Here is a 121,896-nt window from a genome sequence, read left to right as displayed (position 1 = left end):
AAACAAAAACAATCCTGTTTACAATGATTTGTTCAACAATTTTTTCACGAATGTCAAGCCTGACATACGTAAGTCCTACTGATTAACAATTCTAATTGGGACTATTATCTCTGGTTTGCCCTCAATTAAATCTACTAGCCAAGTCCTAGAGAGGTCAGAGATAGGTTCACCGACTTGTTTCCAGATCTGCAGTTTATCAGCTCAAGTGCACCTGTAATTGAACAAGCTAATTATTTACAGTTGCTCTGAGCCTCTCTGTAAAGAGAGCCAACGCGTTTCCACCTTCAATTGGTGGACCAGATAGATGGTTTTGTGTGAAGGTCTTCATCAGGGTGGGATTTTAAACGTGTAGGATGTTAGGTGCCTGTATGGATAGACAAGTAAAATCGTATAAGCACTCAGTTCAGTGTCTACTGTATTGAGTGTTGTTTAGCTAAATTGAGACTTTTGACATACCATATCCAATTTGCATCATAGGATGCAGTATCTCTCCTGGGATCTTATTTGTTGGTCGTTCTTGTATGTAGTTTACTCTTCTCAACGTGCTAGGGATCGACAAGGGTAAAGGAAATGGGCATCTTGATTACATATGGCTCTCTTAGAATGGCCTTTAAGATGTTTTTAAAATTGTTTTAACATTGTGCAGACTAGGGGCGACATTTCAGTGCCTAGGTGGTGCTCAGCAGTGTTTAACGTGAACAGGGAGGGTGGATTGAGAGGGTGATGGGAAATTAGAATTGGGGAGTTCATTTTGCATACTGCTGAAACAATACCTAAGGGTTAATGTCCTATCTTTGTTGTCATGCTTATTAAATGCCATTTTCAGTGGATTCTTCTGTGGTAAATTAGAAGTGAGTGAGGCCCTCCTTGCTGTTGTTTCTCAATGTCTGCATGCTGTACGCGATAATAATCTAGGTGCACTTGAAGTTACAGCGCTTAATCTAAATGTGCTCTTGCGACTTCTCATGCTTAGTAAAAGCATGCTCAATATCATGTGGTGAGGATGATTCCTCACTACCTGATTTTTTGTTCTTGTCGACTTCGTGTTTTCAGTTGGAGCTGGTTGTTTTCTCCTCTCCTCGTGCTCCGCAATCACTCTTCTTAATGCTTCCGTGTTCTCGCAGATACATTGCCTTCATCCCACCTCATCACCCTTCCAAGGAAGTGAATATATTGTGTGTTCTGCTGCTTAGATGAACTCAGAGTCATCATGATCATAAGAACTCTAAATTTGGTCAATGACAATTTATTTCAATTACTGAGCCTTATCGGGAGAAAGCACTGTCACATCCATTTAAAGACACGTTACTGAAGTCAAGTACCTTCACATTTTTTTCAGCAATGTTTTTTTTTTCATAAGACCCCAAAATAACTTTATCCTAGACTCCTGATATTCACAACTGTGTTACTCTGCATCCAGACCATGTGATGGCTGTAAAACATGTCAAGTTGGGCTCTCAGAGTCCCACACAACCACTAACACCCTCACAAGGTCAGCCAGGTCAAATTGGATGAAACATTTCAGAAAACAGAGACTACAATTCATGCTGCATATAAACTCATACATTGTTTTACCTAGTCTTTTAAAGAACTGTCAACACACAATTGAAAAGATGAGATGTGTGTGATAAAAATCAAATATGCTGTTTCATACAAAAAAAATAACCTGCAGTTTTAAAAAATCTAACTATAAAGTGTTCTTATCTACAAGAGTTTCTCTTGTATTTAAATTGGGCCTAAGCAGAACAATGTAACACTTGGGAAGGAATATACAGCCAAGCAGTCCAATGCTGGAAGCCAAAATAGCAAAGATCTCCACAGCCACCATGTTTCTGCCCTTAGTACTAAGGTAGGCTGGAAGGAAGGATACCCAGACGCTGCAGAACACCAGCATGCTGAATGTGATGAGCTTGGCTTCGTTGAATCTATCAGGCAGGTCCCGGGCTAGGAAGGCCACGATAAAGCTCATAAAGGCCAACAGGCCCATGTAACCAATCACACTGTAGAAGGCAGAGGTAGAGCCCTGGGCACACAACAGGACCATCTTGCCAGTTTCAGACTGTGTGTCAGTGTCTGGATAAGGTGGTAAGGTAAGCAACCAAGTGGCACAAATTAATAGTTGAACCATTGTGCACAAAAGGACCATAGAGGCAGATACCCGGGGTCCCAGCCATCTGCTTAAGCTGCTCCCTGGCTTTGTGGCATTAAAGGCAATGACAACGGTGATGGTTTTAGCTAACACACAAGATACAGCAACAGTAAAAATAATTCCAAATGCGCCTTGTTGGATCAGACAGGTCCATGAGGTAGGGCGTCCGATAAATAGGAGGGAACAGAGAAAGGCCAACATTAGAGAGACAAGAAGGGTGTAGCTGAGATCTCGGTTATTAGCTTTGACTATTGGTGTGTCCCGGTATCTGAGAAAGATCCCCAAAACGCCAGTCGTGATTATGGAGCAACAAATAGATATGGAGACTAAACACACACCAAGGCCATCAGTGTATGAAAGATAAACCACATACTTCTGCAAGCAGCTGTCCTTCCTCTTATTAGGCCATTGGTCATCTGAGCATTTCAGGCAGTTTTCCATGTCTAAAAGCAAAAACACATGTCTCATTTGTAATAGAAATGGTATCATAATATTATCTGCTGCCTGCTCTACAATATTGGCTTGTTATTAAAGGATAAAGTGACGCATAAAGGTAAAGAATAGAAATATCTTCATGAACTCCCAGGTGAAGAAAATTCCCTGAGTGACCATATGATATTCACATAAGATAAACATAACTTTCTAAGTGTTAATAGAATGAATGCAAATTAAATGTGTGACTGAGGCTGCATGGAAACATGAGATGCATTAAGCAAAAGCTGCACAACCTCCGACACAAGATTCAATATGAGTTTGTATAAAACCTGTACAAAAACATCTATTATTTAGGGTCAGGTTCACAAAAGGATTTTGCTTACTTAGTTGTTCAAAATGCTGTTTGTGATTTATATGTACAATTATATGATCTACATTTGCTATGTGTAAATACAAAATTGACAGGGTAGATTTATATTTGCTATTCATACAGTCATAAACAAGGCAGCCAAATCACAACCTGCGTGGGTGTAGGTCTGCAAAATGATGTGGGTGTTTGATCATATTTTTTCAGGCTATTTATTACAATGGAATGCATGTAAGATAATACTTCCAAATTCTAGAATAATTGCCAATTCAGTGCAGAAATAGAGAAGGTCCTCCCCATTCTTCAAGTTAATGAGTGGAAAGGACTGCCTTCACACAAAGCGTATATTCCTAAAAAAATAAAATGCAAATGTCAAATATTCAAAGTAAAAACTTGAATAGTAAAATTCACAATCTTAACTTATTTACTCATATAGCTTTTCCACCTGGGGCCCTTTTACTGAAGGGGCATACTTTTTTTGTTTGCGCCATGGAGCACTTTCAAACAGGGGCCCCTTGTGCAAACAAGGGAAAGTGCATCTTATTATGTCGAATGTGCTGCCCCCAAGGCAGCTGCAACCTCCAGTTGCCCTGGGACCAGTAAATTCGAGTGATAAATGGGATGGTTGTTTAAAACCACTCAGTATTTCACTGTGTACGCGGCCTGCATTTTCCAGAGGGGAGAGAGATCCCCTTGCAGTGCAGGTGGATACACAGATTAACAGCAAGTGTCTGCAAGGGGATGTCTGGGGTGTCCATGGCTCACGCTTTCTCCTCTCCAAAGGGATGCTATCAGGGCACACTGACAGTGTGCCACCATTTTGTGGCACACCTTCAGTGTGCCTCTTGAAGGCAAATTTTGCCTCTGCACCTGCATTAATAATATGGCAGGGCATTGAGGCAAAGCGATTTCATCATTTAGATGGGGCCAAGCTCCCATGCAAATGAAGGAATGCCCTCTTGAAACGCCGCTGGTGTTATATGTGCAACAGTGCTATCAGTATTACAGAAGGGGCAAAAAGCATCTGCAGCCCATTCTTTAATAAGGAAGTGCTCTGGTGATGCACAAAGCGGGAACACATTCCTGTTGTGCCTTCAGGGCATTTTGTGTAATACGGCCCAATGGTGTCTGTTCAGCATGAGTAAATTCTATTCTGAAAATTACTCCTGTGAATCTAAGACTAGCATAATGGAGTATAATTTTTAAAGCCCTGGATGAGGCCCCTTTAGTTGCAATAATTTATACACTCTGTTAGTTTGTGGAAACTTTCTTTTGTCCTCAGCCCTATTCATTTTTCCCACAGTCAAAATCCATGTTTTTATTATTAGTTCATCATCCATAAGATAGAATCTGATGACAGATAAGGACCTTTACCTGTATCTGGGAATAGATATCTGAGGTTGGAAGCACAGGAGCACAAATATAGTGTCAGAGTTCAAAAGATATCTAAAAGAGGAGACCAGATCCACAAACTGCCTGCCAATGCACACTTCATCAGTGTGTGAATGCTGCAGCTGCCAAATGTTTACTTTTCACCTTAATGTTCACCGCGCCACCTTGTCACCTGCTGGTGATACACACACATCACAAAACACACACCCACACACTCTTTTTCTCTCCCTATGACACGCACGCTCTTGCTCACATACAAGCACACCCTAATGTGCCCACTTCTTTTGGCAGGTGCCTGTCTGAAGGGAGCTTCTGAGGAAAGGTCTACAGCCATAATTGTGATGCCTTTTTAGTATTTTCAACACACAGCAAATGGGGGTGGGTAAAAGCGTGGAGCCCTTATCATCTTGACAAACAGGAAACATGACAAAGATTATTAGCCGACATGTAAATTATCTCATTAATGTTTCTCTGAAAAAAAGAAGTAAAGGTCATGAATATTTCTTGACTAAGAACGTCAATTTGCTTCTTTCTACCCCTGTCAATTCTTTAATGAAATGTTGTTAATTACCCACTAGAGTCAAAAATCAATGACACATTAGCACCCTTTTGGGTTTAACCATATATAGATAGGTAGTTTTGGCAAAGCTTGTTTTTCTTTAAATTGAATTATAATTGACAGCACTCCCACAGGGTTTTCACTACTTCACCAGAATGATTCTAAATGAACAAGGCCTAGTTAGGCATGACCGATTAATATCTAAAAGGCGTGTCTAGATCTGTCACAAGAGTTTATTGGGTAGTGTCTGTTTGAACTGGTTGGAGCCTTCTATATGTCAAATCCACTATGTTTATGTGTGTGCTGTACAGTGCAGCACACAAAATTAGCAAAAACGAGGCAAAATAAACATGTCTCTTCACTTCGCCATGTTAAGACCAGGTTTTCTGTGGTCTTAATTTTGGGGCTGTTTATTTATAAGGTGGTGTTAAACCACGTCAAGAGGGTTAAAGTGGCATTGTAAATAAGGTGGAGTCCCTATCGCCACAGGAACATCGCTAAAACTGACATTCATGAGGTGATAGGGGCTTGTAAATATGCCCCACAGTGTTCAACAAGGACTCAGAAGGACATTTTCTTTAGAAGGAGGGAGGATGTCAGTCAATAATTTTTAGTTCTACAAGAAACAGGAAAAGGCCAGTGTGTGTGTAAGCCAGGCTCATTTCATCTTTAGACACGAGGACACAGTCAATGTGAGAGTGCATTATAAGCAGCATAAAGTAGAGCATACATTAAGTAACTGTACATTTTCTGTGCCTCCATATGTTTAATAATTGATCCTGGTTGATTATCCTATTTTATTTTACAACCTGTTGCTGATTTTGTCTGAGAGGATCAGTAGATACTTTGAGTTCAGCATGCAAGGTACATATGATACACCCTTCCCCCAAATTAATGTACTACCATTCTCCTCCCCGTCATGAGCAAACAAGGCGTCAACCACCAACCAGTGTGTTGTATAGCATTTTAGGACACTAGTTTAATTTTCCCGCTTCATGCTCTTATATAGGTACAATTCACATTGCCCTAATATAGGCATAGAAATCATACCCATATTTAGCCATAGCCCATGCAGTCCAAATACAGGCATGGCTACGTTCACCAGTTCTAAAAAGCCACAACGATTTCTTGGAAAACTTGGCTTCAGCAGATAGGGGCTTCCCCTTGCTTGAATATTGATTTGTCTAAGAACTCTTGGAGTTTTCAAAGAATTGCCATTCTTTGATGACGTTATTATGCCCGACTTTATGTCAAACCAGGCTCTTTCAAGGTATAAATATACCTTCACTTGCTCTGGCAAACACACGGTGGATTGGGGCAGTTTGACTATCTACTTGCCCTACGCAGCTCGCTACAGCAAGTGCTGAAGGAAGCCGACCCTCCAGCTGACGCACTGAGAGAGACGCTGTCCTAAATCCAGCTCCAGTGTTTCTAAGCTCCCCTTGCAGGGTGTTGGGGAATCGAGTCCTGAGACAGAGATACCAGACCTACTTCATTCTAAAACCAAGGTACGGAGCTGATTAGACCCTAAGAGAAATCTTGGATAGATTCTTGGCAATAGAATACTAAACCTATGCTACACCATACTTACTTCTTCCGCGTACTAGACTTAGGTTAGGTACATTGGGGTAGGCGTATTTTAGAAGCACCAGTTGAGTACTTTTAGCTTTGTTATTTATGTATGTTATTTTATCTGGCTTAGAAACCATACCATGCTTTTACAGTATTATGTTATAATACTCTTCCTATTGTACACATTATACTTTGCAGCCTGCTTAATGATTGTAGCAGTTCACTTCTCTTGTGTGAGAAAGAAGACTGATCAATAAATCTTTTATTGAAAACGCCTGTCTCTCTATTGCTCTACAAACCTGTAGAAAGAAGCATGCACGATTGACTGTGTGAAATACATATCTATTGTTTCCATGACTCTAGAGATATACTTCTTACTCTTGCGAAATAAATGTGTCATGTTTATGTGGTTGTCAGAAAGTAATCCCTTCTGGTTTATTTGAGAAAGATTCTAGTGACCTCTGAGCTAGCTGGCCCTCACAATTAAGTTTAATATATTCGATAGAGACCTAGTCGACCTCAGTCCTACGTCTAATCTATAGGATATATTATTCCAATGCGCAGAGCCTATTGGGAATATAGGAACTACACTACAAGTGAACCCCTTTTTCCCCAGAGTAGGACCTCTCCGCAGGAGAGCTGAGTGAGGGGATGACGCTTGTGTCTCTAAACATATGTTAGCAGACTGGTGTAGAGGTGAATTGCCTGCATAAGTGCCACAAATATATTTTTAAATAGGCTAAACACTGCAGTACTTTTATGCAGCCAGTGTGTCACTTTTGTGGTGCTGCGGAGGTCCAGTGTGCCGGTCCCTATTTACAAGGCCATGCAAAGCCACCCTGCCTGGCTTTTCATGGCCCTCATTATATAGAGTAAGGAAATGCATTTCTCATTGTGGAAGGTGGGTTACATGAGAGTTGCTGTGGGTATTCCAATGCAACACCCTTGTTTTTTGACATTATCCATTGCGTGGGGATCAGGCTTCAAATGATCTTGCATACAACACAGGCACCCTTGCACAATGGTGTAGGAGTACCTGCATTGGTGCTAGCCAGCAAAGATAATACCGGCACAAGGAAAAGGCAGGAATGCACCATAATCTTTTAAATGTGGCGCATTCTTGCCCTTTCCCAGTCACACAGTGCAGCAAAGTGACTTGATGTGCTGTGTGATTTTCTCATAAATATGCACCCCAGTCTCTGAGCAGGATGCATTGCGAAGGCTCATCTCTGTTTCTGTGTCCAATAAAGCCAGGAGTCCCTCTGTTGTCAATGTAGGACAAAACAAGCTATAATATGCTGTGAACAAAGCACTTCCAGAAGCATAATTCATTATTCTCTAGCACAGAAGGTTCACAAAAACACACAATCAGCTGGGCTAATAACATGAATATTTGTTGAGGAGGCACACCTTTGGAAACATTCCCTCATCTATTTAATGCACTTGTTCTTGTTAATGCCTTACAAACGCTATCAGTTATAAAGTCTTCACTCACCAGAGGAGTTTGAAAACTCTCCCTCTGCACATGGCACACAGTCAAAGCAGCAGGCAGATTTTCCTTCTATGAGAGCCTTCCGGGACCCAGGTGAGCAGCTCTTACTACAGACAGAGGAGGGGGTCTGTGAAGAAAAGGGATTGATTATATGGTGTGAGAAACCAGGACTGTTTGCGGTGTTCAACCATTTTTTGACTCCATTTTTGACTACAAACAGGTGTTTACTGACTCCGATTGTGCCCTGGGCTCTGCTAACCAGGCCCTGTGCCTTTACTCTGTTAAAAAGTATAAGGTAATTAGGGGCAATAACAAGTGGCACCTACCCATGAGTCCCTATTATATGGTACGGCATGTAGGTTTAGAGGCTCAGCAGATTTAATGCACTTAAGTGTGCACTGCTGTGTTGCTTGCTTTGCAAGCAGCTTTTAAATTGAAATTATATGCAAAATCAACATTGCATTTTGAGATACTTCCAAAGTATTAAAATATATCTTATTTTTACACATATGTCACCCCTAAGCAGGGCCATTTTAAAAGGTGTTTTATATGCCTAGGTGAGGGAAAACTTACCAATTTAATTTTTCCCCATTGTTGCATTTTAGCTGCAACATAGGAATACTTTATTAAACTGCCACTATTGCAGGAGTGACCTAAAATTATATTTTAGAGATTTAAAAGATTAGTAATGATTAATCCAACAGCTTGCCAATATTAGATTTAGTATGTCTAATACATAAAAAAGTTCTGAAACTGTTCTGTTGAGCGAAATCTCACCCTTCAAGCAGCCTCTGCTGATTCTCCAGCCTTTGACAGACTCTACCAAACTGCTCTGATGAGGTGTGAAGTGGCATGCACAGAGACAAAGGTCATCTGGTGGGAGGAGAACTGCAGGAGCAGAGCAAGGGGCAGGCAGGGAGTAGAATAGCCAAACTGATCTTCAATCAGTTGAGACAATACACAGGCTCACCCCCACTACCTACCCCTGCAGCAAACTGGGAGCCCCAGTAATTAGATAAGCAGAGAGCCTGGAAGGGGTGTTTTAGGTAAAAAAGCCACCCTTCTTGCCTGGCTGACCCAGATCCTAACCCCAAGAAGAGAATTTCTCCAATTTGGATTTTAAAGTACTGGGCTTTGTGGCACAAGAGAATGCCACACTTTGGAGGATGTTGTCATAGTTCTGGGTGGTACCCTGCACCCCTATGGACAGAGGTGCCCCCTGTTTGTCACCCAAGGCCACAGAATACATTTGGGAGAGCGTCCTAGCAACTTAAATCCTTTCCTGAAATTCCAAGAAGAAAATACACAGCAGGGCTGGAACCCTGGCCTGTACCAAGAGGATTGCAATCTGAATGACTGCACCAGCTGCACCCTTAGAAACTACAGCCCTTAAAGAATTTGCCTTGCTTTGAAAAGTGAAGGTGTGTACTTCCTGAAAGCAAAAGGTTAAAAGAGCTTAACCTGCATCATCCCCAACAAGAAGAAACCAGTGGAGAAGCTCACACTCAAGCACACAGAGGCCTGGGGGGAGGAAGGGCAGACATACATTTAAAGAATGTATTGGTGCAAGGTCACATATATAAAGGAGGCCATTCTAACATCAGTTCATCTATGGCAATTCCTCTATATCACTGAAAATCAGGTGTCCTATGACAGAACTCGACAAGCTCTTTATTCATGATATGACAGACTACAGGAACTCTCAAGCCTCCAATGGGGTGATGTACCCATGTCTTCCCATTACTTAGCAAAGGATGAATGCACAGCTTATCTCCATGAGTGGTACTTGTGATACAGGGATCAATCATCAGATGCAAACCGGACAAAATACACGAGAAAGTAGATGGGATACATTGCAATTCAGATTAAAGAGAAGCATTTCTCAAATGCTATATAAGGTTGAAATAATAATTATAAGCATTCATTAACTAGTTATCACCTTCAGGTCAGAAATGAAAAGAGATTTAAAACGTTTTTTTTATCACACATATAATGCAAGTTTTGGAATATTGCTTTACAATGTGAGTCGGTGTACATAATTGTGACTATTCAAACAGTGTAACAAATATTGCTGCTGCATTCAATGTGCTGCGAGAGAGCTTGAAAGGGAGTCAGCGTCACAGTCTTATCCAGAATTTCAAGTTAACCCCAAAATGATTCTTTATCCAACCTTTTGGCCATACATATTGGCGTGACAAAGGTAACACAAAATAAGCCTTTGGATGAAATATGTATATTAACTTTAATGTCTAAATAATATCAGTCACTAGCGATCACTGCGGGCCCTATTCCAGTTCATATTTTTTCAGCCGGATACTGCTCTAGAAAGAGATCAGACATATGCAAATCAGACAAGTATAACTCCCCTAGGAGCCATCCAGCCCAAACTGCCAGGACTCTTCTAGGCAGGAACACAAGTTCTGGTTGGGAAATATAAAATTGTGGTGCTACACTACATAGACAACGTCTTGGTGATCTGGAAGGGGAATGCTGAGTCAGTGGGAACATTTGTAGACTGGCTCAACCAAAGGAATCCTTTGCTCCATTTCACATCCATCATGACCAGAACAGGACTTCCCTTTCTGGACCATTTTATCAAAGCAAAGGAGGCAATACTCCACACCTGTGTCTATCACAAACCTACTGACAAGAACGCCCTGCTAGCCTTTGACAGTTTCCACCCCAAATCCTTGAGAGAAAAGCTAACTGTAGGCCAATTCTTTCAACTGCACCACAATTGCACGGAGAGAACAATCTTTAATGAGGAAGCCAGCCTCCTGTCCAGTAAACTATCTCATCGAGGATATCCAGAACACACCATTATGATAGCCTGCAAAAGAGCAATGTATGCCAACAGGGATAACCTATTAGAAAATAGATTGAAACCTGTCACAGACTGTAGGAGAGTAGGGTCTGCTATCCTATGGTCACCCCAAATTTTTGCTTTTTGCTCCACTGGTTTATGACTTAATTTGGCTGTGGGCCTGCTAATCAGACCCACATCCTGCTGTTCTCTCTCTAAATTAATGCCAATGCACTCTAGGTGCATTACGAATTAGAACTGGTTCACCTTATAGGCCCCTGTAACAGTGTACTCAAGGTACCCAGGGCATAGGTGTATCCAAGGAATACCAGGGGCTGCAGCATGTATTGTGCCACCCCTGGCCTGGCCTCCATATTTGACACAACTGGCTGATCACTCAGCTGGGGTAAGTTGGTGTAATCACATCTTGCTTAGATATAGTATATCTATATCTAACCTAACTGGACACATGTTAACCTGTGAGCCACTCCTATGGCAGGCCTCTACAATCCTGGAGGCAGAGTGCGTGGTCTCATGTGAGATGGTGCTCTGGCATGAGCTGAGCCTGTCTGCAGCTGTCGGGAACAACTCCCGTAGCTGTTCCGGGATATTGCCATACCATATATTCTTATGTGCATTATAATCCTCGCGGTTATTTGCAAACTTTGGTTTGGCTTTATCAAAACATGTCGAGTAAGGTGTCATACGATTTGGAATACTATCCCCTCGACAGTTCTGTCGACGGGGATCGCATTACACCCTTCTAGAGGGACATGGCATGTACATAACCTGAACCCCGGTTAAAGTTAACCAGAGCCTCAGCATCACAAAATGGATTCTGCCACACAGACACAAGTCTGACCTCCTGCTGCTGGGAGTCCTTCCAGTGAGGGAGGCTTGGACAAAGGGTTTCCTGCCTTGGGAGGTGTGAGCACCACCCCAGACAGGATTTTGTGTATTGGGTAGGACAGGGCTGAATAGATTGAGACATGCCCGCGGCACACAAGGTGTCCCCGTGCATAAGCCAGCCCAAACCGGTGCTGGGGCTTTCCAGCCCCAGTCCTGGCACGGAGCTGGACAAAGGAAAGGGGGTGTAACCGCCCCCCTTCCTGGTGCCACCCAGAGGAGGGACCTAGCATGGGATCCGGCCCCCAGATTTGGAATAAGAGTTGGAGCTGTGTCCTAAGACTTCTGATCATCCTGAACTCGACTTGAAACTAAGAAGAAAACTGGACTTCGACATTCTGCTGCACAGAAGACTGAAGAGAATCTCCCTTGTGGCCAAGGAGTGACCACCCTGTGAATACAGGCACCAACCAGCAACTTGACGTCTGCTTTGCCGCCGCCTCCCGCCGGAGCCCGAGCCCAGAGCCCAACAAGATCTGGATTTCCAGACATCTCAGAGCCCGATCCACAGTTTCTGAAAAGAAGAGACCCGTGGAAGCACCGAGAGACTTGAAACTGGACCTCTTGAAAGACCCCCGAGAAGCTGATTATGCAGCACCCGAGGCACTCTCGATGCTGGGCTTTGGGGTTTCAGAAGCCCCACCACCGAGCAATATTTGCACCGAAGATCAGCCCCTCAGCATCTCCACGATCTGCGTGGGGCCCTTTTCCATCTTTCCACTTGATGCGCCATCTCAATCATTAGCCACGCGGCTGGTGGCCATCTTGGCGATGAAATCTACAAACTACACTGCTGGTCTGGTTGCTCCAGATTAGCCCTCGCTCCCCTGAAAAGGAGCACCCACTCTGACCTTGCTGGTCTGAGTGAGAAGCTTGCATTGATTCCTGTGTGGCTTGCATTAGCCAAGGCCTGTTTGCTCGGATCAAGAAGCCAACACCGCCATCAGCTAGAGCCTTTGTGGGACAGCTCGTGACCGATGACTGCATGTCCTCGACCTCTTCGTGTCCACGTGGCTACAGAGACAATCTTCACCTCATCTCCTGTTTGCACCCGACATCGCCTGGTTCCATCCTGGTTCCAAGGTAGTCACTGGCTAGTGACTTTGAACATTGTCCCCTCTGCTTTCAGGTCTTCACCACTTCAGATCCACCCTTGGATCCACCGGAACTCTCCTCGACGACCCGCCTGCAGCATCTTCATCTCCAGGCACCATCGACCTGCGTGACGAAACCCGACACTACTTCGCACCTGTGCACCCGCTTCCTGTGGGTGAGGTAACTCTGCAACGCCGGTGTTCCCACACTGGTATACACCTCTAGTGCCTAGGTCTAAAGTTTTGTCCTTGTAGGTCCATCGGAAGGTTCCCTAAACACTATCTTTGTAACTTTTACGCACCATTGACATTGCATTGGTGCATGCGTGTGCTTTAAGCGCTGCACCTGAGTCCCACGGGCCTTTCCCGTCTTCTTCACTGTTAGTCCCGAACAGCTCCAGCGATTCCCCAGGCCCTAGGCCTATTTCCTTTCCTGATAGTGACTCTTATACCACTATTTTAGTATATGGTTTAAGTGGCCCCTAGGGCTCATCCATATTGTGCAACTTTTGTGTATTTAAACTGTGTTTTGTTTTATCGCATTTGCTTCTGTACTCATAAAGAGTATAGGGGATACTTTTAGTAATAAATATATATATATTTTCAATATATATCTGTGTGGTGTCCTTTCATTTGGTATTCAAGGGGATTGTGTATGGTAAAACAGCTTGCTTCACATGCCTTTACAGAGTTTAGCCTAAGACTGCTTTGTCCACGCTACTAGGATAGCTGGTCTATAAGGTTGACTTACAACCAATCATCATAAGGGTTGCTTGGCATGGTACAAGGTGATCACTAGAACTAGTGAGCATCATATACCAGGCCAACTTCTCACATTGGTGAGCAGCGGTTGGGATTTGAGCTTGCTGTTTGTTTTACCATTACAATCTTTGAGAGTATCATTTGAAAGATCATACAGGTACCTGCTAGGTACATATTAAAACAAGACTAGTATACTTAAGTTCTACTGAACTTAGTTGTTGTAGAGGATAGGGAGTAGCACACCCTGACTACAACTACTAGATAGGTTTAGTAGGTAAACACCAGTGTAGGTAGATTGCAACATATCCACCCACACTAGAGCAATGTCTGGAGCAGAAGGGTCCAGTGGACTTACTCCTGTTGAGAGTGACCCTCCAAGGGCACATCCAAATTTGCTATGCTTAATTTTAAGGAATTGAGGCAGCTTTGTGCCTCAAGAGGTCTTAGGACGGGTCCAACCCCTACTACAGACCACCTTAGAGAGCTCTTAGACCAGTCTGAAGCTCTAAAGACCTCTAAAGCAGACCCCACAGGGATTGCTGAAGTAGGCTCTCCCACTGAAGATGACAATACTGATACCCCTGTCCCTGTAGTCCAGCTAGATGAGGATGACCAAGTCACTGGAGGCACTCAGCCTGATGAGGAGGAGGAGGAAGAAGAGGAGACTGAAGGGGGGAGCAGTGATTCTGATGATGGCAGACGTAGTCAGGGGCCAGCCAGCAGGCTTAGCCCGGCTACCTTAAGTGTATTTGGGACTGAGCTAAGGATGACCTTACCCAGACCCCCAAGTGGACTTAACCAGGAGCCAAGGAGGAGGAGGAAATACTCAGGTGAATCCAATACTTCCCAAGCTTCTAGAGGCTCTTGTGGTCACTCCAGAAGGAGGATGACTAGCCCTCAGAGAAGGGAACATGAGGCCAAAATGAGAGAGGCTGAGCTTAGGATCCAGAAGCAAGAATTAGAAGTTGCCCTGGCCCAAGATAAACTTGCTAGAGCAAGACAGCCTAGAGAGAGTGGGTTAGTACCCACTGGTGGCAGCATTATCCCCAGGGATAAAGACAGGTCTTTTGATAACAGAAACCTGAGTAAGATTATGCCCCCCTACAAAGCTGGGGATGATATCCACAAATGGATGACTGCACTTGAGAGAGCCTGCAAAGTACAGCAGATCCCTCAGGAGCAGTGGGCAGCAATCTTGTGGCTCTCCTTTGAAGGTAGAGGCCGAGACAGATTCCTCACAGTTAGTGATGGGGATTCTAGAAACTACCTGGTCCTGAAGAGTGCTCTGATTGATGGGTTAGGCTTAACCACTGAACAGTACAGGTTAATGTTCAGAGATACCCAAAAGACACAGACTCAGGACTGGTCTAAATTTGTTGAATGTGCCACTAAGGCTCTGGAGGGATGGTTGAGGTTCCGTGACGATTCGAACCTGTGTTTTTGACATTGCCGTAAACCTATAATTCCGGTACCAGTGAACCGTAAATGATCCATATAGCATATCCTGGTGTTTTCGCTATGCAACGAGCAAGAGCCCTCTTGTTACGAGCACATTTCCGGTACATCAATGGCATCCATTTTAGAATACGGCATCCATCTTATATTCTGGCCCACACATAGTCAATGAACAAACAGTGACCTCCGATCAATTCATTTTGCTAAGGGAAACGTAGGCCTTAGCCGGCGATTCACCTTCTTTAATGACATGTGCACCTTAGTTCAGAAACGCTGTGGCCGCATGACTCGGCAGAAGCTGCCTCCTCTGCCTGAGGCCAGTCCTGCTATACTGGTTCTCGTGCTCGTTGGCCTGATCATGATTAGGCGGCCGAAACCTTGCCCATTTACGACCCACAAACATCTCTTATCCTACTTTTCTATCTTCTACACCTGGCTCTACTCCTTTTCTTCTGGGCCTTTATTAGGGGGAGGTAACGAAATTTACGATGAGGCGGTCCGGCTCTTGAAAGAGAAGATGACATGGGAGTATGATTGAACAAGTGGGAACCCCTCATTCGTAATGTTTGACATCAGAAATTCGTTGACAATTCCTGTTTGACGCCAAATATTTATTGTTTAGGATACAAAGTTTGAGAAATGTACGAGCATGTGAAGAATGTTGCCCACAGCTAAAAAACTTGTATTTAAGGAGCAACCCACTTAGTGCAAATCGAACAGGCTCCTAGAATCTGCCCGTGTGTAGTTTCTGTGACTTCTGTATCCCTGCAGTAATAAACCTTTGGTCCTTGACGCCACCATCGAGAAGCCCGTGTTTCTGTTTTATTCGTGCACCAAGACAGGTAGAACTCAGGGGTCTTCGGGTGTTATCCCTGACACCTCTGGACCGTAATTAGTCCAGAACTCCAATTGGCGCCCAATGCGGGGCAACGGCATTCGGTACCGGTCCAAAAGCCTGAAGATTTCGAGAAGCTTCGTGTGAAGATTCCAGAGGGAGGCGCCCCACTTCATCGATCCCGGTATATCGCAAAAGTCGCCCGACGTTCTCTTCCACGAGGGTTCCCGTTCAGACGGCTGCAGAGGTCCGCTGCCTTGACTGTCGCCCTGTCTTGGACCCGAGGTGCAGACCTTAGTACGGGGAGACGTAGACAGGTTTCTCCTTGGTGACGTCTTCAGTGCCTCAGTTAAGTATTAAGTGGTTGCTAGTTGTTTTTGGTAACTTTGTAAGGATTTATCAATTGGTTGCTCCTGTTCGGATAATCCTTTTAGTTCTCTGGTTCGACTTGGTTTTGTAGATTATCACTGGTTGTTCTCGTTACGATAATCTTTGGTTTGGTTTGGGTATCGATACATTTGTTCATTTGGTAGGCCTAAGTTCTAAGTTCGATTGCGCATCTTTGTTTGTGTTTGTTCTGTGTTCCGGTTTGTAAAATGGTAAGTCGGAAAAAATGTATGTTTTCGTGTTTTGGTTGAAACAGGGATTCCCGGTTGGAGGACTCGTGTCCGGTTCCTCCAATTGGAACTCCTATTTATGAGCTCTACTGCAAGCATGGTGTGGGTCCTATATCTTATAATGAAGTGTGGGTCCGTTACACGAAAGAGGATGGTGTCCTTAGTTGGCCACTACATGGGAACCTGAAATACTTGATAATTTGGAAGTGAAACTGTTTAAAAAGAAAGCCCGGCCGGCAATGTTTGATTCTTTCCGTTGTTGGCGAAAAGAATCCAAACAAAGAGAGCTTAAGAAATTAAAGAGAGAGCAAAAAGAGCAAGAGTTGACTTTAGTACAGTCTGCTAAGCAGCTGCAACTCAATGAAACTGAGAAAGCGATAGAGATATCTGGTAGAGAGCGTAGTTTGGCGATTGACAAATGCTACCCTGCCTTGCCATCATGTGCTACTAAGCCAGTAGAGGACCCTGAAAAGGATCCCCTGTTGTCTTATTTGTTGAGATCACCTCCGCCGTATGCACAAGGTGCTACGGCTCCACCTTTGCCAAATGTTTTGATTCCGGCTGCTGGACAGCCTGGGATACCTGCTCCTGTTCCCTTGAACCCAGTTCCTGCACTCCCTGTGGTTAACAACGTTCCTCCGGCACCCCCTCTTCCAGGGTTGCCTGCTCCTCTGCCTATGCCTGCTCCACTTATACCTGTTGTTTCGCAAGTTACTTTGCCTGCTACCCCTACTCTTGCTTCTTCTTCTTCTGTTCCAACTACTACTCTACTCAAAACTTCCGCAAGCTATATGACTCCGCTTTCTGTTCGTCGGAAAATCACTGAATCTGTCACTAATATTCTATCTCCTTTCTACAAAACTCTAATTAAGACTCCTGCCTCTGAATCTACTCAGAGACGTAGTCAACTTCCTAGTGTTGAAGAACGAGGAATATTAGATTCTACAGCCCTTAGGTGGATTTCGAAAGTTGGAAGGTATGATGTACGAGATGTATTAGATACATTTATGCAATGGAAAGAACCGACACAGCGTTATGTGTTCGATGTAATGTGTTCCCTTTTGTGTGAGGAGTGGGAGGAGGACGACTCTGAATCAGTTCCGGATGAGTTAATTCATGTTCAGCAAAAATTTGCTGCAGGAATGATAGTAGGTCAGGACGTAAAAGAAGCGATGGAACTGATTTTAAGTTTTAGGTTTGATCCTTCTCTCCGCTCACCAAGAAACTTAGAGAAACGTAGCACAAAACAAGGTCGTCAATATCCGATGAGGGAGGTTCCGCCAATATGGCGCGAAGCCGTTCAAGCTGATGCGGTCAATGGTATTTTAGCCGCTCCAGCACAGTTCCAAAGAGTGTGGATACACATTCCGTGGAAACGAGCTGAAGTGTTAGCAGTTAAACAGGCTTTGCCAGACCCGCGTAAAAATCCAGCCGGCTATTATAAAGAGCTGAGTCAGACGGTTGAAGCTTGTGTTATGAACTTAGCAGACATTGACATGTTATTTGGCAATGTAGTGCCACAACCTATTTGGGCTAAAATTCGTACCGAAAATCATCCAGTTGCCCTTGGTGGTGACTGGCCAGCTATAGTAGCGGCAGATGGTCAACAAATTGGTGGTTCTAAACCCGAACCTCTAATTGCTAATTTACCTGGCAGGATAATTGATTTAATGAAAACTTTGATGCCAGCATTACGCGTTAATTGGGACAAATTGTCCGCATGCAAGCAGAAGAAAGACGAAAGCGTCTCCGACTTCTTCACTAGATTTGAAGAAACTTTCGTAGATCACAGTGGTCAGGATATGAGCACGGAGGGAGGCCAGAGATTGTTTGTAGATAAATTTGTGCACAATTTGTTACCAGAGCTTAGTAATAAATTAAAAGATTCTGAAAGTGCGTGGGCTGTCTCTACGACTGCGCAAATACTTGCAACTGCTCAGTACTATGAAAATAGGGATAAAGAAGAGAAAGAAAAATCTGACAAGAAAACAAAAGATTTAAAAACTAAAGTACTTTTGCAGCAAGCCTATCCGCCTCGCACGAATCAGACTAACTCACAGCAAGGGCCATATCAGAGGACCGATTATGGTTCCCAAAAACCGCAGTACCAATGGAATCAGTGTGCTTATTGCAAAAAGGAAGGTCATTATAAAAATGAGTGTCCAGTCCTGGCACACAATAATGGTGCTCCAGCTCAGAGAGGTCGTGGTGGTTTTACGCAAACACCTAGAGGCCGAGGACGAGGCACTATGCCTCCGCAGACTAATGATCGCCCTTCAAATTATTCCGATCAGCGAAACGGACAATCTGTACAGCCTGGTAGATCTCAACAGTACCATGTTGAAGATTACTGTGAGGTTAGTGAGGAAATTCAACAAAATGAGTACTAGGACAGCCATGGACAAAGAGAGGGAGTAGTATCAGTTCCAGTAGATCAGAGTGGGCCTTATGTCGCAGTAGCTACATCAGGTGTGGTCGAACCGTTTCTGTTGGATACTGGTGCAGCGAAAAGTTCTATCATACATGCGAAACTCCCTGGCGCACCTTTGTCTGGCTTAACGAATGTTTCAGTAGGTTTTTCAGGCGCCCCTGTTTACAACCCTGTTTCTGGTCCTTTGTCTATTTCTATTGGGCCCCGCCAAATAAAAGCACCCCTGATTTTGACGACTGGTTGCAATGAAAATCTGCTTGGTTTAGACTTGTTAAAACGCCTGTATGCGACACTGTACTGTTCTCCGTCAGGAGTAGAGCTTACGTTGGGTAAGAGAGTCATCTCCCCGATGTACTTGTCAACGGATGCGCTCCCGCTGGAGCTGCGTTCTCTCCCTGATACTCTTTGGGCGACTGGTCCTAATGATGTAGGTCTTTTGGAAATCCCTCCTTATGTAGTAAGTTTGAAAGCAAATGTCAAATTCCCACGAATTCCACAATATAAAATCTCCAGCGAAGGTGAACGTGATCTTTTATTGATAGTGCAAGATTTGATCCAGAAAGACGTAATAGAAGAAACAAGAGGAAATGTCTGTAACAGTCCTGTCCTGCCGATTCTAAAACGCACAGATCCTTCAAAACCTCCAGTCTACAGATTTGTAATTGACCTTAGAGAGGTTAACAAAATTGTGATTCCGCAGTTTCCTGTGGTTCCAGACATTACTGCATTGTTGACGCTGATTCCTGCTACGGCCACATGGTTTTCAGTGATTGACTTGAAAAATGCCTTTTTCAGCATTCCGATAGCCGAGGAAAGCAGAGATATTTTCGGCTTCTCTCTAGGAGGTCGAAGCTTCAGGTTTAAGCGCGCTCCACAAGGCTATTGTGAAAGTCCATCCATTTACAGTCAGGCATTAAAAAGTCAGTTAGATTCTTTTGTGCTTCCTCTTGGTTCTGCCTTGGTGCAATATGTGGATGACCTTTTAGTGGCTGCTGACGACAAGGAAACTTGCAAAACAGCTACAATTTCCCTACTGCATCATTTGTCTGATTTACATCACAAGGTGTCACCTTCCAAACTGCAATATTGTTGCCAAGAAGTGACCTACCTAGGTCATCTCTTGTCAAAGGAGGGAAGAAGGTTGACCCCAGAGAGAATAAAAGCAATTACGCAGATGAATGTTCCTAGCACACAGAGAGAAGTACGTCCGTTTTTAGGTATTACTTCATACTGCAGGCAATGGATCCCAAATTTTTCTCTCTTGGCAAAACCATTGGTAGCCTTGACTGGAAAAGGTGTTCCGAATCCGGTGCCATGGTCTGACGAATGTCAGCAGAGTTTCTCTGAGTTACGGAATGCACTATGTTCAGCTCCTGTGTTGGGTACACCTGACTACAGTAAGCCATTTACACTCTATGTTCACGAGAGAGAAGGTTATGCGTTGAGTGTTTTGACGCAACGATTTGGTGATAAACAACGTCCTTGTGCGTATTTTTCATCAACATTAGACCCGGTAGCCAGAGCGTTGCCAAGTTGCCTAAGAGCTACAGCAGCAGCTGCAGTGTCCATTCGACAATCTGCTGGTTTGGTCATGAACAACATGCTGGTGGTCATGGTCCCACATGCCGTGGACACACTCATGAACCGAACAAAAACTCAGCATCTCACCAGTGCTAGATTATCAGGTTATGAGCTGACACTGCTAGCGAGTCACATTCAGATTAAAAGATGCAATGTACTGACTCCAGCAACACTGTTGCCGACTAGCCAGGAGTCGAGTGATTCTGAACCTCATGACTGTTGTTTTAGAACCGAGGAAGAGACAAAAGGACGCATTGATCTTAAGGACACTCCGTTAACAGATCCAGATGGCACGTTATATGTTGACGGGTCTTGTTTTAAATTGGAGAATGGTGATGTGACAGCTGCCTACGCAGTAACGACTTTGAGTACGATTGTGCAGACTGCAAGAGTGAATCAGAATTCTGCCCAAGCTGCAGAATTAATTGCATTGACTAGAGCGTGTGTTTTAGGAAAGGGAAAGAGAGTGAATGTGTTCACAGATAGTCAGTACGCGTTTGGCGTAGCGCATAGTTTTGGGCGACTGTGGAAGACGTGTGTTGCGACGTCTGTGAGATGGATTGCTGAGTCGGGAATGTGTGAGGACACAGTGGCAATTCAGGAAGAAGCGACTGAAGAGGAAAAGATTGTATGGAAAGAGAAAACGGGTAAATTGGACTCGAGTGGATGTTGGATTGACTTGTCGGAGCATCAGCGTTGGATGTTGCCTGATGCGTATGTGCTTGTGGTGGTAACGATGGCGCACGGAGCAGCGCACATCAGTTCAAAAGGGATTTGTAAGATGTTGGCCCCAGTCTGGAAGAATGATGGAATCAGTAAATGTGCAGAAAGAGTGGTTAGAAACTGCATGGTATGCCTGATGCATAATCCTGGTAAGGGAACACCCACTCCCGCTGGACACTTCGCTCCTCCTTCTTGCCCCTTCGAAGTGATTTAGTTGGATTTCATCCACATGGATCGATGTAATAACCTTAAATATGTCCTAGTGGTAGTCTGTGCTTTTTCAAGATGGATTGAAGCATATCCGCTAAAAGATAACACTGCCTTGTCCACTGCTAAAATCCTCCTAAAAGAATACTTCCCCAGATATGGAATGCCACGGATTGTATGGTCGGACAACGGGAGTGAGTTCGTAGGGAAAGTTATGCAGAGTGTGTGTGCAGGTTTAGGGATTAAGCAAAAATTTCATAGTGCGAACCCCCCCCAGTCAGCATGTTTAGTTGAAGGGTACAATGGTACACTTAAACTGAAACTTGCTAAGATCCAAGCTTCCACAAATTTGTCCTGGCCAGATGCACTACCATTGGCTTTGTTATCCACTAGAGCGACTGTGCACTCTCGAGTAGGGCTTAGCCCATATGAGATTGTGTTCGGTCGCCCTGCAAATGTCTGGGGAGTACCAAGACCACGAGAGTTTAGGCAGCTAAAGTACCCAATGTTAATTGATTACCTTTTTGACTTGACTGCTAAATTGAGTCTCATTCACCAACAGGTTTTCGATGCATTGCCAAAGCCTCCGGAGAGTCCAGGTCACCAGCGGAAACCCGGCGATTTTATCATCATCCGAAATTTTGGACGGACCAGGAATCTCCAACCGAAGTTTGTGGGCCCCTATCAAGTGCTCTTGGCGACAAGGACTGCTGTACGTGTGGTTGGCCGGAAGAATTGGATCCATGCCACACACACTAAACGTGTACCCCTTTCCACTTCCTTATGACAATTGGGTTAGACAAGGAATTGGTGCTTCTGATACAGAACCTGTTCCTAGATATGTTCCTTTCAGTGATGCAGAACTGACAACTGATTTGCCGAACTCTGACTCCCCCTCTGAAGCTGCTTCTTTGATCACTGACCAGAACACTGCATTGAACGAACATTTGTCATCTGCGAATTCAAACATTGTTGTCCCTGCTGGAAACGAACTATTCCCGGATCAAACAACGCCAGGAAAACTGAGATACAACCTTCGTTCTCATTCTAAGGACAAATAAAGCAGGAAACTGCCTATTTTTCATATTCGTTCTATTACATTGCCCTCAGCCAGGAAGTTTACTGAACATTTTTGTATTCCTCTGTTTATTTCTGTTGTTTCTGTTACCTTGCCGTCTGGGTCGCCATAGGGTCGTGGCTTTGTGCCTAGTTGAATCTGCGGGGGCCAGACACAAGGTCGGTCTTTCTGTCAGTTTTGGGAACTCCCAGGGCTGGTAGAGGCATTTTCAACTACGTACATATCATCAGTGGTCACGAGCGGTTGTAGAAGATGGAGCTTCCTGGGCTGCACCGAGAGAATGTAATTTATGCTCGCAGAAATAGATTGTACAAAATTTTACAGTGAAGTAGTGTGGCTCACTGGTTAGAGGTGACAGACCCGAGAGCAGAGGACGGCCCGGGACCAGGGTTCGATTCCCGGCGCGGCAGGTTTCTGGACCAGGGTCAGCGGACTCGCTAATTCTCTCGCCTCGGTGCCCACTCTGATCAGCGATCACACTCGGCAACTCTGGGCATTAGCTTGCCTCATCTTCACTAACGGCCCCACCAGACCGCCAGGGATGCCTGGTCTCACCCTGGAGATACCCATTAAGGGACCATCTCTCAGGGAAGCCAGGAAGGGTTTCGCAGCGGTCGAAGCGCCTTGGGACCCTACGGGTAAGTAGTGCGCTATATAAATGCCAATACATTTACATACATTTACATTTACATTTACATAACAAATGTTTTCTGATGCAATGTGCAATTACGTTTTTTATTATCTTAATAACGTTGGTGGGTGGAATTGCCTTTGGTATTCATTTAATCTTTGCACCGATCACGACTACAGTACCTCCCCATGTTCCTGTTTCTCCTACTGTTTCTTCTCTTCATTCCTTTCATCCGTTTCCTGAACATGAACAAGCTCGACGCTCAGAATTTATAAATAACACTTTTGTACAGCTCTTGCACCAACACCAACTGGTAGTTAACACAACGGACTGCTGGGTGTGTGGCTTGATACCACATACCATGGATAAGGGCATCCCCTACCTGGTCTTGCCTTTTAGCTATAATGGATCATGTCGGGCCTTCCAGACTGTATTTGTCTATGCCCTCGAAACCTATCCCCCGCGTCCTCCACGTTCCACCAAGTATAACTCCGTTAATAAAGCATTGGTAAAGGGAATAACTGACATGATTAAAGACGTCAATAACACCCCCTTTATTCCTAAAGATGAGCTACGAGTTTATTTGAGTTGGAATGCTACGGAGTACAGCATTAGTTTGGGTGAATACAAGCGTAAGAGCTCCACTCCAGTTTGGGTCGTACCTCACCGAGGTCAATTCGTCTTGCAAGGTAATGGGAGAAATCCAAGAGCTCGGCTAGGGAAAAGTGACTGTGTTGAAACGTACGTGTATCCATCAAACTCTTCCCCTGCCTTCCTAACTGCTAAGGGTACCTACTTCATCTGTCGAGACAGGGCATATACATGGTTGCCTGCTGACTTTTCAGGTTCATGTTATATTGCTCGACTGTTGCCGCCGACATACACAGCTGCCCCAAATTATCCCAAAACCAGAGTAGTAAGAGGTGTTTTCAGCAAAGAAGACACTGCTGGTCAGGAAGCCGGAGACTTCTTCAAAGGTTTTCTTCCGTTCTGGGGGCCTATGGCCAATAGTAGAAATCTACGTCAGCTAACACGGGTAGTTGAATCTACTATTACAGAAACTGCTGGTGCCCTTAGTATTTTAACAGCTGAGCTCCAGGCGGATCGTCTCATGACATTACAGAACCGTATGGTTCTTGATGTAATACTTGCAGATCGAGGTGGGGTATGCAGAATGATCCAATCGAGCTGCTGTGTTTATATCCCCAATAATGCTCCGACAGTGTACGAAGCGATCTCTAAGCTACACAAAATTTCCGACTCTATTCATGTAGACAAGGGAAATTGGTCGTTAATGGAATGGCTTTGGACTCTATTATCAGCATGGGGATGGAAGGTTCTGATGGTCATTGGTATTGTCTTAGTGTTCCTATTCTCGTGCTGTCTTGTTATCCAGTGTGGTCCTGCCTTGTGCAGCCTCTGTGCTGCAACCTGTTTTAGGAAACCACCTGTGTTGGGAGACAAGGTGCGAGAAAGAATAATGCTACAGCTACATATCACTGACCTGATGAAGATCGAGATGGACTCTGACATAGAGTGAGTAATTGCCTATGTAAGGGCAAAAGGAGGGTCTGAGGTTCCGTGACGATTCGAACCTGTGTTTTTGACATTGTCGTAAACCTATAATTCCGGTACCAGTGAACCGTAAATGATCCATATAGCATATCCTGGTGTTTTCGCTATGCAACGAGCAAGAGCCCTCTTGTTACGAGCACATTTCCGGTACATCGATGGCATCCATTTTAGAATACGGCATCCATCTTATATTCTTGCCCTCACATAGTCAATGAACAAACAGTGACCTCCGATCAATTCATTTTGCTAAGGGACACGTAGGCCTTAGCCGGCGATTCACCTTCTTTAATGACACGTGCACCTTAGTTCAGAAACGCTGTGGCCGCATGACTCGGCAGAAGCTGCCTCCTCTGCCTGAGGCCAGTCCTGCTATACTGGTTCTCGTGCTCGTTGGCCTGATCATGATTAGGCGGGCGAAACGTTGCCCATTTACGACCCACAAACATCTCTTATCCTACTTTTCTATCTTCTACACCTGGCTCTACTCCTTTCCTTCTGGGCCTTTATTAGGGGGAGGTAACAACATTTACGATGAGGCGGTCCAGCTCTTGAAAGAGAAGATGACATGGGAGTATGATTGAACAAGTGGGAACCCCTCATTCGTAATGTTTGACATCAGAAATTCGTTGACAATTCCTGTTTGACGCCAAATATTTATTGTTTAGGATACAAAGTTTGAGAAATGTACGAGCATGTGAAGAATGTTGCCCACAGCTAAAAAACTTGTATTTAAGGAGCAACCCACTTAGTGCAAATCGAACAGGCTTCTAGAATCTGCCCGTGTGTAGTTTCTGTGACTTCTGTATCCCTGCAGTAATAAACCTTTGGTCCTTGACGCCACCATCGAGAAGCCCGTGTTTCTGTTTTATTCGTGCACCAAGACAGGTAGAACTCAGGGGTCTTCGGGTGTTATCCCTGACACCTCTGGACCGTAATTAGTCCAGAACTCCATGGTTGCTGGGAAGTAAGGTTACAGACTATGAAGGATTGTACAATTTGCTTATGAGAGAACACATTTTAAATAATTGTCAGAACTAGCAGTTGCATCAACATTTGGTTGACTCAGATCTGACCTCTCCCCACGAATTGGGAAAGAGGGCAGACAAATGGGTTAGAACCAGAGTTAAGCAAAAGAACCAGAACCAGGGTGGTGACCAAAAGAAAACAGACCAGAAGGGTGGGGAGCAGAAAGCTAAAGACCAGAAGTCTTCAACAGGGCCCCAAACTAATACTGAGGGTGGGTCCCAAACTTCCAAGAAGAAGAAGAAAGAAGGTCAAAGAAAACCCTGGTGTAGTACTTGTAAAAACACCTCTCACTGGACAAGTGAGTGTAAAAAGGGTAGAGCCCCCAACACTGCAGCCCCTAAGGCACCTGCACCCACTAGTACAGCTAGCAGTGTTGGACCACAAACTAAGGGGTAGTGGGTATCACCTTGGGAACTGAGGGAGATTCTGGCTTAGTCAGAACCCCTACACAGTCTGTTCTGATTTGTGATGGGGAACTAGATTGGACCCCTACTGTCAGTCCCAATAATCTGGGCAAGTACAGGCAGACGCCTTTGATTAATGAAAAAGTGGCTCAAGCACACAGGGACACATGTGCCAGTGTCACTATGGTACTAGGAGGAAGGGGTCCCAGTATGAGCGTAGAACAATATACACAAATCACAAAATTAATCTCCAAAACACTGAATGGATCCACGCTGTTTAATTCACAATGGGATAAGGTATAATGAATATACACAACAAATTGTCAAGCACAGTTAACGCTTGTACAGTGCCCCAAGGGAGGTGGTGATCAAGTGAGGATGTGGAGATGAAGGTAATAGTGACAGTAAAATCAGTCAATTAGCAAAACTATATTGACATTGTTATACAAAACCAAAATCGCCAAAAATCCGGCAGTTAAACCAAGACGGCATACTTCACAAAATACAGTCAATGTTATAATGGTGGCGTGAAGTTGACAAAAGGAAGTTGGTTGTCGACGTTTCGACCCTCTAATCAACGCAGGGATTAGTAGTGCCCTTGCTGTGGGGTATTCTTCAGGACCAAAGAGGTGGGGGCAGGCAACCTGAATTGTTAGAGTTGCAAATGAACTAACGATGTCATCTAGAAAGGTTCTTGATTATAGGGTGTGTCTGTAAGATATAATTTCCAAAAATGCTGGTTGGTAGTAAAAGGATCGGTCGAAGGAGCGCGCCGTCGTATAGACAGTACCAGAGCGTGACCTTCTCTGAGCCGTGGTTATTCAAACTCCGAACCGCGGGTAGTGACAACTCCGTGGTTTTGGTGCCGAGTGAATCGGGACTGGAAACGCCGCTCGAGATTGCTGTCACAAGCACTATGGTGACACCTAGCTTTGTGGACCCTGGACAATACCTACCAGGTGATAATTACCTGGTGACCAATGCCAGCAATGTCACCACTACACATAGTGTGGCAATTGTTACCTTTTCCTGGGGAGGGGTAACTGGCCTAAAAAGAGTTGTGGTTAGTGCTGATCTCCCAGTTGAATGTTTGTTGGGCAATGACCTGGAGAACTCTCTATGGTCAGAAGTTGAGTACAGGACTCATGCAGAGATGTTAGGGATATCATCACATGTCCTTGCTGTGACCAGGTCACAGGCCAAAAAGTGCCTCTCTGAACCTCAGGTCTTGGATCCTGGAACAATGGACCAAGCACCTTCCAAGAGGAAGAACAGGAGGGTAAAGGCTGTGCCTTCCCAACTGCCTACAAGTGAGGATCAGCCTTCACAGGAAGTTGATCTTGAGACCCCTGAAAGAACTGTCCCTGAAGAACTTGAACCTGATCAGGTTAAGTTTCTGGGGACAGGGGGACCTTCTAGGGCAGACTTGGGGCAGGCTCATTTAACCTGTCCTTCTCTTGAACCCCTCAGACAGCAGGCTGCTGCTGAGGCTGCTGGGAATGCTCAAGGTACCCATAAAGTATATTGGGACGATGGGCTCCTTTATTCAGAGGATAGAGACCCCAAACCTGGTGCAACCAGGAGGTTGGTTATACCTCTGCAATTTAGGGGCTTCCTTCTTATCTTGGCCCATGATATTCCCTTAGCAGGACACCTAGGCCAGAACAAGACCTGGGACAGGCTTGTCCCTCACTTTCACTGGCCTCACATGTCTGAAGATACCAAGAAGTTTTGTCGCTCCTGTGTAACCTGCCAAGCCAGTGGCAAAGCATGTGGTATCACAAAGGCCCCCTAATACCACTACCTGTGGTGGGGGTGCCCTTTGAAAGAGTGGGGATTGACATTGTAGGACCAATGGGTCCCCCTACAGCATCTGGGCACAGATTCATACTGGTGGTGGTGGACCATGCCACCCGGTACCCAGAGGCAATTCCCCTTAGGACCACTACAGCTCCTGTTGTGGCCAGGGCCCTACTTGGAGTTTTCTCCAGAGTGGGGTTTCCTAAGGAGGTAGTATCTGATAGAGGTGCAAACTTCATGTCAGGATACTTAACAGCTATGTGGAAGGAATGTGGTGTCAACTACAAGTTCACCACTCCCTATCATCCACAGTGCTATGGGCTTGTTGAGAGATTTAACAAGACCCTAAAGGGTATGATTAAAGGATTACCTGAAAAGCTCAGGCGAAGATGGGATATCCTTCTACCCTGCCTTCTGTTTGCTTACAGAGAGGTCCCACAAAAGGGGGTTGGCTTCAGCCCCTTTGAATTGTTGTTTGGGCACCCTGTAAGAGGACCCCTGTGTTTGGTGAGGGAAGGATGGGAGTTACCTCTCAGAAAGCCAAGCAAGACATAGTGGACTATGTACTGGTCTCCGCTCCTGGATGGCTGAGTATATGGAGAAGGCATCCAAAAACCTTGAGCTAGCCAAGAATTACAGAAAGCTTGGCATGACCAAAATGCTGTCTTGACTGAGTACCAGCCTGGACAGAAAGTATGGGTGTTGGAGCCAGTGGCCCCAGCAGCACTCCAAGACAAATGGTCTGGACCCCATACTATTGTGGAAAAGAAGAAAGAGGTTACCTACTTGGTGGACCTAGGAACTCCCAGGAGCCCCCACAGGGTGCTCCATTTTAACAGACTGAAGGCATATGTTGACAGGGCAGACATGGGCTTGCTCATGGCTACAGACGAGGGGCAGGAGGAAGAGAGTGACCCTCTCCCAGACCTGCTGACTCAGAACCCTGAGGATGGATCAGTTGATGGTGTGGCCTTAGATGGCAGCCTCACTGAATGTCAGCAAAATGACTGTAGACAAGTTTTGCAGTCATTCAGACATATGTTCTCGTTGACACCCAGTCAGACTAACTGGTGTACCCATGTGGTGGACACTGGTGACAGTCTTCCTGTGAAAAACAAGATTTACAGGCAACTTGACCACGTCAGGGACTGTATAAAGACTGAGGTGCAAAAGATGCTGGAATTAGGTGTTATTGAGCCTTCAGAGAGCCCCTGGGCTAGCCCAGTGGTTCTGGTCCCCAAACCTCACGCCAAAGATGGCAAGAGAGAGATGAGGTTCTGTGTGGATTACAGAGGACTCAATGCTGTCACCAGGACAGATGCACACCCTATCACAAGGGGAGATGAGCTCATTGACAAGTTGACTTCTGCCAAATATTTGAGCACATTTGACTTGACAGCTGGCTATTGGCAAATCAGGTTAGCTGAGGAGTCTAAAGCCAAAACTGCATTTTCTACCCCAGGTGGGCATTACCAATTTGTGGTGATGCCCTTTGGTTTGAAAAATGCACCTGCCACCTTCCAAAGGTTGGTGAATCAAGTCCTTACTGGGTTGGATGACTTTTGCGCAGCATATCTGGATGATATTGCTGTCTTCAGCTCCACCTGGGAGGATCACCTGGTCCACCTGAAGGAAGTGCTAGAGCCTTTGCAAAAGGCAGGCCTCACTATCTCTACCTCTGACCTTGCGTTCCACGCCCAACTTACTAGTGTTCAGGAAGGGTTTAAAGACCTGGCTCTTTACCTGTTAGAGACTACCCGCCCTGTTCTAGGATTTGTGACTGCTGGTTTTTATTTTCATTGTTATGTTTGTCTGCTCCTTTCCAGGTCTGATAGTACAAAGCTCCGGGACACTCCTCGGAGTAGCCGTGCGCTATAGAAGCCCTATAATAACATAACATAACATAACATAACTATCAAGGCCACCAAGTGCCAGATAGGGCAGAGTAAAGTTGTATACTTGGGCCACCTTGGAGGTGGAGGCCAAGTTCAACCACTGGAGAGTAAGATCCAGACCATCAAGGACTGGTCCCCTCCAACTACCCAGACTCAGGTCTGAGCTTTCTTGGGCCTGACTGGGTACTACAGGAAGTTTGGTAAGAACTATGGGTCCATTGTGACTCCTCTTAATGATCTGACATCCAAGAAGATGCCCAAAAAGATTCAATGGGCAGTAAACTGTCAAAAGGCATTTGAAGACCTGAAGAAGGCCATGTGCTCTGCACCTATCCTGAAGAGTCCTGACTACTCAAGCTAGTTCATTGTCCAAACAGATGCTTCTGAGTTGTGAGAGGGGGAGCTGTGCTTTCGCAACTTAATGTAGATGGTCAAGACCAGCCCATTGCTTTTATTTGCAGAAGGCTGACCCCCAGAGAGAAATGTTGGTCAGCTATTGAGAGGGAGGCCTTTGCTGTGGTGTGGGCCCTGAAGAAGTTGAGACCATACTTGTTTGGCACTCACTTCAAGATTCAGACCTACCACACCCTTTTGTCCTTCTCCTTGACCCACTATAAGCAACCAATACAGACTAAGGTCTCTAAAAAAATGTGTAGGGTCTGGTCCAAACTGCCTGTGGACAAATGGACATCGGAACTTAGGAAAACAAAGCCAGAGTACAATAATGACCCTATAGAGGCAAATGCATGCTTTAATCATTGGCTAGAGGAATCTCTTGAGGCGACTCTGCCTAAAACTGAACTTTCCCATCAGAAAGGGGCGAATAAAAAAACTTGGTACACACCTGAGTTGAGAGCTCTCAAACAGATATGTAAACAGAAGGAGAGAAAGTGGAGGAAAGACTATGGTAAAGATAGTAAAAATGTTTACAGACTAGCCTTACGCAATTATAAGCAGGCTATAAAAGTAACCCAGTCCAACTATTACCAGGAAAAAATCTCTTCAGCTGCCAGTTCCTCCAGGGAAATTTTTTAAATTTTTAAAGCTTTGGTTACCCCTCCCATCCCGTTATGGACTCAACTATGGCACTCCCGCGCTGCAGGGACTTGGCAAATTTCTTTGCCGCAAAGGTTGCAAACATCTATGCGTCTTTTCAGGTGACTGCCACAGGTGACTGCAATAGGTCCAACCCCCCCTGGGACAAGACCTACCTACGCTCAATGAATTCTCTCCCCTGGATGACGACAAGGCCCAATTGCTTCTGGGCAATCTGAAATCTGGATCGCCTAGTGATGTAGCCCCACCTACCATCCTCAAGCTTGTCTCAGACACAGTGGCCCCCGTGATACAAGATGTGATTAATACATCCTTGACCACTGGGGTAGTCCCACCTATGTGGAAACAAGCAAGAGTAAGAGCGTTGTTAAAAAAGCCCAACCTCAATCCCGACGATTGTTCCAACTACCGTCCTATTTCCTTGTTGCCAACTGTTAGCAAGATTGCTGAAAAACCTGTCAACTCTCTTCTATCCATCTTCATTGAAGCTAATAATCTGCTACACTACACCCAGACTGGGTTTAGATGTAAACAGGGTACTGAAACGTCCCTTGTGGTAGTAATTGAGGAAACCAGGAAGATTCTGGACGAAGGGAAATGTGCGGCCATACTATTATTAGACCTCAGTGCGGCCTTTGATACCGTCAATCACACGATTCTCATTCAGAGATTGAGTGATGTAGGTATCACTGGGACCTCACTGAACTGGCTTAGCTCCTTCCTATCCAATCGGACCTTTTCAGTGTTTGAGGATGATATAGTTTCAGCCCCAATACAGCTCCAATGTGGTGTTCCCCAGGGGTCATCCCTCAGCCCTACTCTATTTAATATTTACATGAGACCTTTGGCTGAGGTGGTGCAACCTTGGGGAGTACAATTGGTAACATATGCTGATGATACTCAGCTTATCATCTCCTTGTCGGGGCAGGAGACGACTTATAACAATCTTTCCTCCTGTCTTAGCAAAGTCCAGGAATGGATGAATGACTCTTTTTTGAAGCTTAATGGAGCTAAAACAGAGGTCATGATGCTAGGACATAAACCACCTACCTCTGTGGATATGTGGTGGCCAGACTCCCTGGGACAGCCTCCAACCCCTAAGGAGCAAATTAAAAGCCTGGGAGTGTGGCTGGACCCAGCCCTCAACTTTCAGGTCCAAGCCCAGAAGGTAGCAGGGACTGGTTATGCCCTCATGAGAGCACTCAGAAAGATCTTAGGACTACTTCCCTTTGAGGCTAGAAGGATCCTAGTACAATCCCTTATACTATCACGATTAGACTATTCCAACGCAGTCTATCTAGAAGCCCCTAAAGGGACAATCAAGATCCTTCAGACCATCCAAAACTGTGCTGCCCGAATGCTACTAAATATCCCACGCAGAACCTCTGCCAAACCAGCATTGAAGCAACTACACTGGTTGCCTGTGCAACAACGAATCGAATTTAAAGCAATGACTATTGCTCAGAAAGCCCTGCATAACTCCGGACCAGACATTTTTGCACCTTTGTTTACTCCTTATCAAACATGCAGAACACTGAGATCCAGTAATAAGAATCTACTGGCAATCCCCAGGATCAGGAGATCCCGCACCGGGGGCAGACGTTTCTCTCTACAAGCTGCAAAGCTTTGGAACAATCTTCCAGACGCTATCCGCTTGGAGGAGAACCATCTCAGGTTTAGAAAAATGCTGAAAACCTTCCTATTCTGCTAAAATTAATGGAGACGACTGGTCCACGTAAGCGCTGGGATGCCTCAGGGTAACCATGCGCTATAGAAATGTGTAATCATTCATTCATTCATTCATAAGCCCCTCTTATGGCTTAATCAGAAGAAGGGTGAAATCCCCAAACTACTCAGGTGGTCCATTTCCCTACAGGGGATGGACTTTACAGTGGAGCACCGCCCAGGGACTGACCATGGCAACGCAGATGGTCTCTCCAGGTACTTCCACTTAGAACATGAAGACACAACTGGTCAAGGTTAGTCTAATGTCCCTGCGTTTGGGGGGGGGGTTGTGTAGGAGAGTAGGGTCTGCTATCATATGGTCACCCCAAATTTTTGCTTTTTGCTTCACTGGTTTATGACTTAATTTGGCTGTGGGCCTGCTAATCACACCCACAGCCTGCTGTTCTCTCTCTAAATTAATGCCAATGCACTCTAGGTGCATTACGAATTGGAACTGGTTCACCTTATAGGCCCCTGTAACAGTGTAACCAAGGTACCCAGGGCATAGGTGTATCCAAGGCCTACCAGGGGCTGCAGCATTATTGGTTTTAGCGCCTTGACGCCCAAGGGTATAAGCAGCGCTTTATAAGTGTTAAAAATAAATTGTGCGACCCCTGGCCTGGCCTCCTTATTTGACACAACTGGCTGATCACTCAGCTGGGGTAAGTTGGTGTAATCCCCCCTTGCTTAGATATAGTATATCTATATCTAACCTAACTGGACACATGTTAACCTGTGAGCCACTCCTATGGCAGGCCTCTACAATCCTGGAGGCAGAGTGCGTGGTTTCATGTGAGATGGTGCTCTGGCACGAGCTGAGCCTGTCTGCAGCTGTCCGGAACAACTCCCTTAGCTGTTCCGGGATATTGCCATACCATATACTCTTAAGTGCATTATAATTAGGGCTCCCGGTTTTATGGTATTTATTTTTTTGCCATTTCCGTCTGTATTTATCCATATTTATTTTTTGGGCATTTTATCTGTATTTATTCACATTTATTTTTGCGACAAGCAAAAGACGACGCTACAACTAGTATTTCTCCACATTTATTTAAATTGACCCAGGAAAGAGGCTGTAGGACATAAATACCGGTTGTCACAGAGCGAACCCCACGTTAAATGTTAGCTCTAACCTGGCTTTAAGTCAGCCCAATTGTTTTAACTGGAAGCGAAGTGGACTCACTCATAGCTGCCAAGGTTTCAGATTGACATGTGCGACATTTTTATAATTTCAGTGAAATTATGAGAGACGTTTTTATGACTGAGTGGCTTTGTTATGACCAAAATCAATCAGGCACACTTACTAATCCAACTCCACAATGGTGCTGAGTTGAACTGCCCTCGGAAGGATGAAATGAACAGCCAGCCCTGCTGAAACCTCAACCTAAACCTGATCTGCAGTCAATTATGTGAAATTTGTAGCACGCAGATGAATAATGCCTCGGGCAGCCTTTGAGATTACACATTGTGGGAGCTGCAGACGTCCACGCATGGCTATGTGCCAAGAGGCCACTCGGTGTGGCGCTGTTCTCGTCTGTCTGCAATCACTCACCTGAAGAGCAATCACATGTGAAGTCTCACTGCATCACGTATGCAGCGAGTCCCCCTGCACACCCCACTTCCAAAATACATATCTTCCGGTCGGATCAAAGTAATTCTCCCAGAAAACTAACATGCCTGGTTGTGTGCTATGTATGGAGATCTGAAGGTGAATGGTTAATAAGTGTTTCAGTACGGACTCAAATGGTTGGTAATAACTTAAATTCCATACAGTGACGTTCAAGCTATTGAATATGAAAGCTTGTGGCCATCGGCAAGTTATTACTTCTGAATGAAGATTTTCTCTAAATAAATGTATGCCAACAAATCTAGTAATTTCTGCTATGGTTCAGCCCAGAGGCGCAACTAGAGCCAAATTTGGGGGGGGGGGGCTGATTCTTCAAGCAATAGTTGAGTGGAGCTGCAGGGGCTCTAAGAAGGGGTGGAAAAAACAACAAAGTCTCATTAGCAGGCAAATGGTCTTTAAATGACCTATGAAGTACTCGGGCGCGGCTGTGTGTGTGCCCGGGAAAGGTGTCCAAGACCACCAGACACACAGGACGGAAGTGGGGAGTGAGGGGTGGGAGGGCTAGGATGGGGCCCTTTCAGTCGCCTGGTTCAGCCCTCAATTGCTCATGGCTATGCATGTTGATTTTCTTAGAATTCACCTGCACTCTTTCTGCTATTACTGTGGCATTGCCTGGAAGCTGCACCAAGGAACAACAGCTATATTTGCATACAAGCAGAGCCGGGGTAGGGAAGGGCACAGCTGGCTAGCAGAGACTGGGTGCGAGGTGCACGAGGCCTGAGGGCTTGCAAGAGGCCCTGGGAGGGCAGAGTAGTGGCCCCTGTTCCTCGCTGACACCTGCCACTGTTACCTGCACTGCTGTCGACTCACACCGGCTCCTGTTGTGAGAGGCGGGCCAGCCCCTGGGCTTTCACTAAAAGACCCTAATTGGGAGGAATTGAAAGGAATTTCAAGCATCATGAGCAGGGGGGGAGGCGCGGTAACTCTGAAGCAGGGCAGCGCGGCAACATTTACTAGTATTTTGCCGTTTCTAAATATAAATACAGACGGAAGACTAGTAGTTTTCCGTCTGTATTTATATGTAAAAATCCGTATAAACGGAAAACCGGGAGCCCTAATTATAATCCTTGCGGGTATTTGCTAACTTTGGTTTGGCTTTATCAAAACATGTCGAGTAAGGTGTCATGCGATTTGGAATACTGTCCCCTCGGCAGTTCTGTTGACGGGGATAGCATTTCACCCTTCTAGAGGGACACGACATGTACATAGCCTGAACCCCGGTTAAAGTTAACCAGAGCCTCAGTATCACAAAATGGATGCTGCCACACAGACACAAGTCTGACCTCCTGCTGCTGGGAGTCCTTCCAGCAAGGGAGGCTTGGACAAAGGGTTTCCTGCCTTGGGAGGTGCGAGCACCACCCCAGACAGGATTTTGTGTATTGGGTAGGACAGGGCTGAGTAGATTGAGACATGCCTGGGGCACACAAGGTGTAAACCGGTGCTGGGGCTTTCCAGCCCCAGTCCTGGCGCGGAGCTGGACAAAGGAAAGGGGGTGTAACCGCCCCCCTTCCTGGTCCCACCCAGAAGAGGGACCTAGCAGGTGATCCGGCCCCCAGATTTGGAATAAGAATTGGAGCTGTGTCCTAAGACTTCAGATCATCCTGAGCTCGACTTGAAACTAAGAAGAAAACTGGACTTCGACATTCTGCTGCACTGAAGACTGAAGAGAATCTCCCTTGTGGCCAAGGGGTGACCACCCTGTGAATACAGGCACCAACCAGCAACTCAACGTCTGCTTTGCCGCTGCCTCCCGCTGGAGCCCGAGCCCAGAGCCCGACAAGATCTGGATTTCCAGACATCTCAGAGCCCGATCCACAGTCCCTGAAAAGAAGAGACCCATGGAGGCACAGAGAGACTTGAGACCGGACCTCTTGAAAGACCCCTGAGAAGCTGACTCCGCAGCACCCGAGGCACCCTCGATGCTGGGCTTTAGGGTTTGAGAAACCCCACCACCGAGCAGCATTTGCACCAAAGATCAGTCCCCCAGCATCTCCACGATCTGCGTGGGGCCCTTTTGCATCTTGCCACTCGACGCGCCATCCCGATCACTAGCCACTCGGCTGGTGGCCATGTAGGCGACAAAATCTACAAACTACACCACTGGTCTGGTTGTTCCAGACTACCCCTCGCTCCCCTGAAAAGGAGCACCCGCTCTGACCTTGCTGGTCCGAGTGAGAAGCTTGCATCGATTCCTGCTTAGCTTGCATTAGCCAAGACCTGTTTGCTCCGATCAAGAAGCCGGCACCGCCATCAGCTAGAACCTTTGTGGGACAGCTCGTGACCGACGCCTGGAAGTCCTCGACCTCTTCGTGTCCACGTGGCTGCAGAGACAATCTTCACCTCATCGCCTGATTGCACCCGACATCGCCTGGTTCCATCCTGGTTCCACGGTAGTCACTGGCTAGTGACTTTGAACATTGTCCTCTCTGCTTTCAGGTCTTCACCACTTCAGATCCACCCTTGGATCCACCAGAACTCTCCTCGTTGACCCCGCCTGCAGCATCTTCATCTCCAGGCACCATCGACCTGCGTGACAAAACCCGACACTACTTCGCACCTGTGCACACGCTTCCTGTGGGTGAGGTAACTCAGCAACGCCGGTGTTCCCACACTGGTATACATCTCTAGGGCCTAGGTCTAAAGTTTTGTCCTTGTAGGTCCATCGGAAGGTTCCCTAAACACTAACTTTGTAACTTTTATGCACCATTGACATTGCATTGGTTCATGTGTGTGCTTTAAGCGCTGCACCCGAGTCCCGCGGGCCTTTCCCGACTTCTTCACTGTTAGTCCCGAACAGCTCCAGCGATTCCCCAGGCCCTAGGCCTATTTCCTTTCCTGATAGTGACTCTTTACCACTATTTTAGTATATGGTTTAAGTGGCCCCTAGGGCTCATCCATATTGTGCAACTTTTATGTATTTAAACTGTGTTTTGTTTTATCGTATTTGCTTCTGTGCTCATAAAGAGTATAGGGGATACTTGTAGTAATAAATATATATATATTTTCAATATATATCTGTGTGGTGTCCTTTCATTTGGTATTCAAGGGGATTGTGTATGGTAAAACAGATTTCTTCACATGCCTTTACAGAGTTTAGCCTAAGACTGCTTTGTCCACGCTACTAGGATAGCTGGTCTATAAGGTTGACTTACAACCAATCATCATAAGGGTTGCTTGGCATGGTACAAGGTGATCACTAGAACTAGTGAGCATCATATACCAGGCCAACTTCTCACACAGACAAACCAGTGTGTGTCACCACCTTCAATACAGCCTCTCACCAAATCAAACAGGTGATACTAAAACATTGAAGTATACTGAACTCCCAGGGATTGAACATTGAAAGACCCCTGTTCTCTTTCATAAGGAGCACCAACTTGAAGGACCTACTAGTACACACAAGACCAGGAGGACTACCATAAAGAAGAACTGAAGCACAGGATCCCCTACCACGGGTACAAGGACACTCCCGCTACGGATCTTGTAACGATTGTCAATTAACTAACACCAAGACCATCGACATAGGATTGACCTATCCTTAGGAGCAAAGATCACAGACCAATTGTAACACAGAAAATGTGATCTATTTGATCACTTGTCCATGTGACATGGAGTATTTGTTCATGACCACCAGGAAGGTATGTATGTATAGGCATTTATATAGCGCACTACTTACCCGGAGGGTCACAAGGCGCTTCGACCGCTGCGAAACCCTTCCTGGCTTCCCTGAGAGATGGTCCCTTAATGGGTATCTCCAGGGTGAGACCAGGCATCCCCGGCGGTCTGGTGGGGCCGTTAGTGAAGATGAGGCAAGCTAATGCCCAGAGTTGCCGAGTGTGAACGCTGATCAGAGTGGGCACCGAGGCGAGAGAATTATCGAGTCCGCTGACCCTGGTCCAGAAACCTGCCGCGCCGGGAATCGAACTCACAACCCACTACCTGGGAAGACAACATACTCCAGATGATATGACCTGGACGGTTATTGAAAAACCCACTCTGCCAGAGGACAAACCAAGGGCACTACTCTTGAGGGAGCAGTAGTGGGTGTACCGATTGAGGAGTCAGACAATTGACTTAAATGATGAAATACTGTGGCATTCTCTTAATAGATAAAACCCTATGTACGGGCGTTTGATTCAGTGAAAAATGGTAATCAAATACCCTTCTCCCCAACCTATAGACCTACATTCCATCTGGGTAGGTCTAAATTACAGGGATTAGGCTAGGGGCTTGTAGGCGATAACCAAGCTTTAGAAGACTAAATGTGCGCACATCCACCACTGCGTAGACCCTCAGCGTAGAGCACCTGTACGCTACTGCCCACATTGCATAGTGGGGTAGCGTAGTCTGCACCCAGAACCCTTTCTTGGGTCACCTTAATCATACCGCCTATTGAGCATGGCCATATATGCACTCCTGCCCCCATAGATACATTCAAGGGGCACAATAAAAAACCTGATCTGGCACCCTTGGGGTGTGTGTCTTCAGGGCAAAATCAACTTTATCCAAACCAGGGTAGCAGAACACTCCTTTTCTTAAAAATGCCTGCTCCATTGACAAGGAGTCTGTTGGTATCCATAGCAACAGGCTGCCACACATTCTAGGAAATAGCCGGGGCTTGGGAGAGCAGAGCCATGTAACTGTGTGTATGACGTCAATGGGTTTGTTGGGACCCATAGCAATGAGCTTCCGCCCATTCTAGGAACAAAACTGGGAATTGGGAGAACTGAGGCACATAATCGTGCACTGATGTCAAGGTACCCGGAAGCGGATCCGTTAGACGGGATTCCCTTCATATACAGCTGGGCTCCCTGACTCCTCACACTTCTACATGGCGGGAGCAGGCGAGCACTGACGAAGGAAGAGCACCACCCTTGGAGTAGTAAGGAGGAAAAACGAGATGCAGGATAGCACTAGGGGCACACACGCTGACCATCAGCTTGATTCTGGGGGGGATTTCTCAATTCACGGGGCAACTTCTCTGGCATGCGCAATCTGTTGATTGTCCATTACAGAGACTACAGTCTCTTACACTACTATTGAAAGATCTGGCACTAGTGAACGGTGACAGAACCGCCGCAGCCCTGTTTATGGCAGATGAACTTTTGAGATATGGGGGCTATAGATAACATCCCCCATTACAACATTATATGTGGGTAAACTTTTGGGCATATACGAGTACCACAACAGCACACTAATGATATTTATCATGAAATTGACCTAAAGCACTGACAAGTCAGCCCGTATAAAACCACACAGGATACGATATTTTAGTTCTGTAACATGTACAGCTACTGTTAAGACAATATTAATGAGTACGATGTGTGTCTCTCTCCCTCATTTTCCTTTTACCATCCTAGAGTATGACAACAGGCGGTCTCTCCTTGCAAACCACCATTTTTGGCATGACTTAGGGGCAAACTTGGTGAGTATACTACGTCCGAGTAGGCCTTAATAGTGGCAAGCACTTGAAGTGTGGATTATTTGATGAGTCAATCAATCAATCAATCAATCAATCAATCATTTGTAAAGCGCACTACATACCCGCGAGGGTCTCAAGGCACTGGAGGGAGGCTGCTACTGATCAAACAGCCAGGTCTTGAGTATCCTCCTGAAGGTCAGCAGGTCTTGGGTCTGTCGTAGGTTCAGTGGGAGGGTGTTCTATGTCTTGGCGGGGAGGTTGGAGAAGGAACTCCCACCAGTGGTTGTTCTTCAGATGCGCGGGACGGTGGCAAGGGAGAGGTCGACGGAGTGTAACAGGTGGTTGGGGATGTAGAAGGAGAGCCGTCTGTTGAGGTAGGCTGGGCCGGTCTTGTGGAGTGCCTTGTGTGCATGGGTGAGGAGCTTGAAGCATATCCTCTTGTTGGCGGGGAGCCAGTGCAGGTTTCTCAGGTGGGGGGTGATGTGGCCTTGGTGTGGTATGTCGAGCATCAGTGTGCAGAGGCATTTTGGATGCGTTGTAGTCGTTGGATGAGCTTGGTCTGGGCTCCCGCGTAGAGTGCTTTTCTGTAGTCAAGTCTGCTGCTGATGAGGGCCTGGATGACTGTCTTTCTTGTATCTGTCAGGATTCATATGTAGATCTTGCGGAACATGCGGAGGGTGTTGAAGCAGGTGGAGGAGACTGCGTTGACTTGCTTGGTCGTTGAGAACGTTGAGTCGAGGATGATTCCCAGGTTGCGTGTGTGGTCGGTGGGTGTCGGGGCTGCCCCCATTGCCATCAGCCACCAGCCACCAGGAGTCGTCCCAAGGCTGAAGAGTTGGAGCCGAGGATGAGGACCTCCGTCTTGTCCGAATTCTGCTTCAGACGGCTGGTCTTCATCCAGTCGGCGACGCCTTCATTCCTTCGTGAAGGTTGGCTTTAGGGGTGATGGTCCTTGGTGAGGGAGAGGATTAGCTGAGTGTCGTCAGCCTAGGAGATTATGTTGAGGTTGTGCTGTTGGGCTACGTGTGCGAGTGGGGCCATGTAAATGTTGAACATGAGTGTGTGAATGATACAGGTGATTAAACCTACTTATTTCAGCATGACCTCAAAATTGGAGAATGAAATACGAATATAGTGACCTAATTGAGGCAGCCCATGTCCGCAGGGTGTAACACCCGGAATATTAGTGTTTTAACTTTGGTGTGGAGTGGGCCTTGGGAAATGCATGTATGAAGCATTTTTCAACTAGTTAGAGCATGTCAAGGAAAATATACAGCCTAACCTTGGGACTGTATGTCTTTTTATCTTTCACAGTAAAATCTCTTGTTGGAAATTCCTCAGAGTAAGTACTAGGGTTTGAAACACCTTCTACCTCAAATGGCGGACTAAGTAGGAATCTATACATTGGGACCAAGAGAGTCCTGAAGAAGGCCGACGTGACCCCTGTATCGGGCACATCCAGATGGCCGAAACATGTTGACCATTGGGCAGCAAGGAGGGGTGTAAGGAGAACATGATATCTCCCTGGCTCTACCATCCTTTGTTTTTAGTCCTGGCTGGAGAATCCAGTAATTAAGTCTAGGTTTAGGGACACCTCCGAGTTAGTTTTAACACTCACATTCACCTTCATTGTTCCCAGTCACAAGTTGGAATATTGTTCTCTTCTTTTTATGTTGTGTATATCTTCCTCCACTGGATTGCTCCACCCCATGCGTTGGTTGTGCTGTGGTGTGTTGTAAGCATCCCTATGATGAAGCATGTCACACATTTGCTTGACTGAGGGAAGTATTAGACCACACAGCACGTGTCCACACCAGATCGCAAAACAATGTTTTCTCACTCACTACACTCCATTCTTGGTGTGTATAAGTATTTAATAGGGAGTTTGGAGTAGGTGAGCACTGTACCCTCTCCCCTTCCTTTTTGTTTGCTATAAGAACACAAGTGGCCCAGATCAGTGTGGGCTTACTTAGGCCCCCTTTGTTAGGTTTAGCTGCAAACTTCTCTCTGGGTGAGCATGGGGTCCATTTCTGTCCTGAACCATCTCGTACAACACACAGACACTGTCTAGGGTCTATCGAGAGAATAATTGAAAAATTATGCACTGGAATACACCCAATAAGGTTGCTAATGACTGGGATTAACTGAAGAATTTCTTTAATCACCTTGGTTGTTGCAGCAGCTGCAGTGGTGAAGTCCAAAATCAAAAACATTACAAAATTTGATGTAGAAAATGATTTAGACTTCAATGATTAGAGCTTGAGAAGTGTGGTGAAGGGCCATCTGTCAAACAGATTGTGAATGTACAGATTCAATTTGATTTAGAGTTGTGTCAATCAGATGTAATACTCTGTGATATATTTGCTGGGTGCACCAAATTCATTGCTAATGAAATGTAGTATAACTCCTGAAAAACGTATTGAAAAATCTGCCACAGCAGCATGAAGCCAATATCTGGGAGCTTGTTATTGTGAGTCATCATCTAATGTAAACTCTATACCTTTAGGCTAAAATATATTGCAGGTAACATTCAGTTAAATGTAAAATTATTTGTTGCCTCAAGAAAGTAGGTTGTTTGTAACATGGCTACAATTGTATACATGTTATAGTTTGTTCAGGTGTATTGGAAGATCATTTTGTAAACTGACCTGATTAAATTTGGACCAGAAAGAGTCCCAATGGATTGAATTTTTGTTGATGACAAGTTGATGACCAGAGGAAGCGGATGAGTCAAAAGTGCCAACTTGGATTTTTCTGGTGGTTCCATTAGGATAGACAAGCCAGTTTACTATGCCATACTGAGCTGGTGCATCACCTGTGTCATCAAATTCAAAATCAGCTCCAGAAGGTGTCTTAAAATGAATCTTCTGCAGGAACCTGATCAGCTATTAAAATACAGAATAGATGCAATAAACATGATGCTAACTGTATTACCAGAGCTCATTACTCTTTGCAAAGATAATTCAATGTGGTTATAAATGTAACAAAATTAAAAATTAAAAACAAACCATAACTCATCAATTCTTTACACTACCTAGTAAGTTAGCCATGTAATATGTTCCTTGAATTTTTGCTCCTGACAGAGTTATTCCATATTAGCCATAAACCATTCAAGGAAACATATACCTCTAATAACACCAAGGTGTCTCTAGAAAAGATCAGTACATCCCTTTTCCTACTCTGGAAGACCTACCCCATAAAGGAGTACAGCCATGTTGAAATCTATAATCCATTAGAATGATGTATCATGGAAAGCAAGTACAGGAAATGAATTAAATGGTGCAATTTAAGCACCAACTACAACAAGAGAATGCTTTGCTGTAATATCACAATTGCAACCTGTGCAGTTGTTGTGTATAGTGAACCACACATATAATCTACTTCAATTGCAATGATGCTGCTGTAAGAAATTGGGCTGTATGATAATGATTCTGAAACAGACTTCAAAACGAAAGAAACAGTTGTCCCTCCAATTAGTCAACACTATAAACAGCTTCTTGCTAGTTGTTGGTTTGATGACAGTTCCATTTTACACAATGGAAGCTATACAGGTCTCTGGTAAAAATATACAGTAACACTTTTACCAGCTTATGTGGAAGTGCAGTTCAAATAAAATAGTATCAAAAATGAAAACACAATATCAACATAAGTTAAAAGGCAATTACAAAAAACAAATACAAAAAAAACATCAGAGGAGCACTGCATTATATATCAACAAGGCAAAGCATTATTTTAAAAACATCAGATTTTATTATAATAAAAGAGGGATTAGCCTCCACAGTTTATTTAAAAAAACACAATATACAATTCATATGCAGAAAAACCAAACAGTCGACGCGTCCCTTCGGTGCTTTAGTGATGTGACACCTTCTTCATGACGGTTTTCTATACAGAAAAAATACATATATTTTATTTGCAGGCTCTAACAGATATTGACATACATATCTTCACTGATTTATAAATTGTTTTACTTTAAAACAAGTTCAACAATTAATTAAGCTCAAAACCTACCCAACATATCTCTATCTAGGGTAATTGTGGGCTAAACCCGAGGGTCAAAATTACATACATATTATCCAATACCCACGATTAATTCAAGAAATAAGGATCATTGTTCATATATGTCCATTACTCTGGTAATAGTAACCGGGAACATTCATTTGTGTTAATTTTCTAAGTTTTAGTCCCCAATTAGTATCAAAAACACATATACCTCTAGTCTATGAAGACTAGTCATCATACTTTAAAAAGACAAACAGATCTGCTTTATCATTTGCGGTGATGCTGATTCCAATGTGGATAAATAGGAAACCACCTAACACAAAACATAATTAAACAAAACACCACCTATTGTAACAATGTTATCAGGTACCCACGTATTCATAAATTACTGTTTTCTGTCCTACATCTCTAGAATCACATACCTGTTCAATAACAATCAAAGGTAGTGTATAGGCTGTACGTGGGATGGCCACTGTTTTTTAATTTGCTTGGTACTCGATCAACTTCGCTAAATGAACAGAAATACAGAACTTTTTTAGAAATTCATATGTGATTTCCCAACCGGATAGCTAGGTGAAAATAAAAAAAAGGGGGTAATTATTGTATATACCTTACTCGTGTTGTAACGAGACATACCCGCAATATTGGTCTATGTTCTCATAAAATGGTGCTGATAATTGCACTCAATAGTATCCTCTGCCTGGACCGCTTCCTTTTATATATATGGATAGTGTTAGACCTGGGGTTACCAGTCTACATAGGGTAGCATAGCACAGAGTGGCAAGACCTATCCCCAAAGCAATTGTGTTGTGCCTGCGTCACACTCATACAGTAAACCAGCATCCCATCACTAAAAATGACACTACACCAGTTTTTTTAGAAAAGTAGAAAAGTTTATCTTTTCCTCACTAAGCTTATTTTCAATTGCGTTTTTCTTTTCTTGGCATCTCATTATTTCACTTTGAATATTCGTCTTTTAGGAACATACAGCTTTAAAACATATTTTACCTGTCAATCTTGTTTAATTACATCACTATTCTGTTGCTGGCTTGTGGGACAGTTCTTTTCAACTCTGACTTGTGGTATAACGTATCGTCTAGAGTGACACTCTGGAACATTCAGTATAAAACACTTTCAGGCTTAAATCAGCAGTGCACAACTTTCTAAAGTGAATATTAGCAGACCAGGGAAGGGTTAACTTCTCTTAGAGCAAATCACCCTGGCTTTGCTTAATTATCAGTCTCAGCTCAGCAGTCGGAACATATGCTTAGCCAACAATGTGTCACAGTGCATTCACATGTATTTTACCTGATGCTAATACAGCTCGACACCCACAATTGCGCTGTTGTAAATTAGTTAACACATGTCAATTACAGTTTCTTAGGTGATCCTGGGTTCGCTGACTCTTTGCTCAAGAAAGAGATGGTTCCTCTCTTCAGTACTGCCCCTTCACCACTTCTCTGCTAGGCCATACATACACTTCAGCCTATACGGATAGGCCCAACCCACCAGGCTCAGTGAAGGGATCTCCGTGCACCAAACCTTTCCCCTTCCTGTCCCTACAACCCACAATTTCCGCTTACTTCACTCCTTTGAATTGGCCTATATCAGGCGACGAAGTTGCGCCGTTATTTCTGTCTTCCCTCCACGGCAAAGTTCAAGGCCCAGTTCGTAGAGGGCAGACCTCTGAGGCCGAGTTTCTTTCAGGGATGCGAAGCGCTCTCCGCCGTCAGTTCTATGCGCTTCTCACCTCCCACCACACAGTATCGGGCTCCTCCCTTGTCAATGCCTCCAGGCCCTCCTCAACTCCTCTGAACCCGCCTCTAGCCAAAGCTGAGGCGGAGGCTTCTCCTTCGCACTTCCTGTTCCCTGTGCCTTGTTACTTGGGATCGGGCACCCTCCCCTCTCCGGTGAGACTGACGTTCCCTTCGGAGCCGGCCCTCAGACGGGGCTCAACACTGACTCCCGCTCCTCGCCAGAATACTAAGGGGCTTATTCAATGGTCGCGGCAGGCTCCGACACTCGAGCCCTGCGTCCCCCTTCAATCTCTGGAGACTTCTCAGTCTAGCGGCGGCAAGGCCACATCAGCGCAGGGGGGTGCCAGAGATTCCGGTATCACAGCAACGATAGGGGTGAGTTTTCTTTATCCCGCCTTTGACATCAGGTAATGCCCTGACAGTTCTTTTGTTTCAGGTGCAGGGTTGAGTGTTAGAGCGGGGCCTACACTGCCGGGGACTTATCTCTTCACAGTAGGTAGCCACCAGCGCTCTCACCTGTCAACTCCCCCGGAGATCTTGACCTCACTGCCCCGTTCAAAGTGGTCACTTGCTCCTCTCACATTGACAGATTCAGTGAGCACTTGTATGGGACTGCTTCGCATGCTGAGAAAGGTCCTTCCAATGCTTCCCATGGACAGCAGGCCAGAGGTGGTGAGGAGCATTATTGTAAGTCGCTTGGACTACTGTAATGCTCTATTTCTCGGAGCACCATCTACTCTGATAGGAAAACTGCAACGGGTGCAGAATCTCGCAGCCAAATTAGCGCTTGCTCGTCGCCGCCTTGACTCTTCATCTCAGGCACTAAGGGACCTTCACTGGTTACCGGTCCTTCAGCGGATCGATTTTAAATCTTTATGTATTGTATTCAGGGCCCTTCATGGACAAGGCCCAGTGCCACTACAGAATATGTTCCATTTGTACACTCCGTCCAGATCCCTTCGTTCGGCTTCTGCTTACCTTGCTGTGGTGCCTAAAGTTCTGAGATCGCGGCTGGGCGGCCGATCTTTCAGCTTTACGGCAGCCAGGCTATGGAACGCTCTTCCGCTAGGACTGAGAAGCATGAATGATCTCAATTCCTTTTAGAAAAATTTAAAAACACATCTCTTTCCTAGGGTTGGATCACTTTAGTTCTTGTAAGTCAGCATGGTGCGAAGCAGGTTCCTTCTAGTCAATGCGCCAGGATACCCGTTGGATGACAGACATGCGCTATAAAAGAGTACCAATACATACATACATATCTTCCTGCTTGGTCGGGTCAATGGGTGAGGGACAACTTCAGAAGGAGGGTAGCAACCCCGAAAGGCAGTCAGTCCCCTCACAGCGTGCCAGCCTTCTCGCCCCACAGCCTTTACTCAAGCTGGGTCAGACTTCATCACCACAGTCTGATCTGAACCGTTCTAATCTAAAATGGCCGCCCACCATTCTACCTTATATAGCTTTGGTCCAGGGGATCCAGAGAAGTCTAGAAGGTTCCAGAACCCCTATGTCTCCCTATGGCACTAAGCCCTGAGGGAAACACTGTACAGTTGGTAGGCCTCCATTTTGTAAGGGTTCACTACACTACCACTTCCATTTTAGAAGAGCACCTGTGCCCCTTCATGTAAAAAAAAAGGAATGAGGCACCCAGAGCTCTACAGACAACACCAAAAATTACAGTGGACACAAAAGTGAAAAGAATGAGAAGGCAAAAAGGGGACAAAAATTAGAGAGGACCACCCATAGGGCTGACAGGTCTAACAGATAGTTAATGGTCTGTGAAGGAAACGGATATATTTTAAATCTTTCACCATCGTATGTTTCTATAAACTATTAATGTTAGTATGCTCTGACTCATCTGGCTATTACTATATCTCGCCTTGGGAGCCCTAGTTATATTATCTTCTCCTATATTGTCATTGATATTATAATGGTGCCTCAGTAATAAAGGTCCTTAATCAACCTATACTTCGTGTTTCTGCAGAAAACAGAAGCTTGTTATACTTAAATCTCTAATCTTCCAAACACTCAAAAGTGATGCTTGGTAATCCTTATTCCCCTTAATCACGATGTTGGTTGATTCGAGGCGACAGTTTAGCTGGTTGTATGTTGACTACCTTTTTAAACGGGTACCTCGGTCACACAAATGTGCTACTTTATTTGAACCTTTCCCCTAAATCGCCTTATCCGTTTCAAAATACCTGCTATGTGACATAGCAGGACATGTATCACTGCGCAGTCGGTTAACATAACCAGAAGGGCTTTAAAAGTGTAGTCACTTAGGGCCCGATGTAGGTAATTCCTATTTACCTACTCTTAAATACCGAATCATACCGATTTGGTATTTAAGAGTAGGTAAATAGGAAGGGGGCAGATGTAGGTAATTCTTATTTTAGAATTACCGAATCGGTATTCCCTATTTATTCCTATGGGCCTTGAAGCCCATAGGAATCAATGGGAAATACCGAATCCGAATCCTGCAAGGCTGAACGGGGTGTCACTTTGACACCCTGTAGCACCCCAATTCCAGGCTTGTGTGCCATGTGGCACACATACATGCCCTAAGGGCATGTCTATGTGTCACATGGCACAGGTGTACATGCACAGATGTGCATGTACACCTGAATTCGGTATTTTACCACCCAATTGTTTTGGGTGATAAAATACCGAATTCTGAAGGCCTGTAGCACTGTAAACAGTGCTACCTACATCTGGGATTTACCGAATTGGTAAAATTACCGATTCGGTATTTTACAGAATCTGTAAATGTACCGATTCGGTAAATTTACAGATTCTGTAAAATAATGGCCCCTACATCTCAATCACCAAATACCGGTCGGTAACTGCCAAATTCGGCCGTTACCGACCTGTATTTGGTGACCTACATCGTGTCGAATATGTGCTAGTTATCTCAGGTATAGCGACCCCGTATCTAGCAAAGCCGGATTACCTAAACAGCATTTATAAAAAACAGACTCTCTATTCTATTTTAATGATACCTAGCATAATGTAGGAATTCTGAACTTCATCGCAAGTCCACCATACCTTATATTGGGTGCACACCCTCCCAGCCTCCAGCAAACGTAATGGTTGTGGTGTCTAACTCAAACCACTCCCGGTCTGGCTATAAATACTAATGAGCGGGGTTAAAGGTCAGCAGTTCTAATTGAGCTACTTCAAATCTTTTTTTCTTATACTCGATGAGCGTATAACCAATTAGTTGGCCTTGTATCAAGATTTGTTTATTACTGGCATTACTTTTATCGTTTCATCATATTGTTAGCATTAAAGTTTATATCCAACGCGATCGACAATGTCACGTGATATTTTGGTGTCGACCATTTTGAAATTGTAAAACTTAAGGATATTTATGTCCATCATTGTATTATGCACAATTTAAAGAAAGGATTAAAAAGGAATACCATATAACTTGTTTTTATTACCTCGTGTCAAGATTTACAAATTCACTGTCATTACGTTTCACATTTCCTTATGTTTTTAACCTTTAAGTTATATCATTCGGGATCGAAAAAGTCACGTGTTATTTTTGTGATCTTTTAACTTCGGCTATATTGGCATTATTTTAAACATTTAATTATATTGAAAACGTATAAGTATGTATTATACGCAATCGACAATGTCACGTGATATTTTAATGTCAATCATTGCCGAATGGGTAAACTTATGAGTATTAGTGTCCTTCATCCTCTTACGGACGATTTGAAAAATCCACATATCTTATTTTTATTGAACTCGTTGCCAGTTATAGATATTCACTGTCATTACGTTTCCTTATGTTATTAATTTTAAGTTATTCACGTGTTTTTTAGTGACCTTTTAACATCGGCCATATTGGAATGGGAAAATCAATTAATATTAATGTCCTTTGAACTATTTATTACCATTAATCCAAAAATGAGTGGACATAATAAATATTTATATACTATACTTTATTTCGGACTAACTATTAGTGGTAACCGTGTTCTTCTTGCGGAGCTTATAGTCATAATATAGTGTTTACTATATATAGTACATCGCAGATGAACATCTAGTTAGTCTAGATGTTATATATATTTGGAGAGATTCCTGAACCAATATATCGGTATCTATCCCTCTATCCAATTCAAGTCCAACATTTTCTATTATCTCACCTGACTTGTGACTTGTTATTTACTCTTAGCCATAGTTGTATCCTTGGAAACCCTTAAACTATTATGTTCCACTTATTTCATTTCAATTTTAAAGCTTTTAAATTTTAGCATAGGTACAGCGATAGTTCTTTTCTGTTTATATATCCTTCTTCTAGATGTTCTATGTTGTATCCTCAGCATAATCGGATTCAGAATAATACACCCATCCAGTGTGTTCTTACAGTCCTATCAACAGATGGCGGCTGGTCAGCAAATTAACCTTTCCCAGTCTTCTTTGCTGTTCAATCCCTTACAGAATGTATTAAATTTCGACGTAAAAAAGTGTTCTCGTTTCTTTCTTTGAAGGGTGTAATCTTCTCATCTATGACTCATCTTAACGCTCTCAATTCGACACTAATTAAGGTCTTCCACTGTATGTTTTGATTCGACCCAGTGTTCCACTAGGGTGCAGATTTTTAAAAAGTCCTGATTGCTGATCTACGTTTGTTTATTCTCACTCTGACCTCTCTTGAGGTCTCTCATATATACCCCAATTGGCAAGGACAACTAATGAGGTATATGTGATTTTTAGATCGGCAATTAAAAAAGTCTTTGAATTTATGGACATTGCAATTCAGGGTGATTTCAGGGACTTTAATGGTGTATTTGCAAATGCCGCAGCCGCAGCATGCAAAAGCGCCCTTTGGAAGTGGGGTATTCGTAATCCCACTTTGTTCAGATACAGTTTGATCTCTATAAGTCTTCACAAGACAGTTTACTATTGTTCTATTACGCCTGTACGAGAACATGGGTTTGGGCAAAATAATGTTATTATCATTTGTCACTAGATGCCAGATACAGTTCACTATGTTGTTAATCTTATTCATTATATTACTATGATTTGTGACAAAGATCAAAGGTAAAGTTTTTGTGTCACTTTTAGAGCTATTGTCAAAAAAAGTATCTCTATTAAAATATTTTGCTCATTTGTAAGCTTGTCTCACAAGTTTCTTAGGATAACCCCTATCGATGAATTTCTATATCACATTTTTAGCATGTTTATCATAGTGTATGTTGTTGGTACAATTTCTCCTCAATCTGAGGAATTGCCCAAATGGGATATTATTCTTCTGACAAGACGGATGATAACTATTATAGTGTAACATTGTGTTTCTGTCAGTGGGTTTGGTAAATAATTCTACCTTTAGGAAACCCTAAACATGTTTAATCACAATGTCTAAAAACTCGCATCGGTTTCTATTTGTGGATGAGGTAAAATGTACGTTTTGATCTCCTAGATTGAGCCACTTAATAAAATCAATTAGGCTTTCCTCTTCTCCTGTCCAGATAAAAAAAACGTTGTCTATATAACATGACCAGTGAGTGATGTTCTCAAAAAAAGGTGCTAAAGAATTAAAAATGTGTTTTTCTTCAAAGTTGGCCACATAAGGAAAGGCCAGACTAGGGGCGCAAGTAGCCCCCATGCTGGTCCCCTTTAATTGCTTAAAGAATAATTTTTCAAACAAGAAAATATTATTCTTAAGAATTAATGTCACACAATCCACAATAAATGTTGCATGTGCTGAGAGATCTTGTTCATCTACCTTCAACAACTCTTCCACCATTATTGTCCTGGGGGATGTTCGTATATAGTGCATCTATATCTTAGGTCACTAAGAGTTGATTTGAACGACTGAAGGCTAATTGTTCCACCTTTTGTATCATTGCAGTAGTATCTTTAATATACGCCTTTTGCTGAGTAACTGTATATTTGGTCAGGGGTTCTGTAAGTGAGTTAATACTCGAGACGATCGGTCTCATTGGAGGATCTAGGATGTTCTTGTGAATCTTAGGTAGCCCATAAAGGGCAAGTATTGTGGGATATTCATTATTGAGAAAATTAAACTCATCCTGACCAATGTTCCCTCTAATTTCTTTCCTCTGTTTACGGCAGTGTAAGGACTCTGTGCGCTGCAGCCAGCCAAGGCTATGTGTGCCAGGAACAAGGCCGCAAATGTGGGGGCGTCGACCAATGTTCAATCTAATTTTTTTTCTCTGTGTTCGGCAGTGTAAGGTCACCATACAACAGTGGTTGTTTGGATACATTCTTCAATTCCCAAGAGACATTAAAGAACTCAGTCACAGCTCTAACTGATTAAAAAGCAATGCACAAGGCCGGATCCTCTCTCACCTGGGTGGTGGCAATGTCCTACTCAACAGCTTCCATCACTCCATATTCGCTCCATGGCATTGCATTCAATGTGCCACCACCCATCATCTCATCACGAGGTTAAAAAAGAAATGCAGCAGGAGCCACTTGCTGACAAACTTTGAGTGGTCTCCCTCTGCCTTTCGCGCCACACACATTTCAAAAGCGGTGGCGTGAACTTTCCTCAGCTGAATGTGCGCGCTTCGCAATATTACACTGCGCGCTCTGGGAGACATTCATGCGTGGGCGCCCAGGCATGCACGTTAGCGGGAACAGTGGTTGTGGGTGGTTTTCAGAGCTGGGAGGGGGTCAGGGTAGTTTACAGGGATGATGGTGAGTCGGGAGGGCTGGGGGAGTCAGGCGTTTTAGGGCTCAGGGCAGGGGACGGAGGTGTGGTAGATTATTTGGATTGGGGTAGTTATGTGGGTGTGGGGTCTGGAGTTTTAGGGTTCAGGGCAGGGGACAGGAAAGGGACAGTTTTTAGACTAAGGGGGCAGATAGACTGGGTCGGGGTAGGTGGGGGTAGATTTTAGGAGGTAGGGGCTTGTTTTAGGGCTCAGAGAGGGTGCTGTGGTTGGAGTAGTTGTTACGGGGCGGTTGTATGGCTCAGGGCAGGGGACAGGATAGGGGCAGTTTTCAGATAGATGGGGAAATTGGGAGTTTTAAGTCTCAGGGGACGGAGGTGGGGGTAGATTTTTTGAATGGGGTATTTCTGGGGGTGGGGGGACAGAGTAGTGTTCAGGCCTGGGGGTCTGAGTTTTAGGGCTCGGGCAGTGGGCAGGAAACAGTTTTAAGATTAAGGTGGCAGTTGGGCTTGGGGTGGGTAGGTGGGGTTCGGTTTTAGCGGGTTGGGGCATTTGGGCTCAGGTACGAGGAGGTAGGAATTTTGGGTTTAGGGTGTTTTTAGAGTTTATCTAGATGGCAGTATCATCTTTATATAATCTTTCCTCACCCCCAGCTCTGCCCCTTGTCCAGCCCCCTAGCTCAATTTGATGAGTACTAAACTTATGATTTCCTATTTAAAGCACTGGCGCCTTTGGTGTCGGAAGGTAGTGAGAGACTGGGAACAATGTTTTCCCCTGAATTTGTGGATTATGGGTGTAGACTTTCCATGGTTTAAGCATTGCACTGGGATGTATGCCTCCTTTTCGGATAGATTTGTCATCATGATAGCAGACCTTTTGTTGACAGAGGCAATTCTTGTGAATCTATTATGTTGCTTCATTTTGAAATGTGACCTGCACTGTATCAACTCCCTCAGTGTAAAGAAGTCAATCTAACCACATTCTTCAAAAGGGTAGCATCCGCTTCCGCATTGTAAGTCACCTGGATGTTTAGGTGAGACTCCACTGACGATCAGTGAAGGCCAGATGGTTTATCACCAGCCCTCAATTATGATGCTTGTGAGGCAGAGGAAGGTCCTCTGGTTCCTCCAGTGAAGAACGACAACGTTCCCTCAACGGATAAGGCTTGCAGAAAAATAAAGAGAGAAAAAAGAGTATTCTTCCATGTCCAAAAAGAAACGCAAACAGCAGTCTAGGAGGCCACTCCAACTTGAAAAATGGTAGCATTTATAATGGCATGCAGCTTAGTCTGTGTGTCCTGCACGCTGTCGGATAATGTCTGACCTGCACTTCCCCCTCCCACAGCCATGCTTTTGCTTATGCTTAATCCAGTTTATTTTGTCTAGGAGGTCCTCAATACTTTTTCCTACACTGCGTTCGAAGACTTTAATATCTTTCTTGACCATGTTTGATTGGGGGGTCCAACCTATACACTACCTTTGATTGATATTGAACCGATATGTGATTCCAGAGATGTAGGACAGAAAACAGTAAGTTATGATTAGATGTGTACCTGAAAACATTGTTATTATAGGTGGTGTTTTGTTTCATTATGTTTTGTGTATAGATGGTATCCTTTTTATCCACATTGGAATCAGCAACACCGCAAATGATAAAGCAGATCTGTTTGTCCTTTTAAATCAGGGGTCTTCAAATTGTGGGGCGCGACCCCCAGGCGGGCCGTGGAGTGATGGAAAGGGGGTCGTGCATTCCCGATCACACTTCTGCCCGGGCCCATCTGACTACAGGGATTTAGCCCCCCTCATCTCCCGTAGTGTGTCTCAGCTCAAGCTGCTGTGAGCTGCGCTGGGCTGTGTCTGCAGTCTTATCTCCAGCACAGCCTGACACCCCTGAGTTTTTCACAGGTCGTTAAAGACCATTTGCATATTTACATACCTTTTGAAAACTGGTTACTGAGGCTGATTTTTTTTGTATAGTTCCAGTACCCCCTGGGCCCCAACTCAGCCTTTTCCTCACATTTGTATTTTACATTTACTGCAATAGTGTGAGAATGCATTTCATGAAAAGAAATATAGGGTTGCCAGAAGAATAAAATGCCAGCCATTTCTCTTGTAACACACTGTTCGCTACCTCTCACATTTTGTTTGCTTTAGATACTTGCACAAGTGCCACCATTGCCTATATAACATCTGCTCTTGTGCTGGAGTGTCTGCCATTTATTGCAGTATTATACCTCTACTTGTACTTTATACGCTTTTGTAACCTGCACACATATAACTTTTTCCTCCTGTAATGTACTGTTTGCCACCTCTTGTATTGTGGGTGCTCACTATTGTCACTTTTGCATCATGTAACTTAACGTTTGCTTTTGTAATTTGTTCACTTGTAATTTTCTCCTCATGTATCATTACTGTTCCTATTGTGAAGCGCTCTGACACCTTCGGGTAAAGTCTGCGCTATATAAAAACGCATAAATAAATAAATAAATACATTCGTGATGTGACTTTTCTGTCTTTGTTCCCTTTAATTATCAGTCATAGATCATTGAGGCACCCCTAGAACACAATTAAAAGTGCTTTTTATTTAGATTTGCTGTTCCAGGTATGCACAGATGAGTGCTGACATATACAGCTTTAGGTGACTGCTTATTTTTGTACCGTCTGGGACATCAAAATAATGAGCAGGCAACCCTAACCATAGGACTGGAAGTGTGTTGCAAGATCAGCATATTATTTATTTCCTCCACCCTCGATCCCTGATTAATGTCATAATAGCAATAGTTTAACTTATATCTTAAACACTACGCCGCCTCCAATAATATGTTGAGTTACTTCAAGTGTCTGGAAATGCACACTGCATTCAGAGAACTCACTGTTCATTCTCGCACTTCACTTTCACGCTCACCCTGCACTCACATCGATCACAATGCACTCACACTGATCAACATGCACTCATATCATTCACCCTCTCACCCTGCACTCACATTGATCATTCTAAAATAACAATGCACTTGCGTTGTTCACCCTGTACCTCAGCCTGCAGTCACACTACTCATCTGCACTCATGTGACACCTCATTCACCTGCCCCCTCACTGCTCAATTTGCAACTTGCTCAAACAAGTCCATCATTAACCATGCATTCATTCATCCCACTCTGCACTTATATCCACACCCAAATTCATATGGCCACCTCACTCACCCTGCAGTCACTCCTCTTTCCCTACTCTCGCTCACCTTGCACTCACATGAGCACTCTTCTCATCCACAGAATGCAGAGGGTTAATGTGCCTGCTACAAAGAATATGTACTATGCAGATCACAGAACTGAGTGTGAGTAAACTATGCGTAGCACCATAAAAAAATGTTTTACAGAAAGGTGCTACAGAGAGATGAGGTGCATTGATGGTCCCACCACAACTTTAAACAGCCACCCATTACCCTGCCTGTGCGGCCAATGATAATACCTATGCAACTACCAACCATAACACTGTACAAGTGTGACTATTTCAAGCCCCCAAAGCTATAAGAATGGCATGGATGTCAGGAGTTTATCGTTTTTAATGTATATTGAATTAATAAAAAGCTGTTCTGCTCATCTCTAAATTACACAGACAGAGCCACCATGTGGCATACGGTCATAGTGCCAGTGTGCACAATTTGGTGCCAGTGCGGAGCACGGGAAACGACCTGCTCTAATTAAGCACTGGTGCTGAGGTAACAGGGGAGAGAGAGATTTGTTCAAAAAGGTGTGAAAGAACAAAGTAGAGATGTGAAAGATGAATAGGGGGACTGGAGAGGTGTAAGATACAAATAGACAACAATTTGAATGGAGAGTCTTGAGGTGAATAAGAATTGCAGATGGGCACGGAAGGTGACAGGGCCAGAGAGGCCATGAGATAAATGCGAGAAACTTTTAGAGATGAGGGCAGTGAAAAGACAGAATGGCAAGAGGTGATTAAGGGTGAAGTGAGAAGTTGAATTGGGAGAGTTCAGAAGTTGTAAAAAGGGGTGAAAGAAAATGCCAGCAATATGGGAGAGGGATACGGGGTTGGGAGAGGAGAGAGGGATGAAAGGGAGGGGGTGAGATGAAAGTGTCATGGATAAATTGCTTAACTCTGCACAAGACTGCCAGGGTTTTAAGGGACCCCTGCTGCTCCGGGCCAGGGCCAGGTGATCTTCTAATGTGGCAGCATGTATTCCTGCGGAGTGGAAGGCCCATCACAAAGGTTGACTAGATATCTTTCTGATGTTAGTTGCTGTGTTTTGGTTATAAAATGGTACTGATGGGGTGAAATGTTTCCTCTGTGTTATTGTGTGCAAAAAATGTCAAAATAATGAAGCAATTCTAGCCCAAAATAACCTGGCATCACATAACATTATTTACATTTTCCTCCCACACAATTTAGTCAAGACTTTCGTGTACTTTGGTACTCACCTGCCTCGTAATTCCAAAAACCCTGCCTACAGGTTTAGAAATGTTTGTCAGGAGGGGGTCCTTACGACTGAAAATGTTGACAGGGGGGTCTCGGCAACCAAAAGTTTGAAGACCTCAGTTTTAAAGTATGATGACTAGTCTTCTTAAACTAGAGGTATGTGTGTTTTTGATACTAATTCAGGACTAAAACTTAGAAAATTAACATAAATGGATGTTCCCAGTTACTATTATCAGAGGAATGGACATATATGATCAATGATCCTTATTTCTTGAATTAATTGTGGGTATTGGATAATATGTATGTAATATTGACCTTGGGGTTTAGTCCACAATTACCTAAGATACAGATATGTAGGGTAGGTTTTGAACTTAATTAATTGTTGAACTTTTTTTAAAGTAAAACAATTTATAGATCAGTGAAGATGTGTACATCAATATCTGTTGGAACCTCCAAATAAAATATATGTATTTCTTCTGTAAAGAAAACCGTCCTGAAGAAGGTGTTTCATCACTAAAGCACCGAAACGCTGTGTCAACTGTTTGGTTTTTCTGCATATGAATTGTATATTGTGTTTTTTTAAATAAACTGTGGAGGCTAATCCCTCTTTTTTATAATAAAATCCGATGTTTTTAAAATAATCCTTTGCCTTGTTGATATATAATGCAGTGCTCCTCTGATGTTTTTTTGTATTTGTTTTTTGTAATTGCCTTTTAACTTATGTTGATATTGTGTTTTCATTTTTAATACTATTTTATTCGAACTGCACTTCCACTTAAACTGGTAAAAGTGATACTGTATATTTATAGCAGGGACCTGTATAGCTTTCTAATACTACACCCTGTCGCAAATTGATTTGAGGGCACCTCCTTTTTGGTTTTACACCATGGTCATACATCAGGATTTGTAATGGAGTAATGTCCATCCTAGTGTGGATTATAATGCTGATTACAATTTTGTTTTTGTACATGGGAAGTACGTTCTTGATAAAATTATGCTGCTGCCTGTGGTTTAGGAATTGCAAAAACAACTCCACACAAAGTCAAAAGGGGTTTACATGCTGATAACAACCCTGCATAGCTAGAGTGTGATAGTTTTATTTGGGAAATAGCGCCTTATCATAGTATGGGTCCAACTGAAATGATTCAATATCCGTGGATTTTATAATCATTCCATATTCTTTTTAATTTTCATGGGACATTAATGTGGTTACATCACGTATGATTTGGGTTGATATACTCCATTGGACAATCACGCTCCTTATCTCAATACAGAAAATTATCAGGTGCTATTTTGTTTTCATCATTGTGGACACCACTACAGTCACTGACCCACTAGTGCAAGAAAATACATAACTTTATGCAGAGAAATCATTGTGAGACTTCACTGATTAATAGTCCTCGGAATTTCCCCCCAAATTTTTTTTGTATTTTAACAGTTTTGACAGGTCTGATCCACCTGCATCTTATTATTACTAGGTGCCAGACAAATTGTAAGTTTGAAAATTAGGGGCACACATTCAGGAAACACATGGTTCAGAGAGAAATTATAATTTTAAACAGGATTGGAAAACTGTCATGTGGTTGATAGAGCTTTGGTTCTTTTAAAGATTTACAAACACAGTAGGGGTTTTCAAAGGTATGAAAAACATTAGTAGCAAGGCTTTGAATGAAATGGTTTCAAATATAGCATACAATTTAACATTGTGTAGTTCAGATAACATAGGGCCCCATTAGGATGGAGGGCGGACTTCAAATGCACGCCAGCCTAGCGGTGTTGGGATGGCCCGCCAGCGATGTGGTGGTCCCGCACCACCAATTAGGTTTCGACCATCACCCTGACAATCGCATTCTGTATTGTTAAATTTGCGGTGGGTGCTGCTGTGGGCAGCACCTGCCGGCATGCCAAAAATACATGTGGTGCATTGCCATGCACAACGTGGCAGGCACCACGCAGTGCCTGCCACCTTGTGCATGGCAATGAGGGGGGTACAATAGGTACCTCCCAAGTGCAGCCCCCTGCCCCCCCACTCACCTGGGGGACCGCTAGGGGTCCCCAAAGCAAATCTCGCCAGCCTTTCCATTGCAGCATCACCACCATGAAAAGGCCTTAACTGCCAGGCATCATTATATGGATGGCGGTGCCTTCCAGACACCGCCACCATATTATGCCTGAGTTTCACCCGGACGGCAATCTTGACGTTTGCCCACCGGCAGAAAAGCGGCAGACAGACTTTCCGTCCACTGCGGTACCCCCACCATGGTAATTTGGCAGGGGGAAAATGTGGTTGTGATGGTGGGCAGTCCGCCATCATAATCAACCCCTTAGTCTTATGGCCAATAGATATTGACATATGTACGTACAGGATTCTGTCTAAATCTGCCATCACATGAGCAAGAGGACCATAAGTATTAGTACCTAGGGCCTGATTCATAAAGGTAAACTTGCACAGGGCTTATTTGCATAAACAGTTGCTTCTGCAGTACAACTAAATGGGTAGGGACTCCACCAATGTGGATCAAATATATTATGAGGGCCAGCAGGAGGTACAACACAGCCCCAAAGACTGTGTTTTTTGTTTGAAAAAAGTATACTAAGTGGCACATGCATCAACCAAAATACTGCTCGCAAACGGGCTGACTCGCAACCCAAATGCAAGAATCGCAAATTGCGATTGCATTTAAGGTATCGCAATTTGAGATTCCTTAAATGCAATGCAAGAAGCATTTTGAATAGCGATTTTGCTATTAGGGATCACCAAATACCGAAAATGTAGACTAGTCGGTATTTTTCAAAACATTGAAAAATACTCTAAAGTGCATTTTTCAAAGTTAAATGTTACACACAAATGCCCTTGGGGCATGTGTGTGCGCAACATGGGTGCACATCACAATTTCAGGGTGCAACAGGGTGTCCTTCTGGCACCTTTACACCCCTCGAAATTGCATGCGCAATTTGCGAGTACCTATTTGGTACTCACAAATTGCGCATGCAATTCCCATTCATTCCTAAAGGAATGAATAGGAAGGCATTCCTTAATTGCGTCTCGCAATTAAGGAATTTGTAGGAATCGCTATTATTTTAGCGATTCCTACATGCATAGGCTTTTGTGATTTCATAATTGCGATTCCTAAAAAATCACAATTAAGGAATCGCAAAAGCCTAGCTTGATGCATGTGCCCCTACGTCTCCTATGTCCTTAAAATATGATCTTGGCAGAGATTTCAATTGAAAAAGGGAAAAGCCCCAGAGGGTTGTTTTTGTGCAGGAAGGTGTCCCTTTCTGCACCAAAACAATCCTGATTGAAACCTAGGCACCCTTACACCATGACACAAGACTGCTTGTATTGGCACCTGCCAACAAAAAATGTGGCTGTGCAAGGAGAAGGCATTAATGCACCATATAATGTTAACTATGGCACAATCCTGACCTCTACATTTTACAAGGTGCATTGCAGCTAGGTGTCTTGCTGCGTAACATGAAATATTGATAAATATGCCCCTGAGTTCCTGACTCACTTTGCTAATTTATTGCAAACTATTTATCATTCCTCAAATAAAGACAGGACTAGTTAACTGCTGGATGTGTCGTATTAACTGTCTTTAATACTATATATGCATTCATCTCTTCTTTCTTCACTTGTTTGAATATCACACATATTTCTTGCACAATTCTAATGTTTTTCATAATGAAGAAATAAAAACTATTATGAGAGCGTACATGAGAGAAGGCGGATCCTGCCTGACTGAATATCAATGTGAACTGTGTTCTATTGTATGATTTGCTTTGAAATATTCTTCATGCTTATTTAATTTGAGCAACCATCAGTAATGTCTAACCTTACTTTGGAATAATGTTACCCAGCAGAGTACATCAGGCATTCTGAACTACAAAACAGTTACCTGTCAACTATGCTGCTTTATTTGGCACTGCACCTTTGCTGTCAATTAATACTAGTCCTGCAAGCACAGGACAAGAACAACTGCACCTTTGACTTCACCTTTGACATTGTATTCACATATAGTTTCAATATCCTAATTCTCTGAGGGACTTAAGGCTTCCTCATCATCATCAACATCCGGTACCTGCATTCTTCCATTGACATTTACATTTACATTTTCTCATCACATACACTGTGGAAGAATCCTCATTATTTGTACTGGATTTGTGGCCTCTTTTGGTATTGTAATTTATGGCCTCTGTTGGTGTTGCAGGGTTGAACATATTCATTTGTCTTCCTAACAAAATGGAACTTACTCAAGACAACCAGAAGTTGATGGTGTTTGTCTATATAATCGATTAGTTGACGCTTTTAATCACCTTGTATTATATTTCTTTCTCCAGATGTGCAGCATGTTAGGTTAGGTAGCTTAAATTGCTAACAAAGTTGCACAGGCACATATGTACTTGAAAGGTATAATGGCTTGTAAGAAACAGGGTTGTTGATTCTGAGGGTGAAACGCTACTTAAGCAAAAACCACACAAGCAAAACCCAAATTAACCTGTGCTTACACCTCTGAAAGCTTGGCACAAAACAGTCAGGCTTAACTTAGAGGCAATGTGTAAAGTATTTATGCAGCACTTTCAAAAACTAATAAAGGGAATACATCTACTAAACAATTTAAGATCAAACTGACAAAAATACAATCAGTAGAACCGAAGATATGCAATTTTAGAGATTGAAGTGAAAATAGCGGTAAACAACATAAGTGCCTGCCGAAGCAATCTGGTCATGTGAGACTGGAAAAAGACAACACTAAGCGATGAGAGTCACCTACTTTGTACACTGTGAGAAATCAAAATACCTTACACTATCTAATAACAATTGTTCAGATACTCAACTTGGAATGGCCCACCCCGAAAGCCACTTACAATAAGAATTATATACAAATCCCAAGGAGTATCTTATTTCATCGATATAATAATTAAATAGTCTCATGTAGACAACATCAGTCCGACAACAAAAACTCTTCACTGCAGGCTTGCTTCTTCTTTCTTTTTTTATTTTTTTTTTATTTTCACACTTCAAGTAATTTCTTCAACTATCCATACAGTTCAAATGATGATCAAATACAGCCACGGTGTTTCTGCCCAGTCACCTGTGGCAATCCGCCACTCCCAACGGCCCAAACTGCTGCCCGCCTGTTTGTCTCCCTCCCGCCGCTGCACACGCAACCCATAGCGGCCGCTGTGTGGAGGGGGACGCGGACCGGACAACTACAATCCCCAGACTCCCCTGCGGCGGAAGACACCGAAGCCCGCATTCCTCGCGCCAGGAGGCGCATAAGTAGCACAATACCATCGGTGGAGCGGGGGATATCATCGTGGGGGCTCACCTGTGGCAATCCGCCACTCCCAATGGCCCAAACTGCTGCCTGCCTGTTTGTCTCCCTCCCGCCGCCGCACACGCAACCCATAGCGGCCGCTGTGTGGAAGGGGACGCGGACCGGACAACTACAATCCCCAGACTCCCGTGTGGCGGAAGACGCCAAAGCCCGCATTCCTCACGCCAGGAGGCGCATAAGTAGCACCATACCATCGGTGGAGCGGGGGGATATCATTGTGGGGGCTCACCTGTGGCAATCCGCCACTCCCAATGGCCCAAACTGCTGCCTGCCTGTTTGTCTCCCTCCCGCCGCCGCACACGCAACCCATAGCGGCCGCTGTGTGGAGGGGGATGCGGACTGGACAACTACAATCCCCAGACTCCCCTGCGGCGGAAGACGCCGAAGCCCGCATTCCTTGCGCCAGGAGGCGCATAAGTAGCACCATTCCATCGGTGGAGCGGGGGGATATCATCGTGGGGGATCACCTGTGGCAATCCGCCATTCCCAACGGCCCAAACTGCTGCCTGCCTGTTTGTCTCCCTCCCGCCGCCGCACACGCAACCCATAGCGACTGCTGTGTGGAGGGGGACGCGGACCGGACAACTACAATCCCCAGACTCCCCTGCGGCGGAAGATGCCGAAGCCCGCATTCCTCGCTCCAGGAGGTGCATAAGTAGCACCATTCCATCGGTGGAGCGGGGGGATATCATCGTGGGGGCTCACCTGTGACAATCCGCCACTCCCAACGGCCCAAACTGCTGCCTGCCTGTTTGTCTCCCTCCCGCCGCCGCACACGCAACCCATAGCGGCCGCTGTGTGGAGGGGGACGCGGACCGGACAACTATAATCCCCAGACTCCCCTGCGGCGGAAGACGCTGAAGCCCGCATTCCTCGCGCCAGGAGGCTCATAAGTAGCACCATACCATCGGTGGAGCGGGGGGATATCATCGTGGGGGCTCACCTTTGGCAATCCGCCACTCCCAACGGCCCAAACTGCTGCCTGCCTGTTTGTCTCCCTCCCGCCGCCGCACACGCAACCCGCATAAGTAGCACCATACCACCTGCGTCGCGGAATCGCGCGCGGATCGCGCCCGGCAGAAGCCCGGGACAAGGGCGGACCATCTAAGGCCATCATAGGCCAGAAGAGTGAGTAAATAGAAATTTCTTGTGGTCAGTGTATCCCCCACTCGCACGCTATCCATGTACCTATGCCCCATGTATGTTCATGTTATCATGTAATTCCTTTCCCGTGTCTGTAATAATATTGTCCCTACATTTCCGTCCAATGTTAGCATGTCAGTTATTAGGCCCTCCATGAATGGAACGTTAATTCTGCACTGTGGCCTAAGTTGCCAATGCATTTACATGGCACACTTTTAAATGTCGAAGTACACGTTTTCCTGGCCCAGCCGAGCCAGGCCCTGAATTCAGGCTCCGAGCCTCTTCTGTCTCTGAAAAGCTGCAGTTTAGGTATGCATCCCTGACCTCTCCCTTACTCCCTTCCCAGCCGAGAGGTGCCCAGCCTGGCCTGCCTGCCAAGATGGTATTTTGCCTACAGTTATCTGCTCAGCCTCCGCAAAAACACATTCCAGTCTAGTGAAATAAGTAAACATTTTCCGCCTGCAGAGCATAGGGCCTAGCCTTCCTGTCTCCATGCAAGTGATTTACTGAACCCGTTGCCATAGTAGGCCCATGGCCCCCACGTAATGCACGAAGAAATATATGTGCACGTTAGCATTCAGTGATGAACAGCCTTTACTCGAGAAACCTTTACTTCAGACTATACATCCTCCAAACACAAGATATCAGATATGCCAAAAGTACAGGTCGCTCTGACACCCCAGACTCCAGACTCCTCTACTAGTGCTAAAGTCACAGCCCCCCAGCTCTCCCCAGTTATACGTCAATGTCAAGTCATGACCAGTTGCGCGCACATGTAGGTTAAAGGTTTCTGCTGATCCTGAAGTCCTCCTCTATGCATCCACCCACCTATGACACACCTATGACTCATCAAGTACACACCTACGTGTACGCCTCTTTACACGCCTTCTTTTACGCCCATGTGTTCTTATCTCTCTCTGTTCACATTGCTCCACCTGGAGAGTTCCGCCTACTGTATTCATGACAATTGTATGGTTTTACTATATATAATGTGTGATGTTAATAAAGTATGTGATTCCCTTCCTGAACCTTAGTGGTGATGGAACCCGATTCTACCCCTGGCTCGAGCCATTGAATAAAGCCCTTTCAACTCTGATACCACGGACTCTCCCTCTCATTTTATGAGCTATCCTTATTGATATTAATGTATAGAAAAATGCTTAGGTAATTATATTTACCACATAAATCTGGCCCCCGATTAGGGACGAGTCCCCTTCCCCACGCGCCGGCGATGTAAGCGCAGCCCCTGACCCCTTCTATAGCTGTGACGGACCCATTCTGTGCACATCCACGGGTTTTCCTGCTAACTCCCTCAGGCCCACGGAGGAGACGGTGACTGCGACGAGGCATCCACACGAGGCGGTGAGGATTGCGGACCATCCCGACCAGAGCCCAAGCCGAGAGAGCAAGGTCCGAGGTATCCAGAGGCCCACCTGTTCCGAGGCGCATGCGCAGCACGAAGCCGTAGCAGTCCAGTCCAGTATCGAGTTTCCGAGGCCTTCAGTTTTGCTTCCCGGTGAGTACCGTTGTTGGGAACGCATATAGACGGGTTCATTTATTGAGTCCGGTCAAGACGGGTCTGGGTACACAGATCCGGTCCAGACGTGTCCATTTAGGTGGATGCGGTAAAGACGTGTCTCTTTATGAGACCGGTATGTCTGTACTGTTCTAGCAGTGCATCCAGTATAGTATTGTATTTTGGGGTTATCAGTATTGTGTTACTCTATGTACTAGGTAGTATCTGTTTCTACTGTTTTAATATCGTGGTACGAATGATTGTTTACAGTCTATTATTGTGCTTATTGTGTTCTCGTTCAAGTTAGTTCAAACATGCCGTTGTTTTCGAAATTACGTCAGATAGGAACCAGGAAAGGGATACTCGAAGAGGCAGTTCCAGTTCCGCCTAGGGACACTCCTGGACATTTCATGTACCATAAGCATGGCCTAGATGCCATACTATACTTAGATTTATGGGTTGATTACACAAAAGATCTGGAAGAGAAATATAGATGGCCTGTCTCAGGGACATGGGATGCTGATTGCATCATGAGAGTAGAGGAAGCACTATGGAAAAGGAAAGCCAGACAATCCCAGAAAGATGCCAAGGAATTGTGGCGTAAAGAAGCGCATCGAAGAACAGAAAAAGAAATTCAGAAAGCAGAGAGAAGTAGAGAAGCATCAGAAAAAGCCAAAGAAAAAGAACTACTAGAAGAAGGTGAACGGGTTAAGGCAGAACAGTTAGACAGACAAAGAAATGCCCTTATTAAAGGCATGTATCCCCTTCTCGCCGAGGGCCTACCTAGAGTGACCCCGGAAGTACCCAGTAACTTGCCGCCACCACTCATCCCGACTAAACTCCGTAGTCATAAACAGACCGCAGCGGACATTTTCCTTTCCTCCTATTTAGACGACGCTGCTCCAGCATATGTAAATGTAAACGTACCTCCCCCCAACCCTGTCATTCCTGACAACCCTACTGATCCTCCTCCTAATCCTCCTGCCACCGTCCCTACCAATCCTTTTCAAACGCAGCCACCGCAGCCCGTAGTACAAGCATTACCAGCGGCAGCGCTGGCAACAAAAGCCGACTCAAGCCAAGGCGATTCGAGTCAAGGAGCATCGGGAGGGGGGTCCTCTAGTCTAATGCTCACCCCACCACAAATAAAACGATCACTACGAGATATAGCATTACAACACACGCCAAAGCCAGTGACATACGCAACCCTCAGACAGTACCTTACTGACTGCATATATGATCCAGTACCAGGTGAGGGTTCATTGCTCCTATACTCAATACGTTTAAGGCGTGTTGCAGATTTTTTGATTACTTTACCAGACATGAAAGACCACTTAGATAAAATCTACCATTTCATTAGAACGGGGGAGGGACCAGAAAGTCTTCACGAGGCCATGGCACATAGAAAAGTGGAGCTTCAACGTATGCTCCTACAATTTTTGGTTAATTGTTTGATAAGGGAACGAGACAGCCAGATAAAGAAGTAACTAAAAGTATGCTGAATTGGAGTGATAATATAGCGGCTGGTAAACATGATAAACAGAGTTGTGTAGAAAGCATGTACAGGAAAATACGTAGAGAAATTCTTGATATACACAAGCAAGAATAAGCCGCGAAAGAGAACGAGAAATAGGACGACGAAGTCTCAGAGGATGATGATTTAGTAACTGAGGAGACAAGTAATATACATTACGTAGGTAGGCCAAGACCTTTGGATAGACCGTTTGATAGACCCATACGCCTAGAACACAGTAAATGTTCTCTCTCCCCCATACCAGAACGATATTCTCTTGAACATCTATTTCAAGCTACTGACCAAGCACTGAAAAAACAAGTAGGTCATAGTGAACTTAGTACTATGCATGAACAAGAACTAGCCCGGTCAGCAGTTCAATGGGCTGGAAATTTTACCATATATAAAGATGAGATAGTAGCGCAAACATTTTTGAGTCTTCCTCCGGAAGAACAACGTTTAGCTGGTATTTACATGATTCAACACCTCATCACCCTGTACAAAAGTCAGCATTCTGATCCAAGTTCCCTATATAAATTATTGGACGATTTACTCCTAGTAAGATGGAGAGGCCTAGGTACCGATTTAATTAATGTCATACTAGAACAACGACATAAGTACTTGACTTTCCTGACCCCACACTTTGTTCCTGTTCCACACCGAGAAAGAAAGACCTTTTACATAGACAGACAGAATCCCTTACGAGAGGTTCATCCCGTTAGAACTGAAGCGGGTACGCTTCAACGAGTATACGTTTACACACCCTTGACGAAAATGGAATTATTGGAAATGAAAAAATTACTACCCTGTCACGATAAAGATCCAGCAGGGTTCCACCGTGAATTAAAAGACATGCTCCGCATGGGGGAGTATACATATGCTGATACGATCAAAATGTTGAAAGTCCTATTGCCAGCAGGCATTTACGAAAAACTTAAAGAAAAAGAATGGGAGGTGGGAGAGAAAAAGATTAGCTGGACAGAACTAGAAAATGAAGATAATACACGAACTCCTGGTACTGGTCTCGGGGATAAAGCTAGAGAATTACCTGAACTATTGATACAAGTTCTGCCAAGATTATTGACTACTAAAAAGGAAGATTGGGATGCTATTTCAGCCTGTAAACAGGAACAAGATGAAGATACTAGTCATTTCTATTCTAGATTCGAGAAATGTTTTCTTATTAATAGTGGCCTAAAGACAAGTAGTGAATCATACCCACATCTTTTTGTAACCAAATTAGTAGAGAATTCCTTATCACAGATCAAAAATAGAGTACTGAAAGTTGAGAGTACCTGGCAAGCGAATAGCCCGTCCCAAATGTTACAAATGTTACAGTACCACCAGAACCGAATTAGAGAAGAACAGGAACACGAAAAGAGACGCATGAAAGACACGAAAATGAAAGTACTAGTTGCCCAGTCAGTTCCAGCTGCCGATGGTCAGAGAAAGGGCGCGGCACCTGTAAAAGGGAACTGCAACTATTGTAAACAGCCAGGTCACTATATAAATGAATGTGCTGTCCTGAAACACAATATAGCTACAGGAAAGACGAAAGAAAGACCGCGTCCTCCAAGGCAGGAACATATCCCGCAGAACACTCAAACTCCACAGAACCAGCCACAGACAGTAGCCGTACCCCAACCCATTGCTGCCACACAACATATTACACAACAAATGTACCAGTATGCACAGTCAGACTACCCAGATTATCAACAGTACTCATGAAACAGCCTAGAGAGGGAGGTTGGCTTGCCCCTTATTGAGGTTCCTGTAGATCAAGAGGGTCCCTATGTACATAGTCATGTATTGGGAAAAGACAGAAAATTTCTGATTGATACAGGGGCGAGCAGAACTACCATCAGTCATGACGAGGTTCCAGGGGCACCCCTCTCAGGCTCACAGAATATTTCCCTGGGTTTTTCAGGAAAGCCTATTGTTAACGAAGTGTCAAAGCCAGTTTCCCTAGGAGTTGGTCCATTGTCCCGTACTACAGACTTGTTGCTTACGAAATCATGTCCAGAAAACTTGCTTGGTATAAAAACGTTGAAAGAACTAGGAGCAGTGATTTGTTGTTCTCCTGAAGGAGTGAGATTGTTTTTACGTGATTTTAAAGGACATTATGTGTTGAGAGATTTTGACCCCAGACTTCAAAATATACCACAGCACTTATGGGCACAAGGTCCGACTGATGTAGGTTACATGCACATTACACCATATCGTGTCACGCTCAAGCAAGGAGTTGTACTGCCACGAATCCGACAATACAAGTTACCACCTGATGCTGTAGTTGCATTACTGAAAATTGTTGACGAACTCATTGCACAAGGAGTGGTTGTAGAAACTGATTCCAACGTATGTAATTCTCCTATCATTCCGATTCTTAAACGAACTGACCCGAATGCACCACCGGTCTACAGACTAGTGATTGACCTCCGAGAATTGAACAAATGCATAATACCCCAGTACCCAGTGGTCCCAGACATTTCTTCATTACTGACTGCCATTGATTCCGAAGCGTCGTTCTTCACTGTAATTGATCTGAAGAACGCCTTCTTTAGTGTCCCGATCCATCCGGAAAGCCAATATCTTTTCGGATTCTGTTTAAATGGCCGAAGCTTCAAATTTGCGAGAGCTCCTCAAGGGTTCACAGAAAGTCCTAGTATTTACAGTCAAGCATTGAAAAGACAATTAGACAGTATTCACATGCCTACTGACACTGCACTGCTCCAATACGTTGATGATCTTTTGATCACAGCGTGGACAGAACGAGACTGTGAACGTGCATCACTGACAGTCTTATATTTCCTGGCAGAAAAGGGGCACAAAGTGTCCCCTTCAAAGTTACAATTCTGTGCCCAGCAAGTGGTATACCTTGGGCACTTGCTGTCCAAGAGGGGGAAACAGCTGACACCAGACCGCATTCAGTTAATTGCACATCTTCCACAGCCCAAGACACAAAAGGATGTACGGGCCTTCATTGGCCTCACTTCTTACTGCAGACAATGGATTCCTCAGTACGCATATCTAGCCAAACCACTCATACAGTTGACAACACAGGAGGCAGCGACTTCGACTGTCCTCCCTTGGACCCAGGAACATACACTTGCTTTTGACGAACTGAAGAAAGCTCTATGTCAAGCACCAGTTTTAGCGACACCATGTTACAGTAAACCTTTTACACTTTTTGTCACTGAACGCGATGGTACAGCATTATCTGTTCTCACACAAGATCAAGCAGGAAAACACAAGCCTTGTGCTTACTTTTCTAGTACATTGGATCCAGTGGCCCAGGCTCTGCCTGCGTGCCTCAAATCAGTTGCAGCAACAGCTCTAGCAATCAGACAAAGCGATTCCATAGTGTTAGGACATCCCCTGACAGTACAAGTTCCACATTCAGTGGAAGTTCTCTTGAACAGGACATAGACACAGCACCTGACTATAGCGAGACTGACAGGATACGAACTGACACTGTTCCAGCCACACATAGAAATCAGACGTTGCAATATTCTAAACCCTGCTACACTTTTGCCCTCGAACACAGTAGACCCTGCACCGCATGACTGTGTAGAAGTCAATAACACAGTGACAAAGCCCAGACAAGACTTGACAGACATTGCATTGCCCGACCCAGACCTGACACTTTATGTGGATGGTTCATGTATGAGAACAAGCACAGGAGAGTTAGTGGCCGCATATCCAGTGACCACCGATACTGAAGTCATAGAATCAAGACGAATTGACATTTTGTCTGCTCAAGCAGCAGAGCTCATCGCTCTGACCCAAGCCTGTATACGAGCCAAGAACCTGAAAGTAAACATATACACAGATTCACAGTATGCTTTCGGAGTCGTTTACGACTTTGGAGTCCTTTGGCAAGAGAGAGGTTTTCTGACCTCCCATGGAGCCAAGATTCAACACGGTCCCCTCATTCAGGCTATGTTAGATGCAATACACCTGCCTACAGTAATAGCTATCATGAAGTGCAAAGCACATACGAAAGTCACAGATACTGTTTCCCAGGGTAACGACCTGGCAGATCGAACAGCTAAACTTACAGCTCAAACTCAAACAGACATTCCAGTTGACACGACAAAGACTGAAGTACCATCACTGACAAATTGCATGACAGTCAGGGATCCCTCACAAGATGTACTCGACATACAGACACATGCCACTCCGGACGAAATCAAGAAATGGACTGAACAAGGAGGGGTCCAGACAGATCAGGGATGGATGACAAAGGGGAAAGCCACATGGTTTCTCCCCGATTCCATGGTTCAAGCTATTATAAATACAGCACATAGTCCAGCACACTTAGGAGAAAAAGCCATGCTAGACAGTATATAGAACATCTGGTCCAACAAGCATTTACGTGCAGCAGCCAAACAGAAAGTACGTACCTGTATGATCTGTTGTCAGTTCAATCCAGGCAAAGGCATTCCCGTGGAACAAGGTGGATTTCATCCTCCTGACCACCCTTTTGAAGTCCTCCAGATGGATTATATTCAGATGGACAGATGTCGAGGATTCAAGTATGTCCTCGTAGTTGTATGTGCCCTATCTAGATGGACAGAAGCGTACCCAGTCCGAGATTACACTGCTGTGACCACTGCCAAGCAGTTGGTTCGTGAATTCTTCCCTCGATACGGCTTGCCCCGTGTCGTGTACTCAGATAATGGACAGCCATTCTCTTCTGAACTCATGAAACAAGTATCTCTCCTGCTAGGGTACCAGTGGAAATTCCATTGCGTACGACACCCCGAGGCAGCAGGCCTCATAGAGAGACACAATCAGACTCTCAAGACCAGACTAGCGAAGGTCTGTGCAGAAAAAGGCGTGGATTGGATGGTAGCCTTGCCGGTTGCCCTCTTTTACATGCGTATGGTAGCTCATTCCAGAACCGGACTATCTCCGTACGAGGTGATTTTCGGTAGACCGCCTAATATGTGGGGTACGCCCATGCCACGCAAGAATACTGATGTTGACAGTTCAATGCTGACAGATTACCTGGCTTCCTTGATGTCTGCACTACTCTCTTGTCGTTCACAGGTTGCCGCCGCTTTCCCAGACAACACCCAGGTTAAGGACCACGTCATCGTCCCTGGAGACCTGGTCCTGGTGAGAAATTTCGATCGAACGAGCCCCCTGGAGCCGCGTTGGAAGTCACCGAAGCTTGTGTTACTGACCACGAGGACGGCTATCAAAGTGGAAGGATCCATGCCCACCATGTTAAAAGATTCCATGGACTTGGCTCGATAAAGGAATCTGAGAACTGTGCCGTGAAAGACTCTGAGAACTGTTCGGAGATAATAGACTCTAAACTCCCTTGGCTAGAAAAGACTCCGCAACAAATCTATAGACAAAAATTACGATCTAGTAAGTCAGACAGCGTTTAATTGTTTAAGTCCCCCTCGGGTGAAGCGGTTAGACAGGTTCCTGACATGTTTAAGATCGTAGACCCAAATAGTCAGAGAGATAGACAGATTAAAATGAAAGAAAAATACTGCAAATCCTTACGCAGCCGATGCATAATTACACTAATCATTATGTTTTTTCTAAGTATATCGATTATATGTATAAGCTTGACGCTACATGTTTTCTTTCCTCCTCTTGGTTCACATGTACATTCTACCTCCAATGACACTGAAGAGCACACATTCAGTGACCTGCCACCCCATGAATTGTCATATCGACTAGCACTGCGCAACAACACTTTTATTCGTATGTTACACCATACTCACCAGACTAGCAATGCAACGAATTGCTGGGTATGTGGCCGACTCCCACCTTATCAGAAAATGAAGGGAGTTCTGCCCCTCTTTCCTTATCCGTTTTCACACAATGGTTCGTGCAGAGCCTGGTTTGCTTTAATGTCATCATTAGACAGTAAGTCCACAGTTTCCCAAGGCGATTGGATATGGGGAGACCTGAATACAGTTATGAATAAGGCATGTTTTCCAGACGAAGACGGTCTTCCCCAAAGGAAAGGAACTGATCTAGAAAACGAAGTGTATGAACAAGGAAATGCTTCCCTTAACTTTATGATTTTGAATGTTCAGTCCGAGACCAATACAGATTCCCCGTTTATAACAGTCCTACTAGTGAAAGGTGAATTATGCGTTAGAAAGGATGGTTCAGTGCATTTAGGACACAGTGATTGTAATACTGTGGTCGAATTCAATGATAAAGGAAAGTCTACTTTCAAAGCTTCCCGCCATTCCTATTTTATTTGTGGTCAGACAGCTTATGTACGTCTGCCCTTGGATTGGGGTGGAACGTGTTATATTGCGTTCCTACTGCCACCTGTTTTTCTAGCTCCATCCCATTATCACCGAGATTCCCAACTCGTACATGTAAGACATAAGAGGGAGATCGAATCCCCAATTGTCGATCAGACTGAGACAACATGGGAGCAATATACAGATTTCAATAAAGGATTCTTTTTCTTCGTAGGTCCTGTCCAAAACAGTAAATTGATACGCAGATTAACCAGAACACTGGAAGCAGTAGTGAATGAGACTACTTCTGCCTTAGGTAACCTGACCGAGGAACAGTCTGCTATGAGACTTGTTGTTCTTCAGAACCGCCTTGTTCTTGATGTCATCCTGGCCGATAGGGGCGGAGCTTGTAGAGTGATCGGCTCCAACTGTTGTGTGTTTATTCCTAATAACGCACCATCAGTGTATGCAGCAATAACAAGGCTCCATAAGATAGCTCATCAGATGCACCAGAATCCAGGCACCTGGACTTGGTCCGGTTGGCTCTGGAGTGTGATATCAGCCTGGGGATGGAAAGTACTGTCCTTCCTCGGAATAATTCTGCTCATAGTATTCAGTTGTTGTCTCTGTCTGCAATGTGGCCCAGCGATTTGCGGCTTGTGTGCCACTGCTTGTATTCCTCGTCCACGTTCCCGTTCCCGTGCACGTATGAAAAAAGACGAGCAAATGATGATTTATGAACAGATAGACGGTCTCATGAAAATAGATGTATCGTAAAGGGCGCAGTAGGGAACAAGGAGGGAATGAGAAAATAGAAATTTCTTGTGGTCAGTGTGTCCCCCACTCGCACCCTATCCATGTACCTATGCCCCATGTATGTTCATGTTATCATGTAATTCCTTTCCCGTGTCTGTAATAATATTGTCCCTACATTTCCGTCCAATGTTAGCATGTCAGTTATTAGGCCCTCCATGAATGGAACGTTAATTCTGCACTGTGGCCTACGTTGCCAATGCATTTACATGGCACACTTTTAAATGTCGAAGTACACGTTTTCCTGGCCCAGCCGAGCCAGGCCCTGAATTCAGGCTCCGAGCCTCTTCTGTCTCTGAAAAGCTGCAGTTTAGGTATGCATCCCTGACCTCTCCCTTACTCCCTTCCCAGGCGAGAGGTGCCCAGCCTGGCCTGCCTGCCAAGATGGTATTTTGCCTACAGTTATCTGCTCAGCCTCCGCAAAAACACATTCCAGTCTAGTGAAATAAGTAAACATTTTCCGCCTGCAGAGCATAGGGCCTAGCCTTCCTGTCTCCATGCAAGTGATTTACTGAACCCGTTGCCATAGTAGGCCCATGGCCCCCACGTAATGCACGAAGAAATATATGTGCACGTTAGCATTCAGTGATGAACAGCCTTTACTCGAGAAACCTTTACTTCAGACTATACATCCTCCAAACACAAGATATCAGATATGCCAAAAGTACAGGTCGCTCTGACACCCCAGCTGTCCCCAGTTATACGTCAATGTCACGTCATGACCAGTTGCGCGCACATGTAGGTTAAAGGTTTCTGCTGATCCTGCAGTCCTCCTCTATGCATCCACCCACCTATGACACACCTATGACTCATCAAGTACACACCTACGTGTACGCCTCTTTACACGCCTTCTTTTACGCCCATGTGTTCTTATCTCTCTCTGTTCACATTGCTCCGCCTGGAGAGTTCCGCCTACTGTACTCATGACAATTGTATGGTTTTACTATATATAATGTGTGATGTTAATAAAGTATGTGATTCCCTTCCTGAACCTTAGTGGTGATGGAACCCGATTCTCCCCCTGGTTCGAGCCATTGAATAAAGCCCTTTCAACTCTGATACCACGGACTCTGCCTCTCATTTTATGAGCTATCCTTCTTGATATTAATGTATAGAAAAATGCTTAGGTAATTATATTTACCACAAGAGGACGGGACGGGCCACCCCCCCTGGCCGTGATACAAAAGGAACATAAGGAGGTAAAGAACTTGGTTTATTATCTTCCGGCACACACCTGCCCTCTCCAAGGGAAACCACTTTGTGAAAGAAGACCTTTTGTTATCTTTCTTCAAAGAGTTTTTTTTGGTGTCTGTTGCCGTTTGTGTGCTAATCACATCATGACATGTAAGGGGGTGCGCAAAAATCCAATTCTCACGAGGGATTTAGCCAAGGGAACGCTGGACCACTACTTAAATAAGACAACACATCCCATTGCTCACCACATAGTGACAACAGAACGAAGACTGTCCACAGACCACACCCCCAGTGTTCAATCTCCCTCACAGACAATCGCCGGAGCAGAAAACTTGTCATTGCTCGAGGAACTTAATAGTTTATGTAAATCCAATTATGCTGCTGTCGAGTCGAGATTCGAGCAAGTCAGTGCCTCTATCTGTCCTATAGTCACTACAAGTCCCCAGTTTAGTGCATTATCCCAACCAAATAAAAGACTCCTGGGTACTCCCTTATGTCAACCCTCTAAAGGTAATACAAATTCTTTAACGTCTCTTCAGGACCCTTCTGGCAAAAGAAAACGAAACGTGGACAAACACACAGGAAGCCAAGCTAAACAACAAAAACCGAACTTGAGCCCTCCGTTGTCTAACGCCTTTACCACTAAAACATGTATGGATCTCACGACACGGCTAATTTCTGCTTCCTCTACCCCACCAACTTTGTTGGCCCAGATAGAAATCATGATTAATTCCATGATATCCCCCTTGATAGAAAGTATGGACAAGCTATGGGATAGGATTGCGGGTATAGAGGAAATGACTAAGGCTAACACGCTACTCCTAAAAAGTATGGCAGGGTCAAACCACACACAGTCTTTATCCGCCACTGTAGTGCCCTTAATATCTCCACAAAGTGATAATGACCAAAATCAACCAGCAGCCTCACACATGTTACCCTCAAACACCTTGAAAGTATACGCAAAACCTATAATAGTACATAGCTCTTCCCCCAGAACAGGGCTGAATAAAGACCTCATACCCGTCAAAGGGTCACTTTCTAATATAGGGAACATGTCACGCAAATCTAATCATATACAATTGCCACCGGAGGCTGCCCCGTTTGTGTGCGTCCTCTCTGGAGTGCCAGCACTTACAAACGGAAAATCTGAAAGCCTACAGGACCTAAGAAATAAGGTGGTCTTCTGGCTAACAAAAAATAGACCCCTGACTCCTGACATTGATGGAAGAATACAAAGTGTTAGAAGGGTGGGCTGGCTAGGTCCGCTCCGAAAAGATATACCCGGCGACCTGGTGTTAATAAACTTTAGACATAATAATGTTGTCCCATATCTTCAAACCTGGCGGTCACAAATAGGAGATGGACCTATACACACCTGGCAACTATCTGACTTTTACCCCAGAGCATCACTCCCCCCAATCAAGACCAACGAAGCGAGTAACTTATCGACAGACAGAAATGGCCCCGGGGTGAGGGGCGATAATATCCAGACTCTGATTTGACATACCTTGTAACGAATTTAGTGATTAGCTGATTTCCTCCAAAAGACTTAATGCTATATTAATATTATGTTATTTATTGTGAATGAAATGTAATGGTGTATATATTTGAAATGTTGCTTTTATGATTTTATACTTCAAAATCGAATAAAGCTAATCGAACGAAAGGATCAACCCAGGCTTTACAGTTTACATGGGAAATCGATTCTGGAATATGATCCTCCTTCAAAAAGGGGGAATTTATTGTCTGCCAGAACAATTTACTGTTCTTCAAATCAGATTCTAAACATAACTTTTCCCATGCATTAGTTTGGAGCTCAGTTTTCCTATCTTTTAATGCCATTTTATAGCCTAAACGAAGTTTCTTAATATCGGCTGAATCTCTGGGGTTCATATCCAGGGCTTTTTTCAGGCTACGTAAAGCATTAGAACAAGTTTGGTCAAACCAGCCCACATGTTGATAATTATCCCCTTTAAAAGGTTTGGTTAACAGACCCTCTACTATACTATTTATCTTTAAGTAGTTAGACATTAACAGCTCTGGGCTAATTTCTTCTCTAAGACGATAGTTAATTTCAGCCGCTCCCAAAATTATAACTTCTCTTTTAAACTTCGCTGGTTCAATACCAGCCCACCGTATATGCATTCCATTAGGTCTAATTGGAGGAACATCGGTGACTTATCTCTCCTCTACTATAGAATCGCGATCCCAATAAAATAAGGCCACGGATATACTAATATGGTCACTGACTGCCTGTTCCATTATCCAGGGGGTTGAATGCAAAGTATCATTATTACAAGAAATCAGTATGTGGTCGATGTTAGTAGCCGCGTCTCTACCTGTAAAAGTGGGGAGAATAACATTTTCCCCATCTGTAAGACATGGGAGAAGGTCCAAAGCAAATTTAGACATTAACATATTCATGCCATAATCACAGTGGGGGAAGTGTAGAAAGTCTTCATCATCATGTTCATTATTGTCCATCCTTCCTAAACCCACACACATTAGTCTTAGCTAGAGGGCATAGCTGTATATTAAAATCACCCACCCAAACGATAATAGCTGGTTTCCTAATATGTTCCAACATATTATCAAGTTCTTCTTCTAGTGCATGGATAACAGAATCCCGGTTGTTAACAAATATATTGTTATAAAAATTGACCACAATCATATCACTGCCTTCTTTAAAATGAAAAAACCACAGTTGATGGACAGAATGCAGAACAATGTCATACAATGTCATACATTCACCCCAGTATGACATTGTTCTGCATTCTGTCCATCAACTGTGGTTTTTGCATTATTCTTTAAAATGAAGCCACATACTCTGGCTATGGGCACCAACAGTAACACACTTATTCATTTTAAATGTAGTCAATTTAATGGAAACAAGGATTAGCAGGCCTCCTTTAGCTCTACCAGTTATTGATGCTACAGCAGGGAGCCAATAGGATGCAATCCCCTCCACAAACATAGGTACCATACACCAAGTGGCTGTTTACCCAAGCATACCCTGATTGAACTTCCCTCTTGCCAAGGTCTTTATCCTCACTTGAGCGTCAAGAAACCGTTGGTGTACGTGCGCTTTATAGGTGCTGTTAACATAACATTAACATAACAAGTCTCTTGTAAGCATATAATATCATGCTTAGAATCAATGAAATCCATCCAAGCTGGGGTATCCTGTTTCTTCTTAAAACCAGATACATTCCATGTAGTAATTGTATCCCCCTTTCTTATATTGCTTGCTTCTGTACCCATATCAGACCACCCAGGATATTGCGGCATGGATTAGTAAATTTAGCGGCACAAATATGGAAATTTAGCGGCACAAATATGGAAATTTAGCGGCACAAATATCAAAATTTAGCGGCATTTTTGCTGCACTTTAATTTACTCATAATCATTCATTTTCAGCCTGAAATCAATGGAAACTGTTTTAGCAGAGTATTCCACTTGTAATAGGCACATTTAAAGTATCTGCTGCTATAGGGAAGCACAGCTCCAGTCCTAACCTTGTGGGAGTGTGCTGTATTTCTCCCTGGGATGTTCTAGTGCCCATGTATGCATTGTGTCGGGGCACCGCTGCCTCTGGAACTGAGAGGCAGTACACCTCTTCCTCAGGCACCCTCTTTAGCAAATTTTTTAAATAGTGCTATGGGGGCCATCAACTATAAGATCAGTAATGTTGAGGAAAGCCTAGGTGCCACCAAACAGGTTTTGCTGGAAGATAAGCAGGATCTACCAGCATCAGAAGTCGCCTGCCCCAGTACTGAATCAAGTAACCTGAGTTGATTAAATACATCTGGGTCCACCTGATGGAGGAGAGTTAATCCTTGTATTTCACATGAACTTGTAACTATTGATTCAGATCCAGTTAATGCTGTAAAGCCTTTGACTAATTTTTCCCAGCTCACACCCAGGGAAAAGTAAAAAAGGACTCTTTGCGTACTGTGCACCGTAATAAAGTGCTGCCCAATTCAGTTGGCAGTCCAATATGCCACTACTGCTGTAGTGAGCTTGGAGGTTAGGTCAGTTTCAACATCACAAACGCTGACTATACCCAGCATTCATGGGTAGACTAAAAGCAATTGAGTGTGCCAATGTGACTTGCCCACCTCTGATTACCTACCCACGTCAATTCGAAGAATTGAGAGTGCCACTGATGCCCCCCCCCCAATCTTGTGGGACCATACAGTGCGCCTTGATTCGGATAGCTGAATTTCCAAGGAAACAAATACTGTAACACTTGTCCCTCAAGCTAATTCTGCTAGTTTTACTGTACTGTCTTTCTGACTCTGGATGCACAGAGTGCACTGTCACCATGGGCTGTTCCCATTCGAAAAGGCTGCTGCAGATTTGGCACCGTGTTAGGCAGCGATTACGTGTTATTAATTCAACTCTGGAGCATGTCAAAATATAACCTACCCCAAGATCCACAAGTACTTGGTATCACAAACCTGCGCGGCAATCTATCACAGCTCCGGAGTTTACTGCTTCGAATGCTCGATGGCTTGATGGCTTCTGAATGAATCACATCTCACAACCCCCTCAGCTGAGACTCTCTGGCCGGCCATCTTGAAAGTGGCGTAAGGTATTCAATCATATCACGGATTCCTTTTTGCAGACACATGCCATAAATAACAGTGGCAAACGCACGCACCAATGATGTGCAAAACAAAAAGTATGTGTCCGTGGACATGCTGCACACCAAGCGTTTCGTAATCTAATGTCTTCATGCAAGCCTGGTGTGCTTGAAACCGGCTATTAAAAGATTCCTTCCATGTAGCATTCACCAGGGCAGCAATGGCTTTATTGCGGCAGTCTGTAAGAATACGTGCATTTCAGATGAAGGATTTTATGCCTTCTTCGGTTATTTCGTGCCACTGTGCAGAGGCTCAACTTGAGCCGATTTTGGGGAGGAGGAGGGGGTGTCAAATTCCTACAGCAATAGGCAGAGTGGAGGTGAAGGGGGCTCGAATGGGTGAAAACAGAACAAAGCCTAATTAACAAATGAATGGTCTTTTAAAGACCTGTTAAGTACTCGGGTGCAGCTGCCTTAAGACAAGACGGCCGCCAGCCCGGGGCTATCTCAGCCGGGGCTGACAAACACGACGGGGGAGGGAGTGGGGCTGAAGCCCTTTGAGCCTGCCACTGTGGGTAAAACATGCATGCCTGCCCCCGCATCCATGTATAGACGGCTTTTCAGTCTCTGGAATTCACAAATCTACATCTTCAACATGAAATTCGTATGGATCTTCAATGTTTTGGGCGCATTTTCTAAATTTCGCGGGCAGTTTTGTAAAAATCGCGGCATTTTTACAAAACTGCCGATTTCGCGATTTTTTTGCAAATCGCGAAATCCTGGAGGCTCTGCCATATGGTCATCAGATGACTCCATTACTGGGCTGTTAGATACTCCCCGTGGGCAGATGGTAAATAGCCCTGCATATTGGCTATCCAAACTGGGGTCTACTAACAAAATGGGGTTCCCATCCGGTGACTGAAGTGGGAATGAAATCACCTCCAACATATCCACCGTCCCTTTGCTAACCCCCATTTCCTGATTCTTCGATCCCTGTCTATCTGCACCCCAGCGTCAATCTATTGCATCCATGTGACTCAGAGTCTGGAATATTGAAGTAGAGGGGGCATAGTTAACACAGGGAATTGGGGTGGTCTATTAATGGGGCTAGGGGCGTCCAACCAGGAAGTTAGAGATGTGGCCCAGCCCAGCCTCTGACAGTCACTGATGGGCAAGGACGGGTCCGCCCTTGGCCCGGGATTCGCCCGCGCATCCTGCAAAGCGGGGGCTTGGCGGCGCTTTATAGCGCGGTGTTGATGCCTCCGCCCTCAGCAGCTGCGGCTAGTTTGGGGCTGATGGTGATGCAGTGTTGCACTCTGGGACTCCATGTCCCACCAGAGTGTAGTGCCAACAGAAAGACGACAGCGGGAGTCCGTAGAGATGATGGAAAGATGTTCAAAGGGGGCAGAGAGCCTCCAGTCCCTCCAAATTAACAAAACTGCAGAACTGGCAAAATAAAGCAGCAGAGGGTTAAAGTCAAATATGTGGACTAGGTTAGTCCAGTTGAAAGAATAACCATCACAGTCCTCTGTAAAGAGTTCCTTTTGCAGTGGAAGAGGCCGAGAGGAGCAGGATGAAATGTACAGATAGCCATCAAAGTAGCACAAAGAGCAGGCTGAGCGTTGCAGACAGTCATGGCTGCAGCTACGCATTAGTGATCCCCTTTAGTTGTCAATGTTGTACACGAAGTGCCGCTCTCACATTACTGGGTATCATTGGTGGGTGCCAGGGGCTGCAAGATCATGACTGAAAACTTGTGTTTGAGTCCCTGAGGAGCATAAAACTCTCAAGGGAAGCTAAAGTGAGGACACACCAATGTTTTAGGACCTGAGGAGCACCTTTGGGGGTCTGGAACTCACTTCACAGGCCATCAGGGTTCGGGCAGGTCCACTTGAAGGTCCAGGCAGTAGTTCCAGGCAGAAGGTCTGCTGGGCAGTTGCAGGGACCCTCTGGAGCTAGTTATGTCCCCATAGCTCACAACAGGAGGTCAGCTGACTGAACCTTGGAGTCACTTCATCCTGAGATGAAGGGTGCAGGTCCAGTCTTCCTTCTTAACAAACAAGGCAGCTGGCATCAGAACAGCAGAGTACCAGGGCAGAAGAGTGGCAGTCATTCTGGCAGCAAAGCATACACAGGTCAAGGAGTATACTAAAGAGTTGGGGTATGAGGTCCAATATTTAAACTTAGTGCCTACTTTGAAGTAGGAGAAGCTTCTATAGGTTTCCACCAGCCAGAGTGGCTTGCAATTTCCTGCCATCAAGCCTTGGCCCCAGATGTATTGGGGTCACAATTGAATAGCGTCATATCCTTTGCAAGAGTACTCAGACAGGGCCTTTGTGATATGTTATGTTATGTGTACGTACACCAAACATTTTCATGGTGCTGGGTGTTCCAGCAGCAGGGCTGAGGACCACTTCAGTCATAAGATTGTCTGAAAAGTGTATGCTATCTGGAAGAGAATTCCAGGGACCAGGAGCCAGCACCTTAAGCCTGGTTACCCTCTGCTTTTTTCTTGCGCTATTTGTGGACCTCTAGAAGATTAGGATTTGGCGATCTGAGATGACGCCTGAGAGTATAGTTTGTATTCTCGAAGTAATGAAAAAATTACTTTTAGTTTGCCTGGTTTTAATGACTGTGCAACCTGCTTTGAATACAATTAGTTCTGTGATTGGAAACAATGCGGTTTTCTTAATGGGGTGTTGTATGGCAGTATCTTGGCTGCTAGTACATCAATCTAGTCGTCTGGTTCTGGACAAGCTGCAGTCTTTGTAATCTTTTGTAAGTTCGATGTAACAAGGGTTTGCATAGTCAATGCTGGATATCACAAGTGAGAGTACAATGTGGGTGATAGCTTTAGTTGAAAAGAGTTAGTGTAAGTGTAGTAGTTGATTGCTCCTCCCCCTTGTTAACTCGGAGTGGCCGATCCTGCCCACACCTAGCTTATCTTTGTGTCACTGTCTGGCACCAACTGCCAACTAAGCCTAGTCATGTGACCCAGGATACAGGGAGCAGATACCAAATGATGAGAACAGGAAATTGCCAGCTTTCTAAAATTTAGATTTTCAAATTGTGACTAAAAATATAACTTTACCATTAAGGAGGGCTTTTAAGTAAAAACTACCTAGACACCAAACTCGACATGTCACCTGGTCCCATTTGAAGATTAGCACTTATTAAATGCAATAATGCATCCCAATTTCATCCAATGGGAGAAGTAGGCCTTGCAGTAGTGGAAAATTAATATAGGATTTTGGCACTACTAGGAGATGTAAAACTTAAATGTGCATGTCCAATATTTTGCATATACTGCACCATTGGACTATTCAAGGCCTAACCTAGGTGTGACCTACATGTGTTAAAATGGAAGAATTGTGATTTCCCTTTCAAAACATCAACATAAACTATTGAAATGGTAATTTAAAACTGTACATTCAGGTTGAGTGAGTGGTACAATAACTGCTGCTGGTCCACAAGTGGTATTTAATTTATAGGCCCTGGGTACCAATAGTACTACTTTACTAAGGGCTTACAAGTAAATTAAATCTTCCAATTAGGTGCAAGGCAATTTTACCATTAGAGAGGGGAGAGAGCACAAGAACTTTAGCACTGTTTGGCAGTGGTAAAGAACACATAGTTCTATGGCCAAGAAAAAAGGAAGTTTGATGGAAGATCACCCTAAGACTGACAGGTCTAACAGGGCTTATATATGAATTTTTTGTTCTAATACCAAACAATAAGGGCTAAGTAGAGTATTTCAGCTGCCTTTATGTCATAGGGTTGAGAACATCTTTGATTCCATGGATTGCCGGCTTAGAATCAAGCAACCAGAAAGGTGAAAACACCTTTCCCTTCCTGAAGGCTAGAGGAAGGCACAGTGAACCTGAAATGAAGTCGCCACGAGGTTTTGAAGTTCTTAAACAGGGATATTTATTAGAGCATAAAAGTTGTTGTCAACGTAAAGAGCCTGGGTCTGAACTGTCATCCCTGGAATCTGGAACCCAGCAGTGTTCCCGATTCCAGGCATGACACAGCAATACCACACATTCCCCTTCGTAAAGAAAGGAAAAGAAACATTTTAAACAGATATACAATATACAATTAGATTACAGAAAATGAAAACATTAACAACAATAAAGAGAAATCACAATGTATAAGAAACAAATCAGTTTATCTATAAAGATGATAATCCTTAAACCGCACAGGAGTGAGACATTTTCTCTGTGCCAGTTGAACAGTGTCAGAGTTACGTTGAACAGTATCTGAATCAGGAGAAAAAAACAAACCTATTTACAGGAACCTGGTGAAGTGATGTTGAACTAGAGAACTTCCTCCAATTGCTGGTACTGTTGGAGGACATCGAGTTGGAAGGAATGCTAGCCTCTGAAGTTGCTCCCTTAGGCCACAACCACTTGGGAATTTTCACCACCTTAGACATATTCCACACATTACCATCAGAAAGTTCAACAACCTGTCGACCAACACGCTTGACCATCAAAGGATCTGAATACCGTGACTCCCCTGACCTGACTAGTCTGCACTTCTTGACACATACCCAATCATTGACACTGAACGGTGAAGAATTGTTATGTGTGGAAAAATCACTATCAATGGCCTTTTTTGAATCAAGCAATCTCATCCAAGGTTGGCTCAAGTTGGAGACACACTTCCTCCCTCTCATCTTCTCAAAAGGTGAAAGATTACCCATGCTTCTAGGAGTATTTCTATAGCACCACAGAATTTCACGTATAGTTTGTTTACAGTCATTACCACTACATAAGGCTAATTGCAGACCCTCTTTAAACACCCTGATCCATCTTTCTACAATTCCATTACTATTGGGATAATAGACTGACACACGTTTATGCCTTATACCATGACACGCCAAAAACTCCTTCATCTCTTGAGAGACAAATTGTACACCATTGTCCGTTGTAATGGATTCAGGGAAACTTTCTCTTTCGAATACCTCATTTAAGAATTTGATCACCACACCAGAGGTAATGCTAGAAACCATTTTTACCTCAGGCCATTGAGACAATTGATCAATCAAGATTATAGCATACATCATACTCTTGTTGAATGACATAGGACCAGCAATGTCTAAGGATACACTTTCCCAAACCCGTGAAGGTCTAGAAACTGGAAGACGTTCATACGCAACATGCTTTTGGGACTTATCACTTAAACAGCAATCCATACAGTCCCTGACATATCTATCTATACACTTATCCATCCCTGGCCACCAGAATTCACTTCTGATCCTTCTTTCATGGATGTCATTCCAGGGTGACCCTCATGAGCCATCTCTAAAATCGTAGACTGCAATTCGCCAGGTACTACCAATTGTAGACCTCTGAACAAAATCCCCTCAACTATAGATAACTCTTGGGCAACATGAAAGAATGGTTGAATACTATCAGACAACAAGTCTTTGCGTGGCCACTGAGTTTTTATAAAACTACATATTTCATTTAAAATAGGGTCACTACTGCATGCCACCTTCCAAGTGTCCTCACGGATACAACCTTTGGAAATCTCACAAATTGACACAACATTGTCATCATCATTGTCCACTTCAACTACATAGTCATCAGGAATGGGTAATCTGGATAAGCAGTCGGCTAATACATTCCTAACACCAGGAATATATTCAACTTTAAAGTGAAAATCTTGAAGTTTATATTGCCATCTGGCAATTCTTGAAGTTGCTTTCCCACAACCCTTAGTGGTAAATAAATCCACAAGAGGGCGATGGTCAGACCAGAGTTTGAAGACAGTACCGTACACATACTTGCGGAAATATTCTATGCCCCAACAGCAAGCCAGAGCTTCTTTTTCTAACGTAGAATATTTGCACTCAGCATCCCTCAAAGGTCTTGAAGCAAACCCAATTGTTACCATTTGACCCTTTTGACGCTGCATTAAAACTGCACCAATTCCTACATTGCTAGCATCCGTAATGATGAATGAACCATAAGCAGTATTAAACGTTGCCAGAGCAGGTGCAGATGCAATGCTTTGCTTCAACAAAATGAATTCATGTTTACAATTTTCATCCCACAAGAAATGAGCATTTTTCTTCATCAAATTTCTCATATTCACAGTTTTGTCAGAGAACAAGGGAATACATTTTGAGTAATATTCGGCAAGCCCCAAGAAAGACCTGAGCTGATCTTTATTTGTAGGGTCCGGAGCGGATTCAATGGCCTTGATTAAATTTAATTTAGGAGAAATGCCATCTTTAGTAATGGTATGTCCCAAATAATCAACAGAAGACACCCCAAATTTACATTTTTCTTTCGTTAGAGTGAGACCACTATTTTGTAATACACATAATACCTCATACAATAATTCAGAATGCTCAGAGGGATTGGATGCAAAGATTAAAATGTCATCCTGAAAGTATAAGACATTTTTAAATTCTTTAAAAAGACTATGCATCACTCTTTGAAAGACAGAAGATGCCGATATTAGGCCAAACGGCATTCTCTTGTACCTGAAAGCACCTTCTGATGTGATGAAGGACGTCAAATGTCTACTGTCTTTGTGTAATGCAATCTGATGGTACGCATTTGACAAATCCAGAGTGGAAAAAATGGATGCCCCTTTCAATTTTGTAAACATTTCATTTATATTAGGCAAAGGGTGTCTATCTACCCATACATTCTCGTTCAAATCTCTCAAATCTACGCAAAGTCTCACTTTGCCGTTGGGCTTATGAGCGACAATGACTGGGGATAACCACACTGAAGACTCTATTTCTTCTATTATATCTAATTCACACAATCTTTTTAATTCAGATTTTACAGGGTCTCTCAAATGTAAAGGCACATTCCTTACTTTATGAACCTTTGGTACAGCGTTGTCTCTAAGAATTATTTTATGCTCAAAATCCTTTAAGAGACCTAACGCAGAAGTAGAAAACACCGCAGGAATTTTTTTTCACACTCATGGCCTAGATCAGGCTCTACATTCATGACTAGGTCTGAATAACCAAGCACTTGATCAGGATGATTAGGATCCAACTTTATCATTAGGTCCCTTTGTTGAGGCCACCCCAATAAACATGAACCATCCTTTGCCACATAGACCTTGGAAATAATGGTTTTTCCTTTAAAACTAAGGGACGTTGTAAAAAAACCTAGAATTTCAATGGGTTTCTTACCATACCCAAGCAATTTTATGTCAGGAGGAGATAGTTTTAAATCTGGAAACTCTTTTACCCATTCTTCACCAATGAGAGTACGTTTTGCACCAGAGTCAGCCATAATGTGGTAAATATTTGATTTACCGTCCTAATTTCTATGCAGGTAAGTACTTAAACAAAAATAACTCAATCGGAAAGAAAGACGCAGAGTCCGTGGTGTTAGAGTTCTTAGGGGTTTTATTCCTTAAAGGAATGGTTCTAGAACTGGATATCGGATTCCTGACACCACAGGGGTTCAGGAAGGGATAGAGCAATGCTTTATTGACAATACATAGCTTTTATAATTAAATCACATAATGCAAACCAATACAGTAGGCGTAACAGCTGAGAGAAACAAGATAAGAGCACACACGTGTTAGCAATACGTAATCAGAAGGCGTGAACTAGGCGTGAACATAGAGGTGTGTGCTAGAAACGTCACAAGAAAGTGTCATAAGTGGGTGGGTACATAGCAGAATCTTGCAATGTCAGCAGAAAACTAAGGTCTGGATGCGCACGCAGCTGCATGACGTGTGATTGACGTGAAACTGGAGGGTGCAGGGGACTTGACATTTTCACTAGAGGAAAGAGACAGTAGTCTGGCATGTCAGATCAACTCGTACCTATATCATATCTGATATCTGATGTTTGGGAACCATGTTATCTAGAGGGAAAGGTCTCTCGGACAGAGGCTATTCTATACTGACTGTGAGTGCGTGTATAAGCGTCTAAGTGTCTGCATGAGATGCGAGGGGGCATGGGCCTACCATGGTAACAGAGCTATGAATTACTTGCACGGAGACAGTAAGGCCGGGCCCTTTGCTCTGCAGCTGGAAGGATGTTTACTTGAACTAGTAGGCAGGAATGTATTTTCGAGGAGCGGAGCAGATAATTCGAAGGTTGAATACAGTCTTGGCAGGCAACAGGCTGAGCTAAGCGCCGTGAGCCGCGCAGGGAGTAAGGCAGAGGTCACGGGTACAGAGGCAGACCCAGGCTGAGGCATTCAGAGTCTGAAGAAAAGGAAAAGGCTCGATGGCAGAATTCAGGGCCTACTTCGCCTGGGCTGGAAAACATGTAGAGTATACCACAAAAAGACGTTGGCAAGGCATACTTAGGAACGGAATATTCAACCCGTTCAGGGCGGATCTGAAAGGGGACATGTTAACGTTGGACGCAAATGTATTTGCGTCTTCATAACTGGCACAGGAGGGAAGTTACATGCACTTTAAGCTGGTACATGGAGACGGTGGGGTACACGTTAGGGAACATTTCTTGACCATAAAATGTATATTTCCTCATTCCCTCCTTGTTCCCTACGGACCCTTCATGATATATCAATCCTCATGAATCGATCAGTCTGTTCACGTAATATCATTTGCTCTTCTTTCTTCTGTTCGCGTTTTGAATGAAAACTGGAATGCAGGATGCATGAAGTGGCGCACAGACCACAAATCGCTGGCCCACATTGTAGGCACAGGCAGCAACTGAATACTATGACAAGGGCAATGCCTAGGAAGGATAGGATCTTCCATCCCCAAGCGGTCAACGTTGTCCAGAACCAACCGGACCAAGTCCAGGTGCCTGGATTCTGATGTATTAAACTTGCAATTTTATGAAGACGTGTGATAGCTTTATATACTGTTGGCGCGTTTTCTGGAATGAAAACACAGCAACTTGACCCGATGACCTTACAGGCTCCACCCCGATCTGCTAGGATGACGTCAATAACAAGACGATTTTGAAGAACAACAACCCGCGTGGCGGACTGCTCCTCTGTTAAGTTGCCTTGAGCGGAAGTAGTTTCATTCACTACTGCTTCGAGGGTTCTAGTTAGTTTCCTTATCAATTTACTATTTGATACAGTGCCTAGATAGGGGAAGAAACCTTTATTGAAGTCTGTATATTGCTCCCATGCCGTTTCAGTGTAGTCGACAATCGGGAGATCTCTTCGGAGTCTATTGTTTACTAGATTTGTATTTCTGTGATAGTCAGGAGGGGCTAGGAAAACAGGGGGCAGAAGGAATGCAATGTAACAGGTACCATCCCAATCTGGAGGTAAGCGTGTGTATGCGGTATGGCCGCAAACAAAGTAGGTATGACGAGTAGCTCTAAATGTAGACTTGCCTTGATCACTGAATTCGACCACAGTAGTACATTTACTATGACCTAAGTGTATGGAACCCTTCTTTCTGACACATAAATCACCAGTGACTGGTAGTACTGACATAGCAGGGAGAACTGGTGCAGCTTCGGATTCAACAGTAAGAATCATGAGGTTAATTGTATAATTACCTAATCCATATACTTCATTTTCTAGATCAGTTCCTGTCCTAATGGGAAGTCCCTTCTTGTCTGGGTAACAGGCGTTAAGCAGAACTAAGTTCAGGTTACTCCAAACCCAATTTCCTTCGAAAACAGCAATATCAGAATCTAAGGAATTAATCAATCTAAACCATGCACCACATGAGCCATTGTGAGTGAACGGGTATGGAAAGAGAGGCAGAACTCCCTTGTATTTCTGATAGGGAGGGAGTCGGCCACATATCCAACAGTTTGTAGCATTATTGGTCTGATGGGAGTGATGTAACATACTAATGAATGTATTGTTGTGCAGCGCAAGTCTGTAAGATAACTCGTGTAAGGGTAATTCACTAAAAGAATGTTCGGCAGTGACATTGTAAGCAGATTGTGTATGCTTGAAGATAGGGTAATATACATGCAGCAATATACTGGCAGCAATAATCAGAAGGCTCAGAAAAAACATAACCAACAACGTCACTATACAGTGACTACGAAGTGATTTACAATATGCATGTTTCTTGAGTTGTCTCTCTCTCTCTCTATCTCGGTCTAGGGGATACATGTCAGAAACTAATTTAACCGATTCACCTAGGGGAGGACTTAAACAATTAAACTGTCTGACTTGCTAGACCGTAACTTTAATTTGTAGTCTTCTTGCGGAGTTTTCTCTCTCTTGGGAACTTTAAAGTCACTAGAATCGGGGCAGTCCTTTGAGGGGGTGGAAGAGTCGGTTTCTGGCAACAGTTCATTACACTTCTTAATATGACTCGTATGAATCCACCCCTTTCTGCCTTCCACCTTGATTGCCGTCCTCGTGGTCAGAAGGACGAGCTTCGGCTCCTGCCAGCGGGGCTCCAGCGGACTCCTCCTATAGAAGTTGCGGATCAGTACAGTGTCACCTGGACGGACATCGTGTGGCTTTACATCAGTGTTGTCGGGAAAAGCTGCGGCAACCTGTGAACGACATGATTGGAGTGCAGACATCAAGGAGGCAAGGTAATCTGTCAGCATGTTACAATCAACATCGGTTATTTTCTTAGGCATGGGCGTCCCCCAAATATTTGGTGGTCGGCCAAAGACCACTTCATACGGGGATAGCCCTGATCTCGAATGTGGGACCATTCTCATATAGAACAACGCAACTGGCAGGGCGACTATCCAGTTGACCCCTTTCTCTTTACATATTTTGGCGAGCCGTGTTTTTAGTGTCTGATTATGTCTTTCTACAAGGCCAGCGGCCTCGGGATGTCGGACGCAATGGAATTTCCACTGGTATCCTAGCAGGAGTGAAACCTGCTTCATGAGCTCGGACGAGAATGGCTGTCCGTTATCTGAGTACACGATACGAGGCAAGCCGTACCGTGGGAAGAATTCTCGAACCAGCTGCCTGGCAGTGGTCGGGGCAGTGTAATCTGGGACTGGATATGCTTCGGTCCAACGGGAAAGTGCACAAACAACTACGAGGACATACTTGAATCCTCGACATCTGTCCATCTGGATATAATCCATCTGGAGGACTTCAAAAGGGTGATCGGGAGGATGAAATCCACCTTGCTCTACAGGGACGCTTTTACCTGGATTGAACTGACAACAGATCATGCAAGTACGCACTTTCTGTTTTGCTGCTGCTCGTAAATGTTTGTTGTACCAGAGATTCTGTAAACTGTCTAACATAGCTTTTTCTCCCAGGTGTGCTGGACTATGTGCGGTATTTATTATGACTTGAACCATAGAGTCGGGGAGAAACCATGTAGATTTTCCCTTCGTCATCCATCCCTGATCTGTCTGGATCCCTCCTAGTTCAGTCCATTTCTTGATTTCATCTGAGGTGGCATGTGTCTGAATATCGATTACATCTAGTGTGGGATCCCTGACTGTCATACAATGTGTCGGTACTATTGTCTTTGTCACATCAGTTGTCTGCGTGTGAGTCAATGCTGTATGTTTTGCTGTCTGGTCTGCCAGGTCGTTACCCTGGGAGATAGAATCTGTAACTTTAGTATGTGCTTTACACTTCATGATAGATATACCTGAAGGCAAATGTATTGCTTCTAACAGTGCTTGAATGAGAGGACCGTGTTGGATCTTGGCACCGTGAGAGGTCAAGAAACCTCGTTCTTGCCATAACACTCCGAAGTCGTGTACGTCTCCGAAAGCATAACGTGAATCAGTGTATATGTTAACATTTCTGTTCTTGGCCAGTATACAGGCTCGGGTCAGAGCGATAAGCTCTGCTGCTTGAGCGGACAGTGTATCGATACGGTGTGTTTCTTTGACTTCAGTTTCAGTGGTCACTGCATATGCAGCCACTAATTCTCCTGTACTTGTTCTCATACATGAACCGTCCACGTAAAGTGTCAGGTCTGGATTTGTCAGTGCAACATCTGTTAAGTCTCGTCGGGGCTTTGTTACTGCATTAATGATCTCTATACAATCATGCGGGGCTGAATCTGTCATAATCGAGGGTAACAATGTTGCGGGATTTAGAATGTTACAGCGTCTGATTTCTATGTGTGGCTGGAATAGCGTCAATTCATAACCTGTCAGTCGTGCTATAGTCAAGTGTTGAGTCTGGGTTCGGTTTAGAAGGACCTCTACAGAATGTGGAACTTGTACTGTCAATGGATGTCCTAATACTATTGAGTCGCTCTGTCTGATTGCTAGGGCTGTCGCTGCAACTGACTTTAAGCACGCAGGCAGAGCCTGGGCCACTGAATCTAATGTACTTGAAAAATAAGTACAAGGCTTATGTGAACCTGCTTGATCTTGTGTGAGGACAGACAACGCTGTACCATCACGTTCTGTAACAAAAAGTGTAAAAGGTTTGCTGTAACATGGTGTCGCTAAAACTGGTGCTTGACATAAAGCTTTCTTTAATTCCTCAAAAGCCTGTGTATGTTCCTGAGTCCAAGGGAGGACAGTCGAAGTCGCTGCCTCCTGTGTTGTCAACTGAATGAGTGGTTTAGCTAGAAATGCATACTGAGGAATCCATTGTCTGCAGTACGAGGTGAGGCCTATAAAGGCCCGCACTTCCTTTTGTGTCTGAGGTTGTGGCATGTTTATAATTAACTGGATGCGGTCAGGAGTGAGCTGTCTCCCCACTTTGGACAGCAAGTGACCCAAGTACACAACTTGCTGAACACAGAATTGTAACTTCGAAGGAGATGTCCCTTGTTAGCCAGGAAATGTAAAACTGTCAGTGATGCTTGTTCACATTCGGGTTCACTTTGTGCGGTGATCAGCAGATCATCGACGTACTGTAGCAAGGCAGTGTTAACTGGCATTTGAATACTGTCAAGTTGTCTTTTCAGTGCTTGGCTATAGATGCTGGGGCTTTCTGTGAATCCTTGAGGTGCGCGCGAAAATTTGAAACTTCGTCCATTTAAGCTGAATCCGAAGAGATATTGGCTCTCTGGATCAATGGGTACACTGAAGAAGGCGTTCTTGAGGTCAATTACAGTAAAGAACGTCGCTTCTGAATCAATAGCAGTCAATAAGGATGAGATATCGGGAACCATAGGATACTGCGGTACAATGCATTTATTCAGTTCTCGTAAATCAATCACCAGCCGATATACAGGCGGTGCATTGGGATCAGTACGTTTAAGAATCGGAATGATAGGGGAATTGCAGATATTGGAGTTGGTTTCTACGACCACTCCTTGGGCAATGAGCTCTTCAATGATTTCCAGTAAAGCCACTACAGCATCGGGTGGTAACTTGTATTGTCTGATTCGGGGTAAAACAACTCCTTGTTTGAGTGTAACACGGTATGGTGTAATCTGCATACATCCTACATCAGTTGGGCCTTGTGCCCACAGGTGTTTCGGTACATTTTTCAATCTGACATCAAACTCTCGAATTACATAGTGACCCTTAAAGTCACGTAGAAAAAGTCTAACTCCTTCCGGAGAACAACATATCACAGCTCCTAGAGCCTTCAGCGTCTTTATTCCTAACAAGTTTTCTGGACATGATTTCGTGAGTAACAAGTCTGTAACACGTGATAATGGACCTACTGCTAGGGGAACAGGTTTCGATACTTCATTTACAATAGGCTGTCCTGAAAAACCAAGGGAAACATTCTGTGAGCCTGAGAGGGGTGCCCCTGGGACTTCATCATGGCTGATTGTTGTGCGGCTTGCCCCTGTGTCAATTAAAAACTTTCTGTCTTTTCCCAATACTTGACTATGTACATAAGGACCCTCTTGATCTACAGGAATTTCAATAAGAGGCAAGCCAACCTCCCTCTCTAGGCTGTTTCATGTCTATCACTGATAATCGGGATAATCAGATTGGGCATACTGGTACATTTGCTGTGACACTTGCTGAGTCGCGGCAATGGGCTGTGGCTGTGATACCGCTACGGTCTGTACTGTATGGGGTGGAGCATGCATAGGCTGCGTATTCTGTGAAGTTTGTTGTTGGACCTGGTCTTGTCTAGGCTGACGTGGTCTTTCTTTAGTTTTACCTGTTGCTATATTGTGTTTCAGGACTGCACATTCGTGTACATAGTGGCCTGGCTGCTTGCAATAGTTGCATGTCCCTTTAACGGGAGCTGCTGAATTACTGGTCTGGGTCGCACCCTTTTTCTGACCGTCGGCTGGGACCGACTGGGCTACTAGCATTTTCATTTTTGTGTCTTTCATACGTCTCTGTTCGTGATCTTGTTCTTCTCTAATTCTGTTCTGGTGATATTGTAACATTTGTAACATCTGGGATGGCGTATTTGCTTGCCATGTACTTTCAACTTTATATACACGGTTCTTAACTGGTGTCAGGGAATTCTCGACTAGCTTTGTTACAAAAAGGTGCGGGTATGACTCGCTACCTGGTTTCAGGCCACTATTAATAATGAAACATTTCTCGAATCTTGAATAGAAGTCACTAGTATCTTCATCGTGTTTCTGTTTACAGGCCGAGATTGCGTCCCAGTCTTCCTTTTTAGTTGTCAATAATCTTGGCAAAACCTGTACTATTAAACCTGGTAATGCTTTAGCTTTGTCCCCAAGGCCTAACCCTGGGGTGCGAGTTTTTTCCTCGTCCTCTATTTCAGTCCAAATAATCTTTTTATCTCCCACCTCCCATTCTTTTTCCTTGAGTTTCTCGTAAATGCCCGTGGGCAGCAGTACCTTTAACAATTTCATAATATCCGTATACGTGTAATCTCCCATGAGTAACATATCCTTAAGTTCTCGGTGAAAACCTGCAGGGTCTTTATCGTGACAGGGTACTAGTTTCTTCATTTCTAACAATTCTAACTTTGTCAAAGGTGTGTACACAAACATACGTTCCAAGGTATTATTGGAATTCATAACTGGGTGTACTTCTCGTAAAGGATTCTGCCTGTCAAAATGGAACATTTTTCTTTCTGGGGGAGCTGAAACATATTGTGGGCCTAAGAAAGCGTTATATCTGTGCCGTTGTTCTAGAATTATTTGAATTAACCTGGTACTTAGGCCTCTCCATCTATTCATAAGTAGTGCTTCTAATGTATCAGGTAAGGGACCTGGATCAGAATGTTCATTTCTGTATAACGTGAGGAGATGCTGAATCATGTATACACCAGCTAATTTCTGCTCGTCTGGGGAAAGGTTCAAAAATGTCTGTGCTACTGTATCATCATTGTATGTGTCGGGATTGTCAGCCCATAGTACTGCTGACCGAGCTAGTTCTTGTTCATCCATAGAATTGAGTACATGGTACCCCATTCGTTCTTGAAGTCTTTTATCGGTAACCTGAAACAGATATTCAGGAGAACTTGGCTTTGATATGCCAGAGAGAAAAACTCTCTTGCTTTCTGGACGAATGCCTTTCTTAAGGTAATTTCCCTTACCTACATACGCTATCATTTCTTTAGTCGTTCCGGGTTCTTCAGGCCCGTCTTCCTCAGAGGAGGAGTTGTTCCTGTCACTTTCTTTTTCCTTTTCTTGTTCTCTTCTGTGTATTTCTATTACTGCTTTTCTTATTTTCTTGTACATGCTCGCTATACAATTCAGTTTATCATGATTTCCCTCGGCTATATTTTGACCCCACCTGTTTAGTGCTTCCATTTCTTCCTTGTCTGCTCCAGGCCTGTCTCGGTCTCTTATTAAGCAATTTATGAAAAAACGTAATATACAACCTTGAGTGTCAACTTTCTGGTGAGCCAGGGCCTCTTTAATACTTTCAGGATCTTCCCCAGTCTGGACAAAATGATATATTCTATCTAGGTGATCAGCCATCCCTGGGAATAACACTAGGTAATCTGTGGCTTGTCGTAAGCGTAGTGATGCTATCAACATTCTATCGTCTTTACCAGGTACTGGATCGTATCTGCAAATTGGAAGGGGTTCTTTAAGCATGTCAAAACCTGGTGATTGAGGTGTACGTTGCCTCATTAAATCCCTAATGTTTAATCTGTGTGTTGGTGGCGGGGTCTGAAGACCTCCTGTCGCACCTCCTGAGGCAGAGGCTTGAGCATTATTTCTCTGTGGAGTCTGTACGTGTACCTGAACTTGTCTCTTATTCTGATCAGGCCCAAACGGATTTAGTATATTAATCTTATTTGTGGGAAGTGGTGGAGGTGGAGGAACAGATGGAGCAGGCTGTCGAACGGGTGAACTTTGTTGCGGTACTGGTGGGACATTGTCTTGGAGTGGGTTGCCACCTCCGTCACCGTCAGTAGGCGGTACGTGGGCACGTGTATTGGTGTAAGCGGGTGCTACATCGTCTAGATAGGAAGCAAGGAATATGTCTTTTGTGGTCTTGTGGCTTACTTTAGTCGGAACCAATGGGGGCGGCAGATCTTTCGGTATTTCTGAAGTGGCTTTAGGCAAACCCTCAGCCACTATATACATGCCCTTTGCAAGAGTGTTTCGCATGCGATCTACTTGTTCTGCTTTTACTCGGATACCTTCAGCAACTAATTCGTTTTCTCGGACTTCATCCGACTCTTCTCTATGTTTCTCTTCTTTTTGGAATGCTTTTTCTGTACGTTTATGCGATTCTTTACGCCACAATTCTATGGCATCTTTCTGGGATTGCCTGGCTTTCTTTTTCCATAGCGCTTCTTCTACTCTCATGATGCACTCGGCATCCCATGTTCCTGTAACGGGCCACCTATGTCTTTCTTCTAGGTGCTTGGTGTAATCGGCCCATAAATCTAGGTACAGTATGGCATCTAAGCCATGTTTATGGTACATAAAATTTCCAGGAGTGTCCCTAGGTGGGACAGGAATTTCTTCCTCTAATATCCCCTTCCTAGTTCCTATCTGTCTTAATTTATTGAAAAACGGCATCTTATTACTTGATTCTGGATACTCGATACTTGTTACTCGATACTTGTTACTTACTCTGAATACAGCTAGTTACGAAAACACAGTAAGGTACATAAAACAGTCACTCATACCACGACATTAATCACATGAAACATTTTGAACACACATTTACTACCCTTAATACTAGATGTACTGCTAAACAGTACAGATACACTGTCTAAAACAGTGCAAGAACTTGAATGCCAGATGTACTGCTAAACAGCACAGATACACTGTCTAAAACAGTGCAGACCGTGTTTGTGTACCCAAACCCGTCTTTACCGGATACATAATAATGCACCCGTCTAGATGCGTCCCCAGCAACGGTACTCACCGGGAAGCACGGAACAGAAGGCCTCGGAAAACTCGACTGGACTGGACCGGACTGGACTCGACTCGACTCGACACGTGAATACTTCGGAACTGGTGGGCCTCTTGACACCTCGGACCTTGCTTCTTTCGGCTAGGCTCTGGTCGGGATCCTCCGCACTCCTCACCGCCTCGTCTGGGTGCTGATCGCAGTCTCCGTCACCTCTGTGGGCCAGAGGGAGATACAGGAAATCCTGCGGGTACGCGTAATTGTCCGTCTTGACTTATGGCAGGGGGCCAAGGCTGCAACGCACCATCCGGCGCGTGGGGTGGGGGAGGGGTCCCTGTTCGGGCGCCACAATAATGTGGTAAATATTTTATTTACCGTCCTAATTTCTATGCAGGTAAGTACTTAAACAAAAATAACTCAATCGGAAAGAAAGACGCAGAGTCCGTGGTGTTAGAGTTCTTAGGGGTTTTATTCCTTAAAGGAATGGTTCTAGAACTGGATATCGGATTCCTGACACCACAGGGGTTCAGGAAGGGATAGAGCAATGCTTTATTGACAATACATAGCTTTTATACTTAAATCACATAATGCAAACCAATACAGTAGGCGTAACAGCTGAGAGAAACAAGATAAGAGCACACACGTGTTAGCAATACGTAATCAGAAGGCGTGAACTAGGCGTGAACATAGAGGTATGTGCTAGAAACGTCACAAGAAAGTGTCATAAGTGGGTGGGTACATAGCAGAATCTTGCAATGTCAGCAGAAAACTAAGGTCTGGATGCGCACGCAGCTGCATGACGTGTGATTGACGTGAAACTGGAGGGTGCAGGGGACTTGACATTTTCACTAGAGGAAAGAGACAGTAGTCTGGCATGTCAGATCAACTCGTACCTATATCATATCTGATATCTGATGTTTGGGAACCATGTTATCTAGAGGGAAAGGTCTCTCGGACAGAGGCTATTCTATACTGACTGTGAGTGCGTGTATAAGCGTCTAAGTGTCTGCATGAGATGCGAGGGGGCATGGGCCTACCATGGTAACAGAGCTATGAATTACTTGCACGGAGACAGTGAGGCCGGGCCCTTTGCTCTGCAGCTGGAAGGATGTTTACTTGAACTAGTAGGCAGGAATGTATTTTCGAGGAGCGGAGCAGATAATTCGAAGGTTGAATACAGTCTTGGCAGGCAACAGGCTGAGCTAAGCGCCGTGAGCCGCGCAGGGAGTAAGGCAGAGGTCACGGGTACAGAGGCAGACCCAGGCTGAGGCATTCAGAGTCTGAAGAAAAGGAAAAGGCTTGATGGCAGAATTCAGGGCCTACTTCGCCTGGGCTGGAAAACGTGTAGAGTATACCACAAAAAGACGTTGGCAAGGCATACTTAGGAACGGAATATTCAACCCGTTCAGGGCGGATCTGAAAGAGGACATGTTAACGTTGGACGCAAATGTATTTGCGTCTTCATAACTGGCACAGGAGGGAAGTTACATGCACTTTAAGCTGGTACATGGAGACGGTGGGGTACACGTTAGGGAACATTTCTTGACCATAAAATTTATATTTCCTCAATAACATTAATATTTTTCCCCCCTATATCCACAGTACAGTATGGTGAATCTTTATCACACTCATTAACCTCATATACTGCAAAAAGAAATTCTTCTTCTAAATTGTCATCATCAATTTCATTGACTAGTTCATTAGAACCCTTTTTTTGGACAAAACTTTTACCTTTAAATTTGTTCTTATTTTTGCACATTTTACTAAAATGACCTTTTAATCGGCAATATCTACAAAACTGTCCAATAGCAGGACACCTCCTGTCATTCGCTAGGTGATCTGGATTCCCACATTTGAAACATGCATATTCTCTCCTGTCTTGGAATGGTGGTTGGTTCTTGCTTCTAAAAGAATTCCTCTCCTCAAAGTTAGATTTTTTAATAACGTTCACTTCAGCTGCTTTTTTTTCTGTAAGCACTTTTACACCTAGATTCATGCTTTCAAAACGATGTGCGATATCTAATGCTTTGTCTAATGTTAAATCCTCAGTGTCCAAAAGTTTTCCTTGAAGTTTGACATCTGTAACTTTATGAACCATTTGATCGCGCAACATTTGATCATGAAATGTTGAAAAATTGCACTTGGATGCTAAAATTCTTAAGTCATTTATGAACGAGTCAATTGATTCACCTGGTAATTGACCTCTACTTAAGAACTTATGCCGTGATACTACCACGTTAACTTTCTTTATATACTGTTTATCCAACTGCTTGATCGCTTCTTCAAAAACATCAATTTCTTGTTCAGTAGATGTAACATTGCGCGATTCAACAGGTAAATGACTCAGAACATGTCTTCCTTCAGCGCCCAAACAGTGCTTTAGAATTGCTAGTTTCCTTTTATCGGTGTATTCTTCACCACCAATAGCTTCTATGTATGCACAAAAACCTTCTTTCCACCTTTTCCACTCTAAGATTGGTTCACCAGGATTTGGCAGAAAAGGTGGAGGAGCAGAGAAACCTTCCATGTTGGTAAGTATGGCCTTAAATTAACAGTCAATGAATTTTGCGATAGTTATAAAGTTTATCTTTTTTTAAAAAAAATTTTATTTCATATTTCTATTTGTTGTTGCATTATTAAAATTTATTTTTGAACGCTGCGTGGTTGTTAAGTTCACAGGATAAACACATTAAATTTAAAGTTTAAGAGTATTGAGGATAGCTTGTCATGTAACTGTCACAAGTATAACACGTATCCGCAATTGTATTCAATGGAAATTAGCCCAAAAGATGGCCGCCGTGCGTCAAAATGCGTGCTGGGACGCCGTGACGTCATGCGCATGTGCACCAGTTGAACATTGCTCACGCGTTGTTGACTCTCGCGCTAACGATCTCTCAAGTTGCTGGACTCTCGCGCTTACAATCCCTTGCGCTTGTGAGCCTCCTTAAGTCCCAAATTGAAATAAAATTCGATATCCTACTCACGGAAGGGCGCACAACATTGGGGTTTTCATGAATGTGTTTTGGCTCCTGTCCGTGGTTCAGCGCTGTCCTCTTCAGATGACTCGTGATCCACCGCATACAACACGTACTCCAACGTTGCAGGTAGGGACTCCAGGCTCTAATGAATGATTCTTTACCCAAACGTCGCCAGTGAAATGAAGTCGCCACGAGGTTTTGAAGTTCTTAAACAGGGATATTTATTAGAGCATAAAAGTTGTTGTCAACGTAAAGAGCCTGGGTCTGAACTGTCATCCCTGGAATCTGGAACCCAGCAGTGTTCCCGATTCCAGGCATGACACAGCAATACCACAGAACCACTTACAGACAGACTCTTATTAACTGCCTTGGGGACACCATAGCTGTTGAGAGCAGAGACATAGAAAACAACTGCCTCCATTGGGACAATATGTCAACTGATCCACTAAGGAATACGAGTGAATTATTGAGTCCACCTAGAAATGGACACGGGTTATTTTATTTCTGAGAATTGGTAGACTTGGCCCTCTCTACAAGGTCATTGTTAAACATTTTTATTTCACCCTCCTGCTTTCTGAATCTGATTTTGTAAGCTTTTATGACAATATGCACTTTACCACTGCTCACAAGTGCTAAAGTGATTGTGCTTTTTCCTTTAAACATGATCAAATCGACTTAAAGCCAATTGGCACATTTAATTTCCTTGTGAGTACCTAGTAAAGAGGTACAACATGTACCTAGTGTATGTACATTAACTGCTACAAGTGGGACTGCAGCACTTATTGTGCTACCCACTGATGTAGCCCTTTTAATTATGGCTTAGGACTGTCATTACAGCCTGTGAGTTCAGTTTTAAACTGTGCAAACACAATGTTATGATGGACAGAGTATTTAAACTATTCAGACTCCCACCCCAAGTCACTATTAGATCTGGGTTAAATCCATCACTGGTAGCACACTTGGCCACCCTAGTTCAGATCCAGCCACATGCAAATCAGTCTTGACCCTGCTCTTCATGGGAAAATACCAGCCCAAACTGCCAAGCCAGATCTTTCATGGACCAGTGTTGTAAATCAGCAGCGGTTAGATTAAGCATTAGCAGAAGACATGCTTCGGTTTTAACCATTATCGTAATAAATGTGCCGACTCCATCTTGAATTTGTAGCGGCCATTTTGTATGCCATACATTGCCATGTGCTCATCATGTGCCTGGTCCTACCTTCTTGTTCATCGCGCCTGGAGTCTGCCCGGCAACAGGCTATTTTTAGTAGTCTCTGCTTTCAGCATGCCCAGACATGCACAGTAGGATCAGTGACCGTTATTAATTGGTTCCAGATAGGAATGTGCCTACCAGTTATCGGAGACTGTTAACTCCGTCCACTCATCGATTGTGCCTTCCAAAATGTCCTTGTATGGTCATAAATCTGCTCTTGTCTTTTGTACCGCCTTTTCTTGAGCCCCCTCATTGTGTATAAAAGGGGCCATGTGCTTTAGTTCGGTGTGCTACTCGATACAATACCGAAGGGTGTTGTGTGGGCTGTAGTACCACCTTTAAAGGTTTAATAAACTTTGCTTTTGTATTTTCCAGTTTCATTGCCAACTTCTTCCTGAGGTCTGAGGACTCTGTGCAGAGAAGTGCGAACCCTTGCACTAAGTAGGCCTAGCTGAGGTTTGCTTACAACAAATTGGCGCCCGACACGTGGGGCTCATCGGCGACTCGGATGCCCGAAGGAACGGTCGTGACGAAGGATTGGAATCTCGCTGCGGACGCGTACGCATGCCAGAGGAGACCCGAGTCTTGGCATCGAAGGCGTTTTTCCCTTTCTTTCCGATCTGACCATCCAGGTGGTGCCGGTCCTCGACTGAGATCTCTTCTGTTGGCTTGCCGTGCAGTGGCCGTTTGGTCGAATTTAGAACTTGGCAGTTGGAGACTGGACACCCTGTGAGTGGTAAGAACCGTTGTATGGTACTTGCTGTGGGTTTTGGAAGCCTGTGAGTGGCAAGGCAGTTTTAGGATACGCTTGCTGTGGCAATTTTGGAAGGACTAGTCACTGATGTGTATGTGTATCTGTATGTCTATGTGAAATATATGTGTTGCAATACATATAGGCAGGTAATGAGGAGATTTTTCTCTATAATACGATTTTGATTTGAACGGCACAACGTATTACAGATACTTTAAGTGCCACTTTGATTATAATACTGCATATTCTGCACTATTTTTGGCATGCCTGTTTTTAGCGCACTTCGTAGAATGTGCTGTTTTTGTGGAAATAACCAGTTAAAACTTGAGGAATCACAGCCGGCTCCCCCAGAGGAGACGCCTCATAGAGATATGTATTTAAAATATGGTCTTTCCTCTATAATGGTTTCAAAAAGGAGAGGGTACCCCACTTCCACCAGGGAACAGGGTAGAAAGACAATTAGTCAAAAAGGGAGATCCCTGGAGTCGAATGGTCGACTAATAACTATTGGCCTTTCCTATTTGGGGAGAAAAGGTCACAAAATGCAATAGGTATTTAACCTAACACAAGAATAGGTTTTCCACACTGAGATAGAATCGTTTACAATCTATATTTATTAAAATTACAATCAATTAAACAATAAAAAACAAAGTAAATTCATATACTTTTTGCAACACAGTTTAAAATCCAAGTGAGAAGGTACCTTGGAAGGTTAAAAGTAAACATCAATGTTCCACAATGTTACACAAACACAATATAACGATACACGATAAATAAGGACACCATCAAAGCATATTCACGGTAAATGGACAACAAACTGCACATAATCACAAAAAAACCCTAATTCTTATGTGGCCAACCAAATATCTATGCCACTGTATTTTACCCGATCCAATGGCCTGAATCAGTTTTGTTGTTATAAAGCTCTAGTGGAGGAATGAAATGCCCATCCAAAGTTTTATACGGCCCTCACTGGATTCTATTAGAAAAAACAAACAGTGCGTCGACGCGTTTCGGTGCTGTACTCTGGATTTGGTTGCACCTTCCTCAGGACTTCTATTTTTCTGGGGTTTCGGGGAACGGATGGTTACACCATATCTGTGGTTTGTTTTTTCTAATAGAATCCAGTGAGGGCCGTATAAAACTTTGGATGGGCATTTCATTCCTCCACTAGAGCTTTATAACAACAAAACTGATTCAGGCCATTGGATCGGGTAAAATACAGTGGCATAGATATTTGGTTGGCCACATAAGAATTAGGGTTTTTTTGTGATTATGTGCAGTTTGTTGTCCATTTACCGTGAATATGCTTTGATTGTGTCCTTATTTATCGTGTATCGTTATATTGTGTTTGTGTAACATTGTGGAACATTGATGTTTACTTTTAACCTTCCAAGGTACCTTCTCACTTGGATTTTAAACTGTGTTGCAAAAAGTATATGAATTTACTTTGTTTTTTATTGTTTAATTGATTGTAATTTTAATAAATATAGATTGTAAACGATTCTATCTCAGTGTGGAAAACCTATTCTTGTGTTAGTTTAAATACCTATTGCATTTTGTGACCTTTTCTCCCCAAATAGGAAAGGCCAATAGTTATTAGTCGACCATTCGACTCCAGGGATCTCCCTTTTTGACTAATTTCCTCTATAATGTACAGCACGTTGTGGAGGAAATACACGCAAAAGGATCCTGAGTTATGTTGGCCGAAGTATGGGTCATTTGATATGCGGAAAATTGAGTATGTGTAACAGTGTATGTTTAAGCGAAAATCTAGACAAGATATGTTTGATAGTGTGCGAATGTGGGTGAAAGAAGTACGTGAGCGTGAGAAACGTGAGCAAGCGCTGATTGAGAAAGAGCAATGGAAGAATGTGTATGAAAAAGCGCAAGAATTGAGAAAAAAGGAGGCAAAAGAGTTGGAAGAGAGACAGGAAAAGGACCGTAGATTACAGATATTCGGCCAATATGCTGTTTGACAACCTCTTTATCCTGTCCTTAATAAACTGCAAGATGATTTTTCTGTGTTAGATCGTCCTCCGCCTCCGTATATCGTTCTGTCCGTCTGTCCGCACCATCCGGCGATGATGAGGATTCCGGAGCTGATCAAACTAAACCAAGTACCCGCTCCTTGATTCCGGTCGAACGTGCGGCTGAACTTAGGAACCTGGCTCGGAAGTCACTCAAGGATACTGTTACTGTTTCAGATATTTTAGAGACTCTTAAGGGATGGCATGATAGAGAGCAGATGTATTTTACTGAACATTTTGCAGATGAATTTGTTGAGATGTTTCGAAAAGTATCTGATGTTTTTGAACATGATGATGTGGCAATTGATTGTAAGCAATTACGTAAAGGCTCTTTCCCTCTTTCCCAGGTGACTGATATCATCAGGCGACTGGTTAAACTTAGAAACGATGCGCTTCGGCTACTGGAGGAGAAACGAAAAGCTAAAACAGATGACCGATCGGGATTGGTCGACGGGAAACAATTATCTATTTTCGAAACAGATAAGACTGCAATAGTGCATGCAAAGCCTATGCGAGAGGCCGCGCCTTTATATGTTCCTCCTAAAGGAGTGGGTACTAGTGACGATAAATATTCTGTAGATGCAAAAGGGTATTTTATTTATAATTGGGTGTATACTCCCTGGAATAGAGCAGATATTATGGCGCTTAAAGCTGCATTGCCTGACCTGTGTAAAAACCCTGCCGCCTTTTATGAAGAAGTTGAGGGAGCCTTAAATTCTTGTACCATGAGGCTGGCTGATATCGATTCATTTTTCGGGCTCATATTGCTGCCCTATATGTGGCGCTCTGTGCGTAAAGTCGATAACCGCGCAGCATATGGAGCATTATGGAAAGAGATAGAGAGGGAAGATACAGACAGGGAACCAGCGCAAAAGCCATGTCAATTGATTTTAGATCTCCCCGGTGCAATATTAGCTAAATTAAAAACGATCATTCATACAGGTGGTGGCAGCTCCTGGGGCTCATTGGGGGCTCTACGATTTTGAAGCAGCATTGTTGGCTATTAATACTTTTTAATCTGCAGTGATCGATACTGCTGACCATTTTAAACTACTCCTCATTTGTATTCAACTTTGCTGAAAGCAGTCAGCTTTCTGCTGCTTCATTTCATTTTAAACTGTATTGTTGCATTGTAATCTGCTTGCAATTACTTACTGTCTTGGCCTCCTCTGCCCCGGTCCCGCGCGGCTCCTAGTGCCGATCGCATGGAGGGCAGCTCCTTCAGCACGGCTTCCTGTGCCGGTCAGCTGAAGAGCAGGCGCCATCTTAGTAGTAGCCTGAAGGGCGCGCACATCGCAGGCAGAGGTCTAGCGGCCCGAGGCTGCTCCCTACAAAGCGGCAGATAGCGCAGGGTTCCTGGTGAGTCATACAGGTGGTGGCAGCTCCTGGGGCTCATTGGGGGCTCTACGATTTTGAAGCAGCATTGTTGGCTATTAATACTTTTTAATCTGCAGTGATCGATACTGCTGACCATTTTAAACTACTCCTCATTTGTATTCAACTTTGCTGAAAGCAGTCAGCTTTCTGCTGCTTCGTTTCATTTTAAACTGTATTGTTGCATTGTAATCTGCTTGCAATTACTTACTGTCTTGGCCTCCTCTGCCCCGGTCCCGCGCGGCTCCTAGTGCCGATCGCGTGGAGGGCAGCTCCTTCAGCGCGGCTTCCTGTGCCGGTCAGCTGAAGAGCAGGCGCCATCTTAGTAGTAGCCTGAAGGGCGGGCGCATCGCAGGCAGCGGTCTAGCGGCCCGAGGCTGCTCCCTACAAAGCACGCATGTGTTATCGGAAGTGCAGCGGACGAGCGCAGCGGGCACGCCTATTGCGCGCCGAAGGTGCGCCTAAGGTAAGCCCGTCTGCGCCCGTCCGCGGCCAGACGGGGCAAGGGGCATGGCACTGTGCCAATTTTTGTTCCTACTCGGCTGACCAAATTTGCGCTTATCAAGGTCCCTGAACTTAGATCCTGCAATTCAGGGTCATGTCTGTGACATGGGCATTGCTAGAGTTCCACCCTTGCCTTCCCTTCCTTTTAATATACCCTCTTTGTTGCTACCATCCACTTCCCCTCCCTCCGTGGCCACCCCAAACACTGTTACTATACCCTCACTTTTTCCTTCAGGGATTACTACCCCGACTATTTCGGCCTTCTTGTTAAATACCCGATCGGCTGTTAAACATCAGTCAGACCTGTTTATTTTTTTGGTTTTGGACACCTACAAACCGGACATAATGTTCCTAACGGAAACTTGGCTTCGCCCTGAATCCCTGCCTAGCTTATTGGCTGCTCTGCCCACCTCATACTATACTTTGAGAGCAGACCGGCCCTTTGGCAAAGTAGGAGGAGGGGTGGCCATGATTGTCCGCTCTGGCATTCAGTTCCAACCACTTTCTTTTCCCTCGATTTTAGAGGTTGATTTTCTGGTTGCCCGCTCTGTGTCTTTCAAAACCCCTATTACCTGTGTTCTGATGTATCGTCCACCCCATCCCATGTCCCATTTTCTCCCAGCTTTTCAGGAATTATTAGCTACACTCGCAGTAAGCCATTCATCGGTCCTGGTGCTTGGGGACTTTAACTTCTGGCCCTCTGATTTAGCGGAAAACGAATCTTCCAGAGATTTCACCGAACTGCTTGGCAGCTTAAATTTCATCTCACACGTTCATACCCCTACTCATGTTCAGGGTCATACTCTTGACCAAATCTGGTCCCTCAATATCCCTATTTCTGTCCCTATTGTTACTCCCTGTTTGTGGTCTGACCACTACTTGATCTCCTTCAGCTCAGAAGCCACCTTTTCCAAAGAACACCTGGGTGCGTAATTGGGGTAAAGTTGACATCCCATCTTTGTGCTCCTCTCTCTCAACTTCTAGCCCAGCCATTGACAACCTCTCTATTTCATCTCAAGTTGAGGCCATTAACAAATGGCTGTCTAGGACATGTGATCAGGTGGCCCCCCTTAGGCGTGTTAAGGTGAAGCGCACTCACTATGCGAACAAGTGGTTTAACCAGGAGCTTAAAGAGAAAATACTGGTGGTTCGCCAAGCAGAGCGCACCTGGATACATACTTATAGTGAGACCTCTACAATCTTGTATAACTCTATCCAGGCGGAGTACAAGAAATCTATTCTTAAGGCAAAAACATCTTATTTTTCAGGCAAGATTCTCCAGGCGGAGAACAAACCGAGAGAAATCTTTGCCACAGTGTTCGAATTGGCCTCTTCGGACAGAACAACTGCCAAACCGGTCCCCTCCCAAAAGCTGTGTGATTCCCTGAACGATTTCTTCATCAGTAAAATTGAAGACATCAAGACCAATATCCCTCCCCCCTCTACATCATTCTCTGTTATTGTCCCGCCGAATAACTCTTGCCATTTTGACCAATTAACTCTGTTATCAGAGGAGACTTTTCTTTCTATTCTCCCTAGTGTTAAATCTGGTTCACCTGCAGATGTATGCCCGGCTCCCATTATGTGTGACATCTTCCGGAGTTGTCCTCTCCCTCCCCTTACCTTCCTCAATGAGTCCCTTAAAACAGGAACTGTCCCTTCTCCTCACAAGTCAGCTATGATTGTTCCCATTTAAAAAAAGGCTGGCGCAGATCCTACAGTATTGGCAAACTATCGTCCCATCTCCCTCCTCCCCTACCTGGCTAAGGTTTTGGAGCGGGTTTCTTGCCCCCTCCCAAGCGGGTTTCCGCCCCCTTCATTCCACCGAAAAGGTGGTGGTGTCCGTTATGGACACACTTAGAGAGGGGCTCGATTCCAATCTCCCACAAGCATTGATTCTCCTCGATCTGTCTGCCGCTTTCGACACGGTTGATCATACCATCCTTCTTTCCCATGTCGAGGCGGCACACATCGGGGGTTCCGCCCTGGCTTGGGTGACCTCATTTCTTAGTGATCGCACCCAAGCCATCCATTTGGCAGACTTTTCCTCTATGGCTCATAAAGTACAATGTGGTGTCCCCCAGGGGTCTTCTCTTTCCCCTCTTCTTTTCAACTTGTATATTTTCCCACTTATTTTTGCTTTACAGCGGATGGAGGTCACAGTGTTTAATTACGCTGATGACCTCCAGCTTATTTTTACTTTGTCAAATTCACCTTACTCCATTCACAACTTCCAGTCAGTGATGGTCTTTATCAGGGATTGGATGAACTCTAACCATCTGAAACTCAACCTTGATAAGACTGAGCTCGTCCTGACTGGTGGTAAACTGAATCCTTGGTCTTCTGCTTTTTGGCCTTCTTCGTTTGGTTCCCCTCCTCTTCCCTCTTCTTCTGTCAAAACTTTGGGGATCACTCTTAATCAACACCTTACTCTTCACTCGCACGTTAGCACGGTGGTCTCTTCTTGTTTTTTTGCGTTACGTACTATTTGCAAGATTTCATGTTTTTTTTCTTTTTCAGCCCTTAAACTTATTGTCATGGCGATAGTTCTCTCTTGCCTTGACTATGGTAACGCACTGTACAATGGCATTCCCAGTTATGCCCTTCGCCGGCTCCAGGTAGTGCAGAACCAAGCTGCCCGCTTGGTTCTTAGTTTACCTAGATCTCAACTCATCACCCCGTTTCTTTGTTCCTTACATTGACTCCTTATAAAAGAAAGAGCCCTGTTCAAGCTTGGATGCCTGACTTTTCAGGCTCTTGCCGGGACAGCTCCAGCTTTTATCAAAGCTAACATTCACCATTACATTCCTAGTAGGCAATTACGCTCCTCTTCCCTATCTCTTTTAGTGGTACCCCGATTTAAGAAAAGCAGAACAGGAGGCTGTAAGTTTTCTGTTCTCGCCCGTCCTTTTAGAACTCCCTACCCCTTTCCATTCGAACATCAGCATCTTACATGGAGTTTCGTGGGAGACTGAAGACTTTTCTGTTCTCACAGGCCTTCTCATCTTGATCCAACTCTGTGCCCGCACTTGAAATTGAATTGACCCCGCAGCGCCATGAAACCGCTAGGTAAACGTGGGCTATACAAATATTTTTAAATTCAAATTCAAATTCCCCCTAAAAAGATTGATTGGACTGTTTTAGCATCCTGTAAACAAAAGACAGATGAATCGGTTTCAGATTTCTTTACACGTTTTGAGGAGGCTTTTCATGATTTTAGTGGCCAGTCGCTAATGGACGATACGGGCCGTCACTTATTTGTAGACAAGTATGTTACGAACCTATTACCAGGAGTGGCTAGCCGTTTGAAAGCCAGCGAAAGCTCTTGGACAACCTCTTCTCCGGCATCCGTCCTGACAATGGCTCAATATTACGAGCGTCAGGAACTTGAAGCGAAGGGCAACGAGGATAAGAAATCTAAAGAATTAAAAACAAAAGTCATGTTAGCTCAGGTCTATGGTGCACCTCTTCAAGGTAACGATAGAGGCGGACGAGGATTTTCTAATTCCTCCTCTACTCGTTATTCTTTGGCTATTGATCAATGCGCGTATTGTAAGAAATGTGGTCACTGGGCAGATGAGTGTCCATTGTTGCGCTCACAACGCTATGTCCGTGGCCAAGGATCCATAAGGAACCGCTCGGGGAACTCAGTACCTAGAGGCGCTATGAATGATCGTGCTAGGTTTGATTCTAATGTGCGGGTACAAAATGGGTTCAATGCTTTTGATAGGCGCAACCAATACCAAATGTCTGATTATGCGCAGCCTGAGTTGCATGATTCTGCTTATGCATAGGATTGCGTAGGATGGGGTAAGGAATCAGTTGAAGGTCCAGTAGATCAGAGGGGTCCTTATGTTACAGCACATGTTTTGGGTTCTACTGATCAGTTTCTGGTTGATACAGGAGCTACTCATAGCGCTTTGTCTAAACCATTGGTTCCGAGGGCTCCCCTGTCTGGCTTAACGATTACATCGATAGGGTTCGATGGAACACCTTCCCTTAGCCCATTGTCACAACCACTTGCATTTCATGTTGATAAGTTTGCTGGTCCATGTCCGTTTTTGCTTTCCCCGAACACGCCAGATAATATTGTGGGTCTTGATATGCTCAAGTATTTCAGAGCCACAATACGATGTTCCCCCTGAAGGAGTGCGTGTGATTTTGAATGACAATTACCCAACAACAGACAGAGTTTGTATTGTGCAATAATATGTTGCATTAGCTTCCCTACCTAATAATCTGTGGGCCACTTCAGATACAGATGTGGGTCAGATGGTTATTCCACCAGTGCGTATTAGTGTCAAAGAGGGAGCTGTGTTGCCACGCCTGCCTCAATATCGAATTTCACAGGAGGGGGAGGAAGCACTCACACGAATTGTACAAGATCTCATTGAAGTTGGAGTTGTTGAGGAAGTTCCATTTAACATTTGTAACAGTCTGATCCTCCCAATTTTGAAGAAAGATACTGATACTAGCATCTACAGATTCATGATTGATTTGCGGGAGGTCAACAAGATAGGGGTGCCACAATATCCAGTGGTTTCTGATATCACAACGCTATGTTCTCTGTTATAGACTTGAAGAACGCTTTCTTTTCTATCCCTATTCATCCTGATAGCCAATATTTGTTCGGTTTCACTTTGAATAATCGATCGTATAAATTTTGCAGAGTTCCTCAAGGCTATACTGAGAGTCCTAGTATTTACAGCCAAGCATTGAAAAGACAACTTGATTCCTTTGTTCTACCCGAGGGTGTGGCGCTCATTCAGTATGTTGATGATATTCTGTTAGCAGCTGATACCCCGGAACAATGCAAGAAATGCACGCTGTCTTTGCTTTCTTTCCTTGCTTCGCACCATCACAAAGTCTCAAGAAAGAAACTGCAGTATTGTAGACCAAAGGTAACCTACTTAGGTCACCTTTTGTCTAAGGAGGGGCGTGCAATCACATCAGATCGCATTCAAGCAATTCTAGATACACCAGTACCTTCCACACAGAAAGAGGTTCGAGCATTTTTGGGCCTTACTTCTTTTTGTAGGCAATGGATATTAGGATTTTCACATATCGCTAAACCCTTGTTAGCACTATTGCCAAAAGATACTCCAGTACCCCTGCCCTAAACAGATGAATGCGAGAATGCTTTCTGACAGTTACGACAAGCCCTTTGTTTAGCACCAGTGTTAGGTACTCCATATTACACGAAGCTCTTTACATTGTATGTAAATGAGAGGGATGAATGTGCATTGTCAGTTTTAGTACAGACACACGGCGATAAGCAACGCCTCTGTGCATATTTTTCAGCAGTACTTGATACTGTTGCTCGAGCGTTGCCTGGATGTTTTCGCTCGGTGGCAGCAACAGCTGTGTCAATACGCCAGAGTGAAGGGATAGTCTTATCACATAAACTGTTGGTGTTGGTACCTCATCCTGTTGATGCTCTTTTGAATCAAACAAAGACGCAGCATTTAACTAGTGCTCCTCTGACAGGATATGAGCTGACGGTGCTGGCTCCTCATATTACATTGAAGAGATGTGCAACGCTAAACCCAGCCACGTTGTTGCCATTTCCGGAGACTCACCCTGAGGCACAGGAAACAAAAATTGTATTTTCCTGACTTATGAACAGACAAAGGATCGTATTGATTTGCAAGATACGCCCCTTCCAGATGTGGATGGATAACTGTGGGTTGATGGATCTTGTCTGAAGTTATCGGATGGTACAACTTCAGCCCCATATGCAATTACTACGCTTCACACGATAGTAGAGACAGCTCGTATACCACAGAAATCAGCTCAAGCAGCAGAACTGATAGCTTTGACACGAGCGTGTGAGCTTAGTACAGGATTGTGTGTGAATATTTATACAGATAGCCGCTATGCTTTTGGAGTGGCCCATGATTTTGGCCTGCTCTGGAAGGAAAGAGGCTTTTTGACATCACACGGCATGCAGATAATGCACAGAGAACTAGTGCATAATCTTTTGACTGCATTAACATATCCAAAGAAAATAGCTATAGTAAAATGTAGTGCACACAAGAAAGTGACTGATAAGGTGGGACAAGGAAATGCATTTGTAGCCCGAGTGGCACGTGAGACTGCGATGCAGCCTGACACTACTTCTATGTATGTAGTGAAATCGCAAGCTGGCGGTGGCACGATGCCAGGAAAGAAGTATTAGAGATACAAAGGACCGCTTCTGACAAAGAACGGGAATAATGGTCCATAGATGGAGAGTTGGATGATGAAGGTTGTTGGCGAAACAAACAGATGGATAAATGGAAGCTACCTATAGCTTTTGTACAACCTATGGTTCAGATGGCGCATGGGCTAGCACATGTTGGAGCTTCAGCAATAGTGAAAATAGTACAGTCCTTTATGATTTGCTTATGATTTAATCCTGGAAAAGTGACACGAACTCCAGCAGGAGGATTTTCTACACCAACTGCACCTTTTGAGGTTTTACAAATGGATTATATCTAGCTTGAACGCTGTAATAATTTGAAGTACGTCTTGGTGGTGGTATGTGCCTTCAGTAAATGGATTGAGGCGTACCCCACCAAGGACAATACTGCAATTACTACGGCAAAGGTGCTTTTGAAGGAATTATTTCCTCGCTATGGTATTTGCAGATTTTTGTGGAGCGACAACGGACCTCATTTTGTAGGGGACATTATAAAGTATGTCTTGAAAGGATTAGGGATCAAACAGAAGTTTCATGCAGTATTCCACCCACAATCAGCAGGTTTGGTGGAGAGAAACAATGCAACTCTGAAACTGAAATTAGCTAAAATACAGGCTTCTACTTCTCTGACTTGGCCAGATGCGTTGCCACTGGCATTGTTGTCAATCAGATCGGTGCCTCATTCTCGAACGGGTCTCACACCTTATGAGTTTCTTTTTAGCCGAACCATGAATATCTGGGGAATTCCTAAACCAAGTTCTGTGTATGATGTACCTTGTGTCTTAATGAATGACTATTTGGCACAATAAACTGATAACTTGGTTTCTATTCATCAACCGGTTCGAGAAGCACTTCCCGACAGATCCGCAGAAGAGGGCCACAACCTCCGACCTGGCGACTTTGTCCTTCTGAAATCTTTCGAGAGGTCGAGCAGTTTGGAACCGAGGTGGCGTGGACCGGAGCAGGTGCTTCTTTCTACAAGAACAGCAGTTCGAGTCACGAATCAGAAGAACTGGGTCCATGGAACCCATTGTCGCCGAGTACTCCTGACTTTGGTGGAGCCTGCTGTATCGACCGACCACCGAGAGGTTCTGACTGCAGAAAGAGGTCGTGCTGTGACGTCTGACGGATCTGAGGAGTTCTTCCCGGACCAAACAGTCCCTGGAGCAACAAGATATAATTTGAGGCCGAGAGAGAAATCTGCAGCATTATGAAAGTTGTCTGAGCATTCCCTGGGTCAGTGAAACAGTGAGCCGATGTGGCAAGGGGGGGATCAGCCCTGCATTAGAGTAGTGACACCCGTCTTGGCCCGTGGTGAAGAAATCAACGGCTACCCAGGGGTAAGAGCTCTGACAACTACTTTAGTTTCAGGAAGATTTGTTTTGTGTTGTGACTGAGAATGGAGAAGAAGAAGAAGATTTTTGTGTTATAGGGTTTGTTGTTGCCTTGATGATTGTGGCAACAATAACATGGTCTGTTGAGGAAACAACTCCTGCTCGTGAGTTGTTTATTGTTACTACGCCTGCACCAGAGAAGCATTATTTCTTTACGCTCCCATATCAAGAATTGAAACATCGACAATCTTATCTAAATAACACATTCATTCAAATGTTATATCATACTCACATCGCTACTAATGCAACAAACTGTTGGATTTGTGGGATGATGCCTGCACATCAAAAGAAAGGAGGTACACCATTTATACCTCTCCCTTTTTCGCATAATGGCTCTTTGCGACTAGGAAGCCTACAGTGGGCAGACTGCTTTTCCGGTTAAATAAAGAGTGCCATCAGGACAAAGATGGGTATCTCCAAGCGAATGGAACTAAATGGGAGTGGTGAGAATATCGACTGGACAATATTTCAACACCATATATCTTCACCAACACGAGAGACTCATCTAATGCTGAACATTTTGTTATTTCTATTACTCAGACGCAAGCAGAACTATGTGTACAGGGCATTGGACATATCCCTGTGGGGATTAGCGACTGTATCACTGTATTGAATATAGATGGTCTGAATAATAATACTTTTTTAGCTTCACATAACAACTACTTTGTGTGTGGAAATCGTGAATATTATCGATCGCCAGCCGGATGGACTGGTATTTCCCATGTTTCTTTTCTGTTGCCCCCTGTGTTTTTAGCCCCTCCACTGTTTCACCGAAATTTTTCATTGTTCAATGATATTACTGTGAATTGGTAAAAAAGGACATTGACTACTGATAATGTTGATCAGACCAACACTAGCCTACAACAATATATAGATTTCGATTTAGGATTGTTCTTTTTTGTAGGTGCTGCATTAAATAGGCGGAAAGTGCGACGATTGACTAGAGTAGTGGAAGCTGTTACCGATCAAACAGCTGCAGCTTTAGGAAATATTACTGAAGAATTGCAGATTGGAAGAATTGTAGCTTTGCAGAACCTAATGGTTCTGGTCGTGATGTTAGCAGATAGAGGTAGGGCATGCCGTGTTATAGGTAGTAGCTGCTGTATGTTTATCCCTGACCATACTCCATCAGTGTATAAAGCGATTCATAAACTTCATAAAATCGCTGCAGACATTCACACAGAAAATGGTACATGGACCTTTACAGGGTGGCTTTGGACTTTGATTTCTGCTTGGGGCTGGAAAGTATTAACAGTCCTATGTATAATAATTGCAATCATTTTTACCTGTTGTGTCTGTATTCAATGCAGCCCGATGATTTGTTCTATGTGTGTCAATGCTTGTATACCAACAAAAACTAATATTACAGAAGTCAAAATGCGAAATGATTTGAAAAAGGAAATAGCTAGTATGATGGCCATTGATATAGAGATGAATATCTGACTTTTCCTAGGAAGTCGAATGTCTTCAGCTAATGCTGAAAGAGTCTCTGTTGTAAATCAGCAGCGGTTAGATTAAGCATTAGCAGAAGACATGCTTCGGTTTTAACCATTATCGTAATATATGTGCCGACTCCATCTTTAATTTGTAGTGGCCATTTTGTATGCCATACATTGCCATGTGCTCGTCATGTGCTTGGTCCTACCTTCTTGTTCATCACGCCTGGAGTCTGCCCGGCAACAGGCTATTTTTAGTAGTCTCCACTTTCAGCATGCCCAGACATGCGCAGTAGGATCAGTGACCGTTATTATTGGTTCCAGATAGGAATGTGCCTACTAGTTATCGGAGACTGTTAACTCCGCCCACTCATCGATTGTGCCTTCCAAAATGTCCTTGTATGGTCATAAATCTGCTCTTGTCTTTTGTACCGCCTTTTCTTGAGCCCCCTCATTGTGTTTAAAAGGGGCCATGTGCTTTAGTTCGGTGTGCTACTCGATACAATACCGAAGGGTGTTGTGTGTGCTGTAGTACCACCTTTAAAGGTTTAATAAACTTTGCTTTTGTATTTTCCAGTTTCATTGCCAACTTCTTCCTAAGGTCTGAGGACTCTGTGCAGAGAAGGGCGAACCCTTGCACTAAGAAGGCCTAGCTGAGGTTTGCTTACAACAACAGAAACAATCATCCTTGTACCATTTTTAGGGCAACATCACTCCTCACCCGGGCTAGCTTGAATCCAGTGGCAAAATGAGCAAGGGACCCATGTCGGGGCATACCCTGACAACTTAGGGCAAACAGTGCAAACACAATAAGAAGATGGATGGAGCACTGAAACTTTTCAGACTCTCAACCCCAGGCACTATTAGATCTTGGTTCTATCCAACATCATTATTGAGCATTCTTAAATTTATTTATTTATTTAAGAAGCTTTATACAGCGCTAGCCAGACCCTAGGGTATCGGAGCGCTTTACATCAGATACATTGCAGAGATTCACAAAATAAAAAAAACGTAAGACAAAAGAGCTCCTGCTGATTGGATCGTCATGTTAGTGTTAAATAATGTCTTGCATTTTACAAAGTATGCAAGGGGATTTTTTCATGTTTTTAATTTGGAAGAGTTTTAGTCCTGCATAAATACTTTACCTATTGCCTCTAAGGTGCCACTGTCTTGTGCCGAGCTAACAGGGATTACACAAAGGTTAATTTGGTGACTTTTTTTAAAGATTGTAGCTGTTGGTAGATTAGGGACTTTTACCCCCTTTAATCAATGATTTCTTAAAAGATTAGATTACTGAGGAGATAGAGAAGAGTTGAAGAACTACTATACAAAATACATTGTACTTTTTTCCTGCTATTCAGTTTACTAGCTAATGTTATTGCCATTATTTGTTTGTCTTAAAGTAAACACAACACCCATTGTATGCACCCGGATGGGATTTTTATTTTAATAAAAAGATAAAACTATGCTTCTAGTGTGCATTCTTAGATCGTATACTCAAAGATTTTTCAATAGAAGTAACAAACACAAAAATCCTTACATACTACTGTGAAATAAAATAAATGACTTCATTAAATAACACAGCATTACCAGCAATCCACTCTAAAAGGTTTTATCATATACTTCAAGTTTGTTGGCTTCTTAGTAATTCTTTTGTAATAAAAATATTAAAGCTAGGGAATCTGTTACTATAATTTTTTTTAATGACAATCAGGTATATAACCTTTATTTTTGGCTCATCAACCTCACCCACTCAGGCCTAATATTTATAGCATAAGACTTATACAAGGGAGTCACCAGAAAAGCATAAAAAGACTCACTAAAAATAACATAACGTTGCTTAAAAAAGCAAGCTGAGGTCCGCTGGGATCCCGCGGTGGTGAACTTCTTGGCCTGTAGCGTAGTTCCTATTTTCCCAATAGGCCCTGCGCATTGGAATAACATAAACAGTAGTATCGACGTAGAAGTGCGGATCTTCCAGGCCTCTACTGACTATGCTAAACTTAATTGGGTTTGTTACCAACTAGTTCAGAGGTCACTGGAAACTTTCTTGACTGAATAGGAAGTGATCAGCTTCCCTGGCTCAGACAAGAAGGGATTCAGTTTTCCAACAACCGTGCAACATGACAACTTTGCTCCTCAGATCAAGAGTCAATCTCTAGGGTCGTGTGAAACAATAGACAGTTATTTTACTCAGTCAGGTTGGTGCAGATTACTTTCACAATATGTAGAGAATAAAGAGACGGGCGTTTGTCAATAAAGGGTTAACATTTATTGAACAGTCTTTCTTCTCGTACAAGAGAAATGAATTGCCACAATTGCAAGACTTGTCATTATAAAAAGTACGTACAGTAAGATAAGTATTGCGAGATAATACTGTAAAAGCATTGATATGGTTTCTTAGCCATACAATGGTTTAAAATGAATAAAACATATATACAGTCATATATACATTAGGCTAAATTACTCAACTGGTGCTTCTAACTAAGCCTACCCCAGTGTGCCTGACCTAAGCCTAACACGTGGAAGGGGAGTAAGTAAGTAGCTTTAAGTTAAGTTGGTTTTGCCAAGGTTTGCGCTAAACCCGCCATCAAGGCGCTGCACTGGCTGCCAGTCCGCCAAAGGGTGGAGTTTAAGGCCATGTGCACGGCCCATAAACTAATCAACGGATCGGGACCTTAGGGGTCTGGTCACCCCCTACATCGCACCAAGGGCCCTACGGTCGGAGAACGAGCACCTGGCCTACATCCCTAAATTCAAAAGAACACGCACTGGAGGCCGACGCTTCTCTGTCAAAGCGTCCACTGGTTGGAATTCTCTCCCACGCTCCCTCAGACTGGAACCCAACCACCTGACATTCAGGAAAAAACTTAAAACCCTTCTGTTCCCTAAATAAACCCTCCACCTCTCTCCCCCTCAGCAGGACTCAATATTAACAGCGCGGGGATGCCCTCGGGTCACCAGGCGCTATACAAATTGCTAAATAAATAAATAAATAAAATAAGGGTTTAGTCAACACCATACCTCTGAATAGAATGATGGAGGTCTGGTATCTCCTTCAGGGGAAACTCGATATCCCAGTCACCCGCAAGGGTAGACTAGAAACGCCGGAGCTGGATTTCTCTGCAGGAGAAAGGCAGCGTCTCTTCTTCAGCGCGTCGAGGAGGAGGAGGAGGGGGGACAGCGTCCGCGGGCAGCTTGCATCTGCTGGGCTCTTGCAGGGGACGGCTGTTCAGCTCCTGAGTTCACCACACCATCGTTCGCTAGTTAGCAGCGATAGCAGTAGCGATAGCAGCTATGGTATCATCAGCATAACCCCAGCTTCAAGCGACGTGTAACAGGCAGCTAGCTTCAGCGAACCACAGCTTACAACAGCAATTGCTTAAGGCAATGTTGGTAGTATTTATACCTGAAAGGTGCCTTGTTTGACGTAGGTTTGCTGGACATAAGACGTCAATAAAGATGTCACTAGGAAGTGATCTCCTATCAGTTGCTCATTAGAGTTCTATTACTAATCAAAACAAAGCAAGGGGGATTTCCCAGGTTGCTGAGTTTTTATCTTGTTGAAGAACTCGGAGTGTTAATCTAGGAATCTCAGATAGTGACTTCTGCTATGTCATTGCACTAATTGGTTGCAAAGGAAGTGGCAGAGTAAGCTATTCTGAAATGTGGCTCTGTTCGTGTGAGGCCAGAGATGAGTTTCTGAATATTGTACTTGAACGGTTATGCCAATATAGGGAATAAATGGATTTATAGCCGAATAGGGGCATAAGGTCACAGTATCGATCAGGATCCTAGATTAGAACGCTACACCCACTCCACGAATTCATGTCCATCAAATTACTAAAACTAGAGCAATAAGATGCATGTGTAACAATGCCCACCCCAAAATACATATATGCATTTCAAATAGGCGTATTTTTTAATACGTGAAAATGTAGGTACTGTACGTTTTTAAAGCATAGGAATCATTCAAAAATTATAGCATATGCAATCAATGAACGATTATGCAAAAAGAATTACACATGAAATATCTCTAAAACAGAAGAAGGGCGAGATAAATCATCACATATAAATGCATTGCAATAACATGTGCTAGAGGCTGGTGTAAAGTTATTATGTCTCTAGTTGTGTTTAGAAATAGAAGTTTGAAGCTTCTGTTCTCTAAGAATAGTTTTTACTTTAAGGAAAGAATTTTTCGTGCCAAAAAGGGTGTCAATATTAAAAAAGTGTTCAATTCAAAAGAATTAATTCTTGAACGGGGAAAATAGAGTTCCGATGCTTTTAGCAGTTTTTGTTGTTCAAAACTGAAGGCCGAATTCAGAGTTCATGGGAACGCTGTGTGTCGGAATGCTTCTCAAAAGTTATTGTTTCTGTTCGGGTGAGAACCTCATATCAGACAGGCTCTCAAAAAATTGGTCTACAAAATCAGGTGACAGTTCGACCAAATTTGATAGTGCTGTAACTTGGCAGGCGTGAGAATGATTGCTGTCATCAAAGGCAGGATCAGCAATGCTCACGGATCGTTGTACCTGGATGATGTTGCTGTTGTCACTCGCTCCACTGTTACCACTTGGTCGTAGCACAGGAGTCTCCACGAATGCCGTCATCAGGATTGGTAGCCGCTGGGAACAACACAACGCGTGAGCCTTTATCGGACTGAGCAAAGTATCGACATCCATTGGTACTGCTGATGGAAGTGCAAGACAGGTGTCTAACACGCATTCATCTCCGCATAGCAGACATCGTAGCACAGATAAAATGCAGTTTTGCCATATAGGTCTGAATGAAAGGAACCAGGTCATGTTTAGATCCCTCAGCCTGGCCAATCCAAGGACTTTAGTTATTCTGTCCCGGTAGCGCATTGCTAGGATTGTCTCTTCCATTCCCATAGGAGTCATGTCTGAGCTGTGGCTTGCCATAACGAAGCAGGAGGGTCAAAAATAAAATCCCTGCTACGAGTCCAAAAAATAAGGGTATGCCGCCAAAAACAGAGTGGACAAAATTTGGAACAATTCCCAGAATTGCTTGAAATGGAGTTAGCAGTCCCGTAAAAATCGTCTTAAATATGCCTGGGATGCCTGTGGCACTAGACATGTTAAGGAGTTGGCTAAGCATTTCTACGAAATGCACGGGGCAATTTGTTGATAAAAGTTCATGAACCTCCGTAGCTGTCCTTGCAACTAGGAGATCATACGTCTCTTTTGATGACGTTATGGGCACTGTTGTCTGCAAAAGCACAGACTTCATTTTGCTTAAAGTATCAATTCGTATAGAATAGAGATTCAGACGAGGCCAGATGGGAGTCGCCATGTCTCCAGGCTCGCTCGGAAACAATGCTTGCATACAGCATTTGACCATGGACGTTACTCTTACTAGATAACTTATCCCTGGCACTAGGCCACAACATCTGTGATCCGTTCTTAGAATGTAACTCCCATTCGAAAGTTGCATAAAGAAGGGCTCTAAATGAGTTGCAGGTGTGACAAGCTGGTGGCATGAAAGGTTGTTAGAATTTCCATCACAAGCTCCGTGTAAATTAATACCCTGGCACAAAAGTATACCGCTTAGTGAACGTTTACAGTTTTCACCACTAAGAAATACATTTTTGTCGCTGTCACTGTAGCATGAGTGTGTATATGGTAATTTCCATACTGATTTAACATATCCTTCACCCAATCGTTCATACTGGCCAGTAGGTATGTATTCAAGGCATTTTTTAAATTGGAAAGTTGTTATCGGAATTGTGATAATCCTGTGTATTATCCATTCAATGACAGGACTCTCTGACATTGTCAATGGTAATCTCTCAAGTCTTTCGATGCTCAGGATTGTATAGTCTGCTCCTTTCTGTGCCAAACTGATTTGTTTATCAGTAAGGTTAAAAATTGAAAATAATGACGTTGTGTTGATTAAACGCCAAGGCACATAGCCTGAACGAAGATTTTGCAGCGTCCAGCCTAATTGTACAATAGAACGTAATTGTGACTGGCCATGCTGTAACAGTAGCAAGTCTCTGTCTATTATGTCAAAGGCAGAAGATACAATATTGTCCAACGAATATATTCTGGAGGACAGAGTCATTAACCCATTGTCCACTACAGAAAGTGATTTCTCCAAATTAATACAATCAATTTCTCGTATTTTCTCTGCTGTTTCAATTTGTGTGACTTTCCAAGCCTCGTTGTATGCAGCATAGATACTGGTCGCTATGAAACGCTTTTGACGCTGTTTGCGTGGTCCAAGAATGAAATCGCGCAAATCAGCACCCTCTTTAAGTAAAGACAAGTGTTGCTTAATTTCAGCCAGTGTGGATGATGTTAGCCATTCAAGGCAGAGTTTCCCTACACTGTATGTCGTTACTATCCCTGGATGTTGTCTCTGGGAGTATCTAGGGTCTTGTCTGGTCATTTTTAACCCCTGTGTTTTGTTCAGGAATCTATCTTGACAGTTGTTTGTGTCAATAGGCCAGATTAACCACTTTTTCCAATCAGGATGTGTTCTGTTAAAATGCAAAATTTGTGATACGTCTATCTCAATATCTGTAGTTGCATTATCAGGTATTGGCTTTGGAATAGACGGTTTGTTTAGGTTTTTGATCTTAGCTAAGCCAAGACAGGATGTTTGGTGAATTGTGTCATTTAAAAACATCATTTGTTCTGGTATCATGCAGGTTCTGAATAGTGCTTCTAGGCCTTGTTCCTGCCAATCTTTTGTACCCCAGATTGTTTTCGTTTCAATTTTATTTTTCCAATAATCAAAACCGAATGTCATCATTTTTTCATAAAATGCTTCTGAATATATTAATTTAGAATTTGTCAGCATTGTTTTCATTCCTGTTTTATCTAACAGTTTGTAATAAAATGTTTCTGCATTACTAGTGATAAACCCTGAGAAGTACTTGAATTTCTCATAGAATGTTTTAGAACTACTTTTTGGTGGTGTAGCACAATGTTCCCATTGATTATATTTAAAAACATTTCTAGGCTGTGCAGATTTATGTAAATAATGATCACCATAATGTGTGTAGCAGAATGTTTGCTCATAACTAGATGAACCTTGTAAATAATCATGTTCTGTGAATCTAGCTGACATTACTAAATCTGACATCATATTATTAATACTTTCAAAGTCCCAATCATCAGAGAATGTACTAGGTTTTATAAAGTCACTTAAGGAAACCTTCAGTTGATGAGGATACTTCAGGATCTCGACCGGACCATAGATCTCATAGTCTGTTTTCTCCCATACTACCCCACCAGGTATTGGAATGGCTGTGACATTTACTGTTGACAGTTATCTTTTCTTCACGTGGGATGATCTGTGTGGTTTGAGGACTAAGTTGATGTTCTCACTTGCTGTGTCCATTGTACTATATTTTCCCTCAATGAATTTTCCCAAACAAAGTACCATGATGAGCCAAAGAAGGAGGAAAAATACACCTAGACCGAACCAGAACTCTAACCAAGGGGAAACAAGGTAGATTTCCTTTAGTTGATGAAAGAGTTCCGTTGCTTTTTCTTTAAAAGTCTTTTTTATTTCTGGCATTACTTCGGGGTCGCTTTGATCTTCAGAGAGGTTGTCGAAGTTGATGAAATAACCAGAGTCAGTTCTGTCAATTGTTGGAATTGTTCTTTCAATTTGTCTTTCGGTAGCACATTCTGATGCCACATCATTGTAGACTGGAGTTTCTTGACGAACTGTTTCAATCTGTGTCTCAAGAGGCACGAGTTCCATGGCATTATTGCATAGTCCTTCTTTGTTCACTGCAGGATGATCGAATGTGATTAGTCTCTCAGTTTGAACCTCTTGGATTGTTGCAAGTTTGGGTATTCTGTTGTTTCTTGGGAGTCCTTGGCCTACTGTTGATTATAGGCCACATGGTTGTGGTTTTACCAGGTCGATGGACACGACTCTGTTCTCCTTTTTACCAGCAAGGGGCGGTAGTACTACTGATCTTGTTCCGGTGACTGCCAAGACAGGTACTGCTTTTCTGTAAGAAGGCCCAAATACCACTGACACCTGACTATCGAGGTCCTGAATGTTCATTCTAATTCCGAACAATAGTTCGTATGGACTGAAACCTTTTAGAGAATTTCTTGGCAAGTTATTAAGACTGGTCTGGACACTTATTAAATGTTTGACCCAC

At 44.0% G+C, this 121,896-nt stretch overlaps 1 protein-coding gene across 1 annotated transcript; it reads right to left on the bottom strand.

The window, feature by feature from the left end:
• Positions 1 to 1,687: 1,687 nt before the first annotated feature.
• LOC147725924 (vomeronasal type-2 receptor 26-like) lies at positions 1,688 to 84,878 on the bottom strand. The gene is made up of 4 exons (XM_086963390.1): positions 84,323 to 84,878; positions 31,098 to 31,180; positions 7,970 to 8,093; positions 1,688 to 2,592 (listed from the first exon to the last, which is right to left on the bottom strand). Exons 1-4 carry the CDS (start codon positions 84,876 to 84,878, stop codon positions 1,688 to 1,690), a joined length of 1,668 nt encoding a protein of 555 aa, XP_086819516.1.
• Between the last annotated feature and the right edge of the window lie 37,018 nt (positions 84,879 to 121,896).

Source organism: Lissotriton vulgaris, chromosome 3_1, assembly GCF_964263255.1.
Source record: "Lissotriton vulgaris chromosome 3_1, aLisVul1.2, whole genome shotgun sequence".
Taxonomy (NCBI): Eukaryota; Metazoa; Chordata; class Amphibia; order Caudata; family Salamandridae; genus Lissotriton; species Lissotriton vulgaris.
This window is presented reverse-complemented; position numbering and strand designations above follow the sequence as displayed.

Bases quoted from the DNA above. Each gene is read 5' to 3' on its own strand.
- LOC147725924 (XM_086963390.1), bottom strand. From the start codon at position 84,878: ATGAGAAATTTGATGAAGAAAAATGCTCATTTCTTGTGGGATGAAAAT. The intron at 31,181-84,322 runs GTGAGATTTCCA...GTTTCCACATAG, and splicing joins TGACAATGTTGTGTCAATTT to GTGGGACTACCCCAGTGGTC. The intron at 2,593-7,969 runs GTGAGTGAAGAC...TTTTGCTTTTAG, and splicing joins AGAGTTTTCAAACTCCTCTG to ACATGGAAAACTGCCTGAAA.